General features: G+C 40.3%; 1 protein-coding gene across 4 annotated transcripts; it reads right to left on the reverse strand.

Annotated features, from left to right (window-relative positions):
* Positions 1–4,709: 4,709 nt before the first annotated feature.
* Positions 4,710–106,812, reverse strand: nphs1 (NPHS1 adhesion molecule, nephrin). 4 transcript variants are annotated; one of them, XM_084127192.1, is made up of 32 exons: positions 106,676–106,812; positions 104,219–104,404; positions 102,933–103,030; positions 101,713–101,806; positions 92,047–92,241; positions 85,760–85,882; positions 57,962–58,084; positions 57,617–57,698; positions 54,032–54,135; positions 51,640–51,761; positions 46,493–46,664; positions 45,746–45,903; positions 42,862–43,003; positions 41,923–42,047; positions 41,642–41,810; positions 40,652–40,781; positions 39,540–39,712; positions 35,563–35,703; positions 35,029–35,166; positions 27,319–27,440; positions 26,592–26,754; positions 25,480–25,636; positions 23,894–24,045; positions 17,262–17,373; positions 15,602–15,783; positions 13,632–13,688; positions 12,372–12,491; positions 11,652–11,697; positions 9,730–9,853; positions 9,465–9,531; positions 6,962–7,104; positions 4,710–6,741 (listed from the first exon to the last, which is right to left on the reverse strand). In XM_084127192.1, exons 4-32 carry the CDS (start codon positions 101,774–101,776, stop codon positions 6,625–6,627), a joined length of 3,723 nt encoding a protein of 1,240 aa, XP_083983318.1. In that variant the 5' UTR covers positions 101,777–101,806; positions 102,933–103,030; positions 104,219–104,404; positions 106,676–106,812; the 3' UTR covers positions 4,710–6,624. The 4 variants fall into 4 exon arrangements, with proteins under 4 accessions (XP_083983318.1, XP_083983319.1, XP_083983320.1 ...); XM_084127193.1 differs by having other exon boundaries at positions 104,134–104,404; XM_084127194.1 differs by lacking the exon at positions 104,219–104,404 and having other exon boundaries at positions 106,676–106,810.
* Positions 106,813–144,179: the final 37,367 nt, after the last annotated feature.

Genomic DNA, 144,179 nt, shown 5'->3' on the forward strand with positions numbered 1-144,179 from the left:
AACATACTGGGGCCGTGGAGTAATTGGAGATAGACTGCAAGCCAAATTCAATCAAAATTCTTATTACCTTAGTTCGTCTTACTTTATTATTCATGTAATATTAAAATCTGCAGTGTGAAAAGGCAATTTTGACAGAAAACTTCAGCATGCAAATTCCATTATAAAATGCGGCTAGTTTGCGCTGAAGTGCTTATGAGCTGACGCCAAACAGTGTTTCCCAGCAACCCGCAGCCAGAACCAGAGAGTTAGATGCGAGTTGTGACCAGCAGGACATGCGACTAAAACCCAACATTTGAGACTCAAAACAAATCTTTAAGACAAGAATAAAGCAACATACACTGTAGCCTAGACTGAACAGTTTACATCACCCAAAAAGCGCCAAAGATACACCATAAATTAGCCGGATTCCCCTGCTTCCCTGTCCCTGATGAATAACTTGGGATTGTGATTAATGGCAAGTCATCTTTTATATACACATATAAAAAATAGATTAATCTGTCCTCTGCAGATAAAAGTAATTTGTCACTTTTCAAAGTTAAAAAAAAAAAAGGTGCAGAGTCAAGCGTTCTGCGGGCCTTTAACAGCGGTGACATAATCTATGAGTGCACAGCTGCAGCTACAGTAAACCTACTGGATGTAGTTTATTACAGCGCTCTACCCACAAATCCCTGCGACAGATTTGTGCATGAAAGCTGGTTGGCTGTCGCTGATCACGCCGACAGAGCTAAAAACTGTGGGACGACAATCCTGATTTGAGCTAATGCTTCAATGGAAATGACAACATGCACTTACAAACCAAGACTAATTGCAGGAAATATTCATTAATTATCTGAGCCTTTTGATCAAAGTCTAATTTCCTAGGGTCTCTCAAGACAATAGCCCATTCTTGTTCATTTTTGTTATATGATGACCACAAATTAGTATCAAAAGGATATTTTTTTTTTTATAAAAAACACTATGACTTAATTAGAATTAATTTAAATAAAGTAGCCTAAATAAATAATAAATAATGAATTGAGCTAATTGAAATATAATTAAATGAACTGGATTTAAATTTTCTTAAAGTTAGCATGAAACGGAAGTTGCGATCGTATTTTCTTCCCTATATTGTGATGTAGGCTTCTCGAACAAGTCAAAATGTAGTCCGGGACTTGATTTTGATTTTGTTATATACAGTACTGTGCAAAAGTCTTAGGCATCCCCCCCCAAAAATGGTTTTAAAGACCTTAAAACCATTTTTTTGGGGGATGGGGGTATTAACATGCCTAAGACTTTTGCAGAGTACTGTATACATTTAGAATTGTCACAATTTCATTGTGACATAAGTTACTTGATTACCCATGATGTAAGAATCCTGTCCGATCCCTTAAAAAAAGTTATAGCACACCGCTTAGCACAATTTGAGGATCAATAGCACAAACGAACAAATTAAACTTTACATTTCCCACTTTTTAAGATATAATGAACTGTGGCTGCACTAATATATAAGAGAGGTTTGGCACTTTCACTATCGTTAGATGGTTAAATAATAGAGATCCGAGAGGATCTACCCTAAGGCAAAACAGTGTTTCGCCACGCTGCATGTAACATGATGATCCAAATAAAGGATTGTGTTCTTTTCAACTGGCGTGACAACACACACGTTGATTGAGTTTGTTTGTGTGTGTGTGTGAGCACGTGGGTGTGTTTGTGTACTACAAGGATTCATTATTATCATGTGACAGACTACAATACAAACTCAAGTGGGGAAGTTGTAGTGAAGGCTCTGTTTGGTGTTTTTGTGTGTGCGTGTGTAGAATTTGCGTGACTTTTCTAGGCTCTCAGCTCAAAAGGGGAATGTGAAACATAAGAAAAGGGGAAGTATGGGATTTATGCTGTTTTTCGTACAGAACACTAAATGTTATCATCTCATCTGCGGCAGCCTCCTTATCCGTTACCATGCTATTATTTACTTATAAAGCATCATATCTCAAATAAGCAATTTTTCTCAGAATGTAGGCTATAGCCTACCTGATTGTTCATACAAACATTTTTTTTTTTTTACTCAAAGTAATTCTCCAAAGATTACAAAAGAAGAACATATTGTATAATATGAGCTAGAGATGGTGTTTTATGTAGCTACTGTAATATAGGCCTGGCTAACGCTCTGTTAACCAAACTTGCCAGTTGTTTGATTTTCTCATACAAATTTCATGGCTCCCCAGAATATTTTGTTGTATAAATATCTGAACATACAATATATCAAAAGAAATAACAGAGCTTCTGCTTTAAAAAAACACACACTTGAATGTGGGTAAGTTTCATGAAAAAACAACATTTTGAACAAAAAGCTGGATCGGATTCAGAACGATGATCAAAACAGAGCAGAGTAGCCTACATACTGTAATGACAGAAAATTTCATCAATGGTGGCGAAAGAGTTAATAGGACGTTAAGTTAGGCTGGAAATGTATTTTTAAATCAATCATGGAATTTTTTTTTGAAACGTTTAAGTTGGACGGTTTTTAATTTCTTTTTTCATTGGAATGTTCAGTGAACATTCAAAAGTAATGTAATATTTGCAAAATGATAAACCTGAATGTTCCCTAAACGTTCGCATGACATAACAAACTGGACATTTTGAATGGTCAGTGAAAATTCAGAAATAACATTTTCATAACTTAATGTGAACTTTAATAAAAGCGTTTTTTGAATATTTTTTTTCTTAGCTGGAATGGACCTTTACTTTGACCTCTGGATGGTGCAGTTTTCGAAATGAGGCACAAATACAAGATCCGCAGTGTTCATTACTCCCTATTCCTGAGCACGTCGAAACATAACAGCCTATACTCTTTTAAATAAATATAAATTGCGATACGTTCATGTAGCCTAATATACATGTGCATATAATACATCCATGTGTATTTAAATACATACAAATATACATTTATTATTCCTTTATTTAATATTAAAAGGTCACATTTGAAAGTGCTAAACTGAGACCTAATTGTCTGTTGCAATTTTTTATATGAAAATAAAGTTGGTTATACTAGATATGTCTTTTATCTTATTAATCAAGCATAATCAAGATGCTTCTCCTGCACCTGGGACTAATTTACACCTGGATTTATGAACCTTTGGACATACAGACTATATGTACACATGGAGAAACAGTGTGATGAATACTAAGAGGAAAAGTACAATATATACAGCGTAACAACATTTTCTTTTAATATCCTGCTGATCTGAGTTTTATACATTATAAATGAGAATGAGAAGAAAAAGCATAAAAGAACCTTTTTTTCATGTGAAATCACATCCGCTTGGAAGCTAAATATAATCACAGATGCGTTCATTCCAATCTAAGAACTAATCTTTAGGAAAAACAACTATGCCCAGATGCTCTAAATATCATGGAATACTAAAAACGCAGACGTTTCCTCCATCATAAAGCACCTGCGAGGTGGACAACATTAAACGCGGTGGAAAGGGACAGTAACTATGGCAACAATAACTTGCCATCTCTAGACATCGTGGCTGCTTGAGGCGTTTGACATGGCTGGTGAACCGGTCAACAGGGCAAGTGGATTGTGTCTACACAGAAGAGAGGAGATGAGATCGACCCACCTCAAGCCAGGTGTCTGAACAGTTGTTTTCACATTAGCAGCGTTGGAGGTCTGTTCCCTGTCACGCCGGCACCAGGGCGCAGGGTCATGGCCGGGTCTCCATGGACATGAAGGAGAATCTCAGCATTAAGGAGCATCGGAGAAAAAGGGAGGGAAGATTGCAGTGTTAGTTCTCGTGCCAAACGACAGCAATAAAATTTCAGAAATTAGAGCCGCAGAAGACAATGGGTTATAGACTACCTTTGATTTACAATTAAACAAGCTGTTACGCACTGGCATCCTTCCCAACCTGTAATTTAGCATCCACTCTTGATAAGCCAGCTTAGTTGAAAGCATCCAAAGCAGACAGAAGAAACAAGATGGATTTTAAAGGAACAGTTCACCCAGAAATAACCACACCGGTATGATTTTCTTTCTTCAGTGGAACACAAAGGAGATGTTTAATCTAAAAGCTGCTTTTTTTTCTCCATAAAACAAAGGTAGATAGAGACAATGGACTGTCGAGATCCAGAAAGGAACAAAAAAGCACCACAAAAGTAGGCCATGTGATACTTGGTACACAATGGTAACCCCCCAAAACGGCAACATAACAGAAACCCCTATACATTCCAACATAACAGAACATTAAACACTAATGGATCTCCATCTATATTAATTCTGTGCAAAAACACACAAAGTAACACTTAATTTCAGTATTTACTCTCAGTCTGTATCAAAGCACCATTTTTTCCCCTCTCTTTGAGTCTCAATTTCCTAATTTGTTGTTACAAATATTGATATGAAATGAGTAATAACTGTAGTTCTTGAAACTGATCAGTATAATTTCTCCATTCTAAAATATTATAATATATAATATTCAAAAATATTAAGTATAACTTAAAAATATAATATGTTGGTCAAATACCTATTTCTTTTTGTTACAAAAACTTAAATATGCTAAATGAACTATTGGATATTTAGTCATTTATTTTCCAACTTAGACAATCATTTAAGTGATATTCAAATATTTAATAGATAGTACATTTATTTATAATTTTTTTAGGGTATGTTTACACAAAATTATGTACTAAAAATGGAAAATGTTTCCTTTGCATTTTTCGCGTACAGACGACAACGTTGTCAAAACAATTCCCATTCACACAGATCTGTGAAAAAAACTGAAAACATGACCGTTTTCACAAATTTGTGACAATAGCGGTATCGTTTCCAAAAAATTGCACTGTTAAACCTGTTTTCAAAAGTTTGCATTTTCAGGCCCCCAAAACGTTGTTGTGTAAATAAACGACCAAAACACATAAAAAGTTTTCAGTTTTTTTGAAACCGGTGTCATGTAAACAGCCCCTTAGAGAGTATGCTGTATTTTAAGTATTTGGAGCTTGACTTCATGTTATATGAAAAAGTGCAGCATGAGCATTCTGCTAAACATCTAGTGTTTCACAAAAACTAAAAATAATATTGGAAGGTAAATAAATGTAATGATTTAAATGTTTTCTCTTTAAGGCAACCTTTTCCTTTTCCAAGCCAATGATTTCTTCTCAGACTAATAAAATTTTTTACCCTTTGCCTAGTTTCCTTGTTTAGCTCCTTGTGATGACATACACATGATAACAACACAAATGTGTGTCAAAGAAGGCTGTTGTTGATGTTGTTATTGTTGTCGGCTTCCGCAGACTCAAGGACTCGAGACTTTTATCCCTGTTCTCACATCCAAAGACTTCCTCTGGGGACAAAGCTCCACGCTTTCCAAGAATCCCAAGAGGAGCGTATGCCATCAGGAAAAACGATTAAGTTCAGTATAAATAATAGCATGTTTGATAGTACCTCATCGCTTAAAAAGTTGCATTACATAACATGTGTGTTCTTATCAGGGTTTTTTTTTATTACTGAAGGTAGATGAGAACACTAAGTAAATGCTAAACTAGGCCTCAGAAAGATACATATTACAGTACAGACAAGGGTCACACTTAGTAACTAACACATAATCAAGTTCTTAGTAATACAAATTAATGACCTAATATGCAATTACTAGAGTAGCTTGTAATTGCACATTGTTTTTGCTATTGTAATTGATATTAATGTATACGAATGGACTCATTTTTAAAGGTTATGCTAAAATACTTTTTCTCTACACCCAGGCCTATAAGCAGAGACATATGTTTTTTGAAAACAGAAAGTAGGTTGTTTTCAAATAAATTATTATTATAATTTACATTTATGCATTTAGCAGACCATATTTATTCATTTTTAATTCACAATTTATAATGTTACAAAATATTTATATTTAAAATAAATGCTGTTCTTTGGAACTTTCTATTCATAAAAAAAACAAAAAATTACAGTTTCCACCAAAAATATTAAGCTGCACAACTGTTTTTAACATTGCTAATAATACAAAATATTTCTTAAGCATGAAATCATCTTATTAGAATGATTTATGAAGGATCATGTGACACTGAAGACTGGAGTAATGATCCTGAAAATTCAGCTTTGATCACAGGAATAAATTACATTAAAAAATATATTCAGATAGAAAAAAAGATTTTAAATTATAATATTTCACAATTTTACTGTTTTTACTGTATTTTTGATCAAATATATGTAGTCTTTGTGAGCATAAGAGAACCAAGACAACCAAAGTTTGAACAGTAGTGTGTGAGTAAGTCAATCGTTGGATGATTTCCAAGGAACCAATGGTGTTAGTTTGGGGGCGGGGCTATCTGCCTGTCTGAACAATGATAGACAAGCGAAAAATTTCTGTTTCAAAGCCCTGTTTGATGTTTTAAAAAGGGGACATACTGTACGGCAGTAGCAGATTAAAAAAAAAAAATTAAATTCTGATTTAGACCAAAAAAAAAACAACAAATCTATATTTACTGAACACATTAAACATTTAGGCTTAGAATGTAACGACACGGCAAACATATTTTAGACAAATAATAGGAAAAGTAAAAGAATTTTTTTTTTATCAATACGTAAACCCAAGCCGGTCTAGACTGGCGCTTTCATCATCCCCTCTCTTATTAAACAAGCTCCCCTCTGAGCTCAAACGGCAAGTCCGTGTCTCTCCTGCGTCTGTACACCATAGAATCATAAACTCCGGCTGTTACGTCCACATCAGCTTTACCGTATACCCTTCCCTGTGGAGAAAAGTGCAATAAACGACAGCTATAAACAAAAGAGAAACAGCAAACTGACAGAATCTATTATATAAAAACTATTCTGCAATACCATAATCCAGAGTTTGTTTATATACCATGAATACTTTGAATTAAAACTGGGACTTTAGATATGAAATGTACAGTTGTGAATTAGAGATCACACATTTGGCACACACTGGTTGTTGGTTCACACACCCACCTCATGGTATGTGGAGACTGGTGCTCGTGGATCCAAGTGGCCAGCAGGGGGCAGCAGTGAGTAGCTCTGCAGGTCCTGGGACGTCCCCCAGCCTCTCACCTCCTCATAGTCATGAGCGAGAGGGCTGGTGCTGAATCTGCCATCTGGAGGGAAGGAAACTCAGCACATCAATACTTCAGCTGTAAACCTTCAAGTTGCAAAAACGTTTGAACGTTTGCTCAAATATTGAACACTCACTTTGCATAAAAACAAAAGAGCTTTTAAAAGCAGAGAACTTGGATGATGAAGTGATCTAAAAAGACTCCCCTCACACATTATGAGAGAAAGAATATATTTCTTTGTAGGCAAGGATCACTATTACGCATACTTAAGCCAGGGACACACTTAACGACTGTACGGCCGATCATGAATGTAATTCGATACTTACGACTGATCATGCCCAAACGTGCCGAGTCGCGTTAAGTCGGTGTTCACAGTCGGTGTTTAAAATCTGCTGCAGTCAATGGAAACAGTCTGTAAGTGTGATCAGATCAATCTTAGAATGTTTCAGCTAGTCGTTAAGTGTGTTCCCGCATAAGGTATGTTCAAATCCCTAACTAACTATTAAATTAGTTACATGCTGTTTGTGCAATAGGCGTGAATGATAGGCTACATCAAATCATGTGGCTTGATGAGAGATAAGCTATTAGTTTTCTAAGTGATTTTGCCTGGCAGGTGATAAAACCGGTGAACAAATCCCACAAACTTACATCTAGGGTCACACAAACACTCTGAATACCCTGGCAACTGCATAGCGATGGGCTATAACCACTCAGAACACCCTAGCAACTGAATAGCAATGAAATACAGACACTCAGAACACCTTAGCAACTGCATAGCGATGAGTTACAAACACTCAGAACACCATAGCAACTGGATAGTGATGGGCTACAACCACTCAGAACATCCTAGTAACTGCATAGCGATGGGCTACAGACACTCAGAACACCTTAGCAACTGCATAGCGATGGGCTATAACCACTCAGAACACCCTAGTAACTGGATAGCGATGAGCAACAAACACTCAGAACAGCCTAGCAACTGCATAGTGATGGGCAATAAACACTCAGAACACCCTAACAACTGCATAGTGATGGACAACAGACACTCAGAACACCCTAGCAACTGCATAGTGATGAGCTACAAACAGTCAGAACACCTTAACAACTGCATACTGATGAGCAACAAACAGTTAGAACCCCATAGCAACTGGATAGCGATGAGCAACAAACACTCAGAACACCCGAGCAACTACATAGTGATGGGCAACAGACACTTAGAACACCCTAGAAACTGCATAGTGATTAGCAACAAACACTTAGAACACCCTAGCAACTGCATAGCGTTAGGCTACAGACACTCGATAAACCCTAGCAATTGCATAATGATGAGCAACAAACAGTCAGAACACCCTAGCAACTGCACAGTGATGAGTTACACAAACTCAGAACACCCTAGCAACAATATAGTGATGAGTTACAAAAACTCAGAATACCCTAGCAACTGCATAGCGATGAGCAACACACACTCAGAACACCCTAGTAACTGCACAGTGATGAGCAACAAACACTCAGAACACCCTAGCAACTGCACAGTGATGGGCTGCAACCACTCAGAACATCTTAGCAACTGCATAGCGATAAGCAAAAAACACTCAGAACACCCTAACAACTGCATAGTGATGGACAACAGACACTCAGAACACCCTAGCAACTGCATAGTGATGAGCTACAAACAGTCAGAACACCTTAACAACTGCATACTGATGAGCAACAAACAGTTAGAACCCCATAGCAACTGGATAGCGATGAGCAACAAACACTCAGAACACCCGAGCAACTACATAGTGATGGGCAACAGACACTTAGAACACCCTAGAAACTGCATAGTGATTAGCAACAAACACTTAGAACACCCTATAACTGCATAGCGTTAGGCTACAGACACTCGATAAACCCTAGCAATTGCATAGTGATGAGCAACAAACAGTCAGAACACCCTAGCAACTGCACAGTGATGAGTTACACACACTCAGAACACCCTAGCAACAATATAGTGATGAGTTACAAAAACTCAGAATACCCTAGCAACTGCATAGCGATGAGCAACACACACTCAGAACACCCTAGTAACTGCACAGTGATGAGCAACAAACACTCAGAACACCCTAGCAACTGCACAGTGATGGGCTGCAACCACTCAGAACATCTTAGCAACTGCATAGCGATAAGCAAAAAACATTAGAACATTAGCAGTCGCATACCAATTCCCTGGCAACCACCTACAACACCCTAACATTTGTGGCAGTGACATTAGAAGTAAAATATGTAGTTTATTCTGGGGATTTTTGCTAAATAGGCAGGAAGTTATTTGAGAAAGGGAGATTATTTGAACCTAAAAAATATAAAAAGTTAAGCTTTAAATCCCTATAAAGTGTGCATAACCACATTAAATGCAGTCTCACCATAATCCTCAGGGCCTTCAGGGTGAGTATACAGCGCAGGACTGTAGTAATAATGAGAACTCTGCTGCTATTGAGATGTAGGAAAAAGAAAGGACATCTTCAGTAGCAATAAAAATTGTTTGTGAATTCAGGTGGGATCTTTTTCATCACAAGGCAGCAAACGGTCTTCTATTAATGTATTTTTATCTGAACGTTAAGTATTTTTATCTGAATGTTTTGCTAGAACAGCCCTTTCCATTGGCTGCGTGAGTGTCCATTGATATACCCGTCCGTAGCTCTCATAGACGCTGCTGTCGGGCTCAGAGCTGCTGTCGATGAGGAGCGTTCGCTGTGCCGAGGCGTTGATAAGCTCTCTGCTCGCATAGCGTGTTGAGCTGCTCGACATGGACCTGCAGAAACAGAGAAACTTCACATTCACAAATCACAACTGCAAGTTAGAAAACCAGACAAGAAAGAAGAACTTCTGCAACCAGGGAGGATTTTCCAAGAAGCAGTCAATCAATATAGAAGTCCGGAAAATTGGAAATTAATGGGAAGTTATTAGAGGGTTTATTTATTAGAGGGGAATTTATTCACTTAATGCATGTTGTATACATACACAGAATCATCATATATATATGCGTGTATCATTTTGGCATTAATTTAAATTTATATACACACACACACATATAGGCCTATTCCATATTAATATATTAAAATCTGTTAATACATTAAAAACAATATAAATCATTTAATGTTACAAACTAATATATTATATATAATTTTGAAGCGCATTCTTACCCGTATTTCAATTATAATCATCTTAACCACGAAGTAATGCCCACTTTTCACGATCAATTCCCAAAGGGTAAAATATATAATGTATATTTCTCATTGAATATTCTGGGATATTTGCTGCTTTACAAATGTCATTTTTGTTCAATTTAAAGGTACACTATGTAACTTCTGGCCCTCTAACAGTTAAAAAACAAAACTGCATGTATTTTGTAGAAGAACATTGTTTTGGTTGTGCTTCGGCTCTGCGTGACTTTGTGGATGAATATGGTTATCCTACAGCTAAAAAAAAATCACTACTAGGCTTAAGAGAAATAATCCGTTTAGATTGAGAGGATCTCAAGCTGACTAGCTGAAGATGTTACTGTAACTTTACCCATTAATAGACACGATACTTCCTTGAAAATAAATTCAAGCACAGCGCTACAACAACCATAATGAACTGACCCTTCACAATAGATGATGCTTTACAGTCAACTCTGTTAGAGAGATACATATGGCAATTTATCTCTTCAATAAAATACTTCACTCACATGTTGAGTAATAAAAACACCAACTCCATGTCCCTTTGACAACATTTCACATCACTCAGGTCTCGCCATCTCTGAAAAGCCAAGCCAATATTGGTTCTTGTTTTATTACAAGCTCTGTCACGTTCTCTGTTTGCCAGCAGACTCTCCTCTGTTCGACGTTTGATAAAATGGGTGATTCCCCTGAAATGGGAGAATCGATTTTGCTTGTTGTGACAACTAACCTCTGCCACTTCCACACGCCTCAAAGTAGCCGGAGCAGCTTTTCTCTATTTACAGATAGGTTTTGGAAGAAGGATTGATCTCATTATTTAAATTTAGTTAATTTTGAACAAAAACAAAGTCACATTGTGCACCTTTGAAGTTAAGTTACACACCTAAGGCTTAGGTTTCTCTTTTTTTAATATCCAACTAAAACTCCAAAACTTTTGTCTATTCTGCCTTTTTTTTTAAGCTCATGTCAAATGTAGGCGGTTGAAATAAAAACTCTTGAGTCTATTTATGGAGATGCAAGCTAAGCAGCATTTCTATACACCGTCTTGAGGGCTTCTATAGCCACTGGAAGCTGGAAGGCTCACCCAGACAGGCAGAAGTTGTTCTGAATGCCTTCGAGCCATCACAGCATGCTGGTCTTGCTTGTTAGTGCGGCTTTCTAAGCCACACATCACCATTACTATTGCTCATATTAAGGTGTAGGGGTTTGTTCACTCTCCTAATCCCAAGCATTACACTTTGGCAGTAAATAACAACATAGCAACCAACTAACAAGTTTTGCCGGTCACATGTTCATCAGAAAGTAGTTTGTCTTTTATTTTCTCAGGGTGAAGACACCTCAGGGTCAGGGCTGAGTGGGCATACTTGCAAAAGAACTAACATGACTGACCTCTGCTCCTCGCTTTTCGTCTCCTGTGAAATGCTCCTGGTGTCTTCTGGAGGCAAAAACCAAAGGAGAGTGGGCTGTTAGAGGGCAAAAGTCATAGGAAGGAGAGCATGACAGAAATGAAAGGACACCAGAAAAGACAGAACACCAGAAAGACAGAACACGAGATTGTTTGTGTACGGAACATTCATCATACACCATTCAATTATTGGTTCCTCCCTACAAATTGTGTTGTGACAGTAGCTTTAATAAACTGATAAAAAGGGCCGTCCAAATTGAAAGCGAGAAGAGAGGACGACAGGTTCATGAATAGAGAGGGATAGAAAAAAAAAGTCGTGAGCGAGAGATGAGAGGGGAGAGACGAGACACCTGACAGTTTGAAGGAAGGGGCGAGGCGAAAAAAAAGACAGATGGGGTGAGTGAGAGAGAGAATGACAGAGGACGAAAGGGAAAGGGGCGAGATAAGGGGAGAGACGAAGGGAGGAAGTGACAGCTGCCGTGGAAAGGAGAGATGGCGGGATGATGCAGATGGCTGAGGAGCTAGCGAGCGAGATAAGAGAAAGAGAGAGAGATGGATTTAAAAGTGAGAAGTCATATTAGGATTCAGACAGTTCATCCCTTTTGCGCTGCGTGCTGTCGCTGAGAGTCGACCAGTCTGGGACACGCTGTCTAACAGCGCAGAGTTGAAGCGGTGACACGCTGAGGAGTTTCGCTGTCGGATACCTTTCAGACTCCGCCCTCTGTTTTTATATCTGACGAATAGAAAGCAGCTCAATGGATTTAGGAATAACAGGAGGCCGCCCACAACCAGGATCACCACGGCATAGACAGGAAGACCACGACCTGTTGAGGAACAAGTGTTATATAAAAAAATAAAAATAAAAGAGTACTTTTTTTAAGGGATACACAGTCAAAGTATCTGGACATTAAAGATAAAAGTTTTTGTTAATGTATTCAATTAGATTTTATTTTTATATTTTATATTTATATTTTAATTAATTTGATCTTTATTTTATTTCAAGTAACCCATTTTTTAAATGGTTTTAGTTAATGATAATATCTCGATAGTAACTTAATTTTTTTAATGCCAATTAAATAGTACTTTTGGTGGAAAAGTCCTAAAAAGGAACAGACTTAATAGATCCACTAAAAATCACCCTGCCATCATTTGCTTAAAGGTGTTTGCAAAAACATCTCAGAAATGTGTTAGCTGGACTTACTTAGAGCATCATTTGTTACTACTTTGGTAGATATATTGTCAAGCAGTGCAATGGCATTTTAAAGCATGACTTAAGCATTCAAAGTCTTTTTGGGCACAAGATACATATATTAATGGCAACTGTGCCATATATATGTTCATGAAGTGGAAAGATGTCATGGGTTGAATTTGCACAACTATTCTCTGTCACTGTCTTGTTGGATTTGCAATATGTCACTGTTTTGCAGAAGAGAGCGTACAGATTTGACACGCTCGAGTCATGCCTTGCCGCGTGAAAAGACCTGCATGAACTGGTTTATTCACATAGACGAGAGACATTGATAAATCTCTCCCTGAAAAAAAAAATCCCTCACACAGTGTATCATTCCCAAATCAATCTGATGACATAGGAACTATCCAAGGAAATTGAAAACCCTAATGAATCTTTTCTACACAAACCCAATCAAAATGCAAAGCAGTATCCGGCGGACCTCGAATTTGCCGCAAGCTAATGTCAGTTTATTCCGTACCCCGAATCAAGGGTCAATAACTGCCACTGTGTCCCATTAAATTGCACCAAAGCGTTCAGCCTGAGCAAAACTGCACCAAACCGCAGAAGAGAAAACATTGAGCCCCAAGGCTTTATGAAAGCACATGAAACAGGCCGGTAAAGGCCATGGAAACTGAAGTACGAGCTGAGAAATTGATCTGAATTCTGGGGTGTCAGGCCTTTTCTACATTTGATAAATAGCAGCTGCAGTGAGCCGGAGGAGGAAATGCAGCACCTGCAAAAGCTGAATCCTGGTCTTCTGGTGAGACCCCACCGTCAGCTTCCTCAGCATCTGAGAGAAACAGAGACAACGTAAATCACTTAATGCAGAGGTTACAGAGCGCAGTCACTTTCTTCTGCTCTGACCATGAGTCTAAGCTCAGAAAATCAAAAGCGATATTGATTCATGCATTGTTCTTGTTCGCGATGCACTTAAAAACATGCTGTATTATGTAGAACCTACAACACTAGTACTATGTGTAGTCGGCATTAGAGTCCATTAGAGTTGACGGCAAGTGCAAAGTGGAAAATAATGAATTCCAATGTGTAAAATCAAAGATTATAGACTTAGTCTAGCCTGAAAAGCCCCACTGTGATATATAAAGACTTGTGTCAGAGTAAATGGCTTATTTAATCTGAAAAATGAAACAAGGTACTTGAATGGACTGTACAGTACTTTCACACCTTTGTTTTCATTTGCATTCAATTACATTTGGCTTAAATTGAGCTGAAATAAGGTGATTGATTGTAAAATCAATTGCAGTACACATACCTACGAAACTCACTCATGCTTTTTCGTAGTCTAGTTATTGCCGAATGCTTCAAGCAAAGGCATACGGAATTGAGTATTTGTTTTATTGGAGTTTTAGTGAGAACTGTACAGACTGACCTACTAGTTATTATTCATCCATAAAGGGGTAGTTTAAAAAAAAAATGCATTCCATGCTATTACAATGATGCTTTCACTCTTCAAATAAAATACAAAAATGTAAATGTAAAAATGTAAAGAAACACTAATGTTTGGGATAAATAAGGAATTTATATTTTCTTCAGCAAGAACGCTTTGAATTAAGCATAAGGTAAAGACATTTATAATGTTACAAAACATTTCTATTTCAAAATGATTTTGAACTTTCTATTCACCAATGACGTATCCTGGAAAAAAGCTCCATAAAAGCACATACATTGATGATAAGAAGAAGAAATGGTTCTTGAGCAGCTAATCAGCATATTAGATTGATTTCTGAAGGATCATGTGACACTGAAGACTGGAGTAATAATGCTGAAAATTCACATAAATGAATAAATTACATTTTTAAATATATTAAAATAGAAAACAGTTATTTTAAATTGTATTCATATTTCACAATATTACTGTTTACTGTGTTTTTGATCAAATAAAGGCAACCTTGGTGAGCAGAAGAGACTTAAGTGACATCAAACACAGCAATTACAAAAAAGTAAGACATTTTAGTAATTTCACAGAAAGCTACTTCCTTTTTCACCCCGATCTTGACAGCCACTGGTCACTGTGTGGTTTTGCTGTATGTAAAGAGCAGCTTCAATATTCTTAAAATATCTCCTTTTGTGCTCCATGGAAGAGATGGGTTTGTTATATTGAAAGTGAGTGAAATATATCAGAATTTCCCTTTAAATAGCTCATAATTATTAAATAACTAAGGTTTGTCAGTTCTACTATGAGTGAACTCTGTGGCAGAGCCATGTTGTGTTTTCTGTACTTCCGTCAGCTGCCTGTGCTCATGACTAATTTGTTTTGCAAATCAAATGCTATGACATTACAATTGCAGAATTCATTATGTTTGCCGAGGGAATGTAGCTTATCATCATTTATCATACATCACACGGTTTTGTTTTCTGTCTCTCTCCCTCTATCGCTCGATTTTTCTCCCTCTCCCTCGCGCAACCGGGCAAAATACAGACTGAAATATGCATTCAGAAAACACACTGGTGCACTGATTGGTGTAGACGTTCAGTCATTCGGCTTATTTGCATGAGACTCAGCCGTGATCTTTGCCTTACAAATTAGATGTGATCGGTCAGATTGATGAATGGCTCATCAAATCAGTGGAAAGTAAAGCCTGTATCTAAACCTACAAGAAAACCCACCGTGGTCGGAACCCAAATGATGAATAATTTGGTTTATGTGTCGGGAAAGCTTTATCAGACAGGCTGAGCTGAATTTACCAGCAGTGGTGACTGTCAGTATTTTGTTGTTGTCTGCATAGCTGCTCTCTCCCATTGTATTGAGAGCGTTGACCGAAAAGTTGTACGCAGTGGAAGGGTTGAGGCCCGTGACGGTATACACGGTAGCTGTCGGAGGAAACACGTCCACATACATGAAACTCGCCGATCCTGACCACTGGTACCTGACAATAAAACAGATGTTTACATACTTGCATGTGTTTTTTTCTTTCTTATTTATTTACATACATTTCTAAGTTACACTTAAGTTTTCCTTTCATTTTTTATTCATCTTGTGTTCTTAGATGACACCTGACTTGGGTCCAAAAGTCTGAGACCACCAATTTTTATTACCAAATGTATTTTCACATAAACATCTATGTGAAATGTTGAATATAAAAAATATCAACTGATGTCCTTTTTTATTATTATTTATATTCATACATTTCCATATTAAACTTGTATTTATTTTTTATTCCTATAAATTTCACTTTCATTCAATGGGGTCCAAATACTGATGAAATTGCTTCCATTTTTCTACTTAAATTTTTAACATATATGAATAAATGTATCAATCATTATTCATTTCATTAGTGATTTGTGTCAAAAGGTGAATATTATCTGATGTTTGGTTTGTAAAACCTGATTATCATGTGATCCAGCATGATTTGAGAATGATCCAAAAAACGAATTAATGAATTATAAATATTTAAGTTTCTGCATTCAAGGTGCAGGATATTAAAGGTGGGGTATGTGATTCTCTTTTTTGTCCATTTTTTTCAAAATCACTTGAAATCCTATTCCTAACCCACTTACAGCCACTGAGTTAGAAGCACTGAAATGAAAATTAAGCAATTTAATCATCTGTGGAACGGGCAGGACTCGAAAAACTCCAGCCAATCATTTCCAAGATCATTGGACAGTAAGTTTGTCAATCAAACGGTCGTACCATACCCCCTCCCCCCATCCCACTCCCTCCCTCCACATGAATGGATGGAGTCAGGGCCAGTGTTGGAGGAAAGAAGGTAGGACCATTTGAGTTGTGTATTTTCAAAATCTGCTGGCCGTTTTGCAAATCCCATACCCTACCTTTAAACATTTCTTATAAATTTTACGTCATAAATGTCCATTGTTCCCTTTTGAGGGATCTCATTGCTGCATTATAGCGTACCTAAAGTGACAACACCATGATACAGTGTCTCGTTCCCTTCTGAGGGAACTGGGTTACATATATATCCCTGAGACGTTCCCTTTCGAGAGACCTCAACGCTGCATCATGCAGTTCCTATAAACAGTGTTATGATGCAATGCATCGTTCTCTTCTCAGGGAACCGGGTTACATATGTAACTCTGAGACGTTCTCTTTCGAGGTTGAAATTACACTTTATTATTTATGTATTTGAAGTTTAAATCAGATTTTGAATCCCACACTTTCAACGTGATCTCAAACTTTTGAACCAGACAGGTCTGAATTACTATGAAATAAACCTACCTTTCCTATCAGGGAATCATATAGAAATGATGGTGCCATGGACTTAGATAAACATTTATATCAGCCAACTGAAATGTCTGCAGTGTTGTGACAGTAGACTGAGAGATAAAACATATCCACAAAAAACTCCACATTTTAGACACCTCACAGCTGCATTTATGATAACTTCACCTGACGCGGAAGTTCTGAGTCAAACCACCGTCAAACCCGGGCATCCACTCCAGAGTCACGGAGTTATGGTCGACACGGAGCAGCTTCAGGTCGGACGGGGGATCGGGGTGGTCTGAGAGAGACAGAGAACACAAGCTCATTAAAACAAGAAAAAACAACTACTGCCTAAATCATTTAGCACTGCTTCCAGAAAGTTTATTTAAGAGGGGTAGAGAGACTGAGAGAGAGACAACGAGAAAGAAATTAATAGGCTACTGTACAGACAGAAAGAAATATGTGTGTCAATACACTATGAAACTGGTTAATTATCTCGTTGGCTCTCTTGGGAGGGGTTGAAGGGGTCAATCCGAAATAGCAAAGCAGAGCAAAAATCTACACCATTCTGTCCCCCGGTCGACTGATGATAAGAAGCAAATAAAATTTATTATCGCTGTGTCAGATTAATTATGAATATTCACGGCAGTAAAATCAGAGAAGGAGGTGTGGACAAAAAGAGGCGGATATTGGATTGTATTTCATGGTTTTTATGATAAACATTAAAACATGCCTGCCTGAGTCGATTCCACAGACCTCAGAGAGAGAGAGAGAGAGCAATGAAAGAAAGAGACTACAACAGAGAACTAGCTATCGTGGCCAGGAATCAGTAAATAAACTGACATATTATCAAACAATGTTTTCAGTGAATGAGAAATAATCAGAATTTCATCTCTTTTTAATTTTTTTGTATAACAACCTTGGCACAAATCTCCATTATAAGTGTGTTAACAATGTTTGTGTAGTTTTAAAGCCACAAGTTCCCTTTCAAGGGAACTCCCGTTGCGTCGAGAATGACGCTATGGGGAACGCTTTGCGTGATGACGTCTTGAAGCACATGTAAAATCAGTCCAATGGTGTGGCGGAACGTCAGAGGCGGGTGACGTCACGTACCAGGAAGCTATAAAAGCCGGCCCGAAACAGAAAACGAAAGCTTTCTGAGTCTTCAGTCGCGCTCTGTGTTGAATCTGTCCTTGTTATTTGGTGTTGTCTGTCTATATATATATATATTCAGTATGGCGAGCAAGCAGCAGTTTAGAGTGTGTGTCCATCCCTGCCCGCGTTATTTAACGGGAGGTGACACACACACTCTTTGTGTTGTTTGTTTGGGAGAGGAGCATGCCCAGTCAGCACTCGAGGGTGGTGACTGTGTGCATTGCTGTGCGCTTCCATTGCGTACGCTCCGATCCCGGTTGGCACGGTTCAATCCCGATCACGTTCCCCAGGGCTCTGGTCCCGCTGCTGCCGAGGCACAGCGTCGATCTCAGACCTGGGGTTCGCAAATGGATCTATCAGTGGATGTTGAGACGGGCTCTGCCTTATCTCAGCAACCTTCTGATAGATCCAGTGCCTCTCATCAGGGTGTGGAAGCACGCGCTGCGGTTTCTTCCCCCCCGATGGAGGCACCAATACTGCAATTGTCCAGCTCTGAGGAGTTGGACGTTGTTAGTGTTGAAGCTGAGTCTGAGGATTCGCCACCTCAGTCTCATGCTTTTGAGGAATTGCTCGATGTTGTCACGAGAGCAGTTCACAGATTATCTATTGAGTGGCCAGAGGATAGGCAGGACGTTCGCTCGAAAAGTAAGCTCGACGAACGCTTCCTGCCATCTCGTGCACAGCCTCAGAGAAAAAGCCTTCCGTTTTTCCCCGATCTCCACACCGAGGTGTCGAGATCGTGGGGGAAACCTATGTCTTACAGAGTTTACACAACACAAACCTCTCACTACTCTTCCATTCACAATTATAAAGAGCATGGTTATGGGGAGATGCCGAAGGTGGAAGAGACGCTCGCGAGCTATCTCTCTCCAGCGACGGCATCTTCCTTGAAGGCTCCCTCTCTTCCCTCTAAACCAGTAAAATTTACTTCATCGCTGGTTCATAAATCATATGCAGCCGCTGGTCAAGCTGCAGCGTGTCTGCATACGATGTCTATCATGCAGGCCTATCAGGCTGAATTATTGGGGGATTTAGAGGAGGGCGGGGGTATTGGTCCAGACACAGTGGCTGAACTACGCAGAGCCACGGATCTGTCTCTCAGGGCCACCAAGGAGACCGCTAAATCAATCGGGCGGTCTATGGCAGCCCTGGTGGCCACTGAGAGGCATCTGTGGCTCAATCTGAGCGACATAAAAGAAAAAGAAAAACATGTTCTCTTAGATGCTCCGGTTTCCACTGATGGTCTATTTGGTGATGTTGTGAACAGTGCGATAGCTAAATCACAAGAGGCCTCTAAACAGGCAGTTGCACTCCAAAGACTTCTCCCCCGCCGTTCATTCTATGAGGCTGCTGAGCGGGAGCAGCCTCACTCCTCTAAAAAGAGCGCTAGCCATCGTGCCACTCAAAAACAGAGTGTGTCCTCTCGTGCTCCCCCACAAAAATCTCGGGGACACGGAGGGCGCTCTCAAACCCAGCAGCCCTCGAGGGGTAGAACGGATCTGCGGACCGTTATTACCGCCAAGAAGGCTGCTGGGAAAAAGTCCTGACGTCCGAGGGCTCAGGACAAATGAGGGTAGTCCCCCCCGAAGCAGAGCGGTTAACACCTCTTTTCACGGTGCCCGTCTCTCTTCGGTACCCTCAGGGGACCGTTCTGCCAACCCTGCCGCCTCAGGTGTTACAGGGCGCAGCGGTCTCCGGCGAGCACATATCTCAAGGACCACCCGGAAACGTAGTGGCCTCGGGATGCCCGCCCCCTCCGAGGAGGGTGTTAGAGCAGTCTGTTCGGTCGTTCCCTGCCGGTGCGCCGTTACAGGGCGACGAATTGACTACTCAACAACAACAAAATCCAGAAACCAGTCTCGAGAGGCTGGTACCTCTAGTAGAATCTTTGACAGCGTGGAAGCTACTGTCAAATGTTTCTCGTTGGGTCCTGCAGACCGTGGAAAAAGGGTATCAAATACAATTCAAAAGACGCCCACCTCGGTTTATGGGGGTCCTGCCCACAGTGGTGGGCCCCGAGCAGGTTCTGGTCATGGAACAGGAAGTGAACACTCTGTTAGAGAAAGGGGCCATAGAATATGTACCTCCCTCCGACAGGGAAACCGGGTTTTACAGCCGGTACTTCATTGTTCCGAAAAAGGACGGGGGATTGCGTCCCATTTTAGATCTTCGAGTTCTGAACGATTCAGTCATGCAGCTCAAGTTCAAAATGTTAACATTGAGACAGATCGTGCCACAGATCAGGTCCGAGGACTGGTTTGTCACGATAGATCTCAAGGACGCATATTTCCATATTTCCATCCGTCCGTGTCATTGGAAGTTCCTGAGGTTTGCTTTCGGGGGCAAAGCATACCAATATCGTGTTCTTCCATTCGGCCTAGCTTTATCACCCCGCACTTTCACCAAATGCATGGATGCAGCTCTGGCGCCGCTGCGCCTCCAGGGTATTCGCATCATGAACTACATCGACGATTGGTTGATTTTAGCTCAGTCGCATCAGTTGGCGGTTCAACATCGAGATGTTGTTCTCGCCCACATGAAAGAGCTGGGGTTACGGCTGAACGCCAAGAAGAGTGTGCTTTCTCCACTCCAGAGGACCACTTTTTTAGGCGTGGTTTGGGACTCAGTGTCGATGCAGGCGCGCCTGTCACCGCCACGTATAGAGTCCATCCTTGCAGCTGTGAAAAGTGTAAAGCTAGGCCAGCTACTCACTGTCAAACAGTTCCAGAGACTGTTGGGTCTCATGGCAGCAGCTTCCAACGTGATACCTTTTGGACTGCTGCACATGAGGCCCCTGCAGTGGTGGCTCAGGACCAGGGGGTTTTCCCCGAGGGGCAACCCATTTCGCACAATCAGGGTCACGCGGCGATGCTTACGTGCCCTGGTTATGTGGAAGAAACCTTGGTTCCTGTCCCAGGGCCCAGTGTTGGGAGCTCCTTGTCGTCGCAAACTGCTAACGACGGATGCTTCCCTCACGGGTTGGGGAGCGATCCTGGAGGGTCGCTCATCTCGAGGTCTGTGGGAAGACCATCATCGTTCCTGGCATATCAATCGCCTAGAGATGTTAGCTGTCTTCCGGGCTCTGAGGAGCTTTATCACAGATCTCAGGGGACACCATGTGTTAGTACACACGGACAACACGTCGGTAGTCGCCTATATCAACCACCAAGGGGGTTTGCGCTCGCGCCCGTTATCCAACTTGGCACGCCATATCCTCTTGTGGTCCCAGGGGAAGTTACTGTCACTCAGGGCAGCTTACATCCCCGGGGTCCAGAATATAGGAGCAGACACTCTGTCGAGGCAGGGGCCGAGGCCCGGGGAATGGAGGCTCCACCCCGAGGTGGTGGAGCTGATATGGAGGGAGTTCGGCCAAGCACAAGTGGATCTGTTTGCGTCTCGAGAGACGTCTCACTGTCCACTTTGGTTCTCCCTCACGCATCCAGCTCCTCTGGGACTGGATGCTATGGTTCAGACGTGGCCGAGGCTACGTCTGTACGCCTTTCCCCCAGTTGCTCTGCTCCCGGGAGTTCTGGAGAGAGTTCGCAGGGACCGGGTTTGCCTGCTTCTTATAGCCCCGCGCTGGCCGGGCAGAGTATGGTTTCCCGATCTGGTCTCCCTCCTCGACGGGCATCCTCTGGAGTTACCCGTCAGGAGAGACCTTCTGTCCCAGGCAGGGGGCTCAATATTTCACCCCCGCCCAGAACTGTGGAACCTGTGGGCTTGGCCTCTGAGGGGGCCCAGCTCATAGAGTCAGGTCTCTCAACTGAGGTTGTTGAGACCATTCTACAATCCAGAGCTCCCTCCACGAGGAAACTTTATGCCCTGAAGTGGAGAGTCTTCACTTCTTGGTGTAGTGACCGTCGGTTGGACCCAGTTAACTGCCCAATTGGTACAGTGCTGGAGTTCCTGCAGGACCGGTTCACAGCAGGTCTAACCCCGTCCACTTTATAGGTTTATGTGGCGGCCATAGGTGCTTACCACATTCCTTTGGGTGGAATGTCTGTGGGGAAAGACCCTTTGGTATCTCGTTTCCTTCGTGGCACTTGGAGGCTGAGGCCTGCAGTTCGCTCTAGGGTGCCACCTTGGGACTTGTCCATTGCGCTACAAGGCTTGTCCCTGGCCCCCTTTGAGCCTATTGAGGAGGTTCCTGAGAAGTTTTTAACGCTGAAAGCTCTTTTCCTTCTTGCCATTTCCTCTCTCAAGAGAATAGGGGATCTCCAAGTGTTGTCGGTTGCTCCGTCATGCTTGGAGTTTGCTCCGGGTATGATCAAAGCATTTCTTCATCCGAGACCGGGCTATATCCCCAAGGTCCCCACTAATGTGGCCAGACCTATTGTTCTGCAGGCCTTCTGTCCTCCTCCCTTTCAAAATGCGGACCAGGAGGCTAATAATTTGCTTTGCCCAGTTCGGGCGTTAGACGCATATGTCCACAGAGCTGCCCTGTGGCGAAAAAGTGATCAATTATTTGTGTGCTTTGGGTCCCCTAACAAAGGAGGCCCGGTGTCTAAGCAAAGGATGAGTAAGTGGGTGGTCGAGGCTATCTCACTTGCCTATGAGGCGGCTGGGCAGCCTTCTCCTTTGGCTGTCCGGTCGCACTCGACGAGGAGTATGGCGGCCTCTAAGGCCCTTATATCAGGAGTTTCGTTACAGGACGTTTGTGATGCGGCAGGCTGGTCCTCACCGCACACTTTCGTCAGGTTTTACTCTCTGGATCTAGACTCTGCTCCAGGGTCTCATGTTTTATCTTCCTAGTGCTGCTCTCTAGATTACACACAGGACAGACATTCGTAGCTATGGAGGCGTTGGTATAGACGTTCCCCATAGCGTCATTCTCGACGCAACGGGAGTTCCCTTGAAAGGGAACGCCTCGGTTACGACTGTAACCTCGGTTCCCTGAAGAGGGAACGAGCGTTGCGTCGCCTTGCCATATCTCCTTCATGCCTGTCAGCTCGACTTCAGACTTTTACGAAGCTTTCGTTTTCTGTTTCGGGCCGGCTTTTATAGCTTCCTGGTACGTGACGTCACCCGCCTCTGACGTTCCGCCACACCATTGGACTGATTTTACATGTGCTTCAAGACGTCATCACGCAAAGCGTTCCCCATAGCGTCATTCTCGACGCAACGCTCGTTCCCTCTTCAGGGAACCGAGGTTACAGTCGTAACCGAGGCGTTTTCAAATGGTATTAGAGAGTGCATTTTTTTTTAAAGAGATTTTCTGATAATAATACTCTGAGGAACTCTCAGTGCTGGAGAAATGGAGAGGTGGTTTGCAACGTAAAAAAAGTAACATCATTAGTATTGCAAAGAGAGAGAGTGGCAGTCATTGTGTGAGAGAGGTAGACAGATCGATCCACCCAATTGTTCTGTAAATAAAAGGACAGACTGAAAACGAGCGGATGTTGATTACCACAACTTCATAATGAATTGATGCTCAGGTCGAGAACAACAAAATCTCATTGCAGAGCAATAGTTGGAGATAAGAACCGCGACACCTAGACATCGGTGTTTGTTTGTTTTCATTTATTATGATTTTATTTATTCATAAATTTATGCTAATTCACTTTCACCTTTCAGTGGGGTTCAAGAGAAGGTGACCTGACCATGCAGCTAAAGCTGACCGTTCCAACTTAGCCCTGAACCGCTCACTTCCTGTTTGTACGTACTGGTGCTGAGGAGCTGGATGTCTAGAGAGTCTTCTCCCATGCTGTTGTGGGCAGTGCAGGAGAAGATGGCATAGTCCAGAGCTGCACTCACGTTTATGACGGTCAGAATGCTGGTGTGGATGGTACCTGTCACCACCGTCTTCTCATTGTATCTGTATAAGGTCACATAAACATTAAAATGAGACATTCAGTATTACAGCACAGTCAAAACTGTTTTGCATTTCTCAAAGGAATTTAAAGCCCTTCAAAGCAGCAAAAGCAACAAATCGTATATAGATAGGCCAATTACATTTGGGTATGCAAATAAATTCAGTACACAGACATACACACACACACACTCTAATATGCTCAAAAAACATCATTTCAATTAACATTTCAATTATTTTCTGCTTAATATTTTTGCGGAAACTGATTCACTGCCGTTCAAAAGTTTGGAGTAAGTAATATTCAAAAAAGACTAGGCTGATTATGATCAGATTTGCAGATGATTAAGCAATTTCTATATTAATTTAGACATATTTCATCATTTCAAAACAGAAATAAAAAACACAGTTTTGTCTGTAATTTTCATTTATGAGATAACTACTGGTCATATGGACTACTTCTATAATAGTTTTTATTCTTTTTGATAATTTTTGGACATACAGTACATTAAAATATAAAACAGTTATTTTAAATTGCAATACTATTTCACAATATTACTGTTTTTTTTTTAATTAAATAAATGCAGCCTTTGTGAGCATAAGAGACTCAAAAACATGAATACAAAATGATTCCAATATATATATATAGTTTTAATAAAATCACTCCCACTTGCATAGGCTTTCTTTCAAAACTTTTTATTTATTTAACTACAATTAATAAACTATAAATAAAACTATAAAACGCATAATGTTTTTTAAACTTTTGTAGACAGACGACAGACAGATAGATAGATATAGACACACAGACAGACAGACAGACAGACAGACAGACAGACAGACAGACAGACAGACAGACAGACAGACAGACAGACAGACAGACAGACAGATAGATAGATAGATAGATAGATAGATAGATAGATAGATAGATAGATAGATAGATAGATAGAACAAAGTTGGAGGATTTTTTTTAGGGCTACTATTGAGGATATCAATAATGCACTGCGGCTTTGACAACACTAACAAACACCATAATTACAAGCTCTAAAACACATGAAACAAACATTAAAACTAATGCATGCACATATAATTAAAATTTAAACACTGTCATTACACATTACACACAGACAGTTACGTGATCATGGCTCCACGCTCAGCAGAACTACCATCTTGAAAACACACACGCACACGCACACACACACACACACACACACACACACACACACCTATTTAAATGGGAACTCGCCTTTGCCTTCTATTGATCTTACATTAGGCAAATTATAATACTACACGCTAACTAACCCAAACCCTAAGTCTATTGTTATCTCTTTTAGAAGCCATTATTTTGTGTCTTTTTAAACTCTCCAAAAGGACGTAGCTACAACAAACCAAATACAAAAGGTCTTGACAATCAAGGCTGGATGAAGCTACTGTACTAATGACAACCTGGGATTGCCCAAGTCCAAAGGGAATCCATTCTTTGCCCAGGTGAAGTGCACACGAGGAACGCCTTGTGCCTGACACACCACATTTGCATCATTGCTGCCGTCCCCTCGGCTGGCCACCTTCCTCCACTGCGGTCCCTTCTGAAGCTCTGGAGCAACTGCAGGAACATGGAACAAGTGTTTTGAAGACCAGTACTCATTTACAAGAAACTGAATATCGCCTACAGTACCGTTCAAACGGATGGGGTCAGTAAGATTTTTTTAATGGTTTTGAAAAAAAGTTTCTTATGCTCATCAAAGCTGCAATTATTTGAATAAAAATACAATGTATAAAAAATACAAAAATGGTGATATTGTTAAATATTGTTACAATTTAAAATGACTGTTTTCTATTTAAATATATTTGAAAATGAAATTTATTTATGTGAATTTTCAGCATCATTACTCCAGTCTTCAGTGTCACATGATCCTTCAGAAATCATGGTAATATGATGATTTGCTGCTCAAGAAACATTTCTTATTATTATCAATGTTGAAAACAGTTGTGCTGCTGAATATTTTTGTGGAAACTATTAGTCTTTACTGTCACTTTTGATCAATTTAATGCACCCTTGCAGAATAAAAGTATTCATTTCTTTAAAAAAAATACTTACTGCCCTTAAACGTTTGAACAGAAGTGTATTTTTTGTAATCTTTTTTTTATACTTAATAAAATTACAGTCTGTTATTCACACAATGTATGGCTTCAAAAGATAAATATATAGGATACAAGTCATATGCAGTGTTTATTTTTGACACAGTCTTTTGACACAGTGTTTTTTAATCCTTTAAATGTCAATGTTCATTATCATTACATATCCATTATGTTTCCATCTGTTTTACTTAAACTAAAATGACATCTTAGATAGATGAGTAGATGAAATTTTCATGTTATTGATGTTATTTTCTTAGTAGATGAAAATTAAATCATTTAATCATTTCACAAAAGAAATCAAAACCAATTATAATTTACGAGATAACCACTGGTAATGTTTATGTACTGTACATGTACAATGTACTAAAAATAAACTTTTTTTTCCACCTTAAACAAGCATAGTACATGATGTGACTCACAGCGCACGATGAGCTGTCCTTCTACACTGCCTGGAGGAGCTATGCCGTTGTCTGCTGTACACTGGTAAAAACCTGCCTGGTCACGGGTCACCTTATAGATAGTTAACAAACCAGTGCCTTCATCTTCACTCTGCTCTCCCAGATCATCTACTTCCTCTTCACCCTATATATAAAGCACACACACACATACATACACCTGTAAAACAGGTAAAAAAGCCACAGACTCACAAACAAAAAAAGTCAGAAAGAGACAAAGGCAGGCAAAGACTTTATACAAACTTCAATTTTCCCAAACGCACACATAAAAACATCCAGAGAAAGAGGACGGCTTGAGGTATCACAGACACTGACTAAGAATATGGGGCACTATAGATGCACAAATGGTAGGAAAACGGCCAGCTAACACTGAGAAATGTGGCCTTTGGAAAGGAGGATTTAATGAAAGATATTTTTCTCCATTTAGACCAGAAGTATTAAGCATAAAGGTGAGACATTGTTGTAGTTAGAAGGGTGAAATATAGCACCTCTATTACAGAGTAGCTGTGACACATGGTGAGAAAAGAGAAGTCAGAGAGAAAGAGGGCGTTAGAGACAAAGAGGAGAGATGTGAGAGATAAATAGAGGTGATAAAAAGAGAGATAGCGAGTTAACTCACCTAACAAAGGACAATATAGCGGGAAAGGGTGAGAATAAGCAAAAAAACAGACGTGACAAAGACATCACTCACCATCCACTTCCAGGAAAACATACTGGAGGTGATGGGGTTGGCATCAGCGACACACAGTAAGTCAGCGGTGTCTCCCAACTTCACAGACACAGGATCAGACTTCATATGAACAGTCGGGGAATCTGGAAACCAAACAAAAAGAATTTATTTTATGTGACTTAATCATAAAAAAGGTGACAGAATGTTAATCAAATAATATAATATATTATTACACGACTCTGTGGAATACTTGATTCTGATTGGTCAATCGCGCCATAGTGGTATATATTTTCTTCGTGGAAGTTTTTGCATTTGGTGAGCTAATAAAATATTAAAACTCAGTCAAATCAATATTTTGTGTACAGTTGTTTAACTATGTCATCCAGTATCGTGGACTCGCTCTCTCTCGTTTCATATAAACGCAGCTGCTGCAATTTTCCAACGATTGTTTTAAACACTGTTGGATTCCAAGATAACAAACAGGTATGATTTTAAAACAGTTTAATCTGAAATCAATATCTTTTATCCCCATAATTATTTATGTGGTGAAATGCTGTGTAAGTGGTATGACTGTACCGTATCCTTCCATTAAATGACAGTCTAGTTTGAACTTGCCGCTTGCTACCAACTGCTCTCTCTGCTCTATCTCTCTAGCTTTGCGTTTAAAGATCTAACCAAATATTTCAACTCAGATCAATATTTTGAGTCTAATTATTTATTTATGTGGCAAGTAGCCGTGTAATAAGCGGGATAATGTACATCCAGCCGGATGTTATCTGAGAATAACCCTCTTCAGAGTGATGCAAGAGTAGTAAAATATATGCATTTTATTTATATTATTTATTTTATGATATATATATATATATATATATATATATATATATATATATATATAGTTTGTTTTAGTTATTTTCAGTAATTTTTGTCAATTTTATTAGTTTTAGTTTTTTTTTAAATATATTTATATTTAGCTTCAGTTTTATTTATTTTTATTTCTATATATTCTATTTCAATTAACGAAAATGTTTTTTAATAGCTTCAGTTTTATAATAATTCGTTACATTTATATAGCGCTTTTTCTGGGTACTCAAATCACTTTACATGGAAGGGGGAATCTCCTCAACCACCACCAATGTGCATCATCCACCTGGATGATGCGACGGCAGCCATATTGTGCCAGAACGCCCACCACACACCAGCTTACTGGTGGAGAGAGACAGAGAGATGAAGCCAATCAGTATATGGGGATGATTAGGAGGCCATGATGGACAGAGGCCAAGGGGCAAATTTAGGATTTTTAATGACCACATAGAGTCAGTACCTCGGTTTAACGTCTCACCCGAAGGACAGTGTTTTTTGACAGTATAGTGTCCTTATCACTAAACTGGGGCGTTAAGACCCACACAGACCACAGGGTGAGCACCCCCTGCTGGCCTCACTAACACCTCTTCCAGCAGCAACCTGGTTTTCCCAGGAGGTCTCCCACCCAGGAACTAACCAGGCTCAACCCTGCTTAGCTTCATCAAAAATCGCTATTTTTAAAACACTAAGAAGGCTCGACAAAACATGAAACTTTGCTCGAAGTATCACCAGGGGCTCTACACATGAACTCGAGCATTGAGAACATTGTTTGTGTACAAAGAGTTTACTAAAAAGCAGAGCCGGACAGTAACGGAGTACATTTACTTGAGTACAATTTTGAGGGATCTGTACTTTACTCGAATATCATTTTTGGGGAGTACTCATGACTTTACTCAAGTACATTTGAGAGGCAAATATTGTACTCTTTACTCCACTACATTTCTATCCATAACTGTGAGTACCCGTTACTTCTTCTTCCAAAAAAAAAAAAAAAAAAAAAAAGGAAAAAAGAAACATCTCAGAAACCCTCTCAAACATGAATGGATTGTGCAGGCGCCACTGATTGGGACAGCCTATCAGCAATCACCTTCAGCTTTCCGCCAAAGTCAACTCCATGGTCAGATTTAGATAAGAGACGAAACCATGGATGAAACAATGGATGAAGATGCAGCAGGTCCATCCTGGGAGCGATATTTTTTCCCCAGGATGGTAGGGGAAGACGCATGAATATTCACGTTTAGGGGTGGGGTTAGGGGTAGGTCATCAGACCAATCAGGGATGACTTCCCTAATGAATATTCATGAGTCTTCCCCTACCATCCTGGGAAAAAAAATATCGCATCCCGGGAATGTGTCAAGCCGTGGCCCCACCTCGCCAACCTATTTCAGTTTTCTGAACAAGTTAATGATTCAAGTGTTTGCTGTGATTTACCAATGTAAGCACTGTGGCAGTAGTAATGCAATATTTAGAAAATGTACTCTTGTACTCTTGATACTCAAGTACTTTTAAAAACAAGTACTTTAGTACTTTTACTTAGACATCTGACTGTAGTACTTTTACTTGTACTTGAGTAAAATTTAGCAAGGGGTATCTGTACTTTTACTCAAGTAATGTAGCTGTGTACTCTGTCCGCCTCTGCTAAAAAGAAAGATTTTGAACAACTCACTGTGTTTCCGTCCGCCGGCATTTTGTCAGTCAAAAATAGTCGATCTCCGAATGCAACGTAACAGGGAGGAAAGTAAAGATGGAAAGCTCCTAAAGCTTAGTTCAATATAAATTCACGGATAATTTGTTGTTTTCTCATTAGTGAAAATCAATATTGACCTTGTATTTGAAAAAGGATCCTCATATAAGAAACAATACTAAAATTCAGAGTCAGTTCATTCGCATTCGGAAATCGACTATTTTTGACTGTCAAAATGCCGGCGGACACAGCTACAGTGAGTTGTTCAAAATCTTTCTTTTTAGTAAACTCTGTATACACAAACAATGTTCTCAATGCTCGAGTTCATGTGTAAAGCCCCTGGTGATACTTCGAGCAAAGTTTCATGTTGTGTCGAGCCTTCTTAGTGTTTTAAAGATAGTGATTTTTGATGCTATCATAAAAGTGCCCCATTCATTCACATTCACAAAGCATTTTAACCTAAAACGAAAATACGGTCAAACTTAAAAGTGGCGTTTCCATTCTAATTATGCTTTTAAACTAAAGTTCATATTTTGTGCTTAGAGTCGTTCGAGTCATTAGCATAACAACATGCTAACAACAGACTCTTCGAGCCAACTGTGAACGTTAGTCAAGTCTCTGGTGCTTCATACAGTATAGGGTGTGCTACATGTGAACATTAAAGGGGGGGTGAAATGCTCATTGTCACACAATCTCCTGTTAATCTTGAGTACCTATAGAGTAGTATTGCATCCTTCATATCTCCAAAAAGTCTTTAGTTTTATTATATTTATAAAAGAAAGATAGGCTGTACCGAGTCTTTCCGGAAAAAAACGAGCGGCTGAAAGCGGGCCATGTGGGCGGAGCTAAAGCTGTGCTAACGCGCCGAGCTAACAACACACAGAGACATTTGAAGCAGTTTTACTTACCGCCCGGTTCCAACGCACGACCGCGAACCTTTATCATTGTGACTGCTCGATCCTTAAGCATTAGACGATCTGCAAATCCGTCGATCTGGGCTTTGTTTATAAAACAAGCATCGTCGAAATGCAGGGAACAAACAGTCTTGCACAACCTCCGTTGATGCTCTGAAAAAACAAACTCCATCCACTGGTCCCTTAACGCGGGGTTCTTTGGGAATCTGTGCAGGGTTGTCTTGCCCTGGCAACCAAAAACCCACTTCTTTGGTGACATTGACTTCCCTAAAGCCGAGCATAGCGCTTTGATGGGCGTACTGCTTTCGCTCTCTCGCTCTGGTCTACGGTTGCGCGCGCGCCCGCGTCCTTCCGGAGAAGTGCCCTTAGGACCCGTATAAGGAAATTCCGCTACATCTGACGTCACACATGCCCATACTCGAAAAAAACATTCCGAAACTTGTGACAAACCGGAAGGAGCATTTTTGGAACAGAAATACTCCTTCAAACGTACAATTTAATTTTTGAAACTTTGTCCATGTTTAGCATGGAAATCCAACTCTTTAACAGTGTAAAAAACTCAGTATGCATGAAATAGCATTTCACCCCCCCTTTAACCACTTCCCATGAAAAACTTCATTTTGGTTAAGATACTTCATTAAAAGCTAGGTGTTCAGCAGCGTGCGCTAATTGTAGCAGCCCTTTTGTCAGGGCCATGACAGTTCAATTTCCACCTCAGCCAATTTCTATGACAGCACAAAAGATTTCATGCAAAGTTAACTTACGGTGTTTGATTTTCTAAATTCGGATGTGTTGATGCTAGAGTTGCCATTGTTTAAGTCTCGATACAGTGTGTGTCTCTGCACTTCCTGTTTGAATTATTCACAGGGAGTGAAAAAAAGCCTTTAAAATCAAGGTCTATTGTGATGTCGTCCCCATTATGTGCAATGTAGAAACAGTTTTATTTCAAATCCTCCGGTATTCCTACATGGCTGGTTGCAAACAGTGTTTCTACAGTCACTACAGCACAGGCCGCACATGTTGAAACAGAGGTAATGCTTACTGAGGCAAATTAACAACACTCTCGATAGGCTACAGACTTAACGCCCCCTCAAAAAGTATCTGTCACACTCAGTCAGGATAACTGTATTATTAAAATGGATCAGAGAACATTAATGAAGAATTGCATCTGCAAAGTAGATATTAATAATAATAATAAAAAACCCATTAAGAAGCTGATTTCATTCAGCTATGTATAACTATTTTTATAGCTGAGCACAGCTGACATTTCTAGATGCTTGCACTGACCAGGTAAGGGCTTCACAGATCTATAGTGATACAATGTACGAATTGCTGAATTAATTTGTCAATAATAATTACATTTACGCCATTTAGCAAAAAAAACTCAATTAGTTTCAGCGGAAGTAGTACTAAAGGTTCTAGTTTTAAATAATCATTTTACATCTTTAAAAATTGGATTTGTACAGTATATGGACAAAATGTATGGCTAATTATTTGATGGCGTGCAATAAAACCAGTATATTAGGTATAATTTTACACAATATCTGTAAGTCAGTGATTCTAATAAGTTTTCACTACAAAAACCTATTCTGTGCTTTCCATAACTTGCTACATAACTTAATTTACATGACTTAAATCACAAAAGTCCCCACAGCCACCTTTTTATTTGTTCCTTGTGTTCATGTGTAAATATCCCCAGATGGAGCTGTACCACCAACAGCTATTTGTCTTTTGTGGTTTCTGTTAATTAAATCTCTCCATCTATCTCTCTATCTCTCTATCTCTCTCTCTCTCTCTCTCTCTATCTATCTATCTATCTATCTATCTATCTATCTATCTATCTATCTATCTATCTATCTATCTATCTATCCATCCATCCATCCATCCATCCATCCATCCATCCATCCATCCTAAAAATCCTTAAAAAAATTAAACAAATAAAAATATATTTATATTTATCAAATATAAACAAAAAATAAAACAAAAATAGACTATAAGTATGATAGATATTATAATTCTAAAATATCAAAATACAAATTATTTAATAAAATCAAATAAAAAATGAAATATCACTGCTTTGCCTCTGAGAAGCAAGTTGTGTTGAAGTTCCTAGAAAAGTGGACCTAAAATGGTTGCCTCAGGCACGTACGGTAAACCCCACCAATGCTGTTCTTCTGCCTCATCTCCATCCCTGCCCCCAGGAGGATCATACCCTCAAACAAGTGGGCCATTACCACCAGCGTTATCTCTGGCGTGTTGGCGTGTACAATCCTCCTCTGCATTGTTCCTAACGGGCAGAAAGAGGGGGGCCTACACGGAAAACAGTACCATCGGTAAAAGCTATTCAAATGGCCCATACATAATGAATATCTACCACTGTCAGATGCTATTGTATGAGGACGAGGAGATCCATTAGTGCAGAAGGATTTGCAGGAACATGCAGGCCTAGATTTGAAGAAGTGCTATTATTAAATCATTAAGGAAGTGGGAGTGCTCTTTCTTTCTTTTTTCTCTCTCTCTCTCTCTGCGTCCCTCTCTTTCTCTCCGTTTCACTTTCAAGTGTGTGTATGTCTGTGTGGGTTCGAATTGGCAAATAAATATGTGATACAAATATTGAGAACAGCATAGATAGGCTTTGCAGTGAAACTTTTGTGGTAATTTATACTGAAGGAAAAAATGTGTACTATTCTGACTGACAGCATTTTAATAATTAAATGAGATTGAAATGATTAAATGAGATTTTCACAGTACTGTGACAATACATTCTGATTAGATTAATTAACATTTATACATATTACATTTTAGTATTAAAATGCTAACATCTTCTATTCACGTGGCATTAGAGTTTATTAGCGAAGACTGTGTCACCTCTCAAGCTAATATAAGTTTGTTTTCCAATCAGCTGCGATTGTCAACAGCATCAAGTCATTTTGGTGTCTATTTTCAATCACACACTACTTAGTCCAGGCCACAGTAATTTCATAGTTTCCAAGTCCTGCTTTACTAAATCCTGTTTTGTTTTTTTAAAAAACATGCAGTGGGGCCTGAGATGACTACTAAACTCACAATACAAATTTCAATACAAAATCACATTTTCGATGTAATAGCCTACAGTTGAACAGAATAACATGAATAAACTAGGGCTGGGAAAAGATTAATCGCGATTAATCGCATCCAAAATAAAAGTTTGTGTCTACGTGATATATGTGTGTGTACTGTGTATAATTATTTTGTATATATATAAATACACACTTGCATGTATATATTTAAGAAATATTTGTTATTTATATATAAAATATTAAAATTTATATATAATATAAATTATATACAGTATATACATGCAAATATTTCTTAAATATATACATGCATATGTGTGTGTATTTATATATACAAAATAATTATACACAGTACACACACATATATCATGTAGACACAAACTTTTATTTTGGATGCGATTAATCGCGATTAATCTTTTCCCAGCCCTAGAATAAACATATTATAAATAATCTTATTGAGATATTATTACAATTTAAAAAAAATGTTACTATGTGAATATACCTTAAAATGTGGATTATTCCTGTGATGCATAACTGAATTTTAAGAATCATTAATCCAGTCTTCGGTGTCACATGACCTTTCAGGATTCAATATGCTGATTTGCTACTTATTTATTATTATGTTTTATTATTGGCGCTCGATTATTAATAATGGTTCTTATTATTATCAATGTTTAAAAAAGTTTTTTGCTGCTTAATATTTTTGTGATTTTTTTTTTTCAGGATTCTTTAATAAAATTGAAATCTTCTGTAATATTATAAATGTCTTTACTGTCACTTTTGATCAAATTCATTTGTTGTTACTCATAACAATATCTTAACAATCTTACCTAAACATTTGCACCACAGTTTCCACAAAAATATGCAGCACAACTGTTTTCAACATTAATAATAATAATAATAATAATAATAAATGTTTCTTGAGCAGCAAATCATCAAATTAGAATGATTTCTGAAGGATCATGTGACACTGAAGACTGGAGTTATGGAGTTAAATAATTTCATAAATTCATGGTTTCTTTTTTCCCCCCAAAATACTTATTTCCACATATTTTGAATGTGGTCTCAGATTTTTGAAACTCCCCTATATATTCCGATTGGTTGTCTGTTGCTACCTATAGCATTTTCCTTCCAGGGAGGATAAACTTGATATTCATAAATTGTTGCATATGGCCTAGATAAGATGAGGTGTCAGAGATAGTTTTGAGTTCCTCACACTGTACATCCAGTTTGAGCTTTGTGTGGTTCTTCCCCTCAGCGTTGGAACACTCTATGGTGTAATCGCCCCCGTCTCGCCGAGAAACGTTCACGATTTCCAGGGTCCAGTCGTCGAAGTGATAACGAGGATCTCTTTCTGTTGCAAACATACAGAGACATGAAACAACCCACACAAAATAGATGAATCACAGAGCTGCGACAATACAGTTCCACAAAAACAAACACAAAAGTTCAAATCCTGCACATATACACACTGAACACTTCTCCCAGGGAAACCTCTTTGGAGGAATAACACAGGGAGTTCGACACAGGACTGCTGAGATGCTTTCAACATGGAGATGAAGATCGCGACAGCGATCCTCATTTAGGCAGCATACATTATCACGAGATCACATCTGCCAAGGTGCAGTGCCAGAATCCATCGATGTTTTATTCAGAATGCATATGGCAACGTGTGTTTGCGTCTGTTTGAGTGTTTAGAGCGCCTGCGAGGGTGACACGGCTCATAGTGTCACGTAGTGTCGTCTATTACCTTTCACAAGCTTCTCGCCCTGAAAAATCCACTCGCAGGTGATTTCGTCTGGATTGGCCAAGACTTTGACAGGAAGTGTGGCGGTTTCATCCTCAATGACCTGGACCAGATCGGGCTGGTCATCCGAAAACTCTGGAGGAACTGAAACACACACAATGACACACAGATGCGTCACAAACGTTTGAAGGTGCTAATGTGGAAGCAACATCACGTTGAACACAGGAGTCAGTTCCACAAAGCAGAGTGCTTGTCACACCATACGGTACATAATCAACATATTCAACAAATAATCACATCATACATTAGCAGCTCTAATTCAAGACTAACACTTTCTCTGCACTGACTCTAACACGCCAATATTTACACTGATGTTAACCATGTCAATTTAAAATGCACATCATTTTTATAATTGAATATTTAATAAGCTCAATTGCTGACACTTCCTAACATATGTTTTAAAAGATTACATTGTAATTAAAACTAATATATTTAATTAAAAAATATTACATTCTAATTATACAATTATATATATATATTAATTTCATAATTAGAAAAAAGGTTAAAAAGTAGATCTAAAATGTAAAGACAGCCACTTCGTCAAAAGTAAAAGTAAAATTATGATTATATCATAATTAGTAATGCACTGCAAAACACCTATCTACTTTTTGTAGTCAATGTAGAGAGTATAGTATCTTTACAGTATTTTACTACTGGGCAGAAAAGAAAAATAATAATATTAAAATGATCATCTTAAAATGGAAATATAAATATATATTTTTTAAATACTCATAGGGTCCAAATTAACCCTTAAACGCATACCTTAGACATCGTTCACTACCCTCCTCCTCTTTTATTTTTTTAAAGACATCAACCTTCTTAGTATTCCTCAATCAATTCATTATAAACAATATAACAAGAAAAAAATATAAAAGAATGCCTGTTTTCCCATTCGTTTGTGGAAAAATGGTATAGGGTCGCTAATGACCCGAGGTGTCTAACAGTGTAAGTATATTTATTCTGCACAACAATAACTGAATCTTTGATGACTGAATAAGTGCAATTCAGTGCTTGATATACAATGATGAAGTGACGTTTCACTCATAGTTACAGCAGGCAGAAAACAAAAGAATAGGAAGTATCATCAGAAAACTTGAAATGGCTCAGCGATTTACTGCAGAGCAAGTTCTGAACGCGATCAAATATTAGTGTCACTGTCACTTGATGGTGGATCTGGTGAAGAAGCTGTCAGCTGTCAGATGTTGAAAATGATAGTTTAGTTTTAGATCGTAATTTTAGATGAGCCAGATGAGCCAGATGCTGAATGTTCTGGGAAATGAGCTCTGACGAGGACATTGATGATGGTATAAAACATCTGCTCAAATTGAACCCTTCCAAGCTCCAAAAGATAACAAAATATGTTCTATTTTATTATCCTGTAATTGTTACTCTAATATCAGAAGAGTTTTATATTACGGCAGGTAGAGATCCATCCATGTTACACCCGGATACTGTATGTAATAATGGCAAAGCATTCATTAATTTAAGGGTTAACAAGTGTGAAATGCAAGCAAACACTGGCTTTGGAGAGTTAATTATAACTGGACAGCTGTCTGGTAATGTTTTTAGAAATTGCAAAATACAAGAATAATATTCTATTGTTTTGATGTGAAACTAATCCAGAATATACAGATGGACTACTAAAGAAAGGTTTAAAAGACATTCGGAAAACCACTCATATTCATGGCTAGTAACATTCTTAATTCATTAGGACAAAAAGAAAATTTTGCAAATGCTCATAAAAACTGATTTGAGAAAGCAGAGGATTTTGAATCGTTTTCCTCTCTAATGTCTGAGTGTGAATAAGGCGCGTGATTTATTGTGCTGTTGATCTCTCAGAGGGGCTTCTGTGTCTTTGTCTCATTAATGTACATTGTGTCACTTCAGAGCAAATGAAAATGCAAATGCAGATTTTAACACAAACGATTTTACTTACATCTCTACAAGCAGACACGCACACGCTCAAGCACACACACACACACACACACACACACACACACACGCACACACACGCACACACACACTAGGACAGTGAAAGATGAAATATAATCTTAATATAATACAATAAAACAGACAAAGTAATCATTTATGGTCTGTTCTTACACAAATCACAAACTGTGGAGATTCTGTAATAGTCGAGTGTGTTGAGAAAGTCGAGAAATAGTGTGTGCAAACACACACACCTGGTTTGCTATCTTTGTGGTGACTCTCCATAGACGTAATGGTTTTTATACTGTCTAAACTGTATATTTTGTCCCCTTACACTAACCCTACCCCTAAACCTACCCATCACACAACACTTTGCATTTTTACATTTTCAAAACAAAAAAACAAAACAAAAAAAAAAACTCTGTATGATTTATAAGCTTGTTTCCTCATGGGGACCTCAGTTTAGCTCACCACAGTGACATACGCACACACACACACACACACACACACACACACACACACACACACACACACACACACACACACACACACACACACACACACACACACACACACACACACACACACACACACACACACACACACACACACACAGAGTGACATTCCTTCATGCTCACAAAGCGTGTCAGGCTTTGAAGAGGTGGCTGGCTGGATCAGACAAAACAACATCAAAGTCAAACCATAATCATTGCAGACACAAAGACACACACACACAAACAAACACACACACACACACACACACACACACACACACACACACACACACACACACACACACACACACACACACACACACACACACACACACACACACACACAACCATATACTCGCTATACGCATTAGCAGGAACAGACTCATTCAAACATACATCAGAATGCTTGCCAGAGCAAAATAACACTATATATTCAATCTTCATACCAGTAAGCTACAGCAACCAAACTCATGTTAAAACTAAGGCTATCAATTAATGTATAAAAATAATGCACTAGTGGAAAAAAAAGAAACGTATTAAGAAAGTAATGTGATGATAAATAATTAAACCCTCTCATTTATTTATAAATAAGTAAATACATCAATGAATTAGTTTATGGTATATACGGGATAATACGCAAGTAAATTATTCCATTATTTATTGATTTATAAAGTAATTAATTAATTAGTCATCACATCGCAGAACAATTTATTTATTTATTAATACATTATTTCATTTTTTTATTTATAAAGCACAGTTAAAAACAACCATGGGTTGACCAAAGTGTTGTACATGAAATTACCTTATGAACATAGAAGACAAATAAATGAATATAACAATTTTCAAAACAATACTATTAAACTATTTGACCATACTTTTAAACCATCCTCATCTGCTCAAATAAATAGGATTCAAGCATAGATTTGAAAACAAAAAGAGAAGGAGCTGTTTGGATGGCTACAGGGAGATTGTTCCAAAGTGTCGGGTCGGGATTAGCAAATTCTCGTTTTGAGAAGGACTCGGACAGCAATTTTACATGTCCCGATCTGAGAGGTCTCGCTGATTTGTGTGGACGGACGCACCAACTTATGTAATGATTCAAAAACCAAAATGAAAATTTTGAATTCTATACTTTTATGGGCAACCAATGCAAAGGTTATGTGCTGAAATTTAAACCTGCCAGTCAGAAGCCTGGTCATTATACCATTATAAATTAATAAATATTGTGCAGAGGCTTACAAAATGGCTTATGTTCAATAACATGGAAATAAAACAATGTACAGTATTGACTTCTAAAGTCACTTTTTGTACATGAAATGCTTTACTCAGCTCCAACAAATCATTTAATCAATTATCTGATATGTGCAAATAGTCATGATCAATTTTGTTGACTATATCTGCATATCATGCGATTATTTTGATTAAATACTTATCTGTAGTCAGCGGACAGTCCAAGTAAAAACTCATTTAAACATGCTCAAAAAAAATAATACTCACAGAGCACATTGAGCGTGTAGAAGTTGTTGACACCCTCGGACAGCACGTTACTGAAGGCATGGCAGGTGATCCTTTTCTTCCAGTGATGGGAGCCAAGATTGAGGGACAGCTTACTGGTTCGGGACATCCCACCAAATTCTGCCTTTTTAGGAGCCTGGTCAACTCCTTTCAACCTGACAGAGTGAAAGTCAAGCTTACAACGTTATTTCTCATGGATATTTTATACAAAGAAGAATTTCAAAAACATCCCCTTGGAGCAACAATGCAAAAATAGACATGAATATTCGATAAAGCCTTCCACAGTAACAGTGTTCACCTGCTGTGAAATCTTTTTGTTTGCCCGACATGTGTTAGGGTCCAGTGGGGACCATTCAACAAAACTGAAACCATAAAACTCGAAGCGGGCCACTCCTCTGCTCACAAACACTGTAGTTTTATAGCTGAATTCCTTTAGAAATAAAAGCTGATCTGCTCACAATTGATGTAAAGATTTTTTTTTTTTTACAAATGACTACATATTGACAGCGCCAGAGACAGACTCTAAGAAGGTAATGACTTAGTGATCACCAGCTGCCAGTCGAAATCTAATACTGAAGTTAAATAAAAGGTCTTGGGATTCCAAACTGCCCATCAGCCTTTGCTAACATTTCACACTTTCCTGTTTCTACAAAGAGCTTAGAGCCCTCCTGCACAAATTCTGCTCTTTTTGTACAGATACACATCACAAGTCATCTATTACTGCACACTTCTCAGAAAAAAAAAAGAATTCATCTGAAATGCATTCCGGTGAGACTGAATATAGCCAAGTTTCCATCAATATAATTATAATTTATATGCTAAAAGATTGTGTCGACATTTGCAAAATATGATAGATACTTGGCATTTCCATCAGCTATATCGGTAAAAAATTTGATGCGCTAAACCTTTTTTCACAAAAAAATCCTTGGGTGGAAACCTGGCTATTGATGTATTTACCTGCATTTTGTGAATCAAGGGTCAATGCTCTGCAGTTTTATTGATGTGAGTAAAATAGAATTTGTGCACATGTGTATTTGTGCATGTGTGTAATGATGTGGCGATGCTTGTATATGTATAAGTGAGTGTTTGAGTACATGATGGGGCCCAAACTCCAGCTGATATTTGCAGTGGGATTGCTGCTGCCAGCCAGGCACTCCAGATCCAGAGTCTGGCCCCTGCGCAGCTCCTTCTGCTTTGCCACGATCTTCACGCTCACTGCGGGAACTGATCGAGGGACAATACAAAGACAACCAATTAGAATGTGAGTGAGGATTGCCATAGTGTATCCTCATTTTAAGGCATATTCAAAAAGAAGTTGTGCTAATTGACATTTACCAGATGCTTTTATCCTAACTCACAAGACAAAGAGTTCAAACCCAAACCATTAAAGGATTAGTTCACCTCAGAATACATTTTAAATCACCCCCTCGTCATCCAAGATATTCATGTCTTTCTTTCTTCAGTCGAAAAGAATTGAAGGTTTTTGAGGAAAACATTCCAGGATTTTTCTCCATATAGTGGACTTCAACGGTAATCAATGGGTTGAAGGTCCAAATTGCAGTTTCAGTGCAGCTTCAAAGGGCTCTACACGATCCCAGCCGAGGAATAAGGGTCTTATCTAGCCAAACGATCGGTCATTTTCTAAAAAGAAATTTTAATTCTGAAGTGAACTAATCCTTTAACAATCCCTACAAGTTTGATACAAATATTAAGAGTCCTTGATAAGAAAATGTTATGATCAACTCTATGATGACAGTTCTATTCACTGCACACACTAAATAGTTGTACTTGTTGAACATTTATTATATCACTTAGGATCTACTGCTAATGTCTTGGTGCCAAACCCTGCAGGACACCTTCAGAGGTCTTGTAGACTAGAGTCTATGCCTCGATGGGTCAGCGCTGTTTTGGCAGCACAGGGAGAACCAACAGCATATTAGGCAGGTGGTCATAATGTTTTGGCTCATTTGGTATATGGTATGTATTAATTAAGAGTTAAGAAGTACACCACACTAACCCAAATAACTGATATGGTTTTGCATGCACACAGCACAGTATCATGTGAGTGGGTTTTAGAAACATACACAGAACCCTGAGTTTGCTTTGAGCGGAGAGCACTTTCTTGGCTTTGTTGGAGGAGTCGCAGCGGTAGGTGGCCAGATTGTCGCTGGGCTGGAGAGTGAGAAGGAGATCTCGTGACACACCACGCTCTGAAGACACCTGCTTCGATGCGGTTGGCACGACTTTGTTGTTCTGTAGTTCACACACACACACACACACAGACATGGAGGATTTTTTAATTGCAGAAATAACAAAACACACTTGTTGCTAAAACACCAACAAAAGCTTTCATGTCACTACACACCTTCAACCACACCAGCTGACCTGTGGGATTTCCACCACTGGAGAAACAGACTAAACGGAGAGTTGTACCAGAGTGTAAGAAGACATTTGATAGAGGAGCATCTAACCACACCTTCTGAGGAGGATCTAAGAATAAGAAGAACAGACATTAACAGAACTAATATTTCAGTCAGCACAAGTGCATTGATGGGACATTTAAAAAAGAGTGCATCATTATGTTTACATTTATTTATTTTAGATGAGCTTTTATCCAAATTACAATAGATTCATTTTTCTCAACAATCACTACACTTCAAATGTTTGGGATCACTAATAATTGTTAAATGTTTTTGATAGAAGTCCCTTATGCTCACAAAGACTGCATTTAGTTGATAAAAATACAGTAAAGCTGTAATATTGAGAAATAATAAACTGTTTTCTATTTTAATATACTTTAATATGTATTTTATTTCTGTGATGGCAAAGCTACATTTTCAGCATCATTACTTCAGACTTCAGCGTCACATGATCCTTCAAAAATCCTTCTAATATGATGATTTGTTGATCAAGAAATTTTTCTGACTATTATCGATGTTGAAAACAGTTGTGCTATTGGAAACTATGATACAGTTTTTTTTTCCAGGATAATTTAATTCAGTACAAAAGGAAAGCATTTGTTTGAAATAGAAATCTTTTGTAACATTACAAATGTCTTTACTGTCACTTTTGTTCAATTTAATGCATCCTTGCTGAACATAAGTATTAATTTCTCTAAAACAAACAAACAAACAAACAAACAAACAAACAAACAAACAAACAAAACGGTAGTGTATGTGTTCTCTGGGAAACAAACATATAACTTTGCCTATAACTGTACCAGTTAAGCTACTGAAATAAATAAATACATTTATCAGGGATCATTCCACCTAAATGTTAGATAAAAATGTTAGTGGTCTCTCACAGTAAACGATGAGCTCTTCAGATCGAACACTAGAGAAGCGGGTGCCTTTGTTGAACGCCTCACAAGTCAGAGGAAGACCGTTGTCCTCACGTGACACTTTATGTGTCAAGTTAGACATCGTCCTCATCCCACCATTATCCCCCTGCAACACAAATATTTCAAATGAGACCTTACATGTTTACTGAGAACAATATAGGTCATCGTAAAGAGCCATTATAAGGCAACATAATACTCTTTGCACACAAGAGTGAAAACATCAAATTATTCCACGATTCACTCTCTTTGATGGTACACATTCTCGAAACTGATGTGATCTGACGTATGGTCATTAAAAACCAAGAAAAAACAAAAGCGTTGGAATACATTGTGGCTCTTCTATCTCGCTAACTGCATAAATAGATGTAAGTGTGGCAAACTTAGTGTGAGGACTGCCATCCCTGACGCGTCACCCTGGTACCTTGCCCTGCCGGCCCCGCCCGAGCTGCTCGCCCTGCCAGCCCCGCCCAAGCTGCTCGCCCTGCCGGCGCCACCCCAGCGACCTGGCATGTCTGCCGATCCAGAGCCTGTGTCTTCGGACAGGATGGCCTCCGCCGAGCCTGTTCACGTCACGCCAGCCGAGCCTGGGTCTTCGGACAAGAGGGCCGCCGCCGAGCCTGTTCACGTCACGCCTGCCGAGCTTGTGTCTTCGGACAGGATGGCCGCCGCAGAGCCTGTTCACGTCACGTCTGCTGAGCCTGTGCTTTTGGAGAGGATGACCGACGCCGAACCTGTGGCTTCTGAGCCGGTGGTGTCTGTTCCTGAGCCGGTGGTGTCTGTTCCAGTTCCTGAGCCGGTGGTGTCTGTTCCTGAGCCGGTGGTGTCTGTTCCTGAGCCGGTGGTGTCTGTTCCTGAGCCTTGGCCGCCCGAGGGGTCGTCTCCGCCCTGGCCGCCCGAGGGGTCGTCTCCGCCCTGGCCGCCCGAGGGGTCGTCTCCGCCCTGGCCGCCCGAGGGGAGGTCTCCGCCCTGGCCACCAGATGAACTGTCGTTTCCACTCTGGCCGTCTGCACAGCCTGCTCCGTCCTGGCCTCCCGAACCCTGTGGGCCACTCTGGTGTCCCAAACATTTTGTTTCTCCCGTCCCGCCCTGGTCTGTCCCTCCCGTCCCGCCCTGGTCTGTCCCTCCCGTCCCGCCCTGGTCTGTCCCTTCCGTCCCGTCTGGGTCTTATGGAGCGTCTGGTAGCTGCTCCGTAGGGAGGGGGTAATGTAACATGCCTGTCCTGTCTTGTGCTGCACATGGGTTTTTTGTTATTTTGGGCCATGTGCTCGTGTTATTGTCTGATCGTCTGATTGTTATCTGATTATTGTTTGAGTTCATCCACCTGTTCCCTCCTGATTAGTTTCCCTTTATTAGTTCCCTCTTGTTTGCAGTCTGTGACGGTACGTTGTCTTTTGTTTCCTGTTCCCCGAGATCTTCCAGAGTGTTCTTAATCTGTTATTATTTTTGTATTTACTTAGTTCTGTTTTCCCCCTCGTGGGTTTTGTTTTGTGTTTTTGTTAATAAATACTTATTTTCTCCAGCGTTTGAGTCCTCACACCTTTTGTTCTTAGTCTGCCGTGACAATCTGATTCTCCAACGATTCTGAGCTTAGTTTTTAAAACACAGATTAGTGATGACACTGTGTGTGCGTTCTGCTTGCTTCCAATTCCTCACACACACCACTTGAACCTTTCATAAAGTTTGTAAAGGTTGATGCGAATTACAAGGACATGTATGTATTATATATGTCGTTTAGAATGCAGTGAGCTTATATATAAAAATATGGAACTCACTGACAGAAGGATGCTTTCAATTTCAAATACTCACGCGCGCTTGGTAAAGAGAGGCGGCTGTGTGTGTACTTCTAGTTTCATCTCAAAATGTTTTTTATGATGTGAAATTAATGTAAACACAGTCAGTTATGTCTTAAGAGATTAAACAGACAGGACAAACCACATTTTACAAGAGATCTGTGCATTGGTGTGAATGCAACTTATTTGATCTCCCGCTGTCTATGATGTCATCGGAAATAATCCAACAACAGTAAAGCTGAGAAAAAGAAAAATCACTCACAGCTCTTGAATGGAAAATGTTCAGACAGCCTAGTCTTAAATACTGAAAGCACTCTTTGTTTATTGTTGGTAGTATGTTTTTTTTTTATTATTATTATTTTAAAGAGTACTTATTACTTGTGTAATTAAATAATAAAAAGATTTCTCTAATTTACACCTGTTCAGAGAGTTGACCCTGGCTTCATGGTTATTTACGGCCAAACTATTAGAAAATATCATAAAGAGTACCTCAAAGAGAAAAAAAGAAAAATAATAAATTAACACCGGCGTGTAAATGAAAGATCAGATGTAAAACACACGAATGAACAAGGAGTGTCCTGTTAAGCACAGAGCAGCCTCGGGTCAGCTTTTATTCACTTAGGCCTATGTTTCATTCAAATCAACCTCTGGAGAGGAAGAATTGGAGATAAAAAAAAAGAAAAAAGAGAGAGACTCTAAAAGCCCCTGATCTCGCAGAATATTATGTAGTAACTAATAGAATCTAAAGTAAAAGCACAGTCTTGATGGAGACTTTGAATCACTCTCTGTTCAAGGCTCGCCGGCTTTATTTCACACAATAATTGAAAAATATTCCATTAATCAAGCGCTACACCTCACAAAGCCTTTCTGTCGGTGAAATGGCTCATATGAGTGTTTAGATGGCAGTTTGTATTGTTGATGAACCTATCAAAAGCAGGACATGGAGACAGTTTCAGAGTGCCAAATAAAACAATAGTTTTAATCATAATTTATACATTTTTGTAAGAGAAGACATTTTCACGTCCTCTACCTTGACTGTAAAGTGTTAGGTTGAATACCTCAGAGATGGTAACATTCGTTCTGTTGAGCTCCTTGAACCCGAGCCACCAGCGGATGTGAACCGGTGGATTACTGGAAGAAGTGTAACAGCACAGATTGATCTCCTGTCCCTCTACAGCTTCAAAGGAGCCCAGTAACGTTACTTCAGCTGGCTCAACTGTGAGCAAAAGTGATTACCACAACAGAAAGAGAAGCAAGATAAATGGAGTCAGCATATCTTCACAGCAAATTGTTTAAACACGCTAGTCACGCCACAAAGGATTTGAGGCCATTATGATACGTTCTCATGATGCTCTTACAGTACTGAAATAATGATCTAGCTGATCAATGAAATGGTGAGAAGTGTCTAGAGAGATCTTCAAATAAATGCCCAAATGGTATCAGTATTTGTGTGACTATGTATTCTCAATGAGCCGTATGTGCTAATGACAGTAGCTTTGTGATAAGACATGGATATTTGACATTTTGAATTTGTGGTGACAAGACCACCGTTACAAACCATCCTCTGTTAATGAAAGATTACAGAAACTGCAAGTAGCAGCAAGTATTGACCTGATTAACTTGTCAGCCATGGTACAGCCATGTGTAATTGGCTTATTGTAAGTGACAGTGTGTCATGAAAGATCAAGCTTTTGTTTTAAGGCTATGCTGAAAACTACTAGCAACAACAGGCTTGTGGCCTTCTTAAAAGTCTAATGGGTTTTTGAGCAGAAGTTTTTTAAGATGAATTTTTACTGACTACTCACACATGACGGTAAGAGTGCGAGTGAGGGACATTGGTGAACGAGACACTTGGTTGACGCTTTCGCACTGCAGCACAGCATGATTGTCCTCTGGCTTCACCTCCATTCTCAACGTGCTACTGGATCTACGTGACACAACGTCCACCTCCCAGCTAGTGGACAGGACTTCTCCATTCTGAAAAAGAGAAAAGATGGTACTGACATACCGAGAGACAGACAGATAGTCTGAGAGACGATAGATAGACAGACAGACAGATAGACTGAGAGACGATATATAGACATAGTCAGACAGACAGACAGATAGATAGACAGAAAGACAGACAGACTGAGATATGATATATAGACATAGACAGACAGACAGACAGACAGACAGATAGATAGATAGATAGATAGATAGATAGATAGATAGATAGATAGATAGATAGATAGATAGATAGATAGATAGATAGATAGATAGATAGATAGATAGATAGATAGATAGATAGATAGATAGATAGATAGATAGATAGATAGATAGATAGATAGAGACATTTGTGTCTGAAATCAGTCATCCAGTCAACGCCTTTGCAGACACTAACATTTGCATTAGCTGCAAATTATTAGAGATGTCCGGACTGACACATTTTATCAAAGTAAAACGAGAGTCTCCACTGTGAGTCTGTCTGCGGGACGCTACATGAATGGACAAGTAGATTTGGCTGCCTAGACTTCACTTGCAAATGATTTAAATCTTGACATCTTCTCTCTGTCTCTAAACACAGACATTTAATAAAGTTCTTGGTTGTAGCTCTCAGCTTTCCCCTAGGCTTGCTGATTTTAGTTCACACACACACACACACACACACACACACACACACACACGCACGCACGCACGCACGCACGCACGCACACACACACACACACACACGCACACACACACACACACACACACACACACACACACACACACACACACAAACTAAATAAATGGTTTAATTACAAAAAAATACATTTACCATAGTTTCTTAAATGTCCTATTTAAGAGAAGAATTTACACAAAGGCAATCCGCTTAACATTACCCGAGAGCCACGCTCAGAGTGTCTTTACCAAATGTTGAATGGCCTTTATAAGAAAGCACTGCTTTTGTTTATTCTCTGCTTTCGGCTCAGTCTCTTTGCATGCATATGCACGCTGTTATCTTGAGTTAGTCCACTGGCTTAGTCCAGTTAGGCACTGAAGCTTTGCATCACATTTATTAAGTTGTTTGAGATGCCAATGCTTCATAATTTCTGAGGTTGGGAAAATTTAAAGAATATAAAACCACTGGTGCACCAGCCAGATTCTAGCTAGCTTCAAATTACTTTAGCAACCTGCGTTCCACTGTGACCTTACTCTGGCATAACATTCATGGTAATTGGCCTGCAAAGCATTTTGGTAAACAGCTCTCACATGGTTGAATGATGCAGCCCATAATTTTTCATCTAACAGCTACCCGCTTAACGTAACATTTGGGCCAATTTATCTAAGTGGCACTTTCCATGAATGCAGTACACTTTGGTGTCCCATGACTTTTTAGACTTTTTTGGATTGTGAACTATTACATATGTTAGGTAAACTATACAATTATCATAATAACTACTTTTCAAACAAATCCTCCACGCAAAATAACGGTTTTGGCCTCTCCCACATCAGAGGTCTTAACCTTCTTGACTATACTGTACCAGAAATGAAAATCATAAAAATGCTTTCAGCATTTCATATTTGACATAGTCTTCAGAATATTCAATGTTTTATACAATAACAATGTCTTAATTTTCTCTGTTTAATTTTCTATTTTTTTTAATTTAAAAAAATATATATAACTGTTCTACATTTTGCATAAAACCCTATTACCAAATGGTTTCCCTAAATACACGCATGTACACGCACGCACGCACGCACACAAAAATATAAAAATATCAAATATAAAATTTCTTAAAATTGTGACACACAGCAAGTGACATCTTTTGGACTCTTTCTACAGCATGGCAAAAAATATAAATAATTTTCTTTCTTTTTTTTTATTCAAAGATCAACAGTCTGTCATTAGTCTGCCACAAAAAAACTACATTAAAATTACTATTACAACTAAATTGTCGGTCATTAAATAAGAAAACTAAATAATTGTGTAGATGATTTGCTTTGTGTAACCCGACATCAGACATTAGGCCGAAGTATTTTTTTTTGCACACAGTGCCGCGACCAATCAGTCACTCCTTTACGACTGGCTGCCTGCACATTCGGGGTTCTGGTACACCAGCCATGTCAACGAAACGAATGAACGAAAATTAGCTCATCAATGCATATGTAAATTTGCGCCTACGGTATCTTTGTAGAACTTAAAAAAAAGAAACAAAAAAGATGCTGCAGCCAATGAGCAGCCGACAGGGGCTGGCTGCAGGACGACTCAACCTCCACGGACAGTTTCTAATGTTCTATCAGACAATTAGGGCCGGATTCATTCGGAATTCGGAACAACATCTTAGAATTCGGGACTGTCCCGAATTTTTTGGGACGTCTGATCACCCTAATTACATGAGACATGATACATTTCAGTAAGTTGTAATTTATCTTTCAACATACCTTCTAATGTTCATTCATGTTTTTTTGGTGCTGTAATAGTAGTAAAGAGGAAGAGATGATTGGTTGACGCTTGATCTGCGCAGTCTCTTGAACTGAGCCTGAGGCACTACAGTGATCTGTCACGCACCAAAACTACATTTTTCGAATTTCGTGATAAAATTTACACAATTTGAAACTTGAGACAGACTTTGTTTCATATTAAAAATTACAATGCACAGAGTTTATTGTGATTATTGGATGGGTGCACGACAAATGAAAGAAATTAAATTAGAAATATTTAACACAGAAAACAGCACAGACTAAAAGACTGATCTTGAGAAACCATATCATTATCGATCAAAAGCAAGAAATCTACATGTTTGTTATCTATCCACAATGTGTATGAAACAGGAGCTCTAATTAAATGTCACTGTTTCGGTCAATGATTTGAGCCCTCCAAAATCATTTCAGACGAAAATGAACATTTCTGTTTCGGCCGCAAATTTTCGGTAATTTCGGTGCATCAAATGAGACAGACCCAAGCTAAATTCATGTATTCACACTATAAGAATAAAGAAATAACAAGACTTATTGGCTTTAAGTGCTGTGGTGGCAAATAAACTTAAAGGGGTGGTATAATGCCCCTTTCACAAGATGTAAAATAAGTCTTTGATGTCCCCAGAGTGTGTATGTGAAGTTTTAGCTCAAAATACCCCACAGATATTTTTATATAGGTGGTTGAATATGATTTCACTTTTCTAACTTTAGTTAGTGTGTAATGTTGCTGTTTGAGCATAAACAACATCTGCAAAGTTACAACGCTCAAAGTTCAAAGCAAAGGGAGATATTTTCTTTTAAATAAATTGCTTTTTAAGGACTACAACAAAAGGCTGGTAGGGACTACACACATTCCTCCCGGGTTAGTGACATCACCAACCCTAGAATTTACATAAACCCCGCCCTGAACACAATTTATAGATTATCAAGACAGAATATGCTAATCAATGACTAGAAGATAACTACACATAAGCTACATAAATTCACCAACTAACCAATCAGAAATGTTGTCTACATGTTGTCACTTCTTCTTGAGTCTCTCCATCTTTCTGGTTTGAACATAAAAGGCTAAAAGTTTTTGAAATCTCCAGTGCATGTCTGTGTGAGGTAAAAGCACACAAGCTGTTGTAGCTCCGGCCTCTGTTCCGGGAGCAGCAGCTCATTTGCATTTAAAGGAACAGACACAAAAACGGTACATTTTTGCTCACCCTAAAACTTCACATACACACTCTGGGGACATCAGAGACTTATTTTACATCTTGTGAAAATGGCATTATACCACTCCTTTAAAATTGTCCATTTTTGAGGGTGAGCAAAAAAGCACCGTTTTGTGTCTGTTCCTTTAAATGCAAATGAGCTGCTGCTTCCAGCACAGAGGCCGGAGCTTCAACAGCTTGCACTCACACAGACATGCACTGAAAATTTCCAAAACTTTTAGCCTTTTATGTTCAAACCGGATTCAGACAATGATGGAGAGACTCAAGAAGAGGTGACAACATGTAGAATGCAACAGGACATTTCTGAATGGTTAGTTGATGAATTTATGTTGATTATGTGTCTTCTAGTCATTGATTAGCATATTCTGTCTTGATAGTCTATAAACCGTGTTCAGGGGGTGGGGTTTATGTAAATTTTAGGGTAGGAATGTGTGTAGTCCCTACCAGCCTTTTGTTGTAGTCCTTAAAAAGCGATTTCTTTAAAAGAAAACATCTCCCTTTGCTTTGAACTTTGAGCGTTGTAACTTTGCAGATGTTGTTTATGCTCAAACAGCAACATTACACACTAACTAAAGTTAGAAAAGTGAAATCATAATCAACCACACCTTTAATCGACGCAAATGTACTAAAGGGGTGGTTGATTATGATATGATTTCACCCTAACAGATCACCATTTCTATTCATTTGCCACTGAATTATGCAATCTGAAGAGCTTGGAACGGCGTAGAGCGCGTTTTTCTTCCGTGCGTGTCTGTTATGAGTCAGAGAGCTCATTCGCTCTAGAGCTGTCAATCAAATTAAGTATGTGATCATAACTCTTGCCCTTCCGAATGACGACGTTGTGTTCATTTCCTTGTTCTGAGTTCCACACGGTTACGCACATAAACAACTGAGAGTAACCCTTATTGAAAAGTGTTACCAATCAAACTAAATGTTGTGACACTTTATTTTACAGAGTCCCTGTTACACATTTTACATGTAATTACTATAGTAATAACAGTCAATTATGCAACTAACCCTAAACCAAACCTTAACCCTAATTATATAGTAAGTACATGTAGTTAATTGATATTACTAAGTACTTAATTGTGTAATTACACTGTAACAAGGACAACTTAAAATAAAGTGCAACCGAAAAAGTTTCTTTAATTTATGGGAAATATAAGTTTAATCAAAAACTACAAGCCAAACATAAGGTCTTAGTTTGTATCCTGTTCAAGTAAAGGTAAAGGCCAAGTAATTATTTCTGAAAAGGAAAAGGGCAACCGATGAGGAATTTTGTATATTTCTCTCACCTTAATCCAATGCAGAGTGGCTAAAGGGTTGCCCCCGTATGACATGCACACCACCTTCAGAAAGGAACCAGCTTTGACCTCTTCATTTTCTAATCCCATGATCACCGGAGCCTGCGGGGGAACTGAACGAAGGAAGTCACAAGAGAAAGAAGGGTTACGACATCAATAGAGAGAAGTTTGAATCATTTGTATCTATTCGCAGGGATCACAGCACAGCTACTCTTAGTAAAAAATGAAATGAGTGCAGTTCATGTGCGAAAAGGAGGGAAAATATTATTAAAACAAAAGATCTTGCCTTTGTTCTGTGAGGATGGGCATCTTTTCATGTTAGAGCCAGTCATGAAAGATGAAATGGAAGAACAAAGAGCAAGATAGAAAAACGACCACTAGTTTCAGCATCACAGCGTCAGGAAGAGCACGACTCTATTTTAGTCCCGTACAACATTGTTAAATCGAGGACATTTAACGCCAGTGCAGCGGGAAGACATCGCTTGTCCCTTTGATGAAACCATTAAGAATAAAGAGCAACCCACACACTGGCACCAGTCCATAAACCAAAATAACAGATGTTTAAACCGTAATAAGGCAATGTGGAACATGAATAAATTACAGTGGAGCTGAATAATACATTTGCCATCAAATAAATTATGGGGCAGGGCCGCTCTTTGTTATTGCCCCAATCAGTTTGGAAGTGGACGCGATGGACGGATGAGAGTCTGCCATGACAAAGTGCCGTCTTGCTTACAATCTGCTGCAGATGAAAATGGCCAGTGGAAAGTTGAATTTGATGGGCCAGGCGTGCTGAGTAAGGCAGCGTTGCTGGCCATCGGTTCTGCTACATTAGCACTTATTGCACTGGCTGGGCGGTAATGGAACCATGAGCTGGGGTGAGTGAAGGGGGGCAATGTTTTAAAGCATAAATTTAGCGAGCAGAGAAAATGTGATTGGCGTTTCGGGGGAAGCTTATGCCTGTGAAATGCATCATATCACATGGATTTTGTGCATTAGGTCACATCGGTTTTCAAAGCTCACCTAATAACATAACAGATAAGCGTACAGACTTAACATGGAAAAAAAATGTGTGATAAAACATGATGCCCTAAACTGATTCGAAAGGACTTTGGTTTTTCAATTTAAAGTCAATATGAAACGGAAATCAAAACTACTTGGTACAAAATGGCAACCTGCAATTGTTACCTTAAAGGGATTGTTTATTCAAAAAGTTTGCACAAAAGAAGATATTGTGAAAAATGTCTCAGTGTTTCTTGTCCATACGATATGTGTCATTGGGGTCCAATGTCGTTTAGGACCCCATTTACAGTACTTTCATTGTACATTTCTTTAAAAACAACAACAAAAAAATCTTCTTTTATACTCTGCATTTAAACAGGTTTGAAACGTCATGAGGGTTTGGAGCCTCTAGGGGGACATGGTGATGGAAAAAATATGAGATGGGAGGAAAAATATATATTTCAATGCTTTTGCGTACGCTTGAAAAACGTTTGCCCTCTCTCGCAAAACATTTGCGTTCGCTTGCAAAAGTATTGCGTTCTCCCAGAGAAACATTGAGCTATTTTGCAAAACATTGGCGCTCTCCCAAGAAACTTTGCGTTGCCTCCCATCTCTTATTATTTCCATCACAAAAGCTTTGCGAGTGAACGCAAAGATTCCTGGAGGGATGGAAAACTTTTACGGGAGAACGCAAAAGCATTTAAATATAATGTTTTCTCCAATGTTAATGATAATGAATTCCCATGTTTGGGTGAATATTTACTTTAATGAGGTGTTTCTATCTGATCCAACCCTTAAATATATATATGCAATATATATATATATATATATATATTTTTTTTTTTTGGTGTAACCTAATGTATTTAGGCTAATTTAAATAACATGTTTGACTGCTAATAAGCTCCAAATGAATACATCAACATTTTTTCCTCACCGAAAGTCCTGTTTCACATTGTGGAAGTGAAAATGGGTTGCAAACAGCATTTAATGTTGACTTTAATGGTTCAGTGTGTACTCCTGGTACTTGGTAGTTGTTACCCTCTTAGAGTAAAGGGGACATTTATTCCTACAGTGAAAGGACAAGGAGTACTACTTGACAGGAAAAAGGCCCAATTGGCTACGAGTCACGAAGCTGTGGCCATGAACTTGGCACTAAAGGAGCAAAAATCTATGACATAGTCAAAGTCTTGGTGAATTTCATTATTTACAGTATGTACTCCATTTAATTACACTCTGCTTGAACTGAGATTTCAAATACCAAATCCAGTGGCTCTTCACATCACACACATGAATAAAAAAAATGCACATATCACTATTAATTATTAAGAGCACTCAATTGTAAACACATTCAGTGTGAATTTACACAATGCAGGGTTCTTACAGTATACCCTCATGGTCATGCCAGTCTCAAGAGCTCGAGGGGAAGCTGGGTTCTTCGCTCGACACGTCAGTCGCCGTGTGTCGTATGAGCTTTGTGCCCTGATGCTGTAAGAGAGAGCGGGATTGACTTACGTTAATGCGTTTCACACTGTGACACTTTCTCATACCCAGTGTTGCCACAATTACCCCCAACCCCACTGATCTCATAACTTTACTCATTTGCCAGCCTGGAGCATTGCCAATGTACACTTAACTATACCTGGCCTCCAAAATTTGATTGTTCAGCAATACCTTAATCAAGAGTGCAGCGCAAGTGGAATGTAGAAGATACACGTTTCAGATATTCTGACAAAATTCCACATGGATTTCAGGATTTGCCCATAGACTAAACATTTATGAGGCTGCAGGCAAAGAAAATCATTGGTCAGTCTAGGTAATTATGCTGCATAGAAAGCTGAAAAGAGGTTTTAATAAAGAAAACATGTGAAATGGGGAAATTCATAAAAAAACGAAAATTCCATTGTCCTTTTGCACGTCATTCCAACTGCTATGATTTTCTTTCTTTTGTCTTTTGTTCTTTTCTTACGCATCTCATCACAAGCCTCCGTTGCTAACAAAACATAATTTTAGAGCTAGTAACGGAGGCTTCATCCATTGACAGCAGACTAATGCAGTTATTAGAGAGCGAGAGAGAGAGAGAGAGAGAGAGAGAGAGAAAGAGAGAGAGAGAGAAAGAGAGAGAGAGAGAGAGGGAGAGAGAGAGAGAGAGAGAGAGAGAGAGAGAGAGAGAGAGAGAGAGAGAGAGATTAAGCATGTGTGTGAATTACCTCAATCTGTGCGTCTCTAAAAAGTGTTCGGCACCAGTGTCTACCAATAGCGAAACTACGTTTATTTGCTCCTCGCTAGTGAGAAACGTCATGTAGCAATAAAAAAACCAATGATGAACTAAACCAGTTGTGTTATATTATATTGAAATTATACCAGTTTATACTTCGGAGATTTAACTACAGTGCCTTATGATGGGGTAAGTTAAAATGCTGGCTCAATTTACCCCACAGCATTTGTTTCACTTTTCCCCATAGCTGCCATTTTGAACAAAACTAGCTAGCTTACAAATTCAGGCTAATATTTAGCTAAATTATTTGCATGGTTTTATAAATCTCTATATCACCAATACGAATCATAAATATTTTTAGACTTGGACAAATTTGCTTTGATGTAACAGCCATAACATCTGACAAACCCACAAACTGTTTTTAAAGTAAATGGGTGTCTTCCACTCCTGTCATATGTTTCTCCTTTTAAAAGTCTGACAGAAATGATGGGTGGTTCCAGAATATATGTTCACATTACAATAAAAGTTTATGATTGCCAAGATAAAGGGAGTGGGTCAACTTACCCACTGGCTCATCTTACCCCACTATCCCCTAATTTTGTGACAAATGTTGTTTACTATAATTATTTGCTCGGTCAGTGTTGTTGTGGGTTTTGATTCTGTAACGCTGTAAAGACCTTTGAAATAACTGAAATCATTTTGGCGAAGTGGAACTGTAATGCGGTCAAGATCTGCCTGGAACTACTTTAGCTGTGCGTTTCCTTGAAAATAATTGCACACCTTAGAACCTTTCATCAGAATCAAGCATTCAAAAGCCCCGTAGTAGGGATTTTAAGCAATAGCCTCTGATGGAATGGCAACGGCATTCTGGCGTTCTATTGCGCATGCACGACTTAACTGCTACTTCGCTTAACCGTCTACTACACATATTTGAGGTGTAACTAACAACATTTTTGCCTAACAAACTACATTTCGTTTATATATTAGAAAGAAATCAAAGTTTTTGAATGACATGAAGGTGGATAAAAGAACTGCTCCTTTAAATGTAAAAAAAGTGTAATTTTTTAGCGCCATCTAGTGGTGAGGTTACGAATTGCAACCAACATAAGTTACGGTGGCCGACAGGAAAACAATGTTGTCATCTGAGACAGCATAGAGTAGCCAGTTTCTTTACAAAGATAAATTAAGAAATTATGTTTACTTAATTATTCAGTGAAAACTATATGTTATTGAAAATATTATTGTTACTTGTTCATCATTGTGTCAGTGTTTTATTAGCTGACTTTGGCTAGCTTCTTTGCTCGAAGAACAACATAGTGACGAAACGCGTTTGTCCGTTCAGGGCTGCCGTAGAAACATGTCGGCGCAAAATGCCTACTTAACGTGTAAGAGGACCCGTGGTGTATGTAGATAGAACTGGCTCATTCTAAGGTAATAAAACCATAATGGTTCATTATGTAAGGTCTTTATACACCACTCAAAACGTAGTTATGTATATGATATTGCATTTCTGTCAACAGATCCTCCTAAATATCACACAAAGCACCTTTAAATACCCACTTCACATCTTGGTTAAATGGAAAGTTTTTTTCTTAAACTCCATCAACCACTGTTTCTTTTGCCTTTACAGTATATGCAGTATTTAAAGGAACACTCCACCCATTTGCATTAAGCTTTGCATTGTTAGAAACCCAGTCATACTATTGAATGGTCGTGCAACACTCTCTCATTTTCCCCTGAGACGGGAGAAATCCGTATTTACCTCTTAACACTTCCTCCCACAATGACGCAAAAATCGTCATTTTGCGTCATTGTTGGAGGAAGTGTAAGAGGGGGGGATTTCTGTTGAGACTACAAGCACTAGTTCCCACCCTTTCAAACCCGCCCATAGGGGGTTGGACCTAATGCGCTAACAGACCAATCACAGATCAGTGCCAGTGCGTTTGATTTCCAATGCCATCCTCTTTTTCCCGGACATGTCCAGCCGTCGAGATCATCCAAAATGTCCGGGATTCGGCTTTTGCTTTCTGCGGTCACCGTTCATTGTTTACATGCACACCTTTTGTTTCAATCTAGCTGAATTCATTCCGATTGGTGAATCTGAATGTAGTGTTTACATGAACACTAAACAAGTGATCGGTTGATGTGCGTTTTAACATTGCTAAGAAAATTCACGCTCCTCCGTGAGAGATGCGAGACCGGTGCGTCTCAGTAATGACGCCACCGACCTCGCGCCGTTCTCCTGCGCCCCTCAGCCTCGTCCTGCTCGCCACAGTAAACATGATGAATGGCGACTGTAGAACGCAAAAGCCGAACCCCGGACATTTTGGGCGATCTCGAAATCCAGGGCAAACTCATCACGGAGACTCGCTAGTAGCTTAGCTTTGTTGTTGTCAACTGCCCTATCTTACCGGTAGGCGTGGCTTGGGAGTGGCCTCCTAGGGTAACGAAGCAAGTGCATTCTGGGAGTTGTTGTCTTTCATCCACATAAGCCAAAAATAAATTTTCTGGCTTTTCTTAGTCTAGAAAGCTCCAAATTCAAAAATAATTTCACATTTCTTCTACATAAATGATCTATTTTAAATACACATTCATCTTTCCAGAGGTAAAGTGTCCCTTTAAAATCTTATCCTAGGTATTTTCTAATTTCAAAAAGGGAAATTCTCAAGGTCATAAAGTAAAATTTAAGTGGTGAAGGGGATTCAACTGCAAATAATCTTTTTTAACTTCATTGTTCGCACACAAACTTACATAACTTCGGCATGAGTTGTTAAAAGCTTATCCTGTGAGCCTGACATTGTGAAAGAATCGGTTTCCGTCAGCTCCTCTCCATCTGAGATAGAAGGAAAAAAAAGCACAAAAGTTTTAGAGTCAGTAAGCTGCCTCAGGGTACTTCTTGCCAAGAGATGGTGTGACACAAACTTAGTAAATGAATCATGATGTCTCTTGGATTGAGTTTACAGCCACTGCTTTGAAAGCTCCCACAGAGATTTTTTTTAATCTTTTATCGGCGTTGTGTATCAACAGTGTAATTGTATCATAAGAGCTATGCTTAATGGACGTAAGAAAGAGTGGGGCTCTTAAGTGATGGCATACCTCTGAACATGGTGATTTCTGCAGGAGGTTTTGCATCAGGAGCGATGCAGGTCACCGTGTATTCGTCTCCCTCCACCCACGGCTCATCAGACTCCAGCTGGATGTACGGCTGTGAGGGCGGGACTTAAACAAGAGAGAGAATGAGAAGAAGGTGAGGAGAGATTAACCTGCAGGGGATTGTCACAATATATTATTTTATTGCAAGCTGTGAACTCATTTGGTGTCTGGTTGAAGAGATATTTCAGAGCTTTAAACACACACACACACACACACACACACACACACACACACACACACACACACACACACACACACACACACACACACACACACACACTTCTGAGCGAGGTACTTTGGACACAAAATGTATGATATTTCTCCATAAGTAAGCTAAATTTGAAGGGTTTTGGCAACATAATAAAACCCTGGTTCAAACAAAAAGTAAATGTAGTTTTGTATATGTGTGGGGAAGCACATTTAACATTCATTTGTATCATTAAATATAAAAAGTAACGTGATACAATTTTTAATTAATATTATATGTACATCTTATAACCTGTTATATATATATTTATATCCGTTATACTACTACTACTACTACTACTACTACAATCCAATACATATTAATTTTCAAATGTTTGGGATCATCAGTATATGTTTTAACTTTTACTCTTTTATACTTTTATTCAGCAAGGATGCATTAAACTGATCAAAAGTGGAGTGGGCAGGATATTGGGTGGGATCGGGTCATCTATGTTGAAGAGTGTAGTGGGCTGGAGAGGGTCGAGGTCTGCAGTGAAATTGATGAGCCAGCGCTCCTCAACTGGCTCAATCGGAGAACTGTCTCACCGGACCTAACTCTTCGCTGGATCTGGTGATCGGCTCCAGCCTCAGGACGGGTGTGGCGACCTGCTTTGTCTCTGAAAGAGATGGCTGCTGGAGGTGTAGATAGTCCTGGGGAGTCAGAGATAATGATGTTGTCGTCCTCAACGAATCCCATAGTGAGGGAGGATCCGCACACCCGCAAGTCGTTTCAATGAACTCGATGAACGGACAGTGATCCTCCCCCAACAGCGGCATCTGGCCGAGGATATCTTCCATCCCTCTCCAGAAACCCCGTTTCAAAGTTTCATCGTCCCAGCACACCTCGTAAAAAGTTCCAGGTACTCCTTCACATAATCGTCCAGCTACCAGCCGTTTTGTGAAAAGCAGTCCTCATAATCTGTTTTGGTCTGTTCTTCTGTCACACTTGTCTTGGCAGTTAACAGAATCATGATGCAGAATAGCAGATACTAACTAATTTAATGGACACGAAGAGAATACACAGGTAAAGGCACGAAGAATCATAACATTAATTGCACATTCGTAAGACGAGAACCGACAATGAACTGAATGAGACAGGGAGTATAAATACACAGGGAAACTAACAGACAGAAAGTAATCAGTTACCAAGGAGACTAACTAGGATGCAATCAAGACTAAACTTAACTGAAGCACATTAAACACTAAACACAGCATAATCCTGCAAAGATGTGTTTGACATCTTCATTTGGGGGCTTTTCAGAACATATATTAATAAAAGATATTAATTTATCAGCAAGCATATCATGTAATTAATTCAACAAATGCTTTTTTATTTCACCCAATAAGTGCCAACATTTTAACATCAAAAGTGAAGATAATTTTTTGCCATTTGATGACCCTCTTTTTTTAACGGGCCTTCCGAACACTCAAACTGAAAATACATTCAAACTCCCTTTTAGGCAAAATGAAAGTAGTGATGCCTAGTAATGTTGACGCTGCAAATTAAACTGGGATAGGATAAAGTATTTATTCAGTGAAAACATCACATATTTCATCTGTAAGGGTAGATTTAGCGTTTGGTTTACACCGTGTCCTGACCAAAGCAATGAAAGCTATTTCTTTTATGTTAAGGGCATTCACACTGACAGCGCTTTGCAGAAACAAAGCGACCAGAAGTCATTCATTTTCAATGAGAGCTGGTGATCTGAGGCAACATTAGGGAGAGATGAATTTAAGAAAGTTCATCTTCATGCAAATGCACACTGACAATGCAGAGAATGCCAGTGGGAGTGCAGATAAGTTCTGAGTGGTTTTTAGCATGTTGTTACAGTATGTGACTGCAAAGTTATTCTGGCCAAGTCAAAAGAGTCTACAGTCTTTACTCTATGATATGGCTCAGGTCCATCCTTCAATGTAAATCTGACAGATTTATACCCTCTTTATTGTCTGGCAGGAAATACAATTGTAGGTCTGATTGCTTTGAAGAGTAATAGCATCCCACTTCTTCACAAGCCACACATTATTATTCATCTAAGTATGTCCAGCTTATAGTCAACTAATGTAAAGTAAACGAGTCTCATGAGGTTTGCTCTATGCAAATTAATCAATTATTTGTTAGATTGAATGCATGCATAAATAAATCATACAGGTTGTGTATTATCCACTTGTCCAGCATAAAAAAGCCTTTGCGATCATCTCTGGTTTATTTGTTTTGGATATTTCTGTATTTTTTACTGACTTGAATGCATAATTGCACAACTCAGATGGATAAGCTTCCCAGGTTTACTTAAAACAGACAATAAAAACAGATTTGACGTTATCTAATTTATCTTTATTCTTTAAAGAGGCCATATTATGCTTTTTTACAAAGTCTTGATTTTGTTTATAGGGTCTACTAGAAAAGTCTTTTGTGCTTAAATGTTAAAAATGTTCAAATGTTTTTCACATTATTTACAATGTTTCAGCAACTCTCTTCCCAGTCTGTCAGTAACACTCTGTTTAGTTCCTGTCTCTATGAAGCCCCTGCTTCTGAAAAGTGCAATGTCCTCTGATTGGTCGACTGGATCAGTTTGTTGTGATTGGCCAGCTGTTTCAAGCGGGTTTCAGAAATGTCACGCCCCTTACCATGATCATTAGTTTCAACACACTACTAACACTAACTCAACCAGGATTCGTCCCTTTAATAGAATATCAGAAACTACGAACTCAAGCTAAAGAGGCTCAATGTGCTCAGGAAGAGGCTCTCATGGCAAAGGAGGCATTATCTAACCAGTTAGAAAGACGACGCAAGCTGAAAAGAGCAGAAACTGATTTAGAAGTGGCCAAGCTGGTGAGTTCCCTGCTCAGTAAAGATACAAGTTTGACTGATCCAGAGACTCGAGCATCACCAGACAACACCGGGCAACCACCTCAATTCCTTGTCATGCTCAGCCGACCAACCTATATTTCAACAGTCTCCCTACCCATTATCTTCCATGATACAAGCCACACAGACTGTTCCAGAAGTGTGCCCAATGCACAGTTTAGTCAATAACCAAAACTCTTAGTTGACATTACAAGCAACAATGCCTGCGCGAGTTCCAGCTCCCACAGCACAATTGTCCCCAAGTGCAGTCACTCAATTCCAAGGAAAATCTCAAGCTGCATATTCTCGGGAGAGCATGGCATCCGTCCCACAGCAGTCTCCAAGCCATATTTCTAGGCCATTACCTCAATTCAACTCAAAGCAACCATCTGCAACCCAATCTGTGACACCAGACACAGATAGTGTTCTGATTTCACAGACTGTAACTCCTGTTGCAAACATTACCTCAACCTCAAATGTGAATACTTTGTTACCAGTCCAGGTAGCTTCACCAATCAGTCAGAAACATCCCTTTCCAGCCACTCATCACAGAGTGACAGTCTCATATAACACACCCATCTATCCTTAACAACACCAACATCCGCCTGTTCCCCAAACTCGTTACTTACCTCAAACCGGAACCAAATTTTTTATTGCAGCTGCCTATGGCATCCCTCAGCCCACACTACCAGTGTTTTAAAGTGGCACCAAAAGTGACTTTGCCTTGTTGAAATTGGCCTTGGACAATTTATTAAGCCATCATACTCATTTTAGTGAGCAGTACAAATTAGAGATGCGCGGTTGGCGGTTACAGCCGCGGACTCCACGGATAAACCGCGGATCGGGCGGATGACGTGACGAAAAATAATATTTGAATTAAATAGAATCAACCGATCAAATGAAAGTCTCGTGGCTGTCATCAGCAGCGCCTTGCATCGCCCAATCAGCGGATGGCGGGCGGATGAGGTTTTGAAAATTGGTCAAAAACGTTGGTGCGGATGGATGGCGGACAGATGATGAGTTTTGTGATGCGGTTGCGGATGAAATAATAGCCCATCCGCGCATCTCTAGTACAAATATCAAGTGTTACTGAGCCATCTGAAATTTGACAGTGCTCAGCAGTTGACTGAGGCATACATGCACCACCCACAACCCACAACAAAATCGGTGATTCCAATTTCTTTTTGACTCATTTGCCTTATCTGTCCAATCACTCAAACCCTTTGTTGGCATTCTGGGGACTCTAGAGGGACAGAATGGGTATGAGCTATGAGCTTAGGTGTGGTTTTCATGTGGACTGCCTTCTAGGCAAGATGCCACCTGCTTACTAAGACAGCTTTGTAGAGTACCGTCTAAGTCATGGCATTCTCCAAACTGGTACAGATAGAACCTACACTCTCCCTGACTTGGTGGCTTGGTTACAAACAAAGTCACAAGCGAAGCGCATCTCTAGCCGAACAGCTGCCATGTTTCAGCCTTACCATAAGACAGAGAGTAGTCAACACCTGACATCTGAGAAAGCTGTCAAGCCCTCTGAACCTGCCCAGGCTAAAGTCATTTCCAAGCCTACTGTCCTCATTGTGACAACCGAGATCCTTATCTCAACTCCTGTGATAAATTCAAGACGTTGATCACCACCCAGATTGTGACGGCCATGTGAAGTCTGCAAAGAACTGCTCCTTACTGTCCTACATGACATTTGACATCCACACAAATCTATCTTGACAGACCCAACTGCTAACACAAAGTTATGCTTAAGGTTGTCAAAGTTCTCTTGCATAATGGTGGTCAAACAATGGAAGCCTATGCTATTCTTGATGATGGCTCCGAGAGAACCACCATCCTTCCTCCAGTAATTCAGCAGCTTAAACTAAATGAAGCCCCAGAAGTTCTCCCTCTACAGACAATCCATCAAAGTCATATCAAACTTGAAGGGTCCATAGTAACCTTGGAGGTTTCTCCCATCACCAAACCAACAGCAAGGTATGTCATCCATAATGCCTTTACAGCCTCTGGTCTATGTCTTGCTGAACACAATTATCCTGTGGCAACTCTCCAGAAAGCATATCAGCACCTGAAAAGTCTACCACCATAACCTGTAGACAGAGTCAAACCCTTACTCCTCATAGGGTCCGGTACACCCCACCTCCTGACTCTTCCTCAGCCTGTACGTAAGAGAACATTGGATGGCCCTGTCGCCATATATACAAGGCCGGATGGATACTGCAAGGCCCAATGTGTCCAATTCAGCCCCTCAGAGGCCAGCAACAATGTCTGCACATTATGACACCACGTGATGGGCTATATAAGCATATGAAGCACTTATGACAATTTAACACCTTGCCATACAATGAAAAGCTGATCACAAGATCAAAGCAGGACCAACAATTCTATAACCCCTTACAGTCTGCTACGGTGGTCAGCGGTATTCTACCCCATTGCTAAGGCAGTCTCATATCACCTTGCCCCATGCAGACCAAGAGGCCTTGCTAACCAGTTTCAGAATATTGAGATAAAGCTGGCAAAGAGTCCTGAGCAGGCTAAAACCTATTGCTCTGAAATTCAAAAGCTTGAATCTGCAGGCTAAATAGCCAAGATGTCACCAGGGGAGACAGACAAGACAACAGAGTCCTGGTTTATCCCATATCACATGGTGTATCATAATGGGAAAGACTGAATAGTCTTCAACTGTTCCTTCCGGTACCAAGGACAAAGCTTGAATGAACAACTACTTCCTAGGCCAACACTGGGGCCATCTTTACTGGGCGTTATCTTGAAGTTCTGGCAACATGCCATTGCAGTTAGTGGGGACATCAACGGCATGTTCCACCAGGTACACTCGTTATTGCGGTGCAATGTGGGATAGAATGAATGCACTCGATTTTGTCCACTATGGTTTCCACTACAAATGGAATGGCTGTCCCTTCAAATAATGCCCTATTTGAGGGCATAGAGGCGATTTTGGATTCAGCCATTGTTTACAAGCTGTTTTATTGACATCTTTCTGCAGTTGAAACAGTAGCTGCGTTTACATGGACACATATAATCGGATTGACGGCTCAATCGGACTAAAAAACCTTCATGTAAACACCTGATCTGATTGAGCTCGATCCGAATGAAATTTCGATCGGATTGAAAGGGGTGGTTTACCCCTTTTGTAATCCGATCGAGAGAACATGTAAACACTTGATCGGATTGAAAACCGAAACTGAAAGGACTGCGCATGTGCAATGACGTTAACTAGTTTAATGACTTATGACGCGCGGAACGAGCTGTTCTTCCTGTTGAATAAAGTGTCATATTAATAAGTTTCCCGTCATTCTAAAATTCTCATTTCACTCGCGCGTCTGTGAAGTGAAGCAGGACAACGTCCCACCAGTCCTTGTTTTGGATTCTCATCCACAGACGACTGGTTTTGGCCACGGGGAGGGGCATTTTTCCTGCATGATCAATAAGCAGCACGGCAAAACGGTTAATATGCTCTAAATTATGACCAGAGACGAATTAATATTACGTCTGCTTTTTAAAACAAATAATGAACCAATAGAAGAGAATATTTATGCGCGAAAAGCGGGAAACTCTGTATATTCGTGCAGTGTGCGCATGTCAAAACATCAGATCCGATTTGAAACTTGTGACATATAAACGCGCGCATCAACCCGATTACTTTATTTATCATTCATGTAAACACCTTGTTCGGATTCATCAATCGGACTGATTTCATTCCGATTGTGTCCATGTAAACGTAGCTACTGATTGAGCGATTACTTGAGAGACATGATACGGATTTCAGTAAGATGGACTGTATCTTTCAACATATTTTCTGATGTTCATTCATGCTTATTTTGTTCTGTAACATAGTAAAAAGGAGGACTGATCACGTTCACTAGCCCTCCACTTTGCTTGAACTGAGGCGCTACAGTGATCTCTCGCGCCACATTAAAGAGTGTCAAAATGGTATTTATTGTTTGAATTACATGATAAAATGGACAGGATCACAAAGCACAAAGTTTATTGTGATTTACTGGACAAACATTAAAGAGGTTTTCAACACTGTTGGGTCAAGCATTTATTCTTTGGTTAATACATCTCTCAGCTCAGGGTGTGTTCCAGCTGATTTTAAACATTGTGCAACCGCTGTTAAAAAAAAAAAGAATAATCTGGATCTTTCAATTTTGGCTAATTTTAGACCTATTTCTAAACTTCCCTTTTTAGCGAAAATCTTGGAAAGAGTGGTTTTGAATCAACTTAAATTTTTAGATGATTGTAGTATTAACAAAAAATTCCAGTCTGGGTTTAAGCCCCGGCAAAACGGGGTGCTTAGTGTTTTTGGATTTGACTGCTACCTTTGACACGGTCAACCACTCCATTCTTTTATCCCAACTTGAACAGTGTGTTGGCATAAAGGCCACAGCCCTTAAATGGTTCCAATCATACTTGACAGAGTTTTTCTGTTCACCTTGATGAATTTTCTTCATCTGCTGCTCCTTTTACTTGAGGTGTTCCCCAAGGGTCCATATTGGGACCCATGCAGTTTTCGTTGTACATGCTGCCTTTGGGGTCCATTTTTTAAAAACACAATATTTCCTATCATTGTTATACAGATGATGTACAAATCTTTTTGCCCGTCAAAACAAATGATAAAGTTTCTATTCAGTCATTGCTTAACTGCCTGAGAGACTTAAAAAATATGGTTAGATCAGAATTTTCTCTGTCTTAACGAAAATAAGACTAAGGTTGTTGTGTTTGGTCGTCCTGGGGATCTAAGTGCTTGTGTAGGTGCTATTGGCTCGTTAGGATCACACATTCGTCCATTTACAAAGAATCTCGGTGTGATATTTGACAGTGCTTTTAAATTTGAAAAACAGATTAGTTCTGTTGTAAGAGCCAGATTTTTTTCAACTGAGATTGTTGGCTAAAATCAAGTCCTGCCGCACAATGATTTTGAAAGAGTTATCCATGCTTTTATTATGTCTAGGCTAGATTACTGTAATTCTTTATATGTTGGACTGGATCAGTCATCTCTTTATCATTTACAGTTAGTCCAGAATGTAGCAGCTCAGCTCCTAACTGGGACTAAAAAGCGTGAACACATTACTCCGGTTGTAGCCTCGCTCCACTGACTTCCTGTTCGTTTCAGGATTGATTTTAAGATTCTATTGCTTGTTTTTAAGAGTTTGAATGGGTTGGCGCCTTCTAATTTATCAGAACTTTTACACGGCCACACTCCTATCAAAGCACTGAAGTCGTCCAATCAGATGTTCCGAGATCCAGGTTGAAAAATAAAGGTGACCGAGCCTTCGCAGTGGCTGGTCCTAATCTCTGGAATAGTTTACCGCTTCATATAAGAACAGCTAGGACTTCTGAAATGTTTAAGTCATTGCTTAAGACCAACCTGTATTCCTTAGCTTTTATTTCGAGTTGAGTTTTGCGACTGAGACACTTTCTACTGTGTTTGTTTTCTGTTTATTTGTTTATTTGTGTGGATCTTGTCATTGTTAAGCACTTTGGTCAACTGTGGTTGTTTTTAAATGTGCTATATAAATAAATACATTTGAACTTGAATAAAAAGGAAAATGTGAACAAAAACAGAGCCTATTAAATGGCTTATTATCATTAAAATATGAAAATTAAAATGACGGGTAATAGATTATTACGACCCTGTCCATCAAAATCATGTCTTTTGTGACACATCAGAAAGGGTATGTGGATCTGTAGCCTACCTTCGGACCACAGATGAGCATGAGGAAGTCAATATTGCCTATGTCCTGGCTCGATCTAGAGTGCCTATCTATGCCACGCCTAGAGCTTGTGTGCTTCACTCTCTGGAGCCCAAATGAACAAAGTAATACCGGCAGAAGTGACCCTTCTCATAAAACAAGTCACATATTGGTCTGATTCCACTACTGTGTTGCAACGGTTGAAGTCAAGGTCATGCCGATACAAGGTGTTTGTGGGGGCACGTGTAGCTGACATTCAGACTTTGACAGATGTTACCAGGTAGGGATATGCTGACTTCGCTCAAAACCAAGCTGACCATATCACCTGAGGTCTCACCTTAGCGGAGTTAGCAGGCCCTCACCAATGGAGATCTGGACAAATTTTCCTGGCGCAACAATCAGACATAGAAACTGAGCCTGACCCAAGTGGAATTAAAAGAGCATCCATTGTTGGAGTAGTCATGGTAGTTCCCAGCCCCATACCTCCAGACCTCAGTCAATTCTGAACCTAAAAGGTACTAGTTCAGGCCACTGTTTAGTCCTGTGATGGGGTAACCACCCTTCTGAAGCTCTAGATCTCTCGCCCCAGAGTACGATAAAGATACTGGTCTTTTAAGAGAGGGTGGACGATTCCGGCGTGCTGAAACCCTGGATCCAGATATTATTCACCCAATCGTTCTAGACCCCCAGAATTATGTCACAAAGCGACACATTCAAGATGTGGATCAACAGCTCCATCATCCTGGTTCAGAGCGAGTTCTAGCAGATACTGGGTGCTTAGAGACTGTGACAACCGTACACAAACACCAACATTCCGATCAAGATTGCCAGTTTTGATGTGCAAAGCCACAGACCCTACAGATGGCTGATCTTCCTTCAAGTCGGCCGTGTCTGTTCAAGCTGCTATTTTACTCCACTGACACAGACTGGTTTAGACTTTTTCATGTAAAGATATTAGAAAATATTTTTTTGTAATTTTGCAGACATTTAATCAAGCTCCAACAGCAACATTAAACACTAAAAGTTGAAAATGTAAAAAAGAGTAATAGCATAAGTGCCGAGCACCCACAGAAATGGCCAATCAAAAAAATCAACTGAGATACAGAACTTCTCTGATTGGTGGATTTTACAACAGAATTATCCCATTACATTTAGCATTACAACATAACCTGACTCAAAAGCTTGTACTTTCAGTTTTTTTCACTCGTGACGTCGCATGTGACGGTGATACGGAAGCTATAAAAGGACGTCGGATCACAACAGCATTAGCTTCTGATTGGTCGAAGCTAGTCGTTCTCAGGAGCGTAGGAAGTGTGGCCGAGGGATGCAACGTCGAGGGATGCAACGTCGAGGGTTACAGTCGTGAAACAAGACGTTCCCTTTTGAGGGAAATCGCACTGCGTCGAGAATCGACACATTGGAGAACGAAACCAAAGCACGAAGGCATCTGCGCATTACTTTGATCATGCGAAATGGGTTCTACCTCGGGGGAAAACCCTCTGGTCCTGAGCCACCACTACAGGGCCCTCATATACAGCAGGCCAAAAGGTATCACGTTGGATGCTGCTGCCAGAAGACCCAGAACCCTTTGAAAATGTTTGACAGTGATGGCCTGGCCTAGCTTGATACTTGTGACTGTGGTCAAGATGGTGTTTATACAAGTAGGAGATGTGTGCCCACATTGTAACTGAATCCCACACTACCCCCAGGAATATCGTTCTCTGTAGAGGAATTAGTGAACTCTTCTTGACATTGAGTCTCAACCCCAAGAACCTCAGATGGTGAACCGCCATCTCCTCTGACTGTGCCAGGATGAGCCAGTCGTCGATGTAATTGAGAATGCGAATGCCCTGAAGTCTTAGTGGAGCTAGAGCGGCATCCATACATTTTGTGAAGGTGCTAGGCCAAATGGAAGAACTCTGTATTGATAAGCTTTTCCCCCAAAAGCGAACCTCAGAAACTTCAGCCTTCATCGCCTGAATGACAGTCTGAATGACAGCCTGAATGACCTCAGATCTGTCTTTGGCTTGGAGGACTTCGGCTGAGTGCTGCCTCTGGCCCCAGGCCTTTTGTGGGGGGGCATGAGAGGCAACGCTGTCCTTCTGCTGCTGCAGGTGCGAAGAGCTGGCGGCAGCCTCATGGGACTGCCCCCTGGCAGCAGACTAGCAGACGGCGGGGGATGAGTTATTGAATGCGACTGACTATCGCTTCGCCTCCTGAAACCTCTCGATGACAGTATTGACTGCGTCGCCGAAGAGGCCAGAAGGTGAGAGCGGGGCAACGAGGAGGAAGGCTCTGTCCTTCTCCCCAATGCCCGACAGGTTCAGCCACAAGTGTCTCTCCGTTGCTACCCATGCTGACATGGAGCAGCCGATGGCACGGGCCGTCTCCTTGGTAGCACGGAGAGACAAGTCAGCCGCTTGACGCAGTTCTTTGATATCGCCTAGGGCGACCTCCCCGCTGTTGTCCACCTCTTTGAGGAGGTCGGCCTGGTATGCCTGCAATATCCCCATAGTATGCAGGCATGCACCAGCCCGACCTGCCGCCATATATGCTTTTCCCACCAAGGCTGATGTATTACGGCAGGGCATGGAGGGGAGCACTGGAGCTCTCAGGGACGATGCAGCATCGGGTGAAAGATATGATGCTAATGTCTCTTCGACCCGTGGCATCTTCCCATATCCCTTCTCGTTTGAGCGCACGATGGAAGAATAAATATGAACATTGGGGCTCGACAGATGGGACGAGAAGGGCTTATTAACAAAATGGGAGGTTCCGGCGCGAAGGCTGTGACCGGGCTTGCAAACCATCGGTTTCCTTGCTGCTTCTCTGCTGGTCAATCGATGTTTAATTTGGCCCTGGTCACAACCTCCAGCAGCTCCTCGAAGGCAGGAGAATGGGGTGGCGAATCCTCACATTCTCCTGCCTCGATGCTCGGAGCCAGATAATTCGAGCATCGGGTCCTCATCACGGGTGGAAGAAGCTGCAGAGTGGGCTTCAGACCCGTGCGCGGGACCAATGGAGCTGGCTGCTGAATGCTGAGAAAGGGCCGAGAAAGTGGGAGCGAAGCATTCTCAGGGGCAACAGATCACAGTTTGCAGTGACAGTGCCCTCGAGTGCCCTCGAGTGCTGCCCGAGTGCTGCCCGTATGCTCCACTCCCAGACAAACAACAGAGAGTGAGTGTGTGTCACCCTCACTCAAATAGCGTGGGAAAGGGGACGCACACTGTCTGAACTGTTTCTCTTTATTCGCCATTTTTCTTGTCAGTGATAGACAGACGACACCAAATAAGACAATACAGTCACACAGAACACTTGCTGAAGACCAGAAAGCTAATGCTGTTGTGATCCGGCGTCCTTTTATAGCTTCCGCATCACCGTCACATGCGACATCACAAGTAACGTAATGACGCAACACCAATCGAGATTGGACTAGTTCCATACAGGCTTCAGGCGTGTCACGCTGAAGGTGTTCCCCAATGTGTCGATTCTCGACACAGCGCGGGTTCCCTTCTCAGGGAACGAACGAGGGTTACAGTTGTAACCCGAGACATTTTTTTAAGAGTACAGTCTTTTTTCTCTGTGTGATGTTGCACTTGATGAATTAATTGCACAAAAGTTATTTGTGTCTTGTAAAGAAAACACGTGTGAATGTTTCTCCTTGCTTAGCCCATTTATCATTTGCTCTTGGAAACATAGGTGAATATGTGTTTATACTTGGTTGGTAATGAATTTGCACTTGCAAGTTTCCAATAAACAAAAATGAAAGATGCACATGCGTTTGTCATCGCAGGGGGTGGAGTATGGAGTGTGGGCAGTGGGCAACCACCAGGAAGAACATAAATCGGCGCCTATGCATAATAGGTCCACTTTAATGCTTTAAAACAAATAGTGAAACAAATCTTACTTAGGGCCTCGCAAACCCCTGCACATGGTTATTTAAGATCTTAACGAAGGGCCTCGCAGTGTTTCTTGGTTGTTTTCTATCAGAGCACTTTCACTTTCAGTGGCCTCAGCACGACACTGCAGAAGCAGACCATCTCATTATCAATTGAAACGCCTGTGTGAATCACAGACAGATGATGAAGCGTGGCCCCTGCACTGTCGACAAGCCTGTGGAAATGCACTAAATGCTAATCTAGCATAGCGCTCTGCTTATAGGAAAAAAAGAGCAGCAGCAACAGCGCTGCAAATCACCTCCAGCAGAAGAGACGCGCACGCCGCCGATCAAAGCGCTCCCTCTTTACCTCTCCGCTGCGCAACTTTCCCCTGCATCGCTCGGGGCTACCGAGCGCTTCTCGCAGCTTTTGACGAGAGAGAGTGAAAATCAGTTTTTGTGCTCTGTTCAAACGAATCGAACTCAAATGTGGCACTGTCCAAGTTTACCCGAGTTGCACAGTTTTCCCACTGTGAGCTTGATATTGGATGCAAAAGTGTGAAACGGCAACATTTTTTGGTTGTACAATGTGTAAGGAATATCTTAAAATCCTGCTTATGAACATAAGGCTGTTCACACAGGAAGTGAGTTAGCTGTAAAAAAACCTAGACGGTGCAAAACAGTAGGGAGAAAAAAACACAGGTCTTGTGTTATTAAAGGCTGAATTATTAGAAAAAGGCAAAATGTACTTCTGACACAACAGTTAAAAAACAGTGCAGACCAAAAGCAAGAACATGTCCTGTGTGAACGGCCCCTGAAACTTTTAACTGAGACAATAAAGTCTGACAGCTTTCTACATAATATTATTACACAGTAACAGCTTAGAAAAAAATAAACAAATAGCATTATGATTACAATTAAAATCTCAATTAACTATAAAATTGTTTATCTCAATCTCAATTATCTATAAAACTTCTGTTTCTCTACAAAAAAATAAAAAATAAAATAGAAGTCATATATATATATAGAGAGAGAGAGAGAGAGAGAGAGAGAGAGAAAGAGAGAGAGAGAGAGAGAGAGAGAGAGTTTATTATATACAAAAATAATATAATGATTATTATTTTCTATATAATACCACTTATATTATATTATTCTATCTAGTATTATATATTTCTTATTTTAAAAATAAATAAATAGATAAATAAATACATAGATTTAATAACATACTGTAACATTATAATATATTATAATACTATATATTTTAAATAGTAAATGTAAATAAAATATTATTAAGATATTATTATTAAGATATTTAATAAATAACTTCATTAATTATTATCATTAATTACTAATAAATAAGTTTTAAAAAATAATAATAAATTGGACTTCTAAGTCAAATAATAGTCAAATAAGATTATTTGTGATTTACTATGTGAACTACTTTGATTTTCTGGCTTTCTTTGAAGCACAAGTCTCTCTGTGGAACATTCTCAAATTATACTGGATGACATGATGATCATCAGGTTTTTTTTTTCTCACAGGGGCAAGCTTACATACCCAAAACAATATAAAATCCTTAATTTCACTATGGAAAAAAAACAAACCCCTAGCAAATAAACCAAAGAAATACCCAGTGAGAATTGGCACATTGTAATTAGAGCCTCAGTGTTGTTGTTCAGGTAGCCAGTTGCTCCCCTGGAGTTTCTAGGCACTAGGGGGCGTTATTGCTGTGTGCAGCTCGGCACTGAGGAGCGAGGGGCTTCACACCGAGACAGATGGGGCAAGTCTTGGGCTTCAAATGGATTTAAAGGAAGCAATAGGAGCTGTACAGACACTGATGGCTGAGGAGAGCACTGCAGAGGAGCCTGCTTAGATAATGAGATGCATTTGTTTTCTCTTCTGCTCTCCCTTTTTTTTTAACTGCTCACAATTTCCTCTCACTCTCTCGCTTTCTCACCCTCACGCCATCGCCCCCTCACTCTCTCTCTCTCATTCTCTGCAGATGAAGCCAGGCTCATCACTTGTTGTGGTAGAGAAGACATTGTTTAGGCACATAGATTTCCCAGTAAAGACTGATGGTGTGCTCACAGACCAAGCAAGCAGGTAGAGCATTTATCTCTTTCTCTCTCTCTCTGCCTCTATGCATGTCTTTCACTTCATCCCTCATTCTCACTTTCTCAACTTTTGGCTCAGTGCTCGATATATAGCAAAGCTAAAAAAGCTAAAAGGTGCTTCAAAACAACAACAGCAAAAAATACAACAGCAATGCCAAGGTAGCATGTAAAAACAACAGTGTTTCATCACAGTGATGTCATATCTGCAACAGACCATACTACTATTCTTGAACTAATCTGCTGGTACTAAACTATTTCCTCTTCTTAGTCACATAACATAACTATACAGGATATTAACATAGCAAAATAGGTAGATTAAATAGATTAAATGCATTCCAATACCATTTCAAGTATTGCCAGGTAACGATTATTGTCCTGTAGTGTTATAATATCATCATATGTTTCATATTATATAGTTTCTTTTTTCTTTGTATATGATATTAATATTTTCCATGTATTAATCACTTTTTTCTTTTCTTTTTTTTTTTTTGCAAATGTGAACAGCCTGTAAAAAAGCTTAAAAAACGTGACCTTTCCCGACTTCCTAGGATACCAATGAAAGGTGAAGGTAGTTCGCTAGAAAAATCAAAAGGATGTGACGTTAATGCCTGTTTTCCGTTCTATAATACATGAAATAAATGCTTATACAATGTTTAGGATGATGCTGAAAGAGCCATTTGGTACTGTAGTGCCAATGTGTCATGCAAAGAAAAGGGATTAATTCAAACTATAGTCTCACATTGTTCGATCTATATAGTCTATAGTCTCAATTATACTTTATAAACAAACTAATCCTAACAGTGTGATTTTCATGACCTCATCTGTCGACATGATGCCGGTGAATTGCATACGTCCACATTGCTATGCTCAGATGCTTTCTTAACGGCTGTTTTCTCACCGCTGTCATTTTTGTTGTGTGTTTCTTTTGTTATTGAGAGGAAAGCATGCAGCACATATTTACATATTTATCTAGCGTTGCTCTCAGCACCGTGGACGGCGTCTGGATGTTCGTTAACAGTGTATCGCTTCAAAGGTATTTCCAGCTTCTTTTTACTTCTGAGCGAAGAAGGAAAACTAACTTTGTCGTAAGTATATTGGGGCCTTGAATCAAGCTCAGTCTCTTGTACGTTACGTGTGAACGAGTGTGAGCATGAGCAATAAGTTGCTGGCTGCAGTTCAGTTCACGTCCACAGATGTCGGTAATAACAAGGGTTTCTGAATTCTACATACAGCCTATCTAAAATTAAAGTTAATTACTGTCAGTTCTAATATATTTTAACTCATTCATCTCAAGTCTGATGTCATGGAGACCAAATTTGTAAATGACTAGGCCTCTCAGACTGTTTTTAGAAACTACAAGGGGTGCAATGACTGGATCGAGGGGTCTCTAGCCCCCTGGTCATTTAAACACCCTCCAGTTACCTCATTCTTTCTCCTTTCACTTTCTGCTGCAGTCAAGCTGCGGTAGAAACCAGGTGTGTGTGTTCAGCAGTCTGTTCTTTGAGACCGGAGAGAAGGAATGATGAGAGAGGGAGAGGTTGTGTGTGTGTGTGTGTATGGGGAATGTGCAGAGGTGTGTCTGGGTATGTGTGGGGAGCTTTATGTCTGTGTTACTGGGAGCATTAGGAGCCAGAGCATGACAGCCAATGGTTAGTCAGGCAAAGATTATGACCTCAGAGAAGCCCACCTGAGTCGCCCACCATACTTCCTGCGACCTCTCCTCCCTAGACAAATGTACGGTCACATGAACAGAGCAAATACAAAGCCATACATGCACACATACACATTTGTATGCAGAAGAACAGAGAAATGAACACACACACATACAAGCGCTCAGGCATAGAAACATTGAGCAGTGAATTTTGATTCATTAGACAAATTTAGACGAATGGACAGATATGGAAGATAAGAAGCTCATTAGCGCAGACAGATGAACATACCCTTTAGTTTTTTCTCTCACATACTCATCAATAAACAAACATGCAAATGTTTTCCTCAAAACCGATTCACACATGCATAGCCAAGTGAATAAAAAGATAGTCAAAAGGCAATAATTTGATCACAGATGCTCGCTTCAAGCTCTCTCATGTACAAATAGACACATTTCCTGATGAAATACACGAAAACAGCTCCCTCCCACATGGACAATTATATGTGTAAATGAATGTTGATGCAGTTTTGTCATCGAGATGAAGCTGTGACAACAGTGATGTTTACTTAAAGGTGCACTCAGTAATTTTTCCCCCATTAAAAAGTTTTGAAATGAAAGAATTTAAAAATACTTTAGAAAAAGAATTATGTACAGTGACATGAGATGAGGACTCTAGACATATAAAAGTGGTTTAACTCACAGAGGCAGTCATGTCGAGATCGCATGGCCAGCCAAACCCTTGAATTTGTACTGCATTTTGGAAGCAAACGATGCAGAATAGAAACTTAAATTTCAATGCAAGGATATATAATAAAAAAATAAGTGAAATACAAGGAAATTTATATGACTGTAATTTTTAGGAAACAAACTTGCCTAGACAAACTTTTAATGTTGGGATGACAAAGTCATATTTAAAGTTTTGAAAAAAGTTAAAAAGACTTAAAGATGGATGGATGGATGATGTGGTCTTGTATTCAGTTCAAATATTAGGAAAGTATTCAAGTAAACATTTACAAAACATTTTTAAGCAATATGAGACAGCAATGTTTTCTTTTAACACTGATGTCATCTAAGCTGTGTAGACTATTGGTTGTGATAACAGTTATTTCAGAAACCGAGCAAGTGCATTTTGATAATACAGTAGATTACAAAAAAAAAAAAAAAAGTGTTTCCTTGGAATGAAATGCATTGATGGTTCACAATAAGACCAGAAACGCGCATTAAGAAAGTAAACAGGGTCGACGTTAATGTCAAGTTCACCGAGTCAGAGAAACCGTATTTGGCCGTATCTGAATAGAGATGAACGCCTACATAGCCAGGTAACTTGAGGCAGATGGAGGCTCATTCATCTAAACCCAACACTGCCTCAAATTGAAGACCGTCTTTTCTCAAGGCCATGTGTATCTGCACAACACACACACACACACATACCAGAGCCTTGTTAGACCACATGAGCAAACACAGTCTGTTAACAAGTTTTGACCAGACATGCCTCAAAAGGCTTGAATACACTCATCCACAAACACACACATACACACGGTTACACTGGGCTCAGGTGTGAGCTTTGAAGCTAAGAGCCATTGAAGCAGTCCCATTTCTTTCCCTCTGCTCTCTCTCTTTCATTCCCTCTCTCATTTCATCTCTTCTTCTCGTCTTCATACCACTGATCTTTCCACCTCTTCCTTCGCTCTGCACCTCTCCTCCCATCTCGTTCCTGTCTGAAGAGTGCAGCAGGTGCATCTGAGGCAACAGAGATAACAGCAATTTCTCCCTCTCTCTGTCTTTCCTGCTCTTACATTCTTCATTTTTAGCCCACCGCATATGACAATAAACACTTTCAACACTCGACCGAACAAGTCTTGATTTGAGTAAATCAAACCGACATATGATAAACAAAATAGTGTCCGAATCAGTTACCAACCATAATCTAGAGACTCGAATCCACTTCCCTACATGACACACAGTCCCAACAGACACTAGCGCTCTCACACTATATAGCACTTTCCAGAGAAAATTGCCAGAATTCTTGCTGTTTAAAGGTAGCCTGGAAATCCAGACCTAAATCTAAAAGATTAATGATCTGGCGTCGACGAATGAAAATCGGCCAGCTCGAAGGGCGGCACCAAGCATGCATTTGAAAATCTCACTGCACGCAATTGGATAAAACTAGACCAATCACAACAATAAACCCCAGCTACCAGCAAAGCTAACTGGTAGATTATACTCTTACCGTATCCGGTCGACAAAACAGCAAAAACGTCCTTCTTGCAAAGGAACGATTCGAGCGCTGTCTTCTGTTCCTGTTTTAGATAAAAAGCCAAGTCTAACTCGTTCATTGTAGCGGCCAAAGCCGTTTCAAACAACTGGTGTTCATCCATAGCCATCTTGCAATGTTTACTAATGACTTCGACGTCACAGCGCTGTCATCATCTGTTTAGCTCACCTCTGGCCCGCCTATATCAGATAACCCGATGTGATTGGTGCAGCTCAGATCGAGGGGCATATTTAAAGAGCATCATTACTCGACACCAGAGTAACTCGCTGAGCAAATTCAACTTGTACTCTCGCGAGAACTCTGGATTACCAGAGTAGTTTAAAGGGTTATTTCGCCCAAAAATGAATATTCTGTCATTATTTACTCATCCTTATGTTGTTCCAAACCCTTTCGTTCATCTTCCAAACACAAATAAAGATCTTTTTGATGAAATCTGAGAGATTTCTGTACTCTCCTTAGACAGACATGCAACTACCAATTTTACTCTTCAAAAAGTTCATAAAGAAACCGTAAAACTAATCCATATGAATTGAGCGGTTTAGTCCAAATGAAGAGATGAAGAGACTTGATCGCTTCATATGATGAACATATTTAATTTAGGCTTTTATTCACATATAAACATTAAGTATATTAATTATAATTATAATAATATATCATATTACATAAGATTAGGTCTATTTACAACTAAAATGTATTTATTTTTTTAATATGCAAATTACATAATAAGGACTAGATGTTATAATCCCAACTGATTCAGTCCGATACCTGTCTTGAGTGGGTTTTAATATGCAATAATATAATATAATATGCAATAAAATGCAATAATATCATTAAATATATGCTGTAATGTAATATAATATATTATGCAGTAATGTAATGTATTGTAATGTAATATATCTATTCACAACTAAAATATTAGCTTTTGAGATCTGTTTCCAGAGTCGCTACTCTCAACATCTACTGTATAATAGCAGGATAAATCTAACCGTTAGCATTCCCATTCATCTCAGTAGCAGTTTCCTCATAGGCACTAAGTATTTAGTTTTTTTTTTTTTTGAGCCAATCATCTGATCTGAGAATGCCACATGACTAATCACTCTGGAGCTGCAGGAAAAAAAAACATAATCAGCCAACCATTGAGCCTCTTTAAAGCTTCATCATTTCAGGAGGAAGCTGTGTTGGACACAGTTTTGCATTTATATTTAGTCTGAGGCTATGCAGAGAAGCAAGAAACACCTCCGGGCTGGAGCACTAGGACGTGCAGTTGACTTAATGTGAGTGACAATCACGTATATGTGGCACAATTCATGACTCAGATACTGAATGTGGGCGGCAAAGAGATGCCTGAAGAAAACCGAGTCCGAGATCATGGCGACTAAGCAGTGACTCTCATCAGGAATGAGATTCCAGCTCTGCTGAGAGAGCGTTGGGTCACGATATTGCTGGACATTCCGTGTAATATCCGAAAGTTCAGAAATAAAGCCAACTTCTTGCATCTTTCCTTTGAATCAATCAATCAATCTATCTATCTATCTATCTATCTATCTATCTATCTATCTATCTATCTATCTATCTATCTATCTATCTATCTATCTATCTATCTATCTATCTATCTATCTATCTATCTATCTATCTATCTATCTATCTATCTATCTATCTATCTATCTATCTATCTATCTAATTCCCCAAAAAAGGTAAACCAATTCTTCTACAAAGATATAATCAGTGTTGAGGAAAGTTACATTTAAAAGTGATGTGTTTTTGCATTACTCTACAATAAAGAGTAATTAATTGTGTTTTTATTGAAAGTAATGTGTTACATTCCTTTTGCTACATAACTTTTGTTACATACATTTTGGATTACTTTTTCTTACCTGGGCTGGGCTTGCTTGTTTGTTTTTTAATAACCAAGAAAACACTTCTTTTTTTTTTTCTTCTTTTTTTTTTGCAAATGTAAAGGCCCTTTCACGCCAAAAGTGAGAGCTCACGAGCACCCTTCTGAAACCTAAAATGACAAATGGGACACCCTACGGACTCGTGGACTAAATGGACTGAAAGTGAATATGATACTAATTTTAGCCATTTATGGTCATACAGAAATGTGGTAATACATCATTCGAAACTGTAATGGGTCACACTTATTTGTGTAAACTCACAATAACAATAAAACGTTATGCATTTTTTAAATAAAGAATACGAAAAGAATATGCAAAGAACTGAAGCGCATCACTTGCCTTGAAGACATTAGAAATATATCTATAGAAAGCATGAAATATCTACTTTTAGATAAAAAAAACAAATACTTTCTGATTGCGTAACCCCAATGAAAGATGCATTTCTATCTAAAGACGCGTCCACTATAGGCTACTGTGGAGATGAACTCAGCATTGTCAACTCCATCTTTGCAGCTGACACTGACTCAGAAATCATTAGTTTATTAATAAATTATTAAAATGTCTCCTTGCTATTTTTTCCGACACATTCATAATTATTACTTTTGCTGGTGCTTTGCAGCAAGCTTTATGCGTTTGCTCGAGTGCGAGGCATATATTACACCCATATTAAAGGCTCGTTATGGTTTAGTATTCCCCCAAGTACATATTTAAGTAATTAAATTAATATAAGCGTGCAATTAGTCGACTAATGGCTTAAATGAACGACTACTAGTTGACTAGAAAAATCTTTAGTCGAGGGCAGCCCTTTTACCAAAATATGTTACTGTATATATACAGTATATATATATGACTTGAAATAATGTTCATAATGTTAAATGCAATCACACAAAAGAAGTGCACGAATAAATTACAAGAACCAAACTTGCAACTGTGAGATAAAGACACAACTATGAGAATTAAAGTCACAATTGTGAGATATAAAGTGGTATTTTTAACTGTAAGACGGGAAAAGGTTTTCAAAATGAATTATTTTACACAGGCGAAAATAAGCTTTTGAGCCAGATTTGAACCTGGTTGTATTTGTGAAATGCTAACAATGGTTTGCTAGAATGGATAGTTAGGATCAAAGGAGAAAAAGGACATGGCCCCGTTATTGTTCAGGATTATAAGGTGCCACTTGAAGTGACAGCCATGGTTATCTTCTATAACCATGGTCTATGTGCGACAAAGAAGAAAAACACACACAGAAGCCTTGAGAAAGCTTCACGGCAGTGCCTGTGGAGATAGCTATTGATGCTGTGGCCACGCGCTTAGCTTCTAGCAAGCCAAGGGTGATTCATCTTGAATTAGGCCATTATAAAACATATCACATGGACATAGAGAATCCAATTAAGACCCTGCCTCATCTTTTAGTCTCTCGCTCAGTCTTCTCTCCTTTTTCCCCCACCTCACCACTCCCTTCTGTAAAGACATTATGCCATTTGGATTGGATTTACTGAGGTAGATTAGAAGCAGACACAGCAAAAATCCAGCCCCGAATGGGTGCAATGGTGAGGTAATGGATGGGAAAATACTGCTGCCTTCAGCACTCACATTTGCAAATGTCCATTTCAAAACATCACATAAACAAAAATTAGCCTATAATATTTCAGTTATATATGGAAACACTAAACAAAAAGTAAAATGGAGTGATGCATCTTTCACATAAGCAGACTATCGGGCTCAAATACATATTGTAATAAAAAAAAAAAACTTAAAATAAATGGCAATTAACAAACCCTACAGTTAATACAGTTAAGTTAGTAAGATAAGACATCAGCCTACATTATTGTGGCAGATACGTAAAACCACAAATAGACATTACAAAAAAAGTGCATTTGAATAGTCACCTGAATAGTCAATATATTGTTTTGTTTTTTCTAAATAAAAATCTATTATTAAATTATCATTGAACATATTGATTCTTTCCAGCATACTTGCAAAAAATAAATAAATAAAATAAAATACTTGAATCTGTTTTTTTTTTTCTGCATTTTAAAAAAATCAGTATTTGGAACCTGTCTGACTCTTCATCATCTTTGGATCTTCATATTGTAAAAGAACAACCTACCCAGATGGATTATGCAACAAAATTCACTGCTTTAGCTTGCCGAAGCCTTCATTTATTGGATTTTTCAGTTGAAAAATCTTTTTTTTTCATCTCGCCATCATCTGCTCTTATGGCGACGAGACCCTGAAGTCAGTTATCTGGATCGGCGCTAACTACCACAAACCAGTAGACCTCCCAGCCACCACAGGACTTGACTGGATGGAGGCCGTCATCAGATGTCTGGAGAGCATCTATCCCCGATCTAGAACACAGCCAGAGCCCAGCCCACCACCACCCTCGACCACGGAGACTTCGCATGAGCCCCCCTTAGATGGAGAACGACTGCCCACTGCAATGAGTGAGCCAGATGCCGAGGATCATACATCCCGCGGCAGCAGCAACAGAGGGAAAACCGGTGGATTTGGACGCGGGGGACTGGCTGATGGATCTGTTCTGAATCATCATTGCTGTTTCAAGACAGCACTGAAACTTGTATGGACTGTGAAATATCTGTTTAATCGAAATCGCTGTTTTGAGACAACCCTATGAACTGTAATTTATCTGTTTGTCCTGAATCATCGCTGTTTCAAGACTGCACTGAGACTGTTTAGTTGACCTTTTGGGAATTGGAATTACCGTTCTTGATCACCTCAAGCTTACCCCGTCACCTCTAAGCTCAGCCAGTCCCTCAGCCCCGCCTGCAGCCCTTCGTCTTCCCCGGGAATGCCTTGCTGTGCTGTAAAGCCGCAGGCCGTGCAACCGCCAGACTCACCCAAGAGAGAAGATTCTGTGGCTCCGCCTCCAGCCTCTGATCCTTTCGCTCCACCTCGGCCCGTCGACCTGTCGGATCTGCTTTGGTCCTCCAGCCCGCGGCTCCACCAGAGACCATCGACTTTGCGGCCGCACCGGGTTCCCTCGTCCCACCGGCTCCCCCTAGGTCAGTCGTCACTCTACTTCAGCCACGGACTTCCACTGCACTCAGTCCCTCCAACCCTATGGCTACAGTGGGTTCCTCCTTCCCTCCAGCTCCACCTCTGTCCTTAGTCCCACCGGCTCAGCCTCAGTCCTCGGACACTCTGGCTCCACCTCGAGCGCTCATCGCCGCACCCTCGCCTTGGTCTCCAGAGCCAGCAGTGTCACTCAAGCCAATCAGCTCTTCGTCTGTGCCCGGGGATCCTCTGACATCATCTCCATCTCCATCGGTCCTCACCCGGATGTCGCAGGTCACCTTTACACTGTGGCACCTTCCGCAGTCGACCCCGCTGTGGGCTGTCAAACCATCTCGGTCACCAGGCAACTACCATCATCACCTCCAGGGTCTCATCCATCTCCTCTTACCAGCCCATCGCCATCTACTCGTCCACCTCTTAAGCCCCCGCCGTTCCTCCCTCACCTCTTCAGTTTTGGCCTGAGGTCCCACCTTCTCGGAGGGGGTGTAATGTCATGATCTGTCAGTTTAGTTTTCATTCTCATGGACTTTTAGTTTGCTTATTTCCTGTTGTCTTTGTTTCCCACCACTTGTTTGTTACCATGGATATACATTTAATCATCACATCTGTTCGTATTTGAGTTCCCTTTTTCCTCAGTTGTTGGTCGGTTGTTGTTTGTGTCTAGAGCAAACTGTTGCACATGCTGGAATATTCTGGGTTTATTTTATCATTAAATCACTTAGTAGTTGGATTACTTTATTTTATCATTAAATCATCTTACTCTTCATCATCTTTGTAACACATATACTTTGTTACATATATTGTAACATATGTATAATTGTTCTGATACAAATAAATATAATAATGAAATTGGATGAATTATATAATGGATGAATTTTATAAAAAAATAATTATATCAAGTTTTTAATATATGGTTTTATAATCATATTTGGAAATCGTACATGGGAATTTAAGTACAGAAGGCATAATCGCAATTTTTATTGCATTGTTATAAAAAAATATGTATTTATATATAATCATATAACTTTATACATTTATAAATATAATTATTTTATAAAATGCAATTAAAATAAACATTTATTTTAATTCATTTTCATGTATTTTTTATAATGTTTGGAATTTATTTTCATTTTATTTTTAAAATGATAAAAGTATTATAATAATTCAATTATATAAAATATATTCTGATTATTTTTTATTGTTATTTTTGAATAATTAAAACACTATAAAATAATATATTAAATGTACAGTCCTATTAAAAGCGAGAAACACAATCTGTTGATTGTGATAAATGAGTGACTCAGTCCTGCTGGTGTTGATGCAGCAGCATGTGTGTGTGTGTGTGTTTGTGTAAGTGTGTGAAACTGAGATTCTGTTACAGCCATAACTATCTTCACTCTCTTGTCCTTTCTCTTTTTCATTGCTGTCAATAAAACCTGCTGCCTTCCCAGGCAAAAGAAAAGCAGTCACCACAGCAACCGCCCTCCATTACAAACACACACACACAAACACACACACACACACACACACACACACACACACACACACACACACACACACACACACACACACACACACACACGCACATCTATGGGACAGAAGAGGAAGTGAACGCTTGATGACTGGTGAAGAAAAGGGGCTTTCAAGACCCCCTGCCTTAGACACATGGGCCGACTCCCACCACAGGAGGCAGAAGAGATGGAAGGAAAGCAAAAGTCAGAGACTGAAAGGGATTGAGCAATAGATGGATAGATAGTTTGGGGAGAAAAAAAGAGAGAAAGTGTGAAACAGGGAGGATTACGCATGCATTACAGAGTGTGACTGTGAGAGAAGCCTAGAAAGTGAAAGAATGATACAGTGATGTGACGTGGACCAGTGACCATGCTCAGTAACATCCATCTGCCACACGACGCCTCAGATTCATCTTGAAAGGTACGTTACACAAGCAATAAACTACAAACAAATGTATAGATGCATGCCTAAACTAAGAAAAGTGATGGAATGGCAAACCTTTAAGGTTTAAGGTTTAAGGACATTACTGTATTTTTTCCCTCATGTTTTTTTTTAAAGTAAAACAAAAGGCAATTCTTTTTGAAGAGCCTTCATGCATCTTTTTTTCCCCATACAGCAACAGTTCGTAGTAACTGACCACGTCTGTGGAGATCCAAAAAGAACAAACACTATCATAAAAGCATTCAACATGACTTGCATTATTTGTTAACACTTTTGAAGCTGTACACTAGCTTTGTGTGAGAAACAGATGAAAATATTGATTGTTAATCACTTTAATAATCTTGATTTTGCCAATGATTTGAAAACTCATTTCCCTTTCGAAGTGGAACTTCAACACTGCATCAATCCAATCCAATCCAATCCAATGGCAATAAAATTAAAAAGGTTGTTTTTCTCATAAGAAATAACAACAGATTAGTATAGACAAAATTCATGAATGATTCATTCTTTTCAGTTAGTCCTTGTTTAATGAACTCAAATCAGAATGAACAATTCATTTGTGAATCAGTCTGTCGGATCAAAGTAATAGATTCAACAACTCACTCTCTCAATGATACAATGAGAGGTTTTCTCAAGCTAGCACCTCACTGAATCTGTCTTCTGGTCATGTTCGAATCAACGAGTCAAGAACGGTTGAGTAATAACATCCTCAGAGCTCAAGTGCTTAAGGAATTGACATGTTGAAATGGCTCCAAAGATCCTCAAATTGAACTCTTATTGGAAAGAACAGCTGCACAGGATTGAACCAATAACTACCAGCATCTTTCACTGAAATCAATTCGACACAAAGTCAAACTCCTTCCCTGTGATGTCTATGAATTTCCTTCAGGTATTCTCGAAGGCAATTCGGCCTCAAAGGTTCACACAATATAAAGAGAATAATAGCCAAGTCACAAAACTGATACATTGCACTGAACCCGAAACTCAAAACTAAGGTAAGAATTTCAATTTATTATCCATTTTATTCCAATTGGTCCAAAAGTCTTTTCAAATCTTCCATTCTCTTTGTAAAACCATAGCAGCACTTAACTTAACTACCTCCATAAAAGTTTCTACAGCAAAAGAAAAAATGAAACTCGTCTGGACAAGTTTTATAAGTATACATTTTAAAAAATGCAATAATTACAAATCATTTTATTTAAATTTTCATTTATTTGTATAATAATTTGAATTTATTTTATTTCATTTTAATATATTATATAATAAAACTTTTATTATTATTATTATTAAAAAGTGAAACTTTTATTTTGCTCCTTCCAAATCTTTTCTCTCTCTAAAACCTTAGCAGCATTTAATTGACTACCTTCATAAAAGTTTTTTTCAATAAATAATTAAAATAATTTTATTTTAATTTTCTTGCATTTTTATAATAATTAGTATTTATTTTATTTTTTATAAAATACTCTTATTTATTTATACTCTTATTATAACATAATTATATTAATACAATTATATAAAATATGTTGATTTTTTTATTTTATTTCACTTGGTCAAAATGTGCTACTTTTTGCTCTTTCCAAATCTTCGTTTCTCTCTCTAAAACCTTAGCAACTCTTAACTTGACTACCTTCGTAAAAGTTTCTACAGCAAAGGACAAAGCGAAACCCACCTGGACATGTTATATTTTACAGTGGAGTTTAAAAAATAAACTAAATTAAAAGAAAAAAGTTATCACCCAAGAGCAGGAGAACCTCAGGTATAGGTAAGTCTCAGATGTTGCCCGCTATAAGTGCCCTATCCGCTGTGGCCAAGCGCGCTAACTAATTGGCCACATCACTAATGCGAGCTATCACCGCTGTCATACACCTGTGACCAATGGGACTTTATCTGAAGTGCAGCACAAGGGATTCTCCACCACACTGCAGAGCAACTCCATGGCTCATTAGTACCCTGAATGTGGCTATAGTGACAGGCTTAGGTTTGCCACCGAGTGTCACCTTTTCAGTGCGTGCGCAGCCATTAGCGGGCCTGGTTGAGCGATCTGTCATGGCTAAAGTTGTCCCACATGCTTCTTTTCACCATTTGCACCCCCCGCTTGCGCGGTGGTAAAAGATTGGTTTGCTTACTCTGCACATTGAGCCAGGCTGTGCGGGACACAATGGCACGGCTGCTTACGGACCGCCCCACTTGGCACTCGTAGTTGCCGTCGTCTTCCAAACTCACGTTGAAAATCTGAAGATGGTACTGGCCTGTAAGAGAAAGTAGACAGAGCAGAAAATACGAGGCGTAAAGAAATGAATTTGAGAGAAATATAATGTTTCAATGACTTGACAATAGAGACTTGACAATATAGAATGAATATTCAGAGACTTATTAAGCTCTACTGGTATCATTTGTAATGCTGTTGAGTACTATAGAAAAAGAATTCAACCAGTCATTCAGTTTGGAGAATGGGCTGAATGTTCACTGGTTTCAAAAGTGCAGACATAATACTTGGAAGTCAACTTGAAATTAAAATTGACCCCATCTCAGAGTCCTGCACGGGTCCATTTTTGGAGACCCGCCCATGCCTGTACCCGCAAAGTTCAGCACCAGATCCGACCCGTCACCCGTGATAATATCAAAATTAAATCCGCACCTGCCCAGACCCATTAATATTTGGCCCGTTACCCGACCCGTGCCCGCGATAAATCACACACAAGCTAAAATCTATTGAGCGGTGGGGACGCGTTCATGTAACATGTAAGGGTGCGCTGCCAATAACGCACCTAAAAGCTGTCACAAAGGACTGGGAAAAGTAATGATTATTAATATGTCAAATATATCAAGGAGACATTTCAATTGTTTATTAATAAACAAGTGTTTTCTGTGTCAAAGTTGAAGTTGACGATGCTGGCTCGCGATCTTCGCAGTAGTGAACGTGCCAGAGAGAAATTCACATTTCATACGGATTACATAAGCAGAGAGCAGTCTGTTTTCTTTTCTTTTGAATTGTTTTGTTTAAAAGTAGACATTTCATGCTTTCTATTTCTCAGGTCTGTGAGGCAAGCTTATACGCTGAGTTTCGGTTCATTTAAGAGACGAGCCTCAAGTTCATGTGCCCGCGCCTCCGTGTCGTGATTATATTGCCTGCTATATTTAATTATTTATTAAATCCAGGAAATTGGTTGATGAAACATTGATTAAAATCAAGATACAATTAATACGAAACGAAATTCACTTTAAAGAAAGGCTTTCTACAAAAACAAACTTAATGAAATGGTCAAAATCATGTCTGCCCACTGCATTTGTCTCCCGATATTTGGGATCATCTTATGTTATTCATGCTTTTCACTTTTCATATAATCAACATGAAATTAAAAAAAAAATTTATTTTATTTAAACATGAATAAAACTAAATCGTTTTTAATGACAGGGCTACAACACATACTGTACAGAGAAATTTAATGTCGGAGCATTGCCGGTGAGCATGTGTAGGGGGAGATACGATTTTTGATCAATCATCGAATATTATTTTGCTTGATATGCCAATTCTTAATATTTGGTGTTTTTAATGCCTGTTTGAGATCTCTGTGAAAGTTTTAATTGTAGGTTCGTGGCCCTGAGTGTCGCGATTTCGGTTTCCTACAGCCCTTATAATCATAGATGACGCCACGGGTTTTTATTTAAAAGAAAGAGCGTAGCCTATGTTTGTATGTAGGCCTATATATGGGCAATTTATATACACAATACTTACTAAAATATAATTAATATCATTTTATTGCATTTGTATTAGTTGTTTGAAGAGTAAAAAAAAGAAATTGGTCGGTCTTAACACAAGTTTACAACCGGCAAGTCAATAATTACAAATTAATTGGGTCGGTCCTAAATTGACAGGGTCGGTCGGGTTACGGCAAACAAGAATATTTTTAAGGATGGCCTGACTAAAACACATATTTGTGTATGGGTAATGGTAATTTAGACATACAAATATTGCACATATTTTTCATCTGCTACCCGCCCGCAAGGAGTTCATTATCCGCCCGCATCCCCACCCGTGAATTTTAGGAATGTCACAATCCACCCGTTTTAGCCACTTTTATGCGACCCGACCTGTTGCAGGACTCTGCCCCATCTATCTCATGGCCAAACTCATTTTATTTAATAAAATGTGGTAAGAACCAATATAGTAAGATTAGTGAAGATCCCAGCATCTAAGGGTTAGTTCTCTTTAATTCCAAATGCACTACTAAGCATGGCAGGGGAAACATAATGGTATCGGTGATGCATGTATACAGTAGGTGTTTGTAGGATCTACAAAATTGTTGGAACTTTGAAAATGGACCAATATTTGTGAATCCTGCCGAACACAGTGTAGCCGAGTATGGAGAATCTGTTTGGAGATCAAATATGTATTTTTCCAAGATGATAACGATCCCAAACACACAGTAAACACGCAATGAAAGTGATCAGGCTGAGCATTTTGAAGTCTTCAAATGGCCTCCTCAGTCCCCTGACCTTAAAGCCATTGAAAACTCTTGGGAAATTATAAACCTGAATTGTGATAAATCATACAGGTCTTCCAATGAAGCTCAGCTTTGGGAAGAACTTAAGGAGAGTTGGAAAGAAGTTAAGCATGACACATGCGCAAAGTTTAGTAAGTCAATACCCAGGAGAATGGCTGCCATAATCAAAAACAAGGGGAGAACCAATACAATATTACATTTACATTTTACATTTAGTCATTTAGCAGATGCTTTTGTCCAAAGCGACTTACAAATTAGGACTAAATTAAGCGAGTCATCGTGAAGAGGCAAAAAACAACGCAAGAAGTGCTCAAAATACGAAGTTCAGGCATAACATAGGCATAGCATAAGCCCGATAAGCGAGGATTTAAAGGAAAAGGAAAGTTTTTTTTTTTTTAAAGTTTTTTTTATGAGGTTAAGTGCTCACGGAAGAGATGGGTTTTCAGCTGTCTTTTGAATGTTGTCAGGGATTCTGCATATTAATAACTGATTACACTGTAGTCAGTGAATGCTTTGTTTCCTGTGAGTTTTGTTTTTCAATGCCTTTTTTTGCACAATAAAACCCATTTTAATTATATGTTGGAGTTTGCCTTTCTTGCCAAATAATTTTGCCATTTTAATACCTCAACCAAATTTAGTGCATTTTTTTTCCAAATATAATATACTCCTCATATTTTGATTGTTTAATAGAACCTGAAGTGTCATAAAAAGTAAATATTTTGCAAATATCCCCTACAGACACCAATTTTGGCCACTACTGTATTTGAAAAATAATTTATTGTAAAGGTATTTACTGTCCCTTTTGATCAATTCAATGAATCCTTGCTGAATAAAAGTATTAATTTATTTCCACAAAAGAAACCCATCTCAGAATACAATTTTGCTCGTTGTTGTTGTTTTCTGCAAACGTACAGTTTAATTGAACTCAGAATATTACTTGAACGTATGCACTGATTGATGTCTAGGGTTTTTCAAGAGTTCCCACCATTAAGAAGAATTTGGAGATTTGGCATGTTCATGTTTGGCATGTTTCATCTTCTTGAAATCCACTTATAATTGGCTAGAAACAAATCAGAGTAAAGAAATTACAATTGTCAAATGGCAGTGCTAAATTTGTATGCAATCTCAAATTAACGGTCCCATTTAGCTATGAACACTGTGGAGAGAAGAACGTGATTCATTCTGTTTGATGCAGCCCTTCAACATCATTCCTTTGTGTGCAAGATGCTTGTTATTTACTAGCAGAATATTGTGCCACCAAGGGGTTGTTTGTTCAACTACCATTCTGCCAGGATTAATGGCTGCTCCGGCAAAGTTTATGCAAGCTGTTCGAGCTTTGAGCATTTTTCTTTTGCTCCTTTTTCTTTTTCTCCTCCCCTCTGAAGAAAACCAACATGCAGAAAATAGTATCCTGATATGACAACTTCCACGGCTGAAAAAAGGAGGTGTCAGCCAGGATGGCAGGATAATTAACACCAACCAGCAGCAATTTTCAGATCTATGTGATCATAGAAGGAAAGGAAACCACTTTCAGATCATTAATGATTTTCCACTCTCTTGAAATTGCACTTGGAACACGCTGCCGCGGTGTTGCAGTTCAGGGTGTTTGCGAGCGTGTGTTTCAAGAAGTCCAATAATTATGCCTCTGACAAACCAATACGAAACGCCGACAGGGACTCTGACCCGTTCTCTCACTCATTTCCTTTTGCAATGTATAACCTACCGTTTGTCACGCCATTTGCGTCAACTCATGTGGATACGCGGCTGCGTATCAGTAGATTAAGGTTGGCAGGGTTAACATTAAAGATGCTTTCAGCGTGTCTTTTTATGATATCATTTGTCCCTTACATGGCACTCTTTATCCATCATGCTATCAATGCCTGGCAGGAAAGCGGCAGCATTGAAGAGTGTAAGCATTTTTTGAGCATTTGTACTTGCATTTGTAACAAACTGCCTCTCTCTTGATATGCCGGATAGCAGCTTTTGTCCTCTATAAAGAGAAGCATATGCTCGGGACTTTTAATTGGCTTTTTTATATACAAAAAGCACACTGGCCAAGCATCATAGGTTATTCAGTGTCTCAGCCCATCTCAATTTACTCTCAATATACATTAAAAATAGGAGTAATTCAGGGAGGATTTTATCTTTATTTATTTTTTTATTTGTAAGGGAATTGGGGTGGGAGGTGGGGGAGGGTTAGGGGGCTGGGGTATTGCAGTCCTCTCACTCTCTAATAAGAAAAAAAAGAGCTAATTTCTTAAATCTGTCTCCGGTGCTTAAATTAGAACCCCTTTGATAGCATCTCGCTAAGCTGTTTTAAGAGAGCTGAGTGCATTTTGATGAGGAAGGCTGCATCTAAACTAGAAATTGAGACTGAGGCATCTATAGCCCTCTGCAGATTATGAGCAAAACATTTTCTAATGATTCATGCTAATAATCTTTCACGTCGAAATGAAAAACCTGATTTATAATTTCCCAAACACTCCAGTGCATTTACCTAAGACAACAATGTATTAATGGTAATCTCACAAAATCTGTCAAGAGGGTCATATTTCACTCCAAAATCAAGAAAAAAAGAAGAAGGTGTGTCCCAATTTGCATGCTTATGTGTGTACTATTCTATGATGTTTTTAGAAAAAAGTACACTTTAAACGGATGATGCAATTGACTGAAAAAATGAAGTGTGGAATGTTGGACACTTCATGCACTCAACTGTCGCACCTTTAATTTAATTACGTAGTGGAGGGGGGGGGGGGGGGGGGCTATCAGACTATGACGTTGAATGACAAAATAAAATAAATATTAATAATAATAATAAAACCTTTTAAAGTTCATACACTGGCTGATAGTGTATAGTGCATTAAAAGTAATGCGTAACAATATTGTGTTACTCAAAAGAGTAACTAAATTACAGTTACTTTTTATGGAAAGAAATGAGTTACGTTACTTTTGCATTACTTTTTCTCTCCTAGGCTGGGCTTATTTGTAATAATAGCCTATTTGTGTAATTAAAAATTTAATCATTGCAGGTTTGCGTAATATTCTGAGTTTGCATTTATTATTATTATTTTATTGATTTTGTGGAATACTGAATCTGTCTTTATGCCAGTGAGATGAGTAAATGTTCACATTTAGTTTAGAGCTACAATAATCATTGTTCACACACAACGCCTCTGCACTTACTCACAATTTCTCTCAACATGAGGACAGGAGGGCTGCCAGTCAATACATGAGAAAACAAAGTAAGTTGCATCACTTGTTTAAAAAAAGTAACTTAAATATTTTGTTGTACTTTTAAAAAGTAATGCATTACTAGTTACTTGAAAAAAAGTAATCTGATTACGTAACTTACGATACTTGTAAAGCGTTACCCCCAACACTGCGGATTATAAAACAAAAAAAAGACTAAATAAAATATGAATAATAAAAAAGTTTTTACTTAAAAACATATACCATGTATTTAAAAAAAAAATATTACACATGAAATATATATATATATATATATATATATATATATATATATATATATATGAAATATTCAAATGTCCGCATGGATAGTGCGTGTACAACAGCGCATGTGCGAGTGACTTGAGCCACTAGATGTTTGCACGCGCCGAACGCGTCTTTCTGCACTCACCCCAAAGGAGTATATTCACTAAGTAAATAAATAAGCAAGTAAGTAAGTAAATAAATAAATAAATACTTTCTCTGATTTAGCCAAGTTTATTAAATGTACTGTAACATTTTCTACTCTAGTTGTTTTGAGAACAGTTTCACATTGTTGTACTCTTAGGGGACAGTTGCTCACTCATGCACATCTAACAACATGTCAGCAAACATTTCAACAACTCGTAGACATTTGTTTTTAATCACTGCATGTCGTTCTTTCCATCCCTCCGAGTTCTCACCTTTCTTCTGGTCTCCTGTCATGCTGTAGCGTGGGTAGCCAGGCAGTGATCTCTGAGGTCCCAGGAGCAGCCCATCTTTAACCCACTGCACGGCCCCTGAGGCCCTCAGCACTTCACACTTCAGCAGAGATGTGGCCCCCGCCCTGACCGTCACATTACGTGGCTCTGTCTTGAATGCCTGCTGCCCACACACACCTACAAAAAAGAAAAAAGAAAGACAACAGAAGAAAATGGGCGGGTTGATGCGAGTCAAGGTTAGGATGGTGCAATCTTTCATTTCTGACACAAGCTTCTATTGCTGAAAGATGAAAACATATTTGCAGGGACTGACTAACTAAACTAACTTAAAGTTCCCTGTTCATTAGACTGACAGTAGTTCAGGGGTTTGTTGGACAATTTCATTGTAATGAATTGGTCCTTTCTCTTAAAAGTACACTGGAAAGTCTGATTCATGTTAGTGAATTGGTTCTTTTTAATTGAGCTGAATTTATTTGAGTTAGGCTATAGGTTTTGGAGTTATAACCTTATTTTTTAAGGTTACGAGTAAAAAATAATGAAAACAATAACTAGACCTATTTTAATTTATTTTATTTATTTATTACTTTTTCTGTGGTAGGGCCAGTGAATTTTTGCAGGGCAAGTAAAAAAGTAAAAAATCCTTATAGCGTCGAGCCTTGTGTCATATTAAAAAAATTCAGATTACTACTGTATAATGCTTCAGTAAATTATTTTTAGATTTTTATTTGAGACATACATCATTCACGTATTCCACCAATATTCAAATCATAATTATGATTTAATAAAAGCAAATCATAATTAAGGCTGTATGTTATAGAAGTTTTCGTTGAATTCCAGTTGATAACTAAAGCCTGAAATTCAAAGATGCATTATTTCTTATTTGTCCTTATCTAGGGAAAAATGTTCCTTTTATAACCAGTGTATATATGCCAAGAGTCAAATGTGAATAATAGCAAATAAATAAAAATGGTTTGCAGGTTGAAAGAGAATAGGACACTGGTTTGTATACCAAAATATCCTAAATTTGGTCCAACTGTTTAGTGAATTTGCTCAATAGTTCTGCATAAGATTATCATAAGATTAAGAGTACCATAAATAATGTTATGCTTTCTGTAAGGTTGTCACATCTAGATGCTGATTTACCAGGGCTGCCATGACACTCTCCCCGCTGAAGAAAAATTTGCCTCCCACTATGATCTTGTACTTAAGCATTACTGTGCTGTTCCTCATCTCTGTGTTTTATTGACGACAGATTGGAGCCAATTCAGCTCTGCAAATGAGTCAATAAAGTAATTACAGAGAATTAAATCTCTCCTCAGTGAAAGGGAGAGCAGGGAAAAATGAAGGTATGAAGAGATCTCAAATCCCCTTGCTGTTTTCTCAGCTGTCAATACACCTACGGCTAATATCCACCCAGAAGAATAATGTCTGGGCTACAAAAAGGCGCCTATTTCCTCACCACTTGGGCTGTGGCATTATGATTTGTGTGACACCCATCTGCTGATCATTCTTTCGAATGGAGTCGGCTTGTACCTGTCATAAACATGATTTAACGGGACATAACACTGACGATGACTCTCCGACGACCCCGTTGTGTAACATCAGGCATGCAATTGTGGAAACTCAGCGTGGGAGATCGTACCTAATTAAAAGAATGTGATATTCAATAGTGGTTTGAGATTTAAAGGAATAGTGTGGGATTCTGGGATTTTTGTCACCATTATCAATGAATAACAACTCAAAGAACTAGTTCACCTAAAAATGTAAATTCTGTCATCATTTACTCACCTCTTTCCAAACCTGTATGACTTACATTCTTCACAAAAGATTATACTTTTGAAAGTAAATGTAGTCCAAACAACATTGGACCCTCTTGACTTTTACTAAATGGGGGAAAACACATGGAATATGTGAAGAAATTTGAATAAAATATATATCTTTCTATTTGTTTCTCATGCAAAGCTATTATTTGGTTTCAGATTAACTCTTAAAAATAAAGGTTCTAAAAACAGGCATCTATGGTTCCATGAAGAACCTTTACCATACATTGGACCTTTCCATTGTACTAAATGTTCTTTAGATTATTAAAATGTCCTTCAAAATTAGAAGAAAGAAAAAAAAAAAAAAAAAAAAAAAAAAATATATATATATATATATATATATATATATATATATATACTGTATATAAAGATATATATATATATACTGTATATAAAGATTTGTTTATATATATATATATATATATATATATATATATATATAAAGATTTGTTTACTAAAAGATTATTTGGGGAACATTAAATTATTCTTATACTCTCACAGAATTTTTTTTCCAATATAAAGAGTCTTTTGGCTAATAGAAAATGTCCATTGATGTTAAAGGTTCCCTAATGGAGCCATCGATGCCAAATGTAAATGGACATTTTAAGAACTTTTCACCAAAAGGTTCTTTGGGAAACCCAAAATGGATCTTAAATGGCAACCTTTATTTTTAAGAGTGTATACAGGGTTTTTTTTTTGCTGACCTTTTTGGAACTTGAAAACTCACTATGAATGGTTGAATGGCAAGAGCGGCCTTTGTTTTTTGGGTGAGCTATTCCTTTAAAGTGATATAAACGCTAGGTAGAAGGCATTCACACATTTCACGAGCCCCAGGCGTACTTGTTATGAAGGCGGCGTCTTTTATCAGCCTTCTCTGATCCGATCGTGAAGCCAGCCTTCAAAGACCTCTTAGAGACCATGATTACTCGGACACTCTTTAGTGTGTAAAAGCAAATGTAGCGTGCACAAAAGGGTCAGCTATTTTAGGACGCATTTTCTTGAAAGGCCACTCCCGAGAGCACGAGCGAGACTTTTCAAACCCCGGCACCTCTTTTGAGCCAATGACAAGTATCCAGTGCATCTGGGCGCACTCGACTGCTCTCAGAAACCCGAACGACAGAAGCTGCAACTTCACATCAAGGCTGCATCAGTCACCTCACGTCAAACTTGAAGGGCACGATTGGACACAAGCGACAAGCCGAAAAACACATTAGCATAATGTTTACATAAATGAATACGTAAACACAGCGGCAAGATAATCAGCATGGCACATTTAAATGCTGCAGCCAGCCGTACTCGTGCGCTGAGAAGTCGCACTGCCTGAGAAGCAGCGATAGGAGAGGAAAGACATGTCAAACACGCACACCGGTCTGATTCCGACTCCTGATGCGGCACGTTGACGTCTTATTTAAACAAGATAATGACATGGGATTAGGCTGCAGCACAGAATCTGACTTTTAGTCTATATAGCGGGCGACTCTAAACTACAGCTCTGGAACAGAAAGTATCAACGCAATGCGATGTACAACAAAGCACTATTCTGCTCTTTTTAAAGTCTAAATAAACACCACTTTGAGATTTTAATCACAACCTGTGTGTTTTTCATTCAAGGACTCAAAGGAGATATAACAGAATGAGATTTCAAAGTCTAGAACAAAGAAAAAAACATATTTTTGCTCATATGTCCATCTGATATGACAGTGAATGCCCGCTTTAGATTGACAGTTGAGTCATACATATAAAGTTATGCATAGACGAAAACACAGGTTTAAAGGGTTAGTCCACCCAAAAATTTAAATTCTGTCAGTAATCACTCACCCTCATGTTGTTCCAAACCCCGTAAGACCTTCGTTCATCTTCGGAACACAAATTAAGATATTTTAATTAAGATAGGAGAGCTGGCTCACTCCTTCATAGGCTTCTATGTAATCAATATCTGCCACCCCAGAAAAGTTAGTAAAGACATCGTTAAGATAGTCCAAGTGACTACAGTGAATACAAAAAGTATTCTCGTCACTTGATAAACTTATGGTTGAGCCACTGTAGTCACTTGGACTATTGTAAACATTGTCTTTACTAACTTTTCTGGGCTGGCAAGTTTTGATCCCATAGAAGCCTATGGAGGAGTGATCCAGCTCTCAGATTTAATAAAAAAATATCTTAATTTGTGTTCCGAAGATGAACAAAAGTCTTACGGGGTTGGATCAACATGAGGGTGAGTGATACTGACAGAATTTTCATTTTTTGAACTAACCATTTAACACAACAATTTGAACGCTTTCGGCCTTGATTGGTCAGATCAGAGACTCACAAAAGTGCATGCCGGAGACTTGCATATTGCCAGACATTATATTCAAACATAATTAAGGCACTAGCAGTGTCTCATATTTCACATACTGCAATCTCATGCAATCTCCTTCGCTATAAAGCTTGTTGCACATTGCATACAGTATAAAAAGGTTGCAATTACAAGCAAACAATTGGATTTCTAATTATATTTACAAAGCAAATACTGACACCTTTTTTATAAACTACTTCTGTGGTTTTCAATATGCAGAGGTTCAGCAGTTTTCAGTTGCGAATACCAAGCATGACAAAGTTTTCAGCAACAATAAATGGTCATCTACAAATATTAGTGTGTAATTACTGAGCAACATGACAATCACAGCCAATTAGAAGTTGTGAATTTTGTACCAATTAAATTCACAGTGGGCAGAGCTACACAGCGAATAGAAATTGAAACCAAAAAAAAAAAAAAATCTTTATAATGATTTAAATTATAGGCACATTACATTGCCAGTTGCAGCTAAAACATTTAAATCAAATATTTTGATGAGGCCTTCACTATTTTAATGATCATTAGGTTTGCGAAGTATTTGTGGTGTATTTTATTCCTTTAATCTCTTTCTCTAATAAGGCATTTTATTTATGTACTGTATACTATCTTATTTGTATTTTATTTATTTTTGATTGTACAGCACTTCCGTCTATACTCTGTGGTTTTAAAAATGCTTTACACATTTGGTTTTCATTTTTGGTTTTAAATAAATTAATTTAAATGTATTTTCTTTACTCTTCTTCCATCATTCTTCATAAAAATGCTATTTATTATTTTTCTTTACATCCTCGTCTTATAATACACAAGATGCATCCAAACACACAAACACAGACATACAGACTACCACTCCTGTATAATGGCAACACGAATGTTGCACACACAGCAGATTATTTCCTTGATGCCATGCAACAACATATGCTACCATCCAGTGCAAATTGAGCCTTGGCATACAGTACACGGATAACCAATTTCAACTCCACTAAACTTGATTGTTGGAGCCTTGATTGTTGGAGCTAAAAGCTAACAGCAGGATGGTGAATAGAAGGAGGAAGGCCTGGTATTCTGTGTCAAAAGCTTCTCAGACTGAGGAGGATGAAGGCAAGTTGTAGCTCCACGCTGTGTCATGTGGTGTTAGACTCGCAAATTGTGTATATGGAGGCAGAAAGGGAAAAAGCAATCATTACAGTAAATTTCCGTGGCCATTTTTTTTATTCAGATGCAGAACCGGTGAGGGAGCATTTACCGCATATAGCTTTGAGAATAGAAGATTTGAACATTTGATCGTGGGCCAAATTGACTAGATTCAGTGTGACTGGCAGGAAATTTTTGAGGACATCTAATAAAAGAATTCCACCTCTTGTATGACAAAATGCTTATATATACAGTATATATATAATTGTGAGAAATTATAGGCAAAAAACATTTTTGGGCCCACCAACTCCGACCAGTCAGACGGAAACCAAGACCAAAACTGCTTTATTTCAGGAAATGGGGGGACGCTGTATTTTTACAAATAATTAAACAGTGTTGTCAAGTAGATATTGTGACTCTATGAATGATCATATACTTGCATGTGTCATTATTTTATTAACAAAATCAAGCTCAAATGAAGCTTTTGATCAGCGGACGTCTGTTTGTGTCCGTGATTAGAACGGCCGCATCTAAGGCATTGCATTACGTTTTCAACATCTTACAGGTTATGAACTTTATTGTAGCTGTAGCTTTGTAAGCACTCCATTTTTTCTGTCAGTTGGCCAAAATCTCAAAGATGAAATGCTACGCGCAGGTTAAGGCAGTATTGCCTATGATGACTCGACGGCAAGACTAAAACACTCTTCTTCGCTCCTCAAATACATAAAAAAATTGCCTTTATATTGTTTCTTGATTAAGAAAACGCTATTCTTACTCAAACAACCAGTTCTTTATTTACAGTTGCTTTGCAAACAAGCAATGACGCTCCGAACTGCGAGCAGCACTTCATTCAAGACTCAAAAAGTGGGTGGATTTATGAGGTTTGACCGACAGTTTAAGGAGTCAATGGAGTTATGAGGTTAAGTCACAAGCTGTTTTTAATACTTTTCATTGGTTAAATATTTGCAAAATCCACAGACAGACGTAAAGGGTTACCAATAGTAATGATTTATGATGAAATATGGAGATACAAGGTTTCTGCCCAACAGTCACAAACTATTTTAAGTGTAAAGTAATTGTCTTACAGAACAGAGTTTTAGCATTAGAATGAAATAACAATACTAATTTAACAATATTATTTGTAATTAGTGTTCCACTGCAATACTTTTTGTTTATCTTTGTAAACAAGCACTAGACACACAGCCTGGAATAAAAGTTAGATTTTTATTAAGAAATATGTTTTATTTTTGCACTGATTTTTTTAAATTGGTTTGCACAGGAAAAAAGTTGAGGTGAAAAAGTAAAACTGCAACAACACATAAAAATAAGAAAATGTAAAAAATAATATCTCATTCCAAATCTTTCTGTTTATTTCTCTTTAATGTTAAACTACTTTACATGATCAAATACACCTTAGCTGAAAATTTTCTGAATTGTCAGATGAAAAGATTAACCGGGGCGAAAGTAACGTGGGGCGAAAGTAACGCGGGACGAAAGTAACAAAGCGATTTTCTCAGAGCCCTGACTATATTAGCATCTCAAGCTATGACAGCACGTTCAGTACGCAACCCTTGACGGAGCTGCCATATATCTCATTTAAAACTCTTACACTAACGTACAAAGCTATGCATGAAATCGCTCCTTCTTATATCTGTGACTTAGTCAGCCTGTATGCGCCTTCTCGTTCCCTTCGGTCTACGGATTCTCTTACTCTTCAGCAGCCTCCCTGTAGATTAAAATCTATGGGGGAGAGAGCTTTCTCTGTTGCGGCACCCAGGTTATGGAATGCACTTCCTCTTACTGTTAGAGACGCTCCTACATTAGCCAGTTTCAAGAAGTTGTTAAAAACACATCTTTTTAAAATTGCTTACTTGAACTGTCATGCCTAGAATTTTATTGGGTTGCACTGTAATGATTATTTTGTATTTACTCTTGTACTTTGTATTTTACTTGTTTTATTGTTTGTAGCGCTTTGGGTTTCAGAAAAGCGCATTATAAATAAAATGTATTATTATTATTATATCACGTGATTTCGTCATCGCTTCCCGCGGTTAGGTCCGGAAAGCGGTTTTCGAGTATGATAAGTAAATTACTGAAGCAGTTCTTTTTTCTAATTACAAGTTGTGTTTTTCGTTTCATGTGTCACACAGTAATGATCAATACAGGTTATTTAGTGCTGTAACACATCCAGAAGTTTTCCATGTCAGAGTTTTTCACTATCAATGTAAATCGGGTTTAAATGTCAGGAGTTCCTGTCGGGACGAAAGTAACACTAGTTACTTTTGTCCCACTACAGTGAAAACAAGTGTTTCTTTTGTCCCGCTGCTAATGTGGTGACATTCTGTGTGTTGCAGCATTTATTAAAACATGTTTATGTCATATTATACCAACATAATATGGGAAGAGTGAGGGTCAGAAAGACAGACAGAGGTCTGATTCAGCCAGATGTTTATGAGAGGGCGTTTAAAGCTTAAGTCACATTTAAATCAGCTAATTTCTGTCACCATTTTTTTCACTCAATCTGTTTCCATTTACCCTAGTCACATTTAGGTTTTAGCCATACCTTATAGCTTTTCCACCTCCACCTATGAATTTGCAGGGTTTCCACCCGGATGTTTTTATGCACATTTTAAATGTATGCATAAAAACAGCTGGATGGAAACATGACTATTGTTACATTATGTTGAGAATTGATATTATGCTAATTTAATTTAATTTTATAAAATGGATTGACAATTAAACAATTCAAGTTTGTACTGTTGAGTTACTTTTGAAACATCTGATGAAACTGAAATTTGAAATGAAAATGTAAATTAACAATTTTTTGTAAAGATAAAGGCCAAAATATGTTTGCAGTTACATGTTAACAAGGTCATACTCAGGTATATTTAGGCTAATAAACAAAACAAAAACAAGAGTAACACAAAAAATCTAGCTTGTTTTGTTGTGTTAATTTTGACCCACCTGTGTGTTACTTTCGTCCCAAATGACAGGGTCGAAAGTAACATGAGCAGTCTTAAGTTCAAAGTGAAATTATACTAAAGCCGTTCTATCTTCTATTCTATTTCTATAAATATATCTCTGTCTAAAACATCATCTTTTAAAATTATGTTTTTCTGAAAAATTTCTAAGGGGGAAAACGGATATATAAATAAACTTGACTTGACTTGACTTTTAACCCACATACATTTCAGGGCTACCTGTGAATGTTTCTGTGAATCTGTGAATAGGCCTTTATCTCATTTCCTGGTTTCGGAACGTTCGAAATCGCCAAGCAGTGTACTCGTACTTCCGGTGGTTACTTAGTTACACATTTAGATGAAAAGTAGGTCAGTAAACTTAAATAAAATCGCGATATAGACCAGTGTCTGTCAATATTAAACCGCATAAAGACTATTTAAATAGGAATCGTGCATGTTCTGCGTGTCTCTGTGAATGAATGGCACCGACGCGTTTCATTTACCACACACACACACACTGAGGCACGCATGACGCTCGCGATTTTTTTCAGCCTTACTTATTAACATTAATGCACTTCATCAACACAGCCGCTCTGAGAGTCACTTCAGCAGCATTTTTTAGCTTCATTTGAGAGAAACTATCATCATAAAACACAGAGAGAAGGTCTACACGGCAACCCGTCAAAATAAAAGTTTGGTTAACCTTTGAAGAAATTTTTGCTTAAATCATTACATTTTAAACAATTGGTTATAACAATTTAATTAAACCATTCAAATGGAATCAAGAAAACAAAAAAAAAATTAAACTTTTGGGAGACGCGAGAGCGAAGTAGTCCAGTGATAATTAACATGAAGCCATGGTGAATGCAATAACCGGAAGACGCTGTACACTGCTTCGCGGCTACTTCCGGCATTCTATTGTGTTGTGATAAAGGCCTATACCATGGAACATTTTTGAAAGTGTAGTTTAGTTTAAGGCTAATACAATGTCAATGGAAAAGCGGTTTAAATTTGCTTCTCCCAATTTTGCCAAACTTTTTTGTATTTGTACCTTTGGACACATACACTTATGCTTTGATAAAGGACTATATTTATTCTATGTTGTTAACTGCAAAGCTATGGAACAAGGTATTTGGTATAATGACTTGTAGGTTTCATTACAAAGTTTAGATTAAATAAACGTCATGGAATAAAAAATAAAATAAAAGATAACTGTGACATTTTATCTTGCAATTCTGTTTTTTTTCTCAGAATTTTGAGATATAAACTTGCAATTGCTAGAAAAAAAGTCAGAACCTTTTTTTATTTTTTATTCAGTGTTGGAAACAAGCTTCCATTAGTGTCATCAGGTAAATGCAAATAAGATAGCTGTTAGTAAACTTTCTGTTACAAAATGTACCTTTGAAATCCATAAGGTGAAAAACCCAGGCACTTGACAGTACGAGTGAATACAAGAAGTCCATCTCCTCCGATCACTCACCAACAAAATAAATCTGTAAAAATAAGACAGCACACACATACACAGTTACTGCACTTAAGAAGGTCTAGGACATTACAATGACTCCTTGATTTTTTTTCCTCTCTTTTTTACCTTCACTCTCCATTGAAGCGCTCCCTTTGAATAAGTTCAAGTTTTCAGAGAGAACCTTAGGAACACTTCAAAGTGAAGCCCAGGGAGTGTTTCTATACTGCAACTGAAAGAGCTCTCTCGGGTTCACGGCCATTACGACACGCTTTAGCCTCCTCCAGTACCCCCTATCTCTCTCTCTCAAAGCCAATAGCGCTTGCATTTCAAGTCAGGTTGCAATCTCTTCAAATTACCAACCACACTGGAACAAATAATAGTGATTTACTTAATTAAAAACTAAACATTTTCCCATCTAAATAAACAAAAGAAATTGAAAGCGCTGGCTCCTTGAGGCATCTCCCTCGGTCCATTAGTTGCAGTCCAATGGGCTTTGATAGGAATTAACTCACACTCAATTATCCTCTGTGCCCGCAAACAGTCCCAGACGCCAAAATGTGAATGTGCCGACTGCAATCTCCCTCTTCGCAATCGTGAATGGATGGAGGGCTTTCAACCGAAGAGTACGCAAGCTGTATTTAGACATTCTTTAAACATATCCCTTCATTTTCTCTGTCTGTCTTCTTTCGTCACATGCGCCCAGGGACGTTTTTAGCCTTTCATCAGTACTGGGGAACTGGCTGCCAGCGACCCTGTAAAAAGACTGTACTAAACTATACTATACAGTACTACGAATGGGTCTTTTCCAGGTAAGTACATTTTTGTAAGATTGCATTGTGTCATCTCAAGCCTGATTATTTCAGTTTATGTTGGAATATATTTATGCCTTCAGAAAGGTAACTGTTACTTTTGTAGTTTAATTCAATGCTCAAGTTTGCAGAACTACAAGATGCTTTGATGCGGAAATGTCTGCATTCAAAATCATAACAGTTTGATATTTCAATGCATCCCCTTTTGCAAACAAAACATAGTGAAGAAAAAGAGCAGACAAATTTCACTTCTTGAAAGAATGATTATGCTATTATGACAGCTTTAGGGAATATTTCATAACTCACATTTTTAGATATTTTTAAGTAAAATCAAAAATATAATACCGTTCAGTTTGGGGTCAGTAAAGGTGGTGGCAGTTTGGCTCTTTTCTGGCTGACATCTGGGGAATCTGGCACTGTTGTGGGCCAGTTATGGCTGATCTCTGGGGACATAGAAGAAGTTGTGAGTGAGTTTTGGTCTGCTTCCGGCATGGATCTGGTTTACTTTCGGCAAGCAGCTTTTGGGCCAATCTCGGGCCATAACTCCATGTGGTATGTGGGCCAAACTCACAGCCGAAATTCAACCAGATTCGGCCCAATACCAATTTGCTATCTGGGTAAGATTTTAATTAATGCATTAAATGGATAAAAATGTGATAGTAAACACTTTTGTAATGTTACATTACATAATAAACGTTTTAGTCAAGCAAGTCATTAGCAAAGAATCATGAAAAGAAATGTGTTCCATAAAAATATTAAGCAGAACAATGGTTTTCATCATTATAATAATAAGAAATGTTTTTTGAGCATATATTATAATGGTTTCATCACAATAATAAGATTATAAATAAATTACAATATTTCACAATATCACTGTTTTTACAATATTCTTGATCAAATAAATTCAGTCCTGGTGAGCATAATACTGTAGATTTATTTCAAAAACATAAATATTACCGACCCCAAACTTTTGAATGGTAGAGAGAATATGTATATAGAGAGAAAGAATGAAAACAAAACATGTACAAGAACTTCTATATGATGAACACATCTTTTGTAGAATGCCCCAAATGGCTAGACTACTGTAGGTCAGTATAATCACATCTTTCTACATTTCTTCACAGTGTATTAAGTAACCTTTGACCTCTTAAGCTCCTAAGCTTAACATCAAATTTAACTGGAGTATTTGGTGGGTGTGACCAGAGCTAACCAATGAAAACCCAGATATCAAATTCATAGGGCAAGAAACAAGATATTCATGACCTTATTCAATAATTTATAATATCAAATAGCTACTCATTTACATTAACCACTAGCCACTTGTCAGTCTTTCTACAGCCTCTGTAAGTTGCCTATACACAACGTGATCTCTGAATAAAAACTTTGGTTCCACAGAAACTATGTGTATGATTATGATTACTTTATTTGGGCTCATGGCCTAGTAACAAGAGTCTAGTGACACCCATGGATGTGTTGCTAATGCCTTTTTCTTTCTTATTCTAATGTTCCCTGAGTGTGCCGAGGAATAATCAAAAGAGAAACTCACAGTTTTTGTACTGACTTTCACTGCTGTGCTAGTCACTGCTCGTTCGGAAAATTAACTTCTCTCTTCTTTTCTTTTTGACACAAACCTTATTTTTGTGCGTCTGAGGGAGGTGTCGGAAGTCTGTCAGGGAGATGCGATAAAGGTTCAGAGTTATAACTGGAGTCTGGAGCTCTTTTGAATGACTCAGTGGTTCCTGTCCAGGTCTTTAATGAGATGTTTTTCAGGCCTGTCTAACCTCCCTTTTCCTTCGTCTCCAAAGACAAACAAGTACCTTAATTGCAGGAAAAAAAAAATCAACATGGCACAGGAAAAGGAAATTAATTAATGTTCGGTTTTTTTAATGTTTTCATGTCTTGTCAAGTTGTGGTACTGCAACACTGGTATTACATTTACCTGATCAGACAAGGAAATGTAAAAAAACAAAAAAAACAAAAAAACAACAGAGCTTGGGTTTAATTTACAATTAATCAAGATAATTTTCAGGTATGACTTTGAAAAGACCTGAAAAACAAAATGGACTAAAATTAAAGGCATATATATATAATCATGACAACTCTCGGAACAGAACTAAAAGGGATTTTATTGATAAGAATGGAATGTACAAAGGCCTTGTCTTGGCAGACTAGATCTGCTATCCTACTGGTATGAGTGAAGGCTTCTGCCGAAACATGCACATAAATACAGTGAGTAGGATATGAGAGCTGCTGTGAGGAAAGTAGTGAGAACCCCCTAGAAAATCTAGGCAGGTGGTGCTGGGGAAGGTGGGGGACTAGGAAAATTCCCATGGCACAGAGTTGTACTTGGACTTACTAATACGTCAGCACATTCGGAAAATTTTAAGTAAATCGTATACACAATATAATAAGTCGTTAACTCATTTTAATATATATGTATATATATATATATATATATATATATATATATATATATATATATATATATATAGTCTTTTAGTATCATGTTTTTGTCCTATATGTAATATTGACACAATAATGTCTCTCAGAATAAGAATGACCTTTTCTCTTGTTAGATTGAACAGCTAATCTGTGCACATACAGGCTGCTCCATCGGCATATCAATATGATTCCTGCATGCTGTCGTGGATGTCATTGCACTCAGTGACAAGTGATGCTTGTGTTGCAATTTGTTTACATCTCATATATGTCCTTGTCAGTCTCCTTGTGTCTTCAGAAGAGTGAAAGTTAAAAGATATGAAATTCGATTCCCTGTGGGTACAAACCCGGCAGGGTTTCTGGCTGGGCCGGAGAGGCATCACAGACAGTGACCCTTTCAGGTACATTTTGTGTTTTTTTTTTTTTCCTTTTCTTATTACATCATCAAACAACCCTACACTCAAGCCTGTACCTATTTTATGCAAAAACAGCATGAAATATCCCAATGTGCAGAAAATGAGATCAACTCTCTGCTCTCCGACTGGGACATGCAGATGTTTTTTGCAAATTTTAAAACCAGTTTCATAACCACCATCTCCTGGGTTGGTAGAGCTCAGTTATACTTATAGACACATGCACACTACGGTTAAAATTGGGGTCGTAAGAATATTTAATGTTTTTGAAAGAAGTTTCTTAAACTCACTCAGGTGGCATTTATTCGATCAATAATACAGCAAAAACAGTAATATTGTGAAATATCATAACGATTTAAAACAATTGTTTTCTATTTAAATGTATTTTAAAATGTAATTTATTCCTGTGATGATTTTTTACCATTACTCAAACTTTTACCATTACTTCAGTCTTTAGTGTCACATTCTGAAATCATTCTAATATGATGATTTGCTGCTCAAGAAACATATGATCAATGCTGAAAAAAAGTTGTGCTGCTTAGTATTTTTGTGGAAATGTAATTTTTACCCGGATTCTTTATTGAATAGAAAGTACAACTTACACTAAAAATTTAAAACATTTACAACACAATTTTTTAATTTGAAATAGAAATCCATTGAATTAGTTGAATTAATTAAATAAGATTTGTAATACTGTAAAAATATTAATTATTAAAGGAATTAACTTCATTACAGTAGATTCACCTATCGTTTAATTTCTATTCTATCTAATTCCTATCTGTTGAAAATGCCATCTTAAAATCTTGGTGACAAATATGAACACTGCAATTAACACAAAAATACTCAGACAGGAAGTCATCAACAGATTCCGGGATTATTATGGTAAAAGGGAAGAATTTTAAGGCCACTAATGGATTTCACCCACTTTTAACTTCCTGAGGCAGCAGCGCTATTAAAATGCTCTTTGTTTTGACTCTTTGTCATACCGTTTCAACTTAGTATCGCAGCTTCCACACAGAAACACTTCTCCGTCTCTCCCTCATACATCCCCTTGACACAGAAGTCAACTTAAAACTGACAAGGGAGAGAGAGTGAGACAACGGCCTTCTTTCAAGCCTCCATCTCCTCACTCTTCCTTGTCTTAAAGCCAAAAGAGAGATGGGGAAAAGAGGAACCGTATAAAAAAGGTGTCTTTGAGCATGATAAAACACTTGCATATGAGAGAACGCAGCTTACCTGTTGAGCTTTACCGCTCGCCTTTGTCTCGGCTCATGTGGAGGTTCTTCTCTGAAGACGTTCACCAGCTCTGGTGAAGAAATGCCAGTGGGGCTCCCCTACACACATTCCCCTCGTCCTGACGGTTTCTTAACAACCTGACAGCATTGGAGGAGTGATACGAGGGAGGATGAGTAAATGGAAATGAGATGAGCAAACTGCTGACTGTAAAAAAGCAGAGGAACACTTGTAAAGTGGCACTGCATCTGTCCTTTCACCTCATCATATTCGGCCATTAGCGAGCATTTAATGAGCTTTAAACTACAGAAGGGTGCTACCACAGGACACAGCCTTTCAAATGGACTACATCTAGAACAACAGTGCCATTTTTTCCTTTTCTAATTCATTTCTTGTTCTTTTTCACTCTGTTTGTATGTTGAGGGACCCTGGTACCCTTGTCGACACTGAAGTGAACGCTGCAGTTTCCACAGCGACCAGTTTTGTAACATTTATGCTCATGCATAATAAATACTGCACAGTCTATTCACTTTATTTTATATACTGAACACTCCTTAGGGGCCCTTGGTTCTCTCACTGCGCACAGCAACAGATTTTACACAGAATTCATTTTCCACAACTGAATATTTGATTGTCTGTTGAAAATCGTTGTTTTTTTTCCACCCCTCTACAGTTTTTCTATTTTTTTGTTATTATTATATGCCACCTAATGGAAACCCGAGACATGGATTTACTCACTGGTGACGCCACCAAGAAAAAGCAGTTGGAATTTTGAGTGATTCTAGACAATGGATAAAGATTTTTCTTCTTTAGGAAAATCTGTACTTATAAACACAGGACAAGGGTCAATAGCCATGGCTCGTCTCATCATCTACTGCAGAATTTAGCATTTGCGGGCATTCAGGGACGCTGTTTTTCTACACAATGGATTTTTAAAGCTTGCATACGTATGCATTATAGTGGTTATATAAAGAAACTGTATATCTCATAATAACTATAAGTTTCTCTAAGTTATATATACATGTATCCTTCAGTGCCTGTTATATCCCACAATCCTATGCGTTCCAGCACCTCACTCGGATCCCAGTCACTTCTAATCACAGCCACCTGTTATCAATCACCACACTCAAACACTCCTGCATTTACAGTAAACACACTCCCTGCACTCTGTCATTTGTCTGGTCTCAACTTGGACTATGGATTACTTACCTGTATTCCTTACCTGCAAATATTACCTACAAATATTGTGATTCCCAAGTTCCTGTTTCCTTGCTCCTGGAGCATGGCGTAAGTACACTTAGGGCATATCCGAATCCACTTTTGCTAGTTTAATGATGGGAAAAATGGTTGACGCGCCCGGCGCATGCTCTAAAAGGGTTGTCACTATTCTCTTAATGAGTAATGGGTGTGTTTTGAGCGTAACGTGCAATAAACCAATCAGAGTCTCATCTCCCATTCCCTTTAAAAGCCAGTTGCGCTCACGCCATGGCGGGTTGCTATTTACATGGCGGAATTTGCAAGCGTAACGCTTCTCCAGAGAGGAAACGGATCTGCTCGTGAGCGAGCTTAAAGGGCGCAAGCAGACCATCTACGGGACAAGCCGGATTCCACCATATCTTTATGTACACAATAATAATCTTTTACACTGTAATCCTTTATTTTTAATATTTGGCATGTTTGTGTGCTGTTGCGCATCCCTGTGTGTGTAATGAGCAGAGTGTACACGAGTTGTGGACCCGCATATAGGCGCATATTACTAACGCACTCTTTAAATAACAAAAAAAAAAATATTGCGCCATTGACTTAAGACCAGGTTTTTGTTGGTCAATGGCGCAGTCTATTTCAGTTACCTCAAAATGCCTACGCACCAACAATGTGCCTGAACACACCTCGTTTTCAGACCAGCACGCCCATGGGCGCACAAATGGGCGCAAATGCATTTGCTATTTAAACAACGCAAAGGTTATCAAGAGAAGAGATAACCAAGAGAAGGTTGGTCTTACAAGGTAAGGTTATCAAGGCCATTTGTTTTGTTCGATGATCAAATCCTCACAACAACTACATAGAAAAATTTAATTTATTCTCTAGATCTATTAACTTTTATCTTTCATAAAAGACATTTATTCCTACAAGGTCTCACATAAAAGAGTTTTCACTGTATCTCGGAGATTTGAGAAGTGCATTGAATCTAAATGTGTAAAGAGTAAGAAGTAAAGTAAAGTAATGTCACAAGAGCGGGATCATAGATTTAAGCTGAACTCTAACACCCTGGTTGTAGTGTTCTTATAACAGTTTGTGCGTCTATCAAGGCCGCGGCCTTCAACACACACAGATCTACATGCACGCGTACAACGACACACACAGTGTGACGTGCTTTATAAGTGGAAGGAGGCATGGGGTAGGTGCTTCATAGAGAGCTGGAGAGACAGATGTGAACAGCTGGGGCCTGTTGCTCAGTCATTATGTAGAGTGGCCCCCAGGCACAGGTTAACACACACCCAAACACACACACATATGCAAATGCAGGCACATGCATTGCACAACAGCATAAAATCCTTACTAATCAACTTGCACTCAGTCTCAGTGAAAATATAAAACTAAAATGGAAAAAATTTCTTTGTTTTTAAAGGGTTTCTTAACCACTGGCAAAATGGGCTTTCAGTAGAACGTGGCTGCCTATGCAGTAGAAAGGCGGGGAAAATGTTTAAATCTGTGCTACCTGACTAGAGAAAACAGAGGAAAAGGACTGTAGTCTTCCCTTTTGCCAAATAGGTAGGAAAACTTCAACAGCCATAATGCACTGGGCATGTTGCCATCCAAGGCCACTTCCACCAGTCTGCTATAGGGATACACTTACTAGAGTCAAATACTGTCTTGTTATAGTAGGAAATACCTCTTAGTAAACTTTTAGTCGTAATGGTGTCGACTTGTATTGTTCCCGGGTGCAAGAATTCAAAGAGTGAATAGCGGGAGTGAGTTACTTTCGGTTTCCAGTGAAGGATCCAGTGCGTTGTCAGTGGTTAAAGGCTGCAACGAGTCGTAAAAATACAGAGAGAACACCGCAACAGAAAATCTGAATGACCTCAGTGTTTGTAGTCAAACTGGATGACCACAAACACAGTGCTTTATATGGAGGGGAAAAATGAAAGAAACTGTCGTTCTGTCAGTTTCGCCGAACCCCCCAGTTCTCTTACGAGAGTTCTCTCGTACTGCGTTTTTACTAAAACGCTACGGGAAAAGTCTCTTTTCACGAAACACTGAAGCAAAAAATTATCCTTTAATTTTCATATATGTAAAACGCGTTGCAGCAGCAGTCAGCTATGGCGAGACGGCTTGCTCGCTCATTGGCTGCTCTGCGGCAACTGCATAAGCCTATCGAGCGAGGCCTGGGGTGACGTCAGGCCAATGAGGGCGCTTCGCGCCCTCCTCGCCACTTCCCGCCGAGACGGGCGTGGCTTACCTCTATAAAAGGAGCTCGAGAAGGCTGATTCACTTGAATCCCAGGCCTGCCGACAGAAAATATTATGCCGCCGAATGCAATCACTCTGTTTGTTTCCCGAGAGGCAACTGCAGACGTGTTTTTTGCAGCCCACGAGCACGTGGTACATGGCCGGACTTCTACCGAAGTCCCGGCCACGGCCGATGATGCTATATGTGTAGAGAATATGCCCACTGCTAGTGCCCATCCCTACACACTAGCACAGCCCTTCACACAGGGCCCGCGCTCATATATTCGACTCGGGTCGATCACGCACACAACATAGTGAACGTGCGTGCCCACTGCCTAGTGCCCACAAACACTATGTTCTGCATGCCTTGTGGTTTCTGTAAAGACGAAACCTGTGTGCATTCACTCTGCTCAGACAGACAGTGCACTCATTGCAGTAACTGTGCCCGCTCTCCCGCGCCCACACTTACTCACGGTATTTTCTGGTGTCCCGGCCACGGCCGATGGTGCTATAAGTGTAGTGTCGATGCCCACTCCTCAGTGCCCATCTCTACACACAAGCACAGCCCTACACTTAGGGCTCGCGCACATAAAATCGACTCAGGTCGATTGCGCTTCCAACATAGTGAAAGTGCCCGCACAAACACTATGTCTCACAGACCACAGGCTCTCTGTAAAAACGAGACCTGTGCGCGCTCGCTCTGCTCAGTCAGACAGCGCGCCCAAAGCAGTGAATGTGCCCGCTTCCCGCCCACATTTACTCGCAGACATGAGTCCCGCGGGACCCGCTCAGCCCTCCCTCACTCAGTCAAGCGCTGTAGTAAGGTCGAGGACGAGCGCTCTGCCCGCTGTAATAAGCGCGCCCCCCGCCTCGAATGCCACAGGCATAACGCCTACGTTATTGCGCCCCGAAGCGCCTCTGTCGCACGGCGAACAGAGCGCGCTTCGCATCCAGCCCTTAGCCAACCATGCAGAAGCATGGGCAGCGCTTCCAGGGGTTTCGGACTGGGTGCTAGGCATTATAAAGAGAGGCTTCTCGCTACAGTTTTGTCGACGCCCTCCCCGCTTCACAGCGCGCGTCCAACTACGGTGGTTTCAGAAGTAGCACACCTACTTCGCGCCGAAATATCAAAACTGATAAGCAAAGGGGCGATAGAGCGTGTGCCCCAAGCTCAAAGCGAAGGGGGGCTATACAGCAGATACTTTCTAGTCCCCAAAAAGGACGATGGTATCAGACCCATACTGGATCTAAGACGGCTGAACAAAGCATTAGTGAAACGCAGTTTCAAAATGCTCACGACCAGGAAAATCCTCGCGCATGTTCGCCGAGGAGACTGGTTTATGTCAATAGATCTGAAGGACGCGTATTTTCAAATACAGATAGCGTCACATCACAGGCGATACTTGAGATTCGCCTTCGAGGGTCAGACATACCAGTATACAGTCCTGCCGTTCGGTTTGTCCCTGGCACCTCGTACATTTACGAAATGCATGGACGCAGCGCTCGCTCCTCTCAGACTCAGAGGCATGCGAGTGCTGAACTATTTGGATGACTGGTTGATCCTAGCCCAATCACGATCTCAGCTCGTGGAGCACAGAACCATTTTACTCGATCACCTCGAGAATCTTGGTATCATGGTCAATTGGGCGAAGAGTTCACTGAACCCCTGTCAAACGATTTCGTTTCTGGGTATCGTTCTGGACTCGCAGTCTATGACAGCGCGGCTGTTGCCACAGCGCGTGCTGCACATTCAGCGCGCGGCGAAGTCTTTCCGCCGCGGCGCTTTCACCCCGCTCAGGAAGTTTCAAAGGATGCTGGGTCTTATGGCCTCAGCATCGTCAGTTCTCTGGCTGGGCTTGCTCCGCATGCGCCCGCTGCAGTTCTGGTTGAAAGCGCGGGTGTCCGGTCGATTATGCCTCAAGGTCGATCAGAACTGTGTTACAGCCCTGGTGCCTTGGATGGCGGACGACTGGTACCGATCAGGTGTAAGCCTGGGGACTTCCTCGGGAGTGAGGATGGTGTCGACAGACGCATCCACCTCGGGATGGGGAGCGCTGCTCGAGGGCAGACCGTTCTTCGGCCTGTGGTCGGAACGAGAAAAGCTCCAACACAAAAACTTAGAAATGCTGACAGTGCACAACGCGCTGACGCGTTTTTGTCCCCACATCAAGGACCAACACGTCATAGTCCGTTCGGACATCATGGCTGTGGTGTCCTACATAAATCGCCAGGGCGGTCTGAAATCCACATCCCTGTACAGGTTGGCGAAATGCCTCCTAATATGGGCTCAGCACAACTTACGCTCGCTGAGAGCAGTGCATGTACCTGGGCTTCAGAATGTGGGCCCAGACAGACTGTCCAGGAACAACATTCCCCCGGGCGAGTGGTCTCTACACCCACAAACAGTCCGGCTGTTGTGGGAGAGATTCGGCAGAGCGGAGGTGGACCTATTCGCGTCCCACGAAAACGCCTACTGCCCTGCGTTCTTTTCAAAGAGCGACAGCGCGCTGTCCCGAAGGTGGCCGCGCTGCCCGCTATACGTTTTTCCCCCCGTCTCCCTCCTGCCACAGGTGTTGGAACGGGTCAGGGAAACAAAATGCCCAGTGCTGCTTGTAGCACCGTTCTGGAAGAACCAAGCATGGTTCCCAGTCCTGATGCAGTTAGCAGACATCGCTCCATGGCCAGTGCCGTTGAGGAGAGATCTCCTCTCGCAGGCCGGGGGCTCGATTTGGCACCCACACCCGGAGCTGTGGTCCCTTCATGTGTGGGCGCTCAACGGATATCCGTTGGGCTCGCAGAGGGAGTCATGAATACCATCACTCAGGCTAGAGCACCGTCGACTCGGCGGCTTTATGCTTCGAAGTGGTCGGTTTTCTCCGGCTGGTGTACAGCTCGGAGCCTATCACCCCTCGAATGTGAGGTAACGGAGGTTCTCTCCTTCCTACAAGAGCTGTTGGATAAGGGCAGATCCCCTTCCACGCTCAAAGTATATGTGGCGGCTATTTCAGCGTTCTCCGGTTCAACGCTGGGTCAGTCACTGGGAAGGAACGATTTAGTCATCCGCTTCCTCAGGGGAGCTAGGAGACTGAATCCACCCAGACCTCCTTCAGTCCCTATGTGGGACCTTTCTACGGTCTTGGCGGCCATGAAAGGTGCCCCTTTCGAGCCTATCCAGTCTATTAGCCTCAAACATTTGTCTTTCAAAACAGTGTTTTTGATGGCTCTCGCTTCAGTGAAGCGCATAGGCGATCTGCACGCGCTCTCCGTGAGCCCGGCATGCTTGGAGTTTGGTCCTAATGACTCTAAAGTCATACTCAAACCTAAGCACGGCTATGTGCCGAAATCCCTCAACACGCCTTTTCGGGCTCAGGTTATTTCCCTGTCTGCCCTGCCGGCATCGAGTGAGGAGGGGGACTCGAGTTTTCTTTGCCCTGTTAGGGCTTTAAGAGCTTATATGTCCCGCTCTGCTGTCTTCAGACAGACAGAGCAGCTCTTTGTCTCGTTCAGCGGACGTTCCAAAGGAATGGCTGTTTCGAAACAAAGTCTATCCAGATGGATAGTTGACGCCATAGCGCTGGCTTATACTGTCAAGGGCATTCAATGCCCATTGGGAGTTAGAGCGCACTCTACGAGAGGCGTTGCCTCCTCGTGGGCTTGGTCTAGCGGGATTTCCCTACAGGATATATGTACGGCGGCAGGCTGGGCCTCTCCGTCTACATTTATCAGGTTTTATAACCTAGAGGTTCCCGCCTTACAGGCTAAGCTTTTGTCGGTGTAGTCGATTCAGCTGTCTAGCTAGACCTCTGAAATCGCAGGCGCAATGCGCTACCGACTATCTTGGGCAGAACTGTGTAAGACCCACATTTCCCACATTAGTTCAGGCTCCCTACCCTGTCTATGTGATGTCATATTCGCGTCTGTGGACATGTCTATATAAGGACGGAGGGAATCCCCTCTTGTCTTTAGACTCTCCCTGTGAGGTCGCGTTAAGCCTGTGGACGCTACAGTATAGGGAATTAAGGCTCCCCTCCCTTATTCCCTGACTCTGTGTGAGTCTATCTGGTGATTATGCACTGTATGCCTGAAATAGCTTCCGGTGATCGGTGTTTTTATCCCAGCACGCACGGCGTTTTACAAGGGGTTCCCGTAGCGTTTTAGTAAAAACGCAGTACAAGAGAACTCTCGTAAGAGAACGTACTCGGTTACTAACGTAACCTCGGTTCTCTCTAGAAGAGGGAACGAGTACTGCGTTCTCTGCCGTGCGTATGGTTCACTCTGGTTCGCTTCGGCGATCAAAATCAAGTGAATCAGCCTTCTCGAGCTCCTTTTATAGAGGTAAGCCACGCCCGTCTCGGCGGGAAGTGGCGAGGAGGGCGCGAAGCGCCCTCATTGGCCTGACGTCACCCCAGGCCTCGCTCGATAGGCTTATGCAGTTGCCGCAGAGCAGCCAATGAGCGAGCAAGCCGTCTCGCCATAGCTGACTGCTGCTGCAACGCGTTTTACATATATGAAAATTAAAGGATAATTTTTTGCTTCAGTGTTTCGTGAAAAGAGACTTTTCCCGTAGCGTTTTAGTAAAAACGCAGTACTCGTTCCCTCTTCTAGAGAGAACCGAGGTTACGTTAGTAACCGAGTACGTTAATTCTACTGCCCTCTGCGTGCACCAGCATGATGTAAGATGATGATATTGATGTGGCTAAATTCAATAATATATAATTATACAGCGTTTTATCGTTTCCACTGATCCGTATAAACGGATACGGCCTGGATACGGCTGACATTTTTCTTTGCTCTACAATATATATATATATATATATATATATATATATATATATATATATATATATATATTATCATAATTATTATTATATTATATTATATTATATGTTAATATAAAATGTATATATAATTTAGTTTGTTTTAAAAATAATTTTTACATTTAAACCATTGCATTACAGTAAATGTTTTACAGTACTTTGCCAATATTGCCAATTTTAATGGTAACTAATTTTAGAAAAAGTCAAAAGTAAAATGTCCAGATGCATTATGGTAATATATAATACAATTTTACAATGCAAATTTAAATGATTCGATTTCTTTGTCATATAATTTTTTTTGTTTTTTTTTTGTTGAGGATGAAGTGTGACCTTGACATGTTTTTGAACCAGTTGCAGCCATAAAACTATTTTAAGGGACTGAAAAGTGAGGTTAGAGGAAAAAGAGAAAGCACACACAAATTCAGAAAACAGAGGGATGGCATCCGAGCGGAGGTGAAAAGTGAACGAGAGATGGATGGGGCAAGGCTAACCAGTGGAGAAAGAACCATAGTGCAGCAGATTAGTAAAAAAATCGTTCACTTTGGTATAAAAGCATGAAATTTGGCACAGATACTCTCTAAGGGCCACTATTTTGGAAAAAGGCATTGGCCACTCAAAAATTCAATATGGCAGCCATTTTTCAAGATGGCCGCCATTGCTATTCAATGCTTATTATATAAATTATTCAAACAGTGATCCAAGCATAAAATTTGATACAAATACTCTCTAAAGGACATTAATTCCATTTTGTTAATGGAAAAAGATGCTTGTCCCTCAAAAATTAAAGATGGCTGCCATTTTTAAAGATGGCCACCATTCCTGTCAAATAGTCATAATGTCTGCTTTGTCTGCCTCCTCTCCTTTGACCTGTTAAACTTGCCAGGGATCCCTGCCGGCATAGCTCTCAGGTTCATTGGAGTACACAAACCTCTCAACCACGGCAAGGTGCAGTCCACAGAGAGGAAGGGCCACTGTTAGAAAAAGGAAGTGGCCAGTAAAAATTCAGGATGGAAACCATTTTTCAAGATGGCTGCCATTCCTGTCCTATGTTCATTGCCACTGTTTCCAAAATATTGATACAGATAATATGCCACAAATACTCTGTTAAGGCCACTTTTTGGAAAAATTGGATGGCCAATAAAAAAATCAAGATGGAGTCCTTTTCCAAGATGGCCGTCATTTCGTTAGTGTGTACACTGATGCACACATGCATGTTAGCAAAAATACTCTAACGGCCACACTTTTAGAAAAAGGCAATCGCAAAAATTCAAGATTCATTTTTCAAGGTGGGTGTTGCTTTAATAGTGTACTCTGTTGGGACTGAGTTAAAAGGAAGGATTGAAAAAAAAAAAAAAAAAACATAAGTTCTATTCACATTTTTACCAGCTCAAAGGCCTTGTGGTTAGAGTGTCCAACCTGAGATTGAGAGGTTGTGCCCTGCCGAGTCATAATACAGACTGTTAAAAATGGTAGCCAATGCCTCCCTGCTTGGCAGTCAGCAAGTGTTGTATTGGGGGCAACATATCCAGGAAGGTGTACATATACAGTGGGGAGAACAAGTATTTGATACACTGCTGATTTTGCAGGTTTTCCCACTTACAAAGCATGTAGAAGTCTGTAATGTTTATCATAGATACTCTTCATACTGCTGATACAGTATCACAACCCGTAAAGGCGTGAAAGAATAGAATGCCTTTGGTCTTAACCGGCCCAATAACATGGTACAGGTCATGAACACCAATCCACCATAGGCTCACACCATGCCCAAATGCAACCCACAGCTGCTGGAGACCAAGATCCTGGAGGGATGGAAAGATGCTCAATGCTATAACAAGAATATCAGTGTCATTGGCTTTGATCATTATGGATTTGCTGCCCTCCTCTGTGGCATGTTTGGCATGTACAAAGATGCGGCTATCCGCTTCCTCATGGAAACATTTGTCTAGACGATCGAGTTTCAGATGTACTCAAGACATCGGGTCCCTTGGTTACAACAACTTTGTTTGGCACAGTCATTTGAGCAATATTGTCAGCCAGAAAGCGGAAGAGGTCTGTTTTGTTATCAATAGGTCTCAGGAAATTGCGCCAATTTGATGGAACTTTATTCTTGTTTGTCACTTGGCGTCAACCTCCCTGGCCTCGTTTAGATCTGGCACAACCTGTCAATTCAGGTGTGGCTATCTAACTACATCTATTACTAGCTAATTGATGAGGGGCTGTTAGACAGCATTTGGGACACTAAACTTAGCTATACTATTACTACTAGTCAAGAACTACAGTGTAAGTAAAACTAGATCAGCTGACACTGAACCTCATGCTGAGTTCCACAGCAGTGAAGTCACCAGTGTGCCCTGGTGGTGTAATGACGTTCACTCTATTAAACAAAACCTTCCTTAACACATTAAAGGGTAACTAAACCCTAAACCAACTTTTTTTAGTTAATGATCTGTAAGAACGGGGCTTTATTAGTGCTGTTCATTGATTCGAGTAACTTTTTTGACATTTGGGTATAAAGTGTTTTAATTCTACAATATATGGTGTAAAAACATCTGATTGCTGCCCTCTTCAGGTTGAACGGTGGCTACTGCAGTTGAATTTTCCTACTGGATGTTTGCGGTGGCAGGTGACGTAAGCGGTGGCAGGTGACGTAAGCAGGTTCCAGCTCACCACGCCCTTGGTACGAGCTACCATGCCCTTGGCAGTATAAAAACCATCTTGTTTCGTCAAAACCACTGTAGCGAGTCAGGAGTTGGAATTGCGAGTATTGAAAACGATCAGGATAGAGTATTTTAGCATCTATTTAGCAAAGCATTTATATAGTTATTTAGATTATTTTGTGTAGCCTAGGTAGTTAATTAGCATAGTTGTTAGTGTAGTATTGTTAGAAGCATAGTTAGTTAGTAGCATAGTATTGCATCAGTTAGGATAGCTTCAAGTTAGTGTAGATTTATCTGTATTTAGTACAGTGGTCAGGATGGTAACGCAATAGAGGTGGAAATGGGCTTCTCCACACAGCTCGCGCTGAAAAGCAACGCAGTGCCAAACGCTGCTCCTCCTGCATGGACTCCACCACCGCAGCGGCGTCTTGATGTGAGTAATCATATATAAATCACAATTTATGGTTAGGCTAAAGTTAATCCTCTGGCGTCGACAAACGCGCCGGCACATTTGTGTCCACAGACAATTCACCCTCCTCCACTTCAGGTGAAGGTGGGGGAGAAAAGTCCTCGACTTCAAATGACAGCTCTGTTGCAAAGCTACTTGCGTCCATAGACAGTAAAAGAAAGCTTGCGTCACTCCAGTCACTCTCCATTTTAGAGTCTGACAGCAGCTGTCAATTAATCCGTCACTGCAGGTCTCAGGTGCACACCCCCCCGCTCAGCCCCGCCCTCGGTTCGTCCCCTCTATCTCCGCTGGGGTCTGCCCACTTTTCCAGCATTTTTCAAATATTGTCAGTGGGTGGAGTCAGGCTCTGACCAGGGGTTTAGTTACCCTTTAAATTGAGCTCTGACAGAAATGGTGGCCATCTTGAAAATGGTGGCCATCTTGAATTTTTGAGTGGCACACACCTTTTTCCATGATAATGTTCCTTGAAGAATATTTGTACCAAATTTCATGATAGCATCACCATTTGAAAAAAGATGTAAGGATTCAAGAGAAATGGCGGCCATCTTGAAAAATGGTTGCCATCTTGAATTTTTGAGGGACAAGCACCGTTTTCCAAAAAAACATTCTGAAGAGAGTATTTTCACAAAATGTTATGCCTACATCACTGTTTGAACGATTGACATGAGCATTTGACAGAAATAGCGGCCATCTTGAAAAAATGGCCGCCATGTTGAATTTTTGGGTGGCCAACGCCTTTTTCCCAAAAAGTGACCCTTAGAGAGTATCTGTGCCAAATTTCATGCTTTTATACCAATTTGAATGATTCTCTTGAAATATGCAATTAATCTGCTGCACTACCAGGAGATACAGCTGCTGCAGAGTTAGTTTACAGAAAGTGAAGAACACGCACATTTACACACACACACACACACACACACACACACACACACACACACACACACACACACACAGCATCTATTCCCTTTTTAAACCACAGTGAGTAGAAGACAGGAAATTTAATTACAGAATGTAAACAGTAGCTACAGGTTATAGAGATAAAAGATGAAGAAAAAAGGTTTTATAGACACTAATGTCCAAATTCATCAGAGGGAAATTAACACTCCCAGCAGCTCACTTTAAACAAGAGCTGTTAATGAAAAAGGACCCCACTGACCCAGGCAGACCTCCGAGGGCCCTAGCTCAAGATCGGATCCCATTTGTGTGCTCTGAGCCTAGGAATTACAACCTAACCCCATAGCCTTCATGATCTGGATCCTATAGCCCTGCTGTCAGATTGAGAGTGTTAGCGGTAGAGTGCCGAGCTAATACCGTACAACAGCACTGCAGTTTTTCTCATGATTAGTGCCAGATCAAACTGGCATGACTTCTACAATGCATTACTTCTGAATACAACTGTGCCATGGTGGCATAAAGCAGTTTTTTTTTAAACAAAACTTAAAAGTTTCACTGCAAATCTGTTCTGAAGTTGCCTCATGACAGAGGCATCGACTTTCTAACACACGTGTTTTTGTGGCTAATGGTGGAATGAAAAAACCTGCAAGCTCTTGAGACGTGTTTTTTTCTTTTACTTTTAAAAGTTGAACCTTTAACTTGAGCACCACAATTTGAGAATGTGGTGTCATGCGTGAGATGTTAACGCAAAAGTAAAAAAAATGTCCGTCTAGCGCATGTTTACAAATAACGATGGAAAAGTAGTGCAGTGGAATGGGCCCGTTCATACCAATGACAACTATAACCATAACATTAAAGATATAGTAGGAAATATAAAAGAATAGCAGGGTTAACACCACAATGATAACGGCATAGATAAACGATATTGTTGGAATGACATTCACAATGATTATTTCCAGTTGATGAACGATGAAAACATTGACAGCCAATCAGAATCCATCCCGCTTTAAAGAGCTTGAGCATTTAAAGTGACAGATGACAAACCTGAGGCACGTACTTAGAATATACAGAATGCTATCTTGTGCTGGGAGTGGATGCTAATATGGCCTACAGTAGTTATCATTATGGTTATCTTTAGGGCTGGGCAAAAAAATTGATTTTTCGATTAATCGTTTTTTAAAATGTGGTTGATTCAAAATCGATTCTCAAACGCCACGAATCGATTTTTTTCCATATTTATTTATCTATTACCCAAAAGCCAGTATTAGTTTTCCTCCACTGTTCATAGGCTTGCAAACTCCATTTTATAGCTAATGCTGTGAGATTTTATGTTTGTTTTATCTTAATCATAAAATAACCTCAACTAGTGCTGCACGATTAATCATATTGCAATCGCGATGTCAAGCCTACGCAATTATATGACGCAAAATGCTGCGATTTTATATGAAATAAACAAATTTGGGCTGTTAACGCAATTAATGCAGCATCTTTTCATTTTTGTCATCCTTTGGCTAATGTTACATGATCCCGCTCTTATTCATGCAAATGTTTTTAAACCATTCATGCGTGACAAGACAAAAAAGAGCTCGCTGCCTGTGAATGTCCTGACTGTGACACACAGAAAGACTCGCGCTGATATCGTGCGTGCGCACAAGACAGCCCAGAATACAGTTCTCTTTCGCGCTTGAACGAACAATAGCACACACAATTATGCCAAAATGTCTTTTTGTCGAGTATCTTCATAACATAAGAGCAGTCTTATGATGAGCGTGAAGAGTTGTGACTCGTGAGAGAATGAGGCGCGTGTGAGATCCGCGTCTCTATCAGCAGCGGCTGGTCTTAAAGGGACAGTACACAGTAGCCACTAATTATCTCTGTCGTTAAAGTTAATCAAAGAACAAAGGGAACAGAGAAAAACACTCACTGCTCTTGACTAAAGAACTTTTGTAACTTTATTAAGGATTAGTCTATATATAATTTATAATTAATGCAGCACAGACTGTTTGATAACTTTATTCAATTTCTGTATATGTCCTACCTGTTAGACAGGAAGGGCACAGGTAAAAATGACATGCAAGTTTTTTTTTTAAATTTTTTATGGGTTTACGTGAGGATTGTTAACCTGTTTGATCAAGGCATGCGACTGTTCTGACTTGTCCAATTTTCAGCATAAATATTTCATCATGCATCAAAATCCTGTCTATTCATTGTATGCATTTGAAATATAGAGTTGGGTTCTGTTTTAATGTACCCAAGTGTACCTAAAATAAAAAGAGTTTAATATACAGGTTTGTAGCTCTTAAAGTCCCTGTAAAGTCAAAATTAAGTATGTGTTCTGAGTTTGTCACACCACAGAAAAATGTGTTGTTAGCCACCCAGCCAAATTTGAATGATAAAAAAAGCCGGCAAGTACATAAAATAAGCTATCAAAATCTTGAAAAAATGAGCAGTAGTCTCTGCTTTCAAACGCTGGGGGCGTGTCCGCTGGCTGCGCTGAAACCACGCCCACTCGCGGGAAAGCTACCGTCGCCACACTCAACTGTCTGTCACCGCTACAGCCGGAATGGATGCTCCTAGCAGCTTAATTTGTTTTACAAAGCCATACATGTTCGAGCCTGGACTACCTACTAAAATTATAACATAAGCACACAAGGCAACTTACACTCATTGGTGGGCACGCACTGCCGACGATGGCACCAGTTGTTGGCGCGACGGGAGGATGATCGCCGAGGCGGGAGATAGTCAGTTCGGCCCCATTCACCAGTAACAGCGGATTATCAGTGAATCCCAGTTGTCTCCGACGAAAGTTTATAAAACTATCCCGTGTAAAATGATCACTACAGAGGCGGGTTTTGGCGGTGATCCTCGACTTCACAAAATTAATCCACCTCTTGTTGATATGATAGTTTTTCCATCCATCCATCCATCCATCTTCTACCGCTTATCCGGGACCGGGTCGCGGGGGCAGCAGTCTAAGCAGGGATGCCCAGACTTCCCTCTCCCTAGACACTTCCTCCAGCTCTTCCGGGGGGACACCGAGGCGTTCCCAGGCCAGCCGGGAGACATAGTCTCTCCAGCGTGTCCTAGGTCTTCCCCGGGGTCTCCTCCCGGTGGGACATGCCCGGAACACCTTCCCGGGAAGGCGTCCAGGAGGCATCCGGAAAAGATGCCCGAGCCACCTCAACTGACCCCTCTCGATGTGGAGGAGCAGTGGCTCTACTCTGAGCTCCTCCCGAGTGACCGAGCTTCTCACCCTATCTCTAAGGGATCGCCCAGCCACCCTGCGGAGAAAGCTCATTTCGGCCGCTTGTATCCGGGATCTTGTCCTTTCGGTCATGACCCACAGCTCATGACCATAGGTGAGAGTAGGAACGTAGATTGACTGGTAAATCGAGAGCTTCGCCTTGCGGCTCAGCTCCTTCTTCACCACAACAGACCGGTACAGGGACCGCATTACTGCAGAAGCTGCACCGATCCGCCTGTCAATCTCCCGTTCCATCCTTCCCTCACTCGTGAACAAGACCCCAAGATACTTGAACTCCTCCACTTGAGGCAGGAGCTCTCCACCAACCTGAAGCGGGCAAACCACCCTTTTCCGACTGAGAACCATGGCCTCGGATTTGGAGGTGCTGATTTTCATCCCAGCCGCTTCACACTCGGCTGCAAACCGTCCCAGTGCATGCTGGAGGTCCTGGCTTGATGAGGCCAACACGACAACATCATCCGCAAAGAGCAGAGATGAAATCGTGTGGTCCCCAAACCTGACCCCCTCCGGCCCCTGGCTGCGCCTAGAAATTCTGTCCATAAAAATTATGAACAGAACCGGCGACAAAGGGCAGCCCTGCTGGAGTCCAACACGCACCGGGAACAAGTCTGACTTACTGCTGGCAATACGAACCAAGCTCCTGCTCCGGTCGTACAGGGACCGGATAGCCCTTAGCAAAGGGCCCCGGACCCCATACTCCCGGAGCACCCTCCACAGGCCGCCGCGAGGGACACAGTCGAATGCCTTCTCCAAATCCACAAAGCACATGTGGATTGGTTGGGCAAACTCCCATGAGCCCACCAGCACCCTGTAGAGGGTATAGAGCTGGTCCAGTGTTCCACGACCAGGACAAAAACCACACTGTTCCTGCTGAATCCGAGGTTCTACTATCGGCCGGATTCTCCTCTCCAGTACCCTGGCATAGACTTTCCCAGGGAGGCTGAGAAGTGTGATCCCCCTATAGTTGGAGCACACCCTCCGATCCCCCTTCTTGAAAAGAGGGACCACCACCCCGGTCTGCCAGTCCAAAGGTACTGTCCCCGACCGCCACGCGATGTTGCAGAGGCGTGTCAGCCAAGACAGCCCCACAACATCCAGAGACTTGAGGTACTCAGGGCGGATCTCATCAACCCCCGGTGCCTTGCCACCGAGGAGTTTCTTGACTACCTCGGTGACTTCAGCTTGGGTGATGGACGAGTCCGCCTCCGAGCCCTCAGCCTCTGCTTCCTCAATGGAAGACGTGACGGCGGGATTGAGGAGATCCTCGAAGTATTCCTTCCACCGTCCGGTGATATCCCCAGTCGAGGTCAACAGCTGCCCACCTCCACTGTAAACAGCGTTGGTAGGGCACTGCTTCCCCCTCCTGAGGCGCCGGACGGTTTGCCAGAATCTCTTCGAGGCCGACCGATAGTCCTTCTCCATGGCCTCGCCGAACTCCTCCCAGGCCCGAGTTTTTGCCTCCACAACCACCCGGGCTGCAGTCCGCTTGGCCCGTCGGTACCCATCAGCTGCCTCAGGAGTCCCACAAGCCAGCCAGGCCCGATAGGACTCCTTCTTCATTGACGGCCTCCCTTACTTCCAGTGTCCACCACCGAGTTCGGGGATTGCCGCCTCGACAGGCACCGGAGACCTTACGGCCACAGTTCCGAGTGGCCGCGTTGACAATGGAGGTGGAGAACATGGTCCACTCGGACTCAATATCTCCAGACTCCCTCGGGATCTGGTCGAAGCTCTGCCGGAGGTGGGAGTTGAAGATCTCTCTGACAGGAGATTCGGCCAAACGTTCCCAACAGACCCTCACAGTACGTTTGGGTCTGCCGAGTCTGTCCAGCTTCCTCCCCCGCCATCGGATCCAACTCACCACCAGGTGGTGATCAGTTGACAGCTCCGCCCCTCTCTTCACCCGAGTGTCCAAGACATACGGCCGGAGGTCGGATGAAACGACCACAAAGTCGATCATCGACCTCCGGCCTAGGGTGTCCTGGTGCCATGTGCACTGATGGACACCCTTATGCTTGAACATGGTGTTCGTTATGGACAAGCTGTAACTAGCACAGAAGTCCAATAACAGAACACCACTCGGGTTCAGATCAGGGGGGCCGTTCCTCCCAATCACGCCCCTCCAGGTGTCGCTGTCGCTGCCCACGTGGGCGTTGAAGTCCCCCAGTAGAACGACAGAGTCCCCAGTCGGAGCACTTTCCAGCACCCCTCCCAGAGACTCCAAGAAGGCCGGGTACTCTGCACTGCCGTTCGGCCCGTAAGCACAAACGACAGTGAGAGACCTATCCCCGACCCGAAGGCGTAGGGAAGCGACCCTCTCGTTCACCGGGGTGAACTCCAACACATGGCGGCTGAGCTGGGGGGCTATAAGCAAACCCACACCAGCCCGCCGCCTCTCACCATGGGCAACTCCAGAGTGGTGAAGAGTCCATCCTCTCTCGAGGAGTGTGGTTCCAGAGCCCAAGCCATGCAAGAGGTGATCCCAACTATCTCTAGTCGGAATCTCTGAACCTCACGCACAACCTCAGGCTCCTTCCCCGCCAGAGAGGTGACATTCCATGTCCCTAGAGCTAGATTCCGCGTCCAGGGATCGGGTTGTCTAGGCCCCCGCCTTCGACTGCCGCCCGATCCACTTAGCACCGGCCCCTTACGGTCCCTCCTGCAGGTGGTGGGTCCACGGGAGGGTGGCCCCATGTCGCTCCTTCGGGCTTAGCCCGGCCGGACACTATGGGGGGAGGCCCGACCACCAGGCGCTCGCATACGAGCCCCAACCCCGGGCCTGGCTCCAGGGTGGGGCCCCGGCTGCGCCATACCGGGCGACGTCACGGTCCTCGTTTTTTTTGGCATCATAAGGGTTTTTGAACCGCTCTTAGTTTGACCCGTCGCCTAGGACCTGTTTGCCTTGGGAGACCCTACCAGGGGCATATAGCCCCAGACAACATAGCTCCTAGGTTCATTCGGGTACTCAAACCCCTCCACCACGGTAAGGTGGCAGTTCAAGGAGGGGATGATAGTTTTTCGGAAATTTAAATAAGGACACCGATTTGTTTTGTACGTGATCGCATCCAGGTAATACGCATTTCCGTGACGAAGGCATAGCTAGCTAGCAAACTGTAGGATGTAGTAACTAATAGTACTGACCGTAACTCGCGATCGGCAAACGCCTCGGTTACGACTGTAACCTCGGTTCCCTGAAGAGGGAACGAGCGTTGCGTCGAGAATGACGCTATGGGGAACGCTTTGCGTGATGACGTCTTGAAGCACATGTAAAATCAGTCCAATGGTGTGGCGGAACGTCAGAGGCGGGTGACGTCACGTACCAGGAAGCTATAAAAGCCGGCCTGAAACAGAAAACGAAAGCTTCGTATAGTCTGAAGTCGGGCTGACAGGCATGAAGGAGATATGGCAGGGCGACGCAACGCTCGTTCCCTCTTCAGGGAACCGAGGTTACAGTCGTAACCGAGGCGTTCCCTTTCAAGGGAACTCGCGTTGCGTCGAGAATGACGCTATGGGGAACGTCTATACCAACGCCTCCATAGCTACAAGTGTCTGTCCTGTGTGAAATCTGGAGAGCAGCACTAGGAAGACAGAACATGAGACCCTGGAGCAGAGTCTAGATCCAAAGAGTAGAACCTGACGAAGGTGTGCGGTGAGGACCAACCTGCCGCATCACAGACGTCCTGTAAGGACACTCCTGAAATAAGGGCCTTAGAGGCCGCCATACTCCTCGTAGAGTGCGACCGGACAGCCAAATGAGAAGGCTGCACAGCCGCCTCATAAGCAAGTGAGATAGCCTCGACCACCCACTTGCTCATTCTTTGCTTAGACACCGGACCTCCCTTGTTAGGGGACCCAAAGCATACAAATAACTGATCACTTTTGCGCCACAGGGCAGCTCTGTGGACATAGGCGTCTAACGCCCGAACTGGGCAAAGCAAATTATTAGCCTCCTGGTCCGCATTCTGAAAAGGAGGAGGACAAAAGGCCTGCAGAACAATAGGTCTGACCACATTAGTGGGGACCTTGGGGATATAACCCGGTCTCGGATGTAGAAAAGCTTTAACCATACCCGGTGCAAACTCTAAGCATGACGGAGCAACCGACAATGCTTGCAGATCCCCTATTCTCTTGAGAGAAGAAATAGCGAGAAGGAAAAGAGCTTTCAGGGTTAGAAACTTCTCAGGAACCTCCTCAATGGGCTCAAAGGGGGCCAGGGATAAGCCTTGTAGCGCAATGGACAAATCCCAAGGTGGCACCCTAGAGCGAACTGCAGGCCTCAGCCTCCAAGTGCCACGAAGGAAACGAGATATTAAAGGGTCTTTCCCCACAGACATTCCACCCAAAGGAATGTGGTAAGCACCTATGGCCGCCACATAAACCTTTAAAGTGGACGGGGTCAGACCTGCCGTGAACCGGTCCTGCAGGAACTCCAGCACTGTACCAATTGGGCAGTTAACTGGGTCCAACCGACGGTCACTACACCAAGAAGTGAAGACTCTCCACTTCAGGGCATAAAGTTTCCTCGTGGAGGGAGCTCTGGACTGTAGAATGGTCTCAACAACCTCAGTTGAGAGACCTGACTCTATGAGCTGGGCCCCCTCAGAGGCCAAGCCCACAGGTTCCACAGTTCTGGGCGGGGGTGGAATATTGAACCCCCTGCTTGGGACAGAAGTATGGAAGTAAAATAATGTCAAATGTTTTTGAAATAAAAAGCCTGTTGAATTGCACTACTTGAAAAAAAATAGGCATTGCATTAACCATGCTTGCATTTTAATGCATTGTATTTTTAGGGTTTGCATTTTTATGGGCTGAAATTCAACATGGTTAAATATTTAAGCTGTGAATATTTCAATTAAAAACATTTCAAACACCTTTTCATTATTAAAAATTCAATAATATTCACCTTTCATATTTCACTTCCAAAATATTCAAACTGTTTAAAAATACAACCAATAATATTCAACAGGCAATTTTCGGGCCATTTTATTTCGCTTTGCAAAATTCGCTTCCACAAATTCAGTGGTTCAAATTCGACAGTAAATTCAACATTGACGTCCAGGAACTGCAGGAAAAGCAATAGATTACCGAGCATACTCTCCATCTGCTGTTAGTCAACCTCACCATCAGATGGTGCAAAAGCGCGTGTTGTTGACGAAGACATTCATTCATAAAATGGAAATGATTATCTGTGTCAGTATGTGCAGAAAAGATGATAAACACACTAAAGCTGTGTGTTTATGTTTCATTCAATAACTTCATTGTTATTTCCCCTGTGTATTCTACATGTCATCAGCTTTCTCTACCATGAACAGGATTATAATCGGTTTCCCTCAATACCTCATACTCAAGGATTCCCCTTCAGTTGGGACAAAACGCTTAACGTAGCTTATGGACTAATACAGTGATATGAAAGATCAATCTTGCACCAGCACCTTATTGTGGAAGTAGGCTGTAGGCAAGCATGGAGAATATGAACTTGACGCGCAAAGTTTCATGCTGAGCGTTTCGTGATACTGGCGATATAACTTACATATAAGCCTATACTGGTGATGTACATATACTGATATACTATATATAGTATGCCTACGTGTATTGCCTTAAACTGTCATAGCACTTGCATATTGTTGTCCTATTGTTAATTTAACTGTAAATCGCTTTGGATAAAAGCGTCTGCTAAATGACTAAATGTAAAATTGGCTTGACATTGGACATTCGCACATTTAGGGACCGTCTCTAAAGTTGCATACAACATTGGCATACACGTTTCTAACTTCAATAGCAAACTTAAATTTATTTGAATAAATATCAAAAATCCAAAGGGTGCGCATTATGCCTGACACTACATGAACACTTTACAGTTGGTTTTATGACTGTAAGTCGTTCTATTAAAATGCTATCGGAGTTAGAAACGTGTATACCAAAGTCGTATACACTTTAGAGACGGCCCCTAAATGTGCGAATGTCCAACGTCAAGCCAACTTTATGCCAGTCTATCACTGGGAAACGCTCAGCTTTGTGAGTTATTCTGAGTCCATCTGCTTGCCTGCGAGTTTGGTCTTTTACATCACTGTAGTCCATTAATCTACGTGTTGTATATGTCCAGAAGTATTGAGGGAAACCCTAGCCTGCATGCAGCACATCGCCACAATATAAAGTTAAGGCAACTAAACAACCAAGAGAAATATATGTCAACCTCAAAAATGTAACATTGGATCTGTACATCCGCATCGGGGAATAACATTATAATCTCGTTCACGGTAGAGAAAGATGCATGTAGGCTACACAGGAAAAGTAACCGTGAAGGCACTGAATTTAACATAAAACAGCCGTCATAATAATCACAAATACACTTACATTGCTGTAAATGAGTTTTATGAATGAATGACTTGCTCTAATTTTGCTGGTCTTTGTCAACAACACGCGCTTTTGCACCATCTGATGGTGAGGTCGACTAACAGCAGATGGAGAGTATGCTCTGTAATCTATTGCTTTTCCTGCAGTTCCTGGACGTCAATGTTGAATTTACTGTCGAATTTGAACCAATGAATTTGTGGAAGCGAATTTGCAAAGCGAAATAAAATGGACCGAAAATTGCCTGTTGAATATTATTGGTTTTATTTTTAAACAGTTTGCATATTTTGGAAGTGAAATATGAAAGGTGAATATGGATTATTTAATTTTTAATAATGAAAAGGTGTTTGAAATGTTTTTAATTGAAATATTCAAAGCTTAAATATTCAACCATGCTGAATTTCAGCCCATAAAAATGCAAGCCCTAAAAATACAATGCATTAAAATGCAAGCATGGTTAATGCAATGCCTATTTGTTTCAAGCAGTGCAATTCAACAGGCTTTTTATTTCAAAAACATTTGACATTATTTTACTTCCATACAGAAGGTCCCTCCTGACAGGAAGCTCCAGAGGACGCCCGTCGAGGAGGGACACAAAATCGGGAAACCATACTCTGCCCGGCCACCGCGGGGCTATAAGAAGCAGGCAAACCCGGTCCCTGCGAACTCTCTCCAGAACTCCCAGGAGCAGAGCAACTGGGGGAAAGGCGTACAGGCGTAGCCTCGGCCATGCCTGTACCATAGCATCCAGTCCGAGAGGAGCTGGATGCGTGAGGGAGAACCAAAGTGGACAGTGAGACGTCTCTCGAGACGCAAACAGATCCACTTGTGCTTGGCCAAACTCCCTCCATATCAACTCCACCACCTCGGGGTGGAGCCTCCATTCCCCGGGCCTCGGCCCCTGTCTCGACAGAGTGTCTGCTCCTATATTCTGGACCCCGGGGATGTAGGCTGCCCTGAGTGACAGCAACTTCCCCTGGGACCACAAGAGGATATGGCGTGCCAGATTTGATAATGGGCGCGAGCGCAAACCCCCTTGGTGGTTGATATAGGCGACTACCGACGTGTTGTCTGTATGCACTAACACATGGTGCCCCCTGAGATCTGTGATGAAGCTCCTCAGAGCCCGGAAGACAGCCAACATCTCCAGGCGATTGATATGCCAGGAACGATGATGGTCTTCCCACAGACCTTGAGATGAGCGACCCTCTAGGATCGCTCCCCAACCCGTGAGGGAAGCATCCGTCGTTAGCAGTTTGCGACGACAAGGAGCTCCCAACACTGGGCCCTGGGACAGGAACCAAGGTTTCTTCCACATAACCAGGGCACGTAAGCATCGCCGCGTGACCTTGATTGTGCAAAATGGGTTGCCCCTCGGGGAAAACCCCCTGGTCCTGAGCCACCACTGCAGGGGCCTCATGTGTAGCAGTCCAAAAGGTATCACGTTGGAAGCTGCTGCCATGAGACCCAACAGTCTCTGAAACTGTTTGACAGTGAGTAGCTGGCCTAGCTTTACACTTTTCACAGCTGCAAGGATGGACTCTATATGTGGCGGTGACAGGCGCGCCTGCATCGACACTGAATCCCAAACTACGCCTAGAAAAGTGGTCCTCTGGAGTGGAGAAAGCACACTCTTCTTGGCGTTCAGCCGTAACCCCAACTCTCTCATGTGGGCGAGAACAACATCTCGATGTTGAATCGCCAACTGATGCGACTGAGCTAAAATCAACCAATCGTCGATGTAGTTCATGATGCGAATACCCTGAAGGCGCAGGGGCGCCAGAGCTGCATCCATGCATTTGGTAAAAGTGCGGGGTGATAAAGCTAGGCCGAATGGAAGTACTCGATATTGGTATGCTCTGCCCCCGAAAGCAAACCTCAGGAACTTCCAATGACACGGACGGATGGAAATATGGAAATATGCGTCCTTGAGGTCTATCGTGACAAACCAGTCCTCGGACCTGATCTGTGGCACGATCTGTCTCAATGTTAACATTTTGAACTTGAGCTGCATGACTGACTCGTTCAGAACTTGAAGATCTAAAATCGGACGCAATCCCCCGTCCTTCTTTGGAACTATGAAATACCGGCTGTAAAACCCGGTTTCCCTGTTGGAGGGAGGTACATATTCTATGGCCCCTTTCTCTAACAGAGTGTTTACTTCCTGTTCCATAACCAGAACCTGCTCGGGACCCACCACTGTGGGCAGGACCCCCATAAACCGAGGTGGGCGTTTCTTGAATTGTATCTGATACCCTTTTTCCACGGTCTGCAGGACCCAACGAGAAACATTTGACAGTAGCTTCCACGCTGTCAGAGATTCTACTAAAGGTACCAGCCTCTCGAGACTGGTTTCTGGATTTTGTTGTTGTTGAGTAGTCAGTTCGTCGCCCCGTAGCGGCGCACCGGCAGGGAACGACCGAACAGACTGCTCTAACACCCTCCTCGGAGGGGGCGGGCATCCCGAGGCCACTACGTTTCCGGGTGGTCCTTGAGATATGTGCTCGCCGGAGACCGCTGCGCCCTGTAACACCGGAGGCGGCAGGGTTGGCAGAACGGTCCCCTGAGGGTACCGAAGAGAGACGGGCACCGTAAAAAGAGGTGTTAACCGCTCTGCTTCGGGGGGGACTACCCTCATTCGTCCTGAGCCCTCGGACATCAGGACTTTTTCCCAGCAGCCTTCTTGGCGGTAATAACGGTCCGCAGATCCGTTCTACCCCTCGAGGGCTGCTGGGTTTGAGAGCGCCCTCCGTGTCCCCGAGATTTCTGTGGGGGAGCACGGGAGGACACACTCTGTTTCTGAGTGGCACGGTGCTCAGCGCTCTTCTTAGAGGAGTGAGGCTGCTCCCGCTCAGCAGCCTCAAAGAAAGAACGGCGGGGGAGAAGTTTTTGGAGAGCAGCTGCTTGTTTAGAAGCTTCTATTGATTTTGCTACCGCACTATTAACTGCATCGCCAAATAAACCAACAGTGGAGACCGGAGAATCTAAGAGAACATGCTTCTCTTTATCTTTCAGATCGCTCAGATTGAGCCACAGATGCCTCTCAGTGGCCACCAGGGCTGCCATAGACCGCCCGATTGATTTAGCGGTCTCCTTGGTGGCCCTGAGAGACAGATCTGTGGCCCTGCGTAGTTCTGCCACAGTGTCAGGACCAATTCCCCCGCCCTCCTCTAAATCACCCAAAAGTTCAGCCTGGTAGGCTTGCATAATGGACATCGTATGCAGACACGCTGCAGCTTGACCAGCGGCTGCATACGATTTATGAACCAGGGAAGAAGTCATTTTAACTGGCTTGGATGGAAGTGTAGGAGCCTTCAGGGAAGATGCCGTTGCTGGAGAGAGATAGCTCGCAAGCGTCTCCTCCACCTTCGGCATCTCCCCATAACCATACTCTTTATATTTATAAATTGAAGAGTAGTGAGATGTGTGTGGTGTAAAAACTCTGTATGACACTGGTTTTCCCCACGATCTCGACACCTCGGTGTGGAGATCGGGGAAAAACGGAAGGCTCCTGCGCTGGGGCTGCGCACAAGATGGCAGGAAGCGTTCGTCGAGCTTGCTTTTCGAACGAACGTCCTGCCTATTCTCTGCCCACTCAATAGAAAGTCTGTCAACTGCTCTAGTGATTACATCTAGCAGTTCCTCAAACGCGTGAGACTGAGGTGGCGAATCCTCAGAATCAGCGTCAATACTCACAACATCCAACTCCTCAGAGCTGGATAGTTGCAGTACTGGTACCTCCATCGGGGGGGAAGAAACCGCAGCGCGTGCTTCCACACCCTGATGAGAGGCACTGGATCTGTCAGAAGGAGGCTGAGATAAGGCAGAGCCCGTCTCAACATCCACTGACAGATCCATTTGCGAACCCCAGGTCTGAGATCGCCGCCGAGCCTCAGCCGCGGCGGGACCTGAGCCCTGGGGAACGTGGTCGGGATTGAACCGAGCCAAGCGGGATCGGAGCGTACGCAATGGAAGCGCACAGCAATGCTCACAGTCACCACCCTCGAGTGCTGACCGGGCATGCTCCTCTCCCAAACAAACAACACAAAGAGTGTGAGTATCACCTCCCGTTAAATAACGCGGGCAAGGATGAACACACACTCTAAACTGCTGCTTGCTCGCCATACTGAATAATATATATATCGACAGACAACACCAAATAACAAGGACAGATTTCAACACAGAGCGCGACTGAAGACTCAGAAAGCTTTCGTTTTCTGTTTCAGGCCGGCTTTTATAGCTTCCTGGTACGTGACGTCACCCGCCTCTGACGTTCCGCCACACCATTGGACTGATTTTACATGTGCTTCAAGACGTCATCACGCAAAGCGTTCCCCATAGCGTCATTCTCGACGCAACGCGAGTTCCCTTGAAAGGGAACTGATGTGAATGTGCTATATTGTTAGGGGAGGGGCCAGCATCAGGGGCTCCAGTGCGTCATCAAGTAGGGGCGTGTCCAGGAGCTCAGGGGCTTCAGTGCGTCATCGAGCCCCCATTTTAGCCCCGCCCAAAAAATCCGGAACACAGCAATGGTAAAAAACAGTTTAACGGTCTAACTCCACAATTCAGTACTTCACAGTTCACAGTCTTTGTAATATGATTTAGCAATACATTTCTAACATTTAAAATGTGTTTAGAATTTTTTTTTAGAATTGCCTTTACAGGGACTTTAATTTCTTTTTATTAATTAACCACTTGTAAACTTGTTCACTTTTCTTTTTTTTCTTTTTTTATAAATATAGGATTTGGATTAAATATATATTTATTGAGTCAAATCGCAACCAAATTTAGAATCGAAATCGAATCGAGAATCGAATCGAATTGAGAGCTTGCGAATCGAAATCGAATCGAATTGTAACATCTGAATCGATACCCAGCCCTAGTTATCTTATTATTGACTTTGGTGTGAACGGGACTTTAGATTTAAAATGCTACATGCAAACCAATCTGTTAATGTTCAGTCACATATACAACACACACAAATAGCACACATCATATTAAATCCACAATAGTTGACTAATAGAGTGACATTAGCATGTTGCTAAGCTAACAACTCCATATGCTATACAAAAATAAAGTTTTTTTATTATTCTTTTTTTTTTTTTTTTACATCTTACCAACTCCAAACTTTTGAAAGGGAGAGTGAATATTCTGTGAAAAAGCTTACTTGCAGAAATAACTTCCTATTAATTAAATATGTAATCAACACTATCCTCATTGCAGTGCATTGTGGGATTGCCTTATGAGCGGTCAGAAGTAAAAATAAGGTATTTTGCTCAAAAGAAGGTATCTTACAAGGCAGCATGATTTTGTTGCCTACTTTCCTTCTGAAACACACCTGTGATGCAGGACAATAAACAGAGATCTCATGTATGGATTCACTCCTGTTCCTAAAAATGGCACGTACTTGGTACTTGCAGAATTAGCCGACTTAAGAATTACCCGTCTGATTACATTTGATTCAGTGACCTCTTTTAGATTATGTGATTTGCAAGGAAAAATGGGCAGGTTTTTGTTAAAACATTATCTCTCCTTCCCTCAAGGGAGAGTTTAGCCTACTTCCATGGTGGAGATTTACATTGACTTGAATTTAGGTTAGTTCATTATATATTATTTTATTTAATCCTTTAGTTTTTTTTTTGTTGAGTGTGTGTGTGTGTGTGTGTGTGTGTGTGTGTCTTTTAGTTCTGATGCAAGAATCCATCTAATGAATATGCATCACAGCTCCAAACTCAGTTTTCAACAAAAGCATAGACTCATTTTTGATCATACCTTAAAACAATTGATCTAATGTCCAGAAGTCATTGAGCTGTTTAATATCCAAATTGACCCTATTTACTTTCATGATACACATTCCTTCCTGGTTTTATTGCGAACGATTCGCGAGCACACATTATTCTGTAGAAAAAAGTTGGTCTTTGTCTATAATCTTTCAACAAAAAAAATTACATTTTGCTTGCCCTGTGAAACGACTTTCCTTGTTCGGCTGACGTTCCCAAATCAATCTTTTTGGGATTTGGGATTTATTCTACAAATAATTGTCATATAGAAACAACTTTTCACATTCAAGTCCCCCTCTTTAAAACGTTTTTTTTTTTTTATGTTTTTGAGAAAAACATCTTATTTGCTCACCAGGTCTGCATTTATTTGATTAAAAACAGTAAAAACAGTAATATTGTGAAATATTATTACAATTTAAAATAACTGTTTCCTATTTTAATACATTTTAAACTGTCATTTATTCCTGTGATGGCAAAGCTGATTTTTTATTAGCTATTAATCTAGTCTTCGGTGTCACATGATCCTTCAGAAATTATTTTAACTCTTTCCCTGACAGGATTTTCTTTAAAAGTTGCCAGCCACCACCAGCATTTTTGATCATTTTCACAAAAGTTTCATCATGGCCCCCAGAATATTTTGTATGAATATCTGAATATCAAAAGAAAGAATTCAAAGACCCTCTGCTTTTATTCTAGCTTTTTATTCTAGCTTCATGCATTCCTTTTTTTTAAAATCAACACTTGATTGTGGGTAAGTTTAATTAAAAAAGCAACATTTTGAGCAAAAGCTGAGAAAATCACATTTTTGTCAAAGAACTGGATCAGATTCAGATCAATGATCAAAACATTGGTAGATTGAGCCCATCAACACCCCAAAGCTTCACAGTCCTATAGCTTGTCCTGCGTAACATTAGGCAGTTTTGATGCTGTTTAATGTTGATGATCATGTTATTTTACATATGCATTTGCTTACATATGATATCGCTTGTTTCTGCTTCTTCACCTGTGTTTTGATCAGGAGATTCAGTCCTCTTTCAGAAGATGTGTAATAGCGCCTCCTACCGTATAACAGTGAAAACACGGAAAGCCAGAAATATCCGTCAGTGGCGGGGAAAGAGTTAATATGCAGATTTGCTGCTCAAGAAACATTTATTATTATGATCAATGTTGAAAACTTTTTTCAGAATTCTTTGATGAATAGACGGTTTAAAAAACAGCATTCATTTGAAATAGAAATCTTTTGTAACATTGTAAATGTATTTACTCTCACTTTTGATCAACTAAAGTTAACAAAGATTAATAAATTATGTAGCAAATATATTAATCATTGTTAGTTAATGCATTAACACTAACTAATGGGTGCTTATTGTAAAGTGTTACTGAATTAACAAATATTCCAGGGGCGTTTCCTCCGAGGAGGCAAGGGAGGGAGTGCCACCTCAAAAAAATGGATGAGAAAATAATCCATATTACACTAATAAAACAATGCATACATTACAAAATGTAGCATTAAAAAATTGGTATAAATCTCTCGTTTTACATAAATAGCTCACCCACTTAGAAATCACTGCTTTATGTCATGTCAAAATCAAACTTGAAATGGCCTGAAAACATGACTGTGGATTTTTCTTTGTGAACTTAAAGGTTCATCTTCGTGTCTGTGACCACACTGTAAAAAAAAAAAAAAAAAGCTGCCTTAAATTTTCAAGTACAATCAACTTGGATGTTTACGTCATTTCAACTTACATTAAACTAAATGAGTTGAATCTTGTTTAACTTATAAAAAAAGTTGAAAATTGCTTAACACAGTATTACACTTGATGAGAGTTCTGAAGTGCAGCCCACTATGCGATAAGTACAGCCTTGACCCGAAGAAGACTCTCGCTCCGGTCCGTCTGCGGCTAAGTGCTCGGCTAATGCACTGCTGGAGAGCAAGAACCCGGCGGTCCTCATGAGCTCTCCAGCATAATCAACCCAACCAATAGGGCTCTGTGTCTCTGACTTTATAAGGGATATGTCACGGAGGGTCAGTGTAAAAGAGGAAATGACTCAGTTGTTGTGCATTAACTTGAAAGAACTTGAAGTATGCCACTAATGCTGACACATGTTGCTCTTACTAGGCCAAATCTGCTTTTAAAAGACTGCGCACGTACAGTACACACACACATAAACGCAATGCAACACAGGCACAACATCAAAACACACCAATCTGCCTATCTCTGATTACAGAAATTGCCTTCATCAACAAGCAACCGTCTGGCCGTGGAAGTCTGGCCAGGACACAAGTCCGCCGTAATCTCACAAGTCTCGGACAGATCTCTGGGATCTTCGTGCTAAGGAACGTCACATCAGCGTTAAAGGTCGTATTAATCCCTTAGTTGTTGGTGTCCCACAAGGCGCTGTTTTGAGCAGGTGGAAAAAAATGATTAATTTCGGTTAAGAGGGATTTGGACCCCGTATCGGGTTGGTTTTAGCCACCGTACACTCGCACACAAACACACTCTGGCAATGATACGAGGGGTCAGACAGTGTGTTGAGTGGAAACCAGCTGTGGTAGCCAGATTGAAGAGGCGCTAATCCACAAATCGGCTCGGTTTAACCCAAAACCGCAAATGAGCTTCTGAATATCAGCTATTTAATACAGTGATATTCTGACAGCTGATGAAGGGGTAGTTAAAGAGATAGTTCACCCAAAAAAAAAAAAAAAATTCTGTCATCATTTACTCACCCTCAAGTTGTTCTAACCTTTTTAAGTTTCTTTGTTCTGTTGATCATAAAAGAAGATATTTTGAAGAATGTGGGTTGCTGATCCCCATTGACTTCTATAGTATGAAAACAAAATACTATGGAAGTCAATGGGGATGAGAAAAACGATCTCATAAAATGATCCCATAGTGCGAACCCCTAAAAGTTTCTATATATGAAGAGCCTGACAGAACCCTTTAAGGCTCTACATAACCTTTTCTGAATTTTTCACACCATCTGTTGGTTTACGCTGTTGTTTTTCCAAAACTGCAGTGTTATGCTTGTTGTTTCCACCTCACACTGCTAGACATGCACTGTGTAGACCTGGACCTGTGTAGACCTGTCATGGAGAAGGGAGAGATTTTTGATTAAATTTGTCATTAAATCGATCAATTCAATAAAAATGTAATGCACATCATTACATTTTGAGATGCTCAAGTATGAAAACATAAATCCAAAAAATAATCTGATTACATAACGTGCTTACGTCGTAATGTTACCCCAACACTGATAATGCGATGCAGAATAAATGCTTCAATGTTTGAAATAGATTTTTAATTAAAATTTAATGAGTCTTAAAGATTAAGGCTCATTTACCAAAGGAAACATTTGCTAGTGAGAGATGCATTTAAACTGGAAATACCTCATACCTACCTAGGTGGAAAAGGTTTTTCTTTTTTTTCTTTTTTTATAAATTTAATTGACTATATCTGATTCCAAGAAATGCATATGGCAATGGCATGAAAGACATGCCGTCAATGTCAATTACTTCAAAGTCAGCTATTTAATGTCGAATGGCAACATAAACGAGGCCCATTGCTCATTAGTTGTGTGATTTCTGTTCATAAAACAGATTAAAAATGAAAATAGATTTATATAGATATAAATAATAAATAAAACGTACATATGGCCTGCTTATTCAAAATACAAATAAATGATTGTAGAATATGATAGAGATTAAATATAAAATGTAATCTATATTTATACATAAATATCATTAAAAACAGACATATTGTCTGCATATATAATTATTCATGATAATAACCATTAACTGTAATTTATGTGACTATATGGTAGAGATTGAATATAAAAGTTAATTTCTATATATATAGATATAAACATAAATAAAAAAAAAAAAAAAAATATATATATATATATATATATAAATATAGCTGCGAGCAGCGATTGCGGGCCCAAGCCGGTGGCACCGCCACCCTGGTGCCTTTAGTTACACTAAAGCCACCGGGGTGGTGGTGTCACCGGCTTGGGCCCTCCATCGCTGCTCGCAGCTATATTTATATATATATATATATATATATATATATATATATATATATATATATATATATATATATATATATATATATATATATATATGCCAGTTGGTGGTGCTATAACTTTGACTCCCAATAGTTACATCCATCTGATCGGCCTCTTACCACGAACACACTGCTGAAGTTTCATCAAGATCAGTTAACTTATGCAGAAGTTATATTACTTTATGTTTCTCTTTTCTCGCCATTGTTTCCTCGCCACGGCCAAACCGTTCGAGATATCAAAAATCCGTCCGGAATTTATCATCCTCAATGTCTTGACTTCATGCTGACCGAGTTTGGAGGCGATTGGATGAATTCTCTAGGATGAGTACATCAAATTCCACAGCATGCGTTTTTCAAACAACCCATAATAGCCGACTTCCTGTTGGGCGGAGCTAATAACTTAGAGTGCGGAAGTTGTTCAGCCCCATGAGATCTATATGTGTACCGAGTTTCATATTAATTCATGCAAGCGTGTTTGATATATGGACCAAGTTTTTAGACCGTGTCCAAGGGGGCGCTGTTGAGCCCCCCTGCCACGCCCGGGTACCAGCTTCAGCCCGGCTCTGATGACTGTGGGCTCTGACCTGTGTGGAAAGTTACAAGAGTTTTTGAGCACGTTAAGGGCCCCAAAAGCCCCTGAAACCTTGAAGAACAAAGATTAAATGGAATAGACAAATCCCCATTTTAAGCAAATCGGGTAAAAATAAGAAAGTGATTTCAAAGCATTTTGAAAGTGACACACTTCCTGTTGCCAGTTGGTGGCACTATAACTTTGACTCACAAAGGTCACATCCATGTGATCGGCCTCTTACAACGAACACACTGCTGAAGTTTCAGCAAGATCAGATAATGTATGCAGAAGTTATAACACACTTCCTGTGTCCCATTATTCGCCATAAATTCGTTTCCTCGCCACGGCCAAACCGTTCGAGATATCAAAAATCTGTTCGCAAGAATTCATCCTCAATGTCTTGACTTCATTCACACCGAGTTTGGCGACGATCGGATGAATTCCCTAGGAGGAGTATTTCACATTCCATTGTATGCGTTTTCCAAACAACGTATAATAACCGACTTCCTGTTGGGCTTTTGTAAAACTTAGAGCACGAAAGTTGTTCGGCCCGATGAGATCTATATGTGTACTGAGTTTCATATTATTACATGCAGGCGTGTTTGATATATGGACCAAGATTTCGGACCCCATTCCAGGGGGCGCTGTCGAGCCCCCCTGCCACGCCCGGGTACCAGCTTCAGTCCGGCCCTGATGGCCGCGGGTTCTGACCTGTGTGCAAAGTTTCAAGAGTTTTTGAGCATGTTAAGGGCCCCAAAAGTGGCAAAAAGGCAAAAAAAAAAAAAATAAAAAAAAAAATAATCCTTACGAAAACAATAGGGCCTCCGCCCTTTCAGGGCTTGGGCCCTAAAAAAAAGTATAAAAAAGTTAATCACCATTTAACAATCACTAATTATATACTGATGTGACTATTATAGAGATTTAAAATAAAGCAAAAAAAAAAAATGGACATATCGTGTGTGTGTGTGTATTTAACAGCTGACAATAATAATCAGTAATATATATGCAGTTTATGCAAATATTTGTTAGAGATTAAATAATATACACAATCATTTCTACCAAGTTGTAAACAAATAAAAATTGACGTGGTCTGCTATGGAAATTATTATTTATAATCATAATCAGTGATTGTGTAGAATAAAGATGTTACAAATGCATGAGTGGAAGAATGGCAGAGCATGTGCATGTGTGTGTGTGTGTGTGTGTGTGTGTATGTTCCTGGTAAACCTTCCTGGTTATAAAAATTTGATTTGAAAAATTTTGTGTGTAACAAATGTCCCCACAAAGAGTAATAGTATAGTAATATTAATACCAGTACCAAGAGTAATAGTAATACCAGTAATGTTTGACCTTTTGGGGAATTTTTTTGGTCCCAATGAGGAAAACAGCTCACAAATCATAATAAATTTTGCATTTTGAAAATGTAAAAATACAGAAAGTTTTCTGTGATAGGTATCTTTAGGGTTGGGGGATAGAATATACAGTTTGTACAGTATAAAATCATTATGTCTATGGAAAATCCCCATAAAACAAAGAATGTGTGTGTGTGTGTGTGTGCGTGTGTGTGTGTGTGTGTGTGTGTGTGTGTGTGTGTGTGTGTGTGTGTGCAACAACGCGCAAGAGAGAGGAAGTTGTCAGAAAGATAGAGGGAGGGAGATAGAGAGCAGAGAGAATGTGTGAGTGGTAAAATATTATCAGGTCAGTGTGAAGAGGGAGAGGGGTCAGATAATAAGACTCAATCGCGCTGAGTGAAATGTACTGGGAGAGAAAATGCTGACGTGTTCCCTCCACTCCATCCAATTCTGGAAGCACCAACCCTCTCTTTCGCTCCCTCTCTTTTTTATGCAGTGGTGTGGGATCCACGGCCCACAAACTTTAGCACTTTACTGTCCATTCACGTGCCCATCTATCACAATGAAGGGCTGATGAAGAGACAGCAGGGTGAATGAGTGGAGAAGAGCAAGGGAGGGGAGGAATAAAACGAGGGATGGGGCCCATATTGAAACGGGAGGTCAGAGAAGATGAGCATCGTTGCCAACCTTGTGTGTCCCGTTCTTTTATTTACCGCTCCACCACGTAAGCCTATTACTGATGCTATCTTTCTCTCTCACACACAAAAGACAAACTCAAACAAACACCCCACATGTGACCTTTTGGGAACACAGCTAGAAAATGCTCATTTGAATAACACCAAACTCCATCAAACAACCCCATACACACAATGCTGCTAAACATGCTACATTAGTGTAAAAAAATTGCATGTGCTTGTCCTTGTACAGACCATAGACTGTAAAAAAAGATGGACGACGCCCCTTCGCTCTCTTCCATTGATGAGAACTGAAGCCGCCAGAGTCCCGATATGGCGCTGACATATTGGAACTTGAGTCTGCGCAGTAGCGATCTCGGGACCAGACCTGCGCAGTAGTGAGCAGGAAGTAAAGCCGCAAAATCAACGCTCCGCCCTCACTCTCGCAGAATGCACTCAGGGAGAGGATTCTGCACACTTTTTTAAAAATTGATTGCAGTACGTCAAGAGGCTTGTTAAAATAAAGTAAATACAATCTCCTCAGTCCTCCGAAGATCCCGAAAAAATGTCCGTTGGTGCTTCAGTGACTACTTCGCTCAGAGAACCTGTCAATCACAGCTGTCAGTCATGACGTTACACCACCGCATCACGTAACTAACTAAAAAACAACTTATTTTTGAAACAGACACTTGAACTAACATCAGCGTGATAAAAACGACAGCAAATGAAAGAAACCACCTTTGGAAAAAAGATATTTGAAGTGTAATTTAATTGTTTAGTTGGTCTCACGTCCCGTTGAATAACATGGGGAGGCGGGGCTTATGACCTATACTAGGACCAGTCACCGGGGGGCGATCGAGACGTTTTGGCTTCACTTTTCAGGGCTTGTGCGGCACGCTTGGTACAGACAAACACACACACACAGATATTTAAGGCTACATTAGTGATGTCAAAGATGGTTTTCACATGACGTGAAAGCTGCTGCTCTCGTATGTTTTTCTGTCGTCTCCGGTCATGTTATATGTAAATTGTGTGAGCTTATTTGATCAATTAAATTGAAAGATCTGAAAAAGCCCATACATTTACCTGCCCATAGACCCTCCCCTTGAAGAAATCAGGACAGACGTGGACCAAAACGAATCTTAATACCAGGTATAAACAGGGCCTCAGTAATGCTCGGTCTAGATCCTGTCTCTATGAAGCCCCTCCTTCCGAAAAGCACACTGTGCTCTGATTGGTCAACCACTTCAATCGTGTATCAGAGATTTCATGCCCCTTACCATAACCGTGTTAGATCTGGTTGGGAAAAACATCATCTCTTGAACACACAACTAACACAACTCAACCAGGCATCACCCACTTTTTTGCGGATATGCCTTGGGCAGGAATTATTTAAATGAGGAATAGTGTGACGTGAACGTTCCTAGAAGAAAACTCAAGGCTACAATCGAGGCGTTTCAGGGAGTTCAGAAACAGTGTGCACTGATACAGAAAATAACTACTTTTGGAGGGACTTTGAGCTTGAAAAAGGTCTGCAAACTTACAAAGCACAAACATCAACATTACACACTAAAGAAAGCTGAATATGTAAAAAAGCCTCTTTAAAGGGATAGTTTACTTAAAAATTAACATCCTGATGTACCAAACCCTCAATTTCTTTCTTTCTTCCAACAGACACAACAAATTAACTTCACTTTCAAACTGCAAAACTGACAAAAAAGCTAAATAAAAGTACCATATAAGTGGTCGGTATGACTCGGCTATATTCCCATCACCGAAAATCTAAATGCAATGCATAAATACAATGTCAATTTAAGTTGTCATCCTCTGAAAATCTTCTCTGTACAGAAGCTTTCAAATCTCACATGTGCAACTTGAATATGCACATATTCAAATTTGCTGTGTCAATTTGTTATGAGACACAAGAAAACTAATAAGGTTATATCATTTTAAATAGACAATGGCAATATATTCAAATATATGTAACTGTAACAGAGATATTGGAGTTGCAGTGGAAAAGAAGATTTAATAAACAGCAAACATTTTTCCTCACACAAAGCTTATTTTTCTTCAGAGGACTTTAAATTTAGACTATATGAGTCTACTTTTTGGTATTTTTATGGTTTCAATATTTTATCAATATTCTGTTAAACATCTCTTTTTGTGAACAAGTGAGTAAATGATAACAATTAATTTTTAAATGAACTACTTTAATGTGAAAGCACAAGCAGCACAGCTGTTTTCAACAATATTACGGTTTTACAGTATTTCTAAACAAGTAAATGCAGCTTGGTGAAATTCATTCACTTAAAGTCCCCCTGTAGTCAATCATTTTATCCCTTAAAACTCATCTTTGATCACCAACAGGACACATTTAAATGTTTTTTTCCTTGAAAATAATTTCTTCATGCATTCAAATAGCTTGAATGTTACACTACAGCCTTGCCTAATTTAGTATACGTTGTTCTATAAATATGCAAATTAGCCCCGCCTCCGCTCACACAAGCTCAGAGATCCACTCGTTGACGATCACACATTGACCTGATTGGTTACAAGGTAGTTTGTGACGTCAGAAACACCAGTGATTTCAAACCACGTTTTTGAGGCTGTCTTTGATTCACAGCAGTTTTAAGGAGAAAATACTCAGCAATGATGTTAACTGATGAATTTGCACATGGTTTGTCTTAAAGCACATTAAAAAACCCACAAAGACATATAAACTACATTAAAAACTTGATTTTCACCACAGGGGGTGTGGTTAAAAAACCTTACTGAACCCAACTTTTGAGCAGTAGCCTAGTCAGGGCTCGAGACTAGCAGCGTCCTATCGTCCTGGGACGATAGAAAATGTGTTTAGGACGAACAGAAATATTCTCCAGGACGCCTACAGGACAAAATACATTTTTGTATGTGCGTTCATTTATTACTAGCCTATTAGGGTAACTTACTTAGAAAATGCCAAAATTAACCGACCAAGCGCAGACTACAACGGAGCGCGTCTTCTCATGCTGTTACTACTATCACTGGCCGGCTACTCACCAGGAGACTTGTTTCGCGGCACATCTATCACATGGCTTAATGACATCACAAATATGTTGTGCTGGTTAAACAACGGTGAGGACGAGGTCAAACAGATTGAGCACCAAGACGGCCCTGCATCTGCT

This window comes from Abramis brama (genome assembly GCF_963993115.1).
Source record: "Abramis brama genome assembly, chromosome: 10".
Classification (NCBI taxonomy): Eukaryota; Metazoa; Chordata; class Actinopteri; order Cypriniformes; family Leuciscidae; genus Abramis; species Abramis brama.

Bases quoted from the DNA above. Each gene is read 5' to 3' on its own strand.
- nphs1 (XM_084127192.1), bottom strand. From the start codon at position 101,776: ATGGACTTCTTGTATTCACTCGTACTGTCAAGTGCCTGGGTTTTTCAC. The intron at 45,904-46,492 runs GTGAGTAGTCAG...TTTTGCTCACAG, and splicing joins TCGCACTCTTACCGTCATGT to TTGAGCCAGCTGAAGTAACG. The intron at 41,811-41,922 runs GTGTGTAGTGAC...TGTGAACTACAG, and splicing joins GTCAGCTGGTGTGGTTGAAG to AACAACAAAGTCGTGCCAAC.